Source organism: Leucoraja erinacea, chromosome 10 (assembly GCF_028641065.1).
Source record: "Leucoraja erinacea ecotype New England chromosome 10, Leri_hhj_1, whole genome shotgun sequence".
NCBI lineage: Eukaryota > Metazoa > Chordata > Chondrichthyes > Rajiformes > Rajidae > Leucoraja > Leucoraja erinaceus.
The window spans coordinates 51,149,846-51,294,024 of record NC_073386.1 but is presented as its reverse complement, the minus strand read 5'-3'; the positions used below and the strand labels follow the sequence as shown (position 1 = coordinate 51,294,024).

At 45.6% G+C, this 144,179-nt stretch overlaps 2 protein-coding genes across 2 annotated transcripts; one reads left to right on the top strand and one right to left on the bottom strand.

Moving 5' to 3' along the window:
- Positions 1-54,156: 54,156 nt before the first annotated feature.
- On the bottom strand, positions 54,157-74,567 carry LOC129701194 (protein FAM78B). Its single transcript, XM_055642288.1, has 2 exons — positions 73,120-74,567; positions 54,157-54,721 (listed from the first exon to the last, which is right to left on the bottom strand). The coding sequence occupies exons 1-2, from the start codon at positions 73,380-73,382 to the stop codon at positions 54,199-54,201; spliced, it is 786 nt and encodes a 261-aa protein (XP_055498263.1). The 5' UTR covers positions 73,383-74,567; the 3' UTR covers positions 54,157-54,198.
- An 11,081-nt stretch (positions 74,568-85,648) lies between these two features.
- On the top strand, positions 85,649-117,727 carry plpp6 (phospholipid phosphatase 6). Its single transcript, XM_055642287.1, has 2 exons — positions 85,649-86,181; positions 111,601-117,727. Exons 1-2 carry the CDS (start codon positions 85,719-85,721, stop codon positions 111,972-111,974), a joined length of 837 nt encoding a protein of 278 aa, XP_055498262.1. The 5' UTR covers positions 85,649-85,718; the 3' UTR covers positions 111,975-117,727.
- Positions 117,728-144,179: the final 26,452 nt, after the last annotated feature.

Genomic DNA, 144,179 nt, shown 5'->3' with positions numbered 1-144,179 from the left:
TCTGGCAGTGGAAGGCAGCCCTATGGTAAGCTAGGGTCCTGGCCAATTCACTTTTGTCCCATTGCGGACATTGGACTTTGTCTCTGGAACGGATGCGCCACAATGCTGAGAACTATATTCTGCACTCTGTATCTTCCCCTTTGCTGTACCTGTTGTACTTGAGTTCAGCTTGATAGTTTAGATTAGTTTAGAGATACAGCGCGGAATCAGACCCTTTGAACCACCGAGTCCGCGCCGACCAGCGATCCCCGTGTATTAACACTATCCTACACCCACTAGGGACAATTTATAGGTATGTTACAAAACCTACCTGAAACATGGCTGAGGATCTGCCCCAGGCCGTGTGAGCGATTTTGGCGCTGTTTAGAGGGGGCGGGTTTAAAACGCGATTTTTACTAGGCTGTTCCAATCGAAGATGTTCAGCCTAGTAAATCATTAACAAAAAATCGCTGAAAGACCCCGTCGCAAAAGGTATTATTAGTTTTATAGGCCTCGAATAATAGTTATAATAGTTTTAAAATCACTCTCTCAACCCGCGACCTCTCGCAGCCCCAGGGTTTTATAAAGCAGACAATTAAAGGTATGTACCTTATTTTTACATTAAAAGGGGCTTCCTAAGAACCCTGTTTATAAAGTTTACTATAGCGAGTAGCTCATTTGGGGCTCTTTATATCCCGCAGTATTTTTCTCGGCATTTGAGGGCACAAATCCAGCGCAATGTGAACGTTCTAAACCAGCGTGTTCACAGGAACCCACTAGAAAGCTGATTTAAATGGGCATTTATTTACAGCAATTGAACACTAAATTCCTTCCATTTGGCCTATAAATTAATGTAAATGAGATATAAAAATCATGTTATATTGTGAATTATTTGTGAATAATCTTTGGACACTTAGGCTATTTAAAAATGTTAATCTTTCCTTAAGAAATGGATAGATGTTTATATCTAGTAATTGAATTTTGATTAAACATGATTTTCTTTTTTAGTATTTACTATTTGTTTTAACGTTTAACTTTATAATCTCTACCTTTTTTTCTAAAACTGCAAATAATAACTTGTTTCTGTTAATGCTGTTCAGTGTTTTTGTTTTATTTACATTGTAAACAGATGTCTCCAAAGAAGAAATGTAAAATTGTCAATCCAAAAGCCCAGCCAGGCATAGCTAGAGTTCAACTTGAAGTGAATTTCTCTGTCATGCCCAAGTCTATGAGGGATCTTAAAAATGGACACATCTTGTACTTGTTTACCTCATTTGGAAAAAGTCTGCCTGAAACAGAGAAAGTGCTGAGTTCACATTTCTCTTTGTCGGATGCAGAAGGCTATTCATGTGCTGCTGTTAAGTTAAGAGTGCAGGCTCTCGTTAAACGGACTTTGCTTAAGTTTAAAAAACTCACCAATCCCAAGGAATTTGGAGCATTTATGGAAATTTGTGATGAAACTTTTAAACTTCAAAAAGGCAGTCGACACATTTCTTTAGATGACATTCCACTGCCTGGTGCTCAAACATAGAAACATAGAAACATAGAAATTAGGTGCAGGAGTAGGCCATTCGGCCCTTCGAGCCTGCACCGCCATTCAATATGATCATGGCTGATCATCCAACTCAGTATCCCCATACCTGCCTTCTCTCCATACCCCCTGATCCCCTTAGCCACAAGGGCCACATCTAACTCCCTCTTAAATATAGCCAATGAACTGGCCTCAACTACCCTCTGTGGCAGAGAGTTCCAGAGATTCACCACTCCCTGTGTGAAAAAAGTTCTTCTCATCTCGGTCCTAAAAGACTTCCCCCTTATCCTTAAACTGTGACCCCTTGTTCTGGACTTCCCCAACATCGGGAACAATCTTCCTGCATCTAGCCGGTCCAACCCCTTAAGAATTTTGTAAGTTTCTATAAGATCCCCTCTCAATCTCCTAAATTCTAGAGAGTATAAACCAAGTCTATCCAGTCTTTCTTCATAAGACAGTCTGAAATCCAGGAATCAGTCTGGTGAACCGTCTCTTCACTCCCTCTATGGCAATAATGTCCTTCCTCAGATTCGGAGACCAAAACTGTACGCAGTACTCCAGGTGTGGTCTCACCAAGACCCTGTACAACTGCAGTAGAAGCTCCCTGCTCCTATACTCAAATCCTTTTGCAATGAAAGCTAACATGCCATTCGCTTTCTTTACTGCCTGCTGCACCTGCATGCCTACCTTCAATGACTGGTGTACCATGACACCCAGGTCTCGCTGCATCTCCCCCTTTCCCAATCGGCCACCATTTAGATAATAGTCTGCTTTTCCCGTTTTTGCCACCAAAATGGATAACCTCACATTTATCCACATTATACTGCATCTGCCAAACATTTGCCCACTCACCCAGCCTATCCAAGTTACCTTGCAGTCTCCTAACATCCTCCTCACAGCTAACACTGCCCCCCAGCTTAGTGTCATCCACAAACTTGGAGATATTGCCTTCAATTCCCTCATCCAGATCATTAATATATATTGTAAATAGCTGGGGTCCCAGCACTGAGCCTTGCGGTACCCCTCTAGTCACTGCCTGCCATTGTGAAAAGGACCCGTTTACTCCTACTCTTTGCTTCCTGTTTGCCAGCCAGTTCTCTATCCACATCAATACTGAACCCCCAATGCCTTGTGCTTTAAGTTTGTATACTAATCTCTTATGTGGGACCTTGTCGAAAGCCTTCTGGAAGTCCAGATACACCACATCCACTGGTTCTCCCCTATCCACGCTACTAGTTACATCCACGAAAAATTCTATAAGATTCGTCAGACATGATTTACCTTTCGTAAATCCATGCTGACTTTGTCCAATGATTTCACCACTTTCCAAATGTGCTGCTATCCCATCTTTAATAACTGACTCTAGCAATTTCCCCACTACCGATGTTAGACTAACTGGTCTGTAATTCCCCATTTTCTCTCTCCCTCCCTTCTTAAAAAGTGGGGTTACGTTTGCTACCCGCCAATCTTCAGGAACTACTCCAGAATCTAAAGAGTTTTGAAAGATTATTACTAATGCATCCACTATTTCTGGAGCTACTTCCTTAAGTACTCTGGGATGCAGCCTATCTGGCCCTGGGGATTTATCGGCCTTTAATCCATTCAATTTACCCAACACCACTTCCCGGCTAACCTGGATTTCACTCAATTCCTCCAACTCCTTTGACCCGCGGTCCCCTGCTATTTCCGGCAAATTATTTATGTCTTCCTTAGTGAAGACGATCCTGAATTCTTGACATCAGCTGAAAGCCAAGTGCCCATATTTCAAGAGACCGAGGACATGGGCGTTGACAGTCATAGTCTGCATTCTCCACTGAATCTAGCTACGCCAACGACAGCTACTGCCTCACCTGAACCCATGCCATCGACATCTGGTGTTTCTACAAGATGTAGCAGAGAATTTCTAAGTCTTTCACCAAGGAAACAGAAATTGAAGAAAAGACTACAGTTTGTGTCCGAATCCAGGGCTGCTCTTTCAACAAAGTATCACACAAAGATCAGTGAACTTAGGGCACGGTTGAAAACTCCCAAACGTGTAGTTAATCAAGCCTTAAAGAGAAAGCAAAAGCAAATAGATTTAAAGGACAGAAAGATTCAGGAACTCTAAACCAAATTAGATGATAACACTTTGGCACGAGAGCTCTCTAACACCAAGGCAGAGTTTTTGAAACTTAAAAAAGCACACAGACAATTGCTGATGTTTCGTGGCAGTACGAAAAAGAGGAAAATTGTTTCAGTTCAACAGTTCAGAAAATGTCAAGAATATTTAAAGGACAGGAAAGAGGATGTGAGACACCTCGAATTTGACATTCTTGTCCTCAAAGAAACAATCAAAACTCTGCAGGCTGCCAGTATTGTCAAGGCAAAGGTGGGCCAGAAAACTTACTCCTCAACAATAAGGATGCATGTGTTTGACTGTATTGTAAACAAAACTCCCACAGCAAACATTCCAATCCTGATAAGCCAGTTCTACAAGCGGAGTGGACTTCATCTGGGGTTGAAAAGCGCCATCCTCCATGACTTCACCCAGGCTGAAGCAAAAGTAGAACTTCAGATATTGGGCTTACTTGGCAAATATCTGACTGGGCCTTGGATGAAGCGCTTCTACACTTCAAGCCAGAATCAGATCAACCATGTTGATGGCATCAAAGTGGTTAAAGGGGTGATTGCTGCTCTAAAGGAAGCCACAGAAGATCCAGAGGAATTGATATTGGCAAGGGAAGATTTCTTCGGTGAGGAGGTACATCTTGACGCCACATTGACAAAACTTCAGGAGCTACCAGTACATCCACAGTTCAGTTCAAAGATGAGGAGCTGTCTTCAAGCTGTCATCACTGTGTTGGAGAGGCAGTATAGTAAATACTTTGAACTTGATGTTACTGAGAAACTGAAGGAGGAGACTGCATCAGCAAGATCACACAACATTGATGCGGAGGAGATAATGGGGATGTTTAGTTCATCGAAACAGAAATCTCCCAATGCCACCATGTGTTATTTGTCATGTAGGATGCGGGCCTGCAAGAATAGAACAGTCAACTTCCTTGATAATCTCGAGGAGCATTGTAGGGAGGAGGTGCTCTTTAAGGCAGTGACATGGGGGAGAGTGCAGAGGAACAGACGGAAGAAAAAACAGAAGGAATTGAGAGCAGAAATTATCAAGCGACAGAAAGGCAAGGAGCATGCTCGAGACACGAAAGAGAGGAAAAAACTAGGGATAGAATTGAAAGTGACTGATTTAGACAACATTTGCAGAGATTATCCGAATTTGGACTATTCCAAATGTGATGATCTACACGACATTATTAGTGGGAAAGTAGTTGGCAGAAAGGCATGCCATGCGTGGTTTGAAGATCAAAAACTTGTAGTTTACAATGCCAAAATTGAAAAATTGAGTAAAAAACAACGTGTACAGAGTTGCTTATTGGTTGCAGTCTGAGGAGTATGATGATGCTACTGATTATGATATGCCAATGTACCAGCTAGCAGCTGATCTTCTCCATAAAGACTTGGTTTTTTGCTAGAAATTGTAATTTATTTACCTATCCATAACTGACTTACAGCATATTATACAATAATATTAAAGTTCTGATCTTGAGAATATCACATTTTTGAATTTTCAAGGCAGTCTGGTTGTTTATTACCATTTCTGTCACATCGGTCAATTTTGTAATTAGCTACAATTAGGTAATTAGCTAATTATATGCTTTAATTTCAGGTCATCCAAGTAAGATTGTTTTATATTTTTTCAGAATGCTTCAATCTATGATAAGTGAAAATTTCATTCAGTTCTCTTAATTCTTAAGAAAGTTACGGGCTTTTGACTATCCAAGATCACAGCTTTTTTGTAATGTCCTTAGAAAATCAATAGGGAACAAGATGCTAATTTCCGAGTATGAAAATGGCCATAACTTTTTTAATACTTGAGATATGAAAGTGAATTGGGTGTCAAATTAAACTTGTTGTTATGCTTTATCTGATGGGATAAATTGCAGACTTGATTTTTAAAATCTCAAAATTTTGTAACATTGCTACAATTTACATTTATACAAAGCCAATTAAACTAGAATCCTGTACGTCTTTGGAGTGCAGGAAGAAACCGAAGATCTTGGAGAAAGCCCGCGTGGTCACGGGGAGAATGAACTAATTCCGTCCCGACAGCACCTTTAGTCGGGATCGAACCCGGGTCTCTGGAGCTGCAAGCGCTGCAAGCGCTGCAAGGCACCGTGTTTATGTATAGTTTTATCTGATTTGATCGGCTAGCATCCTATGGAAAGCTTTTCACTGTACCTCGGTGTAGGTACACGGCAACCTATGATTTGACTGGATCTCATGCAGAACAAGCTTTTCACAGTCTCATTGTAAACATGACAATATATCACCATTGAGCCATTGAATCATCTAGTCCCTGTAAAACAATGGCCCCTAATTAACCTAATCAGGGCTGTCAGTTGTACATCTGTACTAAATATGCTCGATACTAATGAGGCCACAGATATATGTGGCCTGCAGTATGTTCAGGCATGCTGCTTTCATATTGAAAATTTACATCTATTAATTTTTGATGGAACAGTTGCATATTCTGACAGTTGTCAAAAAAAAAGTTGATGTAGTATGAACTTATCTTGGGCAGCACAGTGGTGCAACGGGTGGTGCTGATGCCTCACAACACCAGAGAACCAGGTTCGATCCTGACTTCAGGTGCTGTCTGTGTGTGGAGTTTGCACGTTCTCCCTGTGACCACGTGGGTTTCCTCCAGGTGCTCTGGTTTCCTCCCACACCCCAAAGACGTGCGGGTTTGCAGGTTAATTGGCCCTAGTGTGTAGGGAGTGGATGGGAAAGCATAGAACTAGTGTGAAAGCTTGGCTTCAAAGTGTTGACACGGAAGTGGGACCTTGAGCTGATGAACAATTGCATGCTGACAAGAAACATCCCAAAGATCTGGAGGAAAAACCAAAATCATCGCTCTTCTAAAACCCGGTAAAGATCCAGCATATGCAAAGAGCTTCCGCCCAAACTCCCTGCTATGCCACCCGTACAAGCTGTTTGAGCGCCTGATCCTCAACAGGCTTGCCCCAGTCGCTGAACCAGCCATCATCCCTCAACAAGCTGGATTCCGACCTGGCAAATCCACAACAAGTCAACTTCTGAATCTCACACAGCACATTGAAGACGGGTTCCAGAAAGGACTGGTGACAGGAGCCGTCTTTGTTGATCTGTCTGCCGCGTATGACACTGTGAATCACCGCCTCCTCCTAAAAAAGATCTTGGAGAATACCAAAGACCTGGCACTCACGGACCTCATCGGAGCCCTCCTGAAAGATAGGCGCTTCTATGTTGTCCTTAACAACAAGCAAAGTCACTGGCGACGACAACGGAATGGCTTGCCTCAAGGTAGTGTGCTGGCTCCACTACTATATAACATCTACACCAATGACCAGCCAATGGACCAGAACACTGAGCGGTTCATCTACGCCGACGACCTCTGTGTAACATCCCAAGAGAGTACGTTTGAAGCTGTAGAAGCGAATCTCACCTCAGCCCTAGATGATCAACACCTCTACTACGAGCGCAACCACCTACACGCAAACCCTGCAAAGACTCAAGCCTGCTCGTTCCATCTCAGGAACCGGGAAGCAAACAGACCCCTTAACATCACATGGTCTGGAAGACCTCTTGAGCACTGCACCAACCCTGTCTACCTCGGCGTAACACTGGATCACACTCTCTCCTATAAGGAACACGTCAAAAACACCAAACTGAATGTTAACTCCCGAAATAACATCCTCCGGAAGCTGACCAACTCCAAATGGGGAGCCACAGCACACACAATAAGATCTACTGCTCTGGCCCTGTGCTACTCCTCTGCGGAGTATGCGTGTCTTGTTTGGGAGAGATCATCCCATGCCAAGAAACTAGACCCAGTGTTGAATAACACCTGCCGCTCAATCACTGGCTGCTTGAAGCCCACCAACATAAACAACCTGCACCTCCTCGCTGGCATTGCCCCTGCCGATGTGAGACGGGAAGTTGCCAGCCGAGTAGAGATGACCAAGGCCACTAGTGATGAACGCCACCTCCTCTACGGACATGTACCCCCGGCCCAACGGCTGAAGTCCAGGAGAAGCTTTCTCAGCCATGTCCAGCCCCTAATAGCATCACGGGAAGAAACCAGACTCCAACTATGGACAAAAAGGCTTGAGGACGACCCCCCTCCTACTGACATGGGTATCCCTCCTTCTGAAGCCCTCCCTCCGGGCTCAGAAGCACCATGGGTCCGGTGGAAGACGCTCAACCGCCTGAGAACAGGAACAGGGCGATCAAAAGCTGCCATGGCCAGATGGGGCTATGAAACTGGCCAAACCACCTGTGAATGTGGAGAAGAGGACCATACAATGCAGCACTGCCTTGTCTGCCCCCTACTACCCAACCAGTGCAGCCCAAAGGATCTTGCAGTGTTCAATAAAAACGCAAAGGACTGTGTAAAGGAATGGGAAACTGTCATATAACCAAACAGCTTCAAAGATACGAAAAGAAGCAGAAGAGTGTGAAAGCAAGTGCTAGATGTTTGATGCGAACTCAGTGGGCCAAAAGGCCTGTTTCCATGCTGTATCTCTAAACTAAACCAATCATAAAGCATGTGGTGGTTCAAAAGAACAAACACCTGACATGCTGGCTCATTATAAAACCGCTTGCTGCATAACCTATTTATGTGAAGTCTGGCTGTCAAGATCAAGTGTGAAGAGGAGGCTCTCCATTCCCTTCAGATTCAGATTCAGATTCAATTTTAATTGTCATTGTCAGTGTACAGTACAGAGACAACGAAATGCATTTAGCATCTCCCTTGAAGAGCGACATAGCAAACGATTTGAATTAAAAAAAAATATAAGCCCAGCCCAGTCCATCACACAGACCAGTCTTTCCACCATTGACTCCATCTACACTTCACGCTGCCTCTGAAATGTAGCCAACATAACCAAAGACTTGTCCCACCCCAAACATTCCTTCTTCCCCTTGCTCCCGTCAGGCAGAAGGTACAGAAGCTTGAAAGTGCGCACCACCAGACTCAGGAACAGCTTCTGCCCCTCTGTTATCAGGCTTCTGAACAGCCCTTCCATAAGCTAGGGTACTGTCTGATTCACCTCTACCCCATTGAGGACATTGGACTTTGTCTATGGAACTGATGTGCTACACAGCTGAGACCTACATTCTGCACTCTGTATCTTCCCCTCTGCTCTACCTATTGTACTAACGTTCGAACTGATTGAATCTATGTATGGTTTATCCGATCTGTCTGGACAACTTTTCATTGTACCTCAGACACGTGACAATAACACACCTGAACCTAAACTGGAGTCAAGGCATCAGGGAACGTCGCTGGAAATGAAGTCGCTGCACCTTTGGTAGAAAGGTAATTATTTTTTCACTAAAAACTCCCGTGTGAGAATGATAATACATCGAAGATAGAACATAGAACAGTGCAGGAACAGACCCATCAGCCCACATCGTTTGTGCCATACATGATGCTTAGTTAAACTGATCCCTGCCTGCACGTGATCAATATCCCTCCATTCTCTGCATATTCATCCTCATTTCCAAAAGCCTCTTAAATGCCACTATCGTATATCTACTTCCATCACCACCTCTGGCAGCGTGTTCATCAAACTGAAACATTGCACAGCAAAAGCAGAAAGCAGCATTGCCCAGACTGCTGTTAGCCCCAGCAGTCTCCTTGCATTAAGTATCTGCTCACAAAGGCGACAACAGCCCAGGCTGTGACAGCACCTTCTCCAACATGTTTTGCATTAGATCTGAGGCCAAGCTTGGAACTACACTGTTGTACTTTAGTTTGGTTCACAACACAGAAACAGGCCCTTCGGCCCACCGAGTCCATGCCGGCTATCGAATACCCATTCACACTAGTTCTATGTTATTCCACTTTCGCATCCACTCCCCACACACTAGTGCAATTTACAGAGGGCCAATAAGGAGACCACCAGGGGCGCCGGGGCGATGGCTGCCCTGCCAGCAGTCTGTTAGTTTTTTCTTTCTTTTTGTTATTTTTTGGGTGCGTTAAAAGTTTGTTTTAATGTTCTTCGGTTTGTTTTATATTGGGGGAGCGGGGAGGGGATCCGGGAGACTTTTTTTTCAAGATCTTACCTTCCCCGAGATGTGATGAATTTTCGGATTACATTCTCCGTGCTCTGCGGCCTACCATCGATGGAAGCCTCCTCGGACTGTCGTGAGCCCCACCATGGGGCGCGGACTTAACATCGGAGCTGATCCCTTGCCTGGGATCGCTCCCACCGCGACCACCGCGGAATCAACATCAAGGGCTCGCAGTCTCGGGTGAGGCCGAGTCGGGAGCTCCAACGTCACGGAAGGTTCGACCAGCCCCGACGCAAGGTTTGATCGCCCGGTGCAGGGGAGCTGACATCCCCCCCGATGCGGGAGCTGATCGCCTCGACGCGGAGGGCCCAAACGCCGCCGGCTACGGGAGTCAAGATCATCCCGTCAACGGGGGCTCGCGGTCCCCGACCGAGGATGAACAAAAGGAAGAGACTTGAACTTTATTTCGCCTTCCATCACAGTGGGGAATGTGTAGGAGTCACTGTGGTGGATGTTCATGTTAAAATGTGTTTTTTGAGTGATCTGTTGCTTTTAATTGTATGACTGACCTGGCCAATGAAATTCCTCATATGTTGCAAAACATACTTGGCGTATAAAATGTGATTCTGATTCTGAATTAACCTTTAAACCCGTTCATCTTTGGGATGTGGGAGGAAACCCACACGACCACAGGCAGAACTTGCAAACTCCACGCAGACAGCACCCGAGGTCAGGATCAAATCCGCGACTTTAATGGTACAGACGGACGAAGACCCTTTGGCCCGCCGAGTCCCCACGCCGAGCAAGGATCACCCCGTACACTAACACTATCCTACGCTAACACTATCCGACACACAAGGGACAATTTTACCAAAGCAAATTTACCTACAAGCCCGAACGTCTGTGGAGTGCGGGAGGAAACCGGTGCACCCTCAGAAAACCCACACGGTCACAAGGAGAACGTGTAAATTCTACACAGAGACAGCACTCAAGGTCAGGATGGAACCTGGGTCTCTGGCGCTGTGAGGCAGCAACTCTACTGATGCACCACTGTGCTGCATCATGGAGTCATATAGCATGGAAACAGGCCCTTTGGCCCAACTCATCCATGCCGACCAAAATGTCCCTTCTAAACTAGTCCCATTTCCTGTGTTTGGCCCATCTCCTCCAAACCCTTTTTATCCATATACGTGTCCACATGTCCCAGTAGTAACTATCTTTTCTGGGGCAAACATAGAATGGTTCTCACAAAACCTAATCCCAGCTAAAAATGGCTGTGTGCAAGAGAATACGTGCACGGTGAGTCGGGGAAACAGAGAAGAATAAAATGCTGGGGTTTTAGCCGAGATCTCTGCATTCTGCTGACCAACATCTCAAGAGACCCCTTGTGCGGAATTCTAAATTGCACCTTGTCATTAACAGCACATTCTCAGCACTGCACGATATTGATTTACGATCCCTGGTCAATGCCAGCCATTCGTTTCTGCTGAACACCAAATGTGCTGGGACTAAAATAGCAAGACTTCAAACTGCAAACGTTTGACGGGAATGCCATTCTTGTGACCTTCTCCCCAGCAGAACTACGACAAAAGGCTGCACCAATTGCAGAAAGGCCTTCGAAACCCCAAACAAAAATGTTGACTTTGCATAGGGCGATATATGTCATTACTGTAGCTTTTTTGCTGTCTTGTAAATGCAGTATCTTTGGTGACCCTGGTACCGTTGTAAATGTCACGAGGTATTCGAGTGAACGTGATTGTGCCACGTTTAAAAATAACTTGAGAGGGATTCTGAACAGCAGCATGGATAAAGGATGTAAGCTGAGTGTGAAAGAGATTTCGCAGTGGAGGAGATCTCTGATCAGTCTGTAACCAATGCTGACTTGGGCAGTGACAGTCAACAAACTGTGGGGCGGCACGGTGGTGCTGAGGTAGAGTTGCTGCCTCATGCCCCTGTCCCACTTAGGAAACCTGAACGGACACCTCTGGAGACTTTGTGCCCCACCCAAGGTTTCCGTGCGGTTCCCGGAGGTTTTTGTCAGCCTCCCTACCTGCTTCCACTACCTGCAACCTCCGGCAACCACCTGCAACCTCCGTGAACCGTACGGAAACCTTGGGTGGGGTGCAAAGTCTCCAGAGGTTTCCGTTCAGGTCTCCTAAGTTAGGGGCAGAGACCCGGGTTTGATCCTGACTACAGGTGCTGTCTGTACGGAGTTTGCACATTCTCACTGTGACCGCGTGGCTTCTACCCACATCCTAAAGACGTGCGGGTTTGTAGGTAAATTGCTCTGTTAATTATCCCTAGTGTTTAGGGAGTGGGTGAGAAAGCGGGATAACATAGAACTAGTGTGAACAGGCGATCGATGGTCAGCATGGACTCGGTGGACCGAAGGGCCTGTTTCCATGCTGCATCGCGAAACTAAACAATAGGACAGCACAGTCTGAAGAAGGGTTTCGACATGAAACGTCACCCATACCTTCTCTCCAGAGATGCTGCCTATCCTGCTGAGTTACTCCAGCATTTTGAGTCTTTCTTCAGTTGAAAGCAGCATCTGCAGTTCCTTCCTACACAGAAACCAACCCTTTGACCCTCAATGCGTGTGCCACAAAAAATTTGTTACACCTGTAAACATCATTCACCTCCTCATCTCAACCTGTCTCATCATTTTTTTTGCATAATTTGGAGAGATGTTTTCTCTGTACCTTTGAGCAATTGAAAGCATTTGACTTTGTAAAATGGTTATTGCCGTGGTTCAGTTAAGCAAGGAATTGGTGAAAAAATAATGATCACTGATATAACCTTTGCTTATTTATTGCAATGCATAAGTGTAGGGCAATCCTTAAAATTGAGCATTCTCATATTTTGAGAGCCTATCAGTTATGATAGTTTTCTACAGCTCAATGCTTTCCATGGCATCTGATGATGCCCTTAGTAGATTTCGTTGTTAGATCTCAGGCGTCTATTGCATTATAATGAAAGCAGTATTGCTTTTTTGTTATGGAGAGTAGCTCGGGAAGCTGAGACAGAAACACAATCAAAAACAAATATTTTTTTCTATCTAGTTGAAGTAGCAGGAGGTCTGAGTAGGTTTAGGCTTAGGTTTTTTATTGTCATGTATACCGAGATACAGTGAAAAGCTTTGTTTTGCATGCAGATTAGATAATACCACACATAAATACAATCAAGTCCAACTCAAGTGTAGCAAAGGGGAAGATCCAGAGCATAGGGTAGCACATCAGTTCCAGAGACAAAGTCCAATGTCCACAATGGGGTAGAGGTGAATTGGCACTACCCTAGCTTATGGAAAGACTAATAAAAGAGGGGAAGAAGCTGTTCCTGAGTCTGGTAGTGCGCGCTTTCGAGCTTCTGTACCTTCTGCTCGATGGCAGCATGGAAAGGAATGACCGGGGTGGGACAAGTCTTTGATTATGTTGGCTGCTTCACCAAGGCAGCATTAAGTGTAGACGGAGTCAGTGGTGGGGAGTCCATCGATCGCCCTAGTTCCATGTTATCCCACTTTCTCATCCACTCCCTACTACACTTGGGGCAATTTTCACATGGGCTAATTAATCTAGAAACACGTGTTACTGCCTTACAGCGCCAGTGACCCTGATTCGATCCTGACTATGGGTGCCGTCTGTATGGAGTTGTGACCACGTGGGTTTTCTCTGGGTGCTCCGGTTTCCTCCCACACCCCAAAGACGTTCAGGATTGTGGGTTAATTTGGCTTTGGTTAAAAAAAATTGAAAAAATTGTCCCTAGTGTGTAGGATAGTGCAGTGTACATGGGGAATGCTGGTCGCTCGGACTCGGTGAGCTGAAGGGCCTGTTTCCACACTTTATCTCACTATTTTTAGCCCACTAAATCCACGATCCGTATTGAATACTGTTCCAAACATTAGAGGATGAATTAAAAATAAAGAAGAGAAAAGGCTTGAAATATACTTGAGGCAGAGAGAGAAATAATGATCAGTCAACGGAACACACTGGCACATGTACCTTAGCTGAAAGATTGGCGAGCTGGCAGGAGTTTGTACGTTCTCCCTGGGTTTGCTCTGATTTCCTCCCACATCCCAACGACGTCCCGGTTTGTACACTATCGGCCTCTGTGGAACGTGTAGGGGGTAGATGAGAAAGTGAGTTAACATGGAACTGATGCGTACGGGTAATGGATAGTCGGCATGAGCTCGGAGGGCTGAAGGGCCTGTTTACATGCTGTACCTCTAAACCAAACTAGACTAAACTAGACTAGGGCAGTCACGGTGGTGCAGAGGTAGAGTTGCTGCCTTACAGCGAATGCAGCAGCACCAGAGACTGAATCTGAATCTAGAATCTGAGACCCGGGTTCGATCCCAACTACGCGTGCTGTCTGTACAGAGTTTGTACGTTCTCCCCGTGACCTGCGTGGGTTTTCTCCAAGATCTTTGGTTTCCTCCCACATTCCAAGGACGTCCAGGTTTGTAGGTTAATTGGCTTGGTAAATGTAAAAGTTGTCCCAAGTGGGTGTAGGATAGTGTTAATGTGCGGGGATCACTGGTTGGCACGGACCCGGTGGGCCGAAGGGCCTGTTTATATGCTGTATCTCTAAACCAAACTAGACTAAACATGAACTGGATGAAGCATTTGCCTTAAGTGGTCCCTCAATTATTATTTGTTAAAGCAACCTACCCAGAGTATTGTAAAGAGCCACATAGAGTCGCAACGAAAGAGCATGTTTATTTAAATGTAGAAGCACAACCTAAAGGAGACGATGTCCAATAGACCCTTTAATCAGAGGGTGGTGAATCTGTGGAATTGTTTGCCACAGACAGGAATAATGGATATTTTTAGGGCAGAGATTAGTAGTGCGGATGTCAGTGGTTTTGGGGAGAAGGCAGGAAAATGGGGTTGAGAGGGAGAGATAGATTAGCCAATGATTGAATGGCGGAGTAGACTTAATGGGACGTATGACATCATTCTGCTCCAATCACATGAACTTCTGAACCAAAGCGTCCATTATAGAAGGTTGAGGGGCGATTTCATAGAAGTGTATAACATCATGATGGGGATAGTTAGGGTGAATGCAGAGAAACCTTTACCCAGAGTCGGGGAATCAAGAACCAGAGGACATAGGTTCAAGGTGAGAGGGGAAAGATTTTATAGGAACCTATGGATCAACATTTTCTCACACAGTGGGTGTATGGAACAAGCTGCCAGAGGAGATAGTTGAAGCAGGTACTATGGCAACATTTAAAAGACACTTGGACAGGTACATGGACAGGAAAGGTTTAGAGGGATTTGGGCCAAATGTGGGGCAGGTGTCGTATAGTTGAAGAGTCATATGACATAAAAACAGGCCCTTTGGCCCAACTTGCCCACGCCGACCAATATGCCCCATCTACACCAGTCCCACATGCCCGCGTTTGGCCCATACCCATCTGAACCTGGGTGGGGTCTGGGCATTTTGGTCGGCATAGGCAAGTCGGGCCGAATGGCCTGTTTCCGTGCCGTGTGACTCTACGACTCAGTGATTTTAAGAAGGCGAGGCTTTCAGCATGAGGCAACAAGTCTTCGGCTCACACTTTCATGTGCAGCCTAGTTTTTGCACAAAGTAAATATCTTGGCCAGTAGGTTACTGTAACAAAACAAGGGAGGGAATTCAACAAAAAAATGAAATGACCTTGGCTCTCTCAGTCTGTTTCATTTTATTGTTTATTGATTAGGTGAGCAGAGTTGGTGCCATGTGTATATTCTTATGTTGCACAAGGAGTTGGTAACCTTGATTAATCCCCCAGATCCAGCGGCTCAATATATTACTAGCGTATTCAAAGACACCTTTGCGAAGAGCCTTCTGCATTGAAGAGTAGTATGGGACTGCAGAACTAGCTGTGTCAATTGACACCAGAAATGATGTGCTAGTCTCCAGATGATCTATTTTAATTACCTATGTGCAAGAGTTTTATCATTATATTTTAAATGAGCAAGTCACTGATTGTCAGATTCAAATTGAAAATTATTTGTCTGCCAATTTACTTGGAATAGTCTGAAGAAGGGTCTCGACCCGAAACGTCACCTGACCCTTCGCTCCACAGATGCTGCCTCTCCAGCATTTTTGTCTACCTTCGATTTTTCCATCTGCAGTTCTTTCTTAAACACTTGCAATAATCAATTCGATAGATAGATAGATAGATAGATAGATAGATAGATAGATAGATAGATAGATAGATAGATAGATAGATAGATAGATAGATAGATAGATGGATGGATGGATGGATGGATGGATGGATGGATGGATGGATGGATGGATGGAGGAGGACAGACAGACAGACAGACAGACAGACAGACAGACAGACAGACAGACAGACAGACACAGACAGACAGACAGATTTTCTTTTTCCCCTTCCTCTGCTGAAAGTAGTCATTTGTAGTTGGTTCTTCACCAAATTGACTTCACCCCAGATACATTCTTCCTGGTTTTGGTGTTCCATTCAGTGGGACTGTCACAGCTAATAATTTCCTTTAAAAATTCAAATCTTTCTTCTTTTCTTTCCTCTTATCCTATTGTTCTCAAATCTAGTCATTGCACTCCACCTGTAGTCCATTTGAGCATATGATCAAATTTAGACCAGGGAGGCTCCTCACCATATCACAAGGTGCAGTTACTCCCTGAGACATCTTCAGTGTTGGAAAGCTTCATTCATGGTTCTGGGGTTGAGAACAGGAACAATCAAACTCTGACCATTGTGTGCATTTGTCTCATTTTTCCTGCGACCCAGGTTTTCTCCAGGCTTCGGGTGCTGTCGGTGTGGAGTTTGCACGTTCTTCCCGTTACTCCATGGGTTTCGTAGAGCCATACAGCACTCTGTATGGAAACAGGCCCTTTGGCCCAACTTGTCCATGCCAAGATGCCCCATCTACTCTAGTCCCATTTGCCCACGTTTGGCACATATCCCTCTGAACTCGTCCTATCCTTGTACCTGCCCAGCTACCGGGTGCTCTAGTTTCCTCCCACTTCCCAAGGATTGCAGTTAATTGCTAATTACCTCAAACGTAGCTGATTGTTGGAACAATCAGCAGAGTATTACTAGACGTGGGCTGCAGGGAAATATGTGGGGGAACAGCATTAATGGGGTTGCTCTGTGAGTTGGCATTGGCTTGATGTGTCTCCAATGTCGAAAGAAACTTAACAAATATGAATGAATGAATGATTGAATGAATGAATGTATGATTGAATGAATGAATGAATGAATGAATGAATGAATGAATGAATGAATGAATGAATGAATGAATGAATGAATGAATGAATTGAATGAATGAATGAATGAATGAATGAATGATGCATGAATGAATGAAAACTTTATTGTCATTCAGATATACACCTAGACACAGTGCACCTTGAACGAAATTTCATTGCATTTTACTCTCCAAAATCAGTTAATAGTTAAAAGTTCTAGGTGCGTCCATAAAAATGCCTCATGCGCATGGTTCTGTAAAATAAATATATATAAAAAAGTTTTTTAAAAAGTGACGATATTTAAAAAGTTCTAGCCTCGGTTTGATATGAATAGAGTCATAAAGACATTCAGCACAGAAACAGGCCCTTTGGCCACAATTGTTCATATTGACCAAGTTGTCCCATCCACATTGTTCCCACTCACCCACATTTGACCAAGATCGCTCTAAACCTTTCCAATCCATGTATCTGTTCAAATGTCTTTTAACTGTTGTTAGTGTATCTGCATCAACTGCCTCCTCTAGCAGCTTGTCCCATATACCTACCATCCTCTGAATGAACAAGTTACCCATCAGATTCCTATTAAATCTTGCCCCTCTCACCGTAAGCCTGTGTCCTCTGGTTCTTGATTCCCTTACTCTGGGTATAAAAGTGTGCATCAACCCTCTCCATCTGCCTCATGATTTTATACACCTCTATAAGATCATGCCTCAATCTCCTGCACTCCAAGGAATTACGTTTCAGCCTGTGCAAACTCTCCCTATAATTCAGGACCTCAAGTCTCCATAAGTTCATGTTCATAAGTCATAGGAGCAAAATTGGGCCATTTGGCCCATTAAGTCTACTCTGTCATTCAATCATGGCTGATCTATCTTTCCCTCTCAACACCATTCTCCTGCCTTCTCCCCATAACCCGTGACACCTGCATTAATCAAACATCTGACAACTTCTATCTTAAAAATAACTGATGACTGTAGCAATGAATTCTACAGATTCATCACCCTCTGACTAAAGAAATTCCTCATCTCTTTTCTAAAGATACTTCCTTTTATTGTGAGGCTGTGCCCTCCAGTCATAGACTCTCCCACTAGTGAAAACATCTTCTCCACATTCATTCTCTCAGCCCTTTCACCATTCGGTAAGCTTCAGTGAGGTCCCCACTGATCCTTCAAAACTCCAGCGAGTACAGGCCCAGTGCTGTCAAATGCTTGAGGCAACATCACCATAAAGTCTTTTCTCCCCCTTTCCAGCTGAATGACTGCTATTGCTCTCAATTACCCCACTAGCCACTTGTTGTATGTGGAGGAGCTTCACATGAAGGATGGATCAGGTGCAGATGTGACACTTTAGTCATCGAGTTTGCCTCTTGTGCTAAATGGTCAGGCAGACGGTTTTTCAAAGGGCCAGTGAGATTCAGTGGCATCGGCTTGCTTATCACCTTTTGAAAATCGCAATCTTATCAAGTGTTCTCCAAATTCACACTTCATTAGCTTTGGTAACCATTTGCAAAGTGAAGTATGGGTCCCACTGGAAGTCTAGCTTTTCCATCTGTTCTTAGACTTACATCCTGTCCCTGTGATTCAAGGATGTTATTGACATAGTTTCCGATTCTGCCTTGGAGGCCTGATGTTGAATCTTTCTGAAAGGCCTTTCTGCTTTTCAGTTGGTTCAATGGTCCATGGTCAACAGTCAATGGTTCAATGGTCCATGGTCTATGGTCAATGATCAATGGTCAATGGTCATTGGTCAATGGTCCATGGTCAATGGTCAATGGTCATTGGTTCAATGGTCAATGGTCAGTGGTCAATGGTTCAATGTAGCAATGTTACAAAATTTTGAGATTTAAAAAATCAAGTCTGCAATTTATCCCATCAGATAAAGCATAACAACAAGTTTAATTTGACACCAAATTCACTTTCATATCTCAAGTATTAAAAAGGTTATGGCCATTTTCATACTCGGAAATTAGCATCTTGTTCCCTATTGATTTTCTATGGACATTACAAAAAAGCTGTGATCTTGGATAGTCAAAAGCCCGTAACTTTCTTAAAGAATTAAGAGAACTGAATGAAATTTTCACTTATCATAGATTGAAGCATTCTGAAAAAATATAAAACAATCTTACTTGGATGACCTGAAATTAAAGCATATAATTAGCTAATTACCTAATTGTAGCTAATTACAAAATTGACCGATGTGACAGAAATGGTAATAAACAACCAGACTGCCTTGAAAATTCAAAAATGTGATATTCTCAAGATCAGAACTTTAATATTATTGTATAATATGCTGTAAGTCAGTTATGGATAGGTAAATAAATTACAATTTCTAGCAAAAGACCAAGTCTTTATGGAGAAGATCAGCTGCTAGCTGGTACATTGGCATATCATAATCAGTAGCATCATCATACTCCTCAGACTGCAACCAATAAGCAACTCTGTACACGTTGTTTTTCCTCAATTTTTCAATTTTGGCATTGTAAACTACAAGTTTTTGATCTTCAAACCACGCATGGCATGCCTTTCTGCCAACTACTTTCCCACTAATAATGTCGTGTAGATCATCACATTTGGAATAGTCCAAATTTGGATAATCTCTGCGAATGTTGTCTAAATCAGTCTCTTTCAATTCTTGCCCTAGTTTTTTCCTCTCTTTCGTGTCTCGAGCATGCTCCTTGCCTTTCTGTCGCTTGATGATTTCTGCTCTCAATTCCTTCTGTTTTTTCTTCCGTCTGTTACTCTGCACTCTCCCCCATGTCACTGCCTTACAGAGCACCTCCTCCCTACGATGCTCCTCGAGATTATCAAGGAAGTTGACTGTTCTATTCTTGCAGGCCCGCATCCTACATGACAAATAACACATGGTGGCATTGGGAGATTTCTGTTTCGATGAACTAAACATCCCCATTATCTCCTCCGCATCAATGTTGTGTGATCTTGCTGATGCAGTCTCCTCCTTCAGTTTCTCAGTAACATCAAGTTCAAAGTATTTACTATACTGCCTCTCCAACACAGTGATGACAGCTTGAAGACAGCTCCTCATCTTTGAACTGAACTGTGGATGTACTGGTAGCTCCTGAAGTTTTGTCAATGTGGCGTCAAGATGTACCTCCTCAACGAAGAAATCTTCCCTTGCCAATATCAATTCCTCTGGATCTTCTGTGGCTTCCTTTAGAGCAGCAATCACCCCTTTAACCACTTTGATGCCATCAACATGGTTGATCTGATTCTGGCTTGAAGTGTAGAAGCGCTTCATCCAAGGCCCAGTCAGATATTTGCCAAGTAAGCCCAATATCTGAAGTTCTACTTTGGTCAATGGTTCAATGGTCAATGGCCAATGGTCAATGGTTCAATGGTCCATGGTCAACAGTCAATGGTTCAATGGTCCATGGTCTATGGTCAATGGTCAATGGTCATTGGTTCAATGTGGTCAATGGTTCAATGGTCAATGGTCAATGCTCAATGGTCAATGGTTCAATGGTTAATGTCAATGGTCAATGCTCAATGGTCAATGGTCAATGGTCAATGTCAATGGTCAATGGTCAATGGTTCAATGGCCAATGGTCAATGGTCAATGGTCAATGGTCAATGGCCAATGGTCAATGCTCAATGGTCAATGGTAAATGGTTCAATGGTCAATGTCAATGGTCAATGGTCAATGGTCAATGGCCAATGGTCAATGGTCAATGGTCAATGGTCAATGGTTCAATGGTCAATGGTCAATGGTTCAATGGTCAATGGTCAATGGTTCAATGGTTCAATGGTAAATGGTTCAATGGTCAATGTCAATGGTCAATGGTCAATGGTTCAATGGCCAATGGTCAATGGTAAATGGTCAATGGTTCAATGGTCAATGGGTCAATGTTCAATGGTCAATGGTCAATGGTCAATGGTTCAATGGTCAATGTCAATGGTCAATGGTCAAGTGTTCAAGGGTCAATGGTTAAATGGTCAATGGCCAATGGTCAATGGTCAATGGTCAATGGTTCAATGGCCAATGGTCAATGGTTCAATGGTCAATGGCCAATGGTCAATGGTCAATGGTCAATGGTTCAATGGCCAATGGTCAATGGTTCAATGGTCAATGGTCAATGGTCAATGGTTCAATGGTCAATGGTCAATGGTCAATGGTCAATGGTTCAATGGTCAATGGGCCAATGGTCAATGGTCAATGGTCAATGGTTTAATGGTTCAATGGTCAATGGTTCAATGGTCAATGGGCAATGGTCAATGGTCAATGGTCAATGGTTCAATGGTCAATGGTCAATGGTCAATGGTCAATGGTCAATGGTTCAATGGTCAATGGTTCAATGGTCAATGGTTCAATGGCCAATGGTCCAATGGTCAATGGTTCAATATTTAATGGATCCTTATTATCACATGTACCAAACCTGAGCAACATTATTTTTTTACATACAGAGCAGTATTTTTTTCAGTTCAGTTTATTATTGTCACATGTAGTGAGGCACACTGAAAATCTTTTTGATTGTGTACTATCTAGTCAGCGAAAATACTGTACAATCAAGCTATCCGGAATGTACAAATACAGGATAAAGGGAATAACACAGTGCAAGATAAAGTCCAATAAAGGCTGATTAAAGATATTCCGAGCATCTCCTAGGAAGTAGATGGTAGGTCAGAACTGCTCTGTAGTCGGTGATAAGATGGTTTACTTTAGTTTAGTTTATTGTCATGTGTACCGAGGTACAGTGAAAAGATTTTTTGTTGCGTGCTATCCAGTCAGCGGAAAGACAATACATGATTACAATCAAGCCGTCCACAGTGTACAGATACAGGATAAAGGGAATCATGTTTAGTGCAAGATAAAATCTGTAGATTAAGTAGATTAAGGCTAGTAGATTAGAGATTATCCAGGGCTCTGATGTTGGAGTAGAACTTTAATAGAGTGGAGCGATTGTAATGCATGATTGCAGATGCACCAGCACGGCTTCAACGACCCAGGTTCAATCCTGACCTTCGATGATGTCTGTGTGGAGTTTGCAGGCTTTCCTTGAATCTTGCGGGCTGATAGACCTTTTCACCAAAGATCCTAGAGCAGAGCAAGATGGACCACTCCTGCTAAATGCAACGGGCTGACGTGTAGTACGCAACGGAATGGAACGTGGGCCTTTTTTTCATCCATTTCCGTAACCCGACCCGACCCAATTCGCAGTGTAATCAACGTTGCGGGGGAACAGTTTGTGTTAATAAATTAAAATTCTGAAAATGTGGGGAAGATTTTTCCCAAATAACTTTTATTTTTACGAGGATGTTTCCGTCTCCGCACTAGTATCCTATGGGATCTTTGGTGCGGAGACGGAAGCCGGTTACGGAAATGGGGCCTATAATTACCCATGAATCTGCCCATGACCGTACTACATCTTTTTCGGCGAGTGGACCATCTTGCTCGCTATAGGATCTTTGCTTTTCACTGTCCCTCGGTACACGTGACCTTAAACTAAACCACCAGCCGCGCCACTAAATATGCCACCCTCTTACAGTTTGGCAGATCTTACTGTGTGACTGTTACACTATCTTTGCAATTGGAGCTAATAACGCCAATGTCCATTCCATAAATATACTTAATTAACGTGAAGCATTTGCAGCAACTTGAGATTGTGAAACGCCCGAATAAAATGCAAGTTGTTTTGTTAGTCATTTCTATGCAGAGGGAAGAGTCATCAGACTGTTGTGTTATTGTGAAGAATTATTGTTAGATTTGTATAGTAAGTGAACACTTAAAGATTTGCATTATCTAAAATCACTCTGACACTTCAATTGCTGACAATCGTTTAAAAATAAATACAACATTTTATTCTTTACCAAATAAAATGGGATTACAGCCAATTTAATTCAGTGAAGCGCGTAGATAAACACTGGCATGACACGGTGGACAGAGGCCTACAGGGGGAGCCGCCGAGCCGGGCCCTGCCCATCCCCCCAAGACCAGAGATCGGGAGGATGGAGGTGATGGCTACCTGATGGATGAGGAGTGAGAGGGAACCAGGGTCTGGCCCATTTCACCCTGAAATCACAGCCCCCCAGAGCACAAAGGTGGCTGGGCGGAGAGAGGGACGTCGCGCCCAAGGGGAGCCATGCCTGGAGGCCTGGAGGCCTGGGGCTCGCCTGGATTGGGAACCACTCATAAGAACTAGAAGGCTGGACTTTGAAAAGTAGGTGCCTCTCGCATGCAGGCTCGGTAGACTATTTCTGCACACTTTGCTGATCGGGGATTGTGCTTAGGTTTGGCAATACTTTACTAGACTGTACGTAAGAAAATAATTTCACTGTGCATTTGCGCACTTGACAACAAAACCCCAATTGCACCAATGGTGTGTTAGTTTAGTGTGGTTTAGTTTAGAGATACAGCATAGTAACAACAAGCCCTTCGGCCCACCGAGTCCGTGCCGGCCAATGATCTCCACCTGCACCAGCACCATCCTACACACTAGGGACATTTAAAAATGTTTTACCAAAGCCAATTAACGCACAAACCCGCACGTCTTTGGAGTGCAGGAGGAAACCGGATAATCTGGAGATAACCAACATGGTCACAGGAGAACATGCAAACTCAGTAAAGACAGCACCAGTAGTGAGGGTCTCTGGCGCTGTAAAGCAGCCGCGCCCCAGGTAGACATGCATTGGTGTGCTATTAACAAAATATTCTATGTTTCCTTTGTTCTCTGTTAAACCCAATCATTTGATAAAGATTTGAAATAGCAAGGGATCTATACTTCAGTAAACCTGTCATTACATCAATGCGGTTAAAAATGCTGAGAGAATCTATTTAGATGTCAGCACTTTGTTGACGGAAAGATCAGTAATTGTTCTAAAATCAAAACTCTAATACTATAAAGGTGTATTGATTTGGAATTACATTGTGAAGTCGTTGATTTTCGGTTGAAGGTAAGCAGAAACATTCTGTGGTTGGAGATTTGCGTGCCGTTATTTTCGCCGCAGATTCTGTAAGTGGGCAATACTCACCATCTCTCGAACATTGGCTCGTCTCCATGTACCTTTCAGAGATTAACTGTAGCTGGCTGCTGTTATGGGTAGTTGGAATCGAGAACATGATGCTGAAGGAAGCTTCATAAAGACATTTGCCACTTGCAGTCGTGATGGTGAAGCATGAATGTCTGTTATTCCTGCAATGATGTTGGTGGACTGCACAGGATATGTTCATAACGTGATAGGAGAAGAATCAGGCCATTCGGCCCAACCAAGTCTACTCCGCCATTCAATCATGGCTGACCAATTAATCTACAAAGGTTAATTCCCGGGATGACGGGACTGTCATATGCTGAGAGAATGGAGCAACTGGGCTTGTACACTCTGGAGTTAGAAGGATGAGAAGGAATCTCATTGAAGCATAAAAGATTGTTAAGGGTTCGGACACGCTAGAGGCAGGAAACATGTTCCCGATGTTGGGGGAGTCCAGAACCAGGGGCCACAGTTTAAGAATAAAGAGTAAGCCATTTAGAACGGAGACGAGGAAACACTTTTTCTCACAGAGAGTGGTGAGTCTGTGGAATTCTCTGCCTCAGTGGAGGCAGGTTCTCTGGATGCTTTCAAGAGAGAGATAGATAGGGCTCTTAAAAATAGCGGAGTCAGGGGATATGGGGAGAAGGCAGGAACGGGGTACTGATTGTGGATGATCAGCCATGATCACATTGAATGGCGGTGCTGGCTCGAAGGGCCGAATGGCCTACTCCTGCACCTATTGTCTACTGTCTATTGTCTATTGTCTAAAACCTGTATGTCTTTGGCATGTGAGAGGAAACCGGAGCACCCGAAGAAAAACAGTTAGTATGCAACAAAAAAGCTTTTCACTGAACCTCTGTACACGTGACAATAAATTAAATTAACTCAGCAACTAACTGCATATTGTTTGATTGAAAGATAAAGCCTTTGGCCCACAGAGTCCATCGATCGCCCGTTCCCACTAGTTCCATGTTATCCCACTTTCTCATCCACTCCCTATACACCAGGGGCGATTGAAAGAGGGCCAATTAACCTACAAACCTGCACGTCTTTGGGATGTGGGAGAAAACTGGAGCACCCGGAGGAAACCCACTCTGGAGAAACTCAATGGATCAGGCAGATTAGAGGCAATGGACAGATTCAGTTTCAAATTGAGGCCTTTCATCAGACTGATTGCAATGGGGGAGGGGGAAGAAAGCTGGAAAAGAGAGGTCGGGGTGGGACAAAGCCTGGCAATTGATAGGTGGACACAGGTGGCATGGTGGCGCAGCGGTACAGTTGCTGTCTTACAGTGCCAGAGACCTGGGTTCGATCCTGACTGCAGGTGCTGTCTGTATGGAGTTTTACATCCAGCCCGTGACCTGCGTGGGGTTTCTTCATTGTCTTTTCCCACACTCCAAAGAGGTGCAGGTTTGTAGGCTAATTGGCTTGGTATAATTGTAAATTGGCCCTTGTCTGTGTAGGGTAGCGTTAGTGTGCAGGGATCGCTGGTCGGTGCGGAACCTGGTTCCACACTGTATCTCTAAACTAAACTAAACTAAACTATCGGTGAGGGAGGGGGATGTTTGGCAGATGGGTGGAGGAAGTGACAAAGGCTAGAAGTGAAAGATTGACAAATGTGTGTCAGATAAGGAGAGGGGTGACATGTGAAGCCGGTGGGAGGGATTTAGGTGGAAAGGGATGGGAAAGAGGAGGATAAAGTGGATATGGGGGACTTGGGGATGGGAGATGAAGGTACGACGGAAGGGAAAAGAACGGGATGACCGGGGGAGGTTAGGGGGGCGGGGGGGAGGGGAATAATGGGAGAAATGGGTGCGCACTTGTGTGGTGGTGCAAGGGTGTGTTTGCTAACCAAAATATAGTCAGCATGTCTAGATAAAAGACAGAATTTCTAAACAAACACATCAAGAAAGAGAGAGCAAGTAGATATATCTCAAGTAGATCTCAAGTAGATATAAAGAGAATCACTGAATAACACAGCAGTAAAGGTCATTTGGTTCATCATATCTGAGCAGTGTATTTGCCAGAGATATCCCATGAATTTCACATCCCTGCTCATTCAACAGGTCCCATTGATCATCTTTTCTCCTTATCCAATTCTCTTTTGAACGCCATCATTAGATCTACTTTTCAATTAACCTCGCACATTGTCAATTCAGAGACCATCATGGCTTTAGATTTTTCACACAGAGGGTGGTGGGTGTACGGAACATGCTGCCGGAGGAGGTAGTTGAGGCAGGGACTATCGCAACATTTCAGAAACATTTGGACAGGTACGTGGATAGGACAGGTTTGGAGCGATGTGGGCCAAATGCAGGCAGGAAGGACTAGTGCAGATGGGGCATGTTGGTCGGCATGGGCTGGTTAGGCTGAAGGGCCTGTTTCCACACTCTATGAATCAATGACTCCATGACACTAGATTCATTTAGTTTACAGATACAGCATGGAAACTGGCCCTTCAGCCTATCCAGTCCATGCCGACCATCGATCACCCACTCACACTAGTTCTATGTTATTCCACTTTTACATCCGCTTCCTACACGCTAGGGGCAATTTACAGAGTGACGATTAACCTACAACGCCGCACGTTTTTGGAATGTGGGAGGAAACCGGAGCACCCGGAGGAAACCCACATGGTCACAGGGAGAACTTCACACACAGACAGCACCCGAGGTCTGGATCGAACCCGGGTCTGGCGCTGAGAGGCAGCAGCTCTACCAGCTGCGCCACTGTGCCGCCCCCAAAAAGGCCTCCTTTGGCCTCGGTTTACCTGAAATCTGTATCTTCTGACCAGTAATCTGCCTGTCCGTGGACATAATGCTGAGGTGAACCTTCACGTTATCACAGTGTACGTCATGGTAGTTTAGTACATAGAATCATAGAGTCATACAGCGTAGAAACAGGCCCTTCAGCCCAACTTGCCCACACCAACCAACATGCCCCCTCCTCACTTATCCCACCTGCCTGTGTTTGGTCCATATCCCTCTAAACTTGTTCAAGAAGGAACTGCAGATGCAAAATTGGGAGAATTCAATGTTCTCCCAATTTTGCTAGCACTTGCTGTCTCCTCCCCTTCCTTAACCCTCGAGCTGTCTCCTCCCATCCCCCTGCCCTCGGGCTCCTCCTCCTCCCTTTTTCCTTCCTTCTCCCCCCACCCCCCATCAGTCTGAAGAAGGGTTTCAGCCCAAAACGTCGCCTATTTCCTTCGCTCCATTGATGCTGCTGCACCCGCTGAGTTTCTCCAGCATTTTTGTGTACCTTCCCTCTAAACTTGTCCTATCCATGTAATTGTTCTTAAACATTGCGACAATACCTGCCTCAACTATCTCCTCTGGCAGCTCGTTCCACATAACTACCATCCTTTGTGTAAACCAGTTTCCCCCCAGGTTCCCATTCAATTCCCCACCCCACCCCCCTCACCTTAAACCTAAGTCTTCTAGTTCTTGATTCCTCTACTCTGGGCAAAAGACTCTGAGTTTGCCCGATTTATTCCTTTCATGATTTTGTACACCTCTATCAGATCACCCCTATTCCTCTTGCACTCCAAAGAATAGAGTCCGAAACCTGCTCAATCTCTCCCTATAGCTCAGGCCCTCGAGGACAGACAACATCCTCGTAAATCTATGGAGCCGAGGAGATAGGCAACGCTTCGGGCCAAAACCCTTCTTCAGAGATGTGGTGGGGGGGGGGGGAAGAAGAAAGGAAGAGATGGAACCAGATGGCTGAGGGAGAGCTGAGTAGGAGAGGAGAAAGTAGGGACTTCATGAAATTAGAGAAGTCAATGTCCATACCGCTGGGGAGCAAACTGCCCAAGCGAACTATGAGGTGCTGCTCCTCCAATTTACGGTGGGACTCACTCTGGCCATGGAGGAGGCCAGGGACAAAAAGGTCGGATTCGGAATGGGAGGCGGAGTTGAAGTGCTGAGCCACCGGGAGATCAGGTTGGGTCTAGCGAACCAAGCGGAGGTGAGCCTATGCTTGGTCTCACCGATGTAGAGCAGCTGACATCTAGAGCAGCGGATGCAATAGATGAGGTTGGAGGAGGTGAAGATGAACCTCTGCCGTACCTCAGCCCAAAACGTTGCCTATCTCCTTCGCTCCATAGATGCTGCCTCACCCACTGAGTTTCTCCAGCATTTTTGTCTGCATTCGATTTTCCAGCATCTGTAGTTCCTTCTTAAACATCCTCGTAAATCTGCTCTGCATCCATTCCAGCTTACACCCTCTATAAATGCGACCGTCAGCCTTGATGTGTCTGTGAAGTGCAAGACTGTGAATGATCGCTGTATCAGCCATGAAGTGCACAGCAGGTAGGACTTCTACATGGGGGAAAAAAAGGGTTTGGAAGCTGAGAAAATCTTTGAATTCATTAAATCTTTGCTTACACCAGATTATGTTCAGCCATATGTTAAGGAAAGCCAGAGTTTCTAACCAAACAGGTTGAGAAAGAGAAAGCTGAAGGATAGATGCTGGTTACCACAGTAATGGGGAATGATTGATTTTATTGCAAGGATACAGAAACAATTAGTGTAAAACTGTATTTGAGGAACATGAAACATGGAACAGTACAGCACAGGAACAGGTCCTTGGCCCAACAATGTCGGTGCTGAGCATGATGCCGAGACCAACTCCTATCAACCTGAGCATAATCCATATCCATCTTTGATCAATTTTAAATTATTTGTACGGTTTAGTTTAGTTTAGTTTAGTTTAGTTTAGTGATACAGCACGGAAACAGGCACTTCGGCCCACCAAGTCTATGCCGACCAGCGATCACCCGCACTCCTCTTACTTACAGTTTGGCTTTCTTCCCAACCAATTGTACAAGCGCTTTTGATTGCAACATGCGCCTTAATTTACTTCAACAAAGAAACTGACAAGTTACAAAAGAGCCATGTTATCCCCCTTGCTAATTCTACGCTCTATTAACCTACAAACCTGCACATTTGTGGCATGTAGGTGGAAACCTGAACACCCGGAAGAAACCCACGTGGTCACAGCGAGAACATGCAAACTCCACATAAAAAGCACCCGCGGTCAGGATCGAACTCGGGTCTCAGGCGCTGTGAGGCAGCAGCTCTACCGCTGTGCCACTGTGCTGCCCTAGGCTATGGTTTTAATGAAGCTGCAGTTTTTATTTCCTATTATCTTGAATCAAAGTTGCATTTAATACCTCGGGTTAAAAACTGACAAACTTCCAGGGAATCCGTTAAAAAATAAATAAACCTAAAATGAGGAACATTATACTTGTGAAAAATTATACAGTGATTAAAAAAGACACTTGCAACCAAAATCACTTATTTCATTTATTAATGAGAGATGAACGGTACATACACAGAGTCTCTTGCCCAGAGTAGGTGAATCGAGGACCAGACTTGGGTTTAAGGTGAAAGGGAAAAGATTTAATAGGAATCTCAGGGGTAACATTTTCACACAAAGGGTGGTGGGTGTATGGAACAAGCTGCCAGAGGAGGTAGTTGAGGCAGGGACTATCCCAACATTTAAGAAGCGGTTAGACAGGTACATGGATAGGACAGGTTTGGAGGGAAATGGACCAAACGCGGTAAGGTTGGACTAGTGCAACTGGGACATGTTGGCCAGTGTGGGCAAGTTGGGCTGAGGGGTCTGTTTCCACGTTGTATCTCTCTATGACTCTAAGTGCAGACACAATGAACTGCAGATGCTGGTATCTTGTGTTGAACAAGATTGTGCGGCACAGTGGTGCAGCAGGTAGAGCTGCTGTCATGCAGCGCCAGAGACCCGGGATTGAGCCTGACCTCGGGTGCTGTCCATGTAGAGCTTGCATGTTCTCCCTGTGGTAGAGAGTCTCAGCCAATACATCACATCAAAGGGCTTCCTGTAGATCCCTGGGATGGTGGGGAGTTCAGTACCCGTGATGGATCGGGCAGCGTCCACCACTCTCGAGTTACTGAACCAGACCACGGATCAACAGGTCGGGTATGCTCCCCAATATACACCTGCAGGCGTTCAAGAGAATATTCAGTGACATGCCACTTCTCGTCAATCACAGGAAGTAGAGGCATTGATAAGCTTACATTGTGATTGCATCAATGTGATCAAATCTACGACTTTTATCAGGATTCTGGTCTTACATCACATTGTGTCAATTTCTGTCCGATATAACTCCTGAAGAAGAGCAAGAAGAAGGGTTTCAACCCGGAATGTCACCCATTCCTTCTCTCCACAGATGCTGTCTGTCCCGCTGAGTTACTCCAGCATTTTGTATCTATCTTCAGTGTAAACCAGCATCTGTGGTTCCGTCCGAACATAACTCCTTTTTAGTTTAGAGATACAGCTTCAGCCCACCGAGTCCACGCTGACCAACGGTCACCCCGTACACTAGCACTATCCTAACACACTAGGGACAACTTACAAATTTCACTGAAGCCAATTAACCTACAAACCTGTACGTCTTTGGAGTGTGGGTGGGATCCGGAGCTCCCGGGGAAAACCCACGTGGTCAGAGGGAGAACGAGCAAACTCCATACAGACAGCACCCGTAGTAAGGATCGAACTCTGGTCTCTGGCACCACACCATTTCAATGGACGGTTCTTGTGTTATGACAATTTATTGTGTCATAAGACAACTACATTTAGACTGCTAATTCCATCTAAAAATAGAACCAATCATGTTATTCTTTTTTAAATTATCTTTGCACAAACATAGCCAGGATATTTATTACATATTTCATCGTTGGTTAAATTTGTGGCAGCAAATTTGATGGAAAATTATTTCTTTTCACTTTTATTATATGCTACAGATGGTAAATTGTGGCAAATATTGTTGGCCTGTGGCAATATGCTGGTTTTGTATTATAATTTATAGTATTTATTTTGATATTATAATGTGAAATTATGATCATAATTTGGGTTTGAGGGAGGCTATCTATAAAACAAAGTCTATTTATAAAACCTGCCAAATATTGAAGAAGAACATGCAAATTGAATGGGGATGCTGTGAAGATTTTTTTATTTGTGGTAAAATACACACTGCTGAAGGCTATATGATGGTGGTGAAATCTTTGTTCATAAGCGCCTTATCATTCCACACTACATTACTTCACATGTGGCAGGAACTTGTACTTTAAACAGAATATTTTCAGGTTACAATATGAAGTTCCACTTGTTTAAGGTGAAAGAGGAAGGATTTAACAGGGACCTGAGGGGCAATATTCCACACAGAGGGTGGTGGGTATATGGAACGAGCTGTCAGGAAGGCACAATACAATACAATGCAATACAATACGGTTTTATTCGTCACATTGCATATAAAGTGCAAGTGAAATGAATTTGCCAGCAGCGGTACAATGATAAAGAATACACATTACACACTAAAAATGTAACACAAACATCCACCACAGCATTCATCACTGTGGTGGAAGGCACAACATTTGGCCAGTCCTCCTCCGTTTTCCCCCGTGATCGGGACCTCAACCCTCCGCAGCCGTCGCTGCGGGCGTCCATATGTGCAGACAGGTATGAGTCCAGGTAAGTCCAGAGTCGGCTCTTCCCCACCAGAGACCGCGGCTTTAGGTTGGTGTAGGCCGCAGGCCGGCGGTCGAAGATTTAAAGTCCCCGCCGCGCCGCAGCCAGAAGCACCGCAGACCGCAGGGCCGGCGGTCGAAGCTCCCCCCCAGGGGTGATGGTAAGTCCACGGCGGGTCCGCGGTAGAAGTTGGCCGCGGGCCGGCGGTGGAAGCTAGATGAGGCAGGTGCTATAACAACATTGTGGACGCAGCCCAGACCATCACGCAAACCAACCTCCCTTCCTTTGACTCCATCTACACTCCGCTTTATTCACTGACCACAGTTGACAAGATCGACACAAAAAGCAGGAGTAACTCAGCGGGTCAGACAGCATCTCTGGAGAAAAGGAATGGTTTAGAGGGATATGGGCCAAACCTGGACAGGTGGGACCAGCTTAGACAAGTCATCTTGGTTGTCATGGGTGCTTTGGGCTGAAGGGCCTATTTCTGTACTGTACGACTCTATGACAGGATGGGCTCAAAGGCTAGTATGTAAAGAGTCACCATCTTAAAATTTTACTACACTCTTGCACACTGTGAATATTTTATATAATGTATATGTCCATTGTCTATCTTTATTGGTATATAGTCTGTCTGTGTTATAAATATTACTTGCACATTTGGAGTATGGGGAATTTCAACGGTGTCAGACATTACTGAAGACAATAAAGTTCGACCCAAAATCTTGTCACCTATTCCTTCTCTACACCGAAGATAGCTGCAACTGGCCCAGACCGAGTTACTCCACCCAAAACGTGTCTATCTTCTCTCCAGTGTAGGCCCGCCGAGTTAAATCAGGTTGACTGTGTCATCTTCGAAAAATGAACATGGATGTGCAGGGAATGGATGGATATGGATCATGTGCAGACAGAGGAGATGAGTTTAACTGGGCGTCATGTTCGGCACCGACATTGTAGGCTGAAGGGCCCGTTGTGGTGCTGTTCTGTTCGATGTTCTATGTTCTAACACGCTGGGTACATCCTAAGCTTGATTCTCACAAGGCAGCCTCGTGCACTAATGGGCTGTGAACTGAAGCTAATGAGCATACCGTTTGGGAATCTTATCTAATTGTATGAGTGCACTTTGTGCAGTCTGCGAGTGATGCAGTGGAGAAAGTGCGGAACCATGTTAGCCTCTTCTGCAACAAGGCTGCCTGTCATCCTCTTATTATCGAGACGCTAAGTGCTGGAGTAACTCAGTGGATCAGGCAGCATCCCTAGAGAACATGGAGAGCTGACGTCTCGGGTCAGGGCCCTTCTTCAGACTGATTGTAGTCAGTGGGGAGAAAGCTGGAGGACAGGTAGTTGTGGGACAGAGTTTGGCAAGTGATAGGCGGATACTGTTGTGGGGGGGGGGGGGGGGGGGAGTTGATTGGCAGATGTTTGAACAAAGGCCATAGATGAAAAGATAAAAATGTGAGATAAGGTTAGAAGAGGTATGAAATGTGAAGCCAGAGGAAGGAATATAGGTGCAGATAGGAGGAACTGCAAATGCTGGCTTACAAAAATAGACACAAAATGCTGGAGTAACTCAGTGGGTCAAGCAGCATCTCTGGAGAACATGGATAGGTAAAGTTTCGGGTCAGGACCCTTCTTCGGACTAACTTTGGGGAAGGACGGGAGGAGAAAGCTGAAAGAGAGGAGGGGGAAAGTCTGAAGAAGGGTCTCGTCCTGAAACGTCACCCATTCCTTCTCTCCAGAGATGTTGCCTGTCCCACTGAGTCACTCCAGCTTTTTGTGTCTATCTTCACGCAGGGGCGCAGGGAAGAGAAGGGGGGGGGGGGGGGGGGGGGGGGGGGGGGGGGAGGGGGTGGTAAAGGGAGGAGTATATGTAGGTTACTGACCTAAAACCACAGAATTCAATGTTTACTGCACATCTCGTATGTGTATGTGGCGAATAAACTGTTTGGGTTGTAAGCTACCCAAACAGAATAGGAGGATAGACACAAAGTGCTGGAGTAACTCAGCGGGACAAGCAGCATCTCTGGAGAGAAGGAATGGGTGACCTATCTGATCGGGACACCTGAGTTGGTGTCTTCCATTCACCACACTGTTAACTAAGTAGCTTCAAAAGTCCATAGGTTCCAGGAGCAGAATTAAGCCAATCAAAGTCAACTCCGCCATTCAATCATGGCTGATAGAAACATAGAAAATAGGTGCAGGAGTAGGCCATTCGGCCCTTCGAGCCTGCACCGCCATTCAATATGATCATGGCTGATCATCCAACTCAGTATCCTGTACCTGCCTTCTCTCCATAACCCCTGATCCCTTTAGCCACAAGAGCCACATCTAACTCTCTCTTAAATATAGCCAATGAACTGGCCTCAACTACATTCTGTGGCAGAGAATTCCAGAGATTCACCACTCTCTGTGTGAAAAATGTTTTTCTCATCTCAATCCCAAAAGATTTCCCCCTTATCCTTAAACTGGGAACCCTTGTTCTGGACTTCCCCAACATCGGGAACAATCTTCATGCATCTAGCCTGTCCAACCCCTTAAGAATTTTGTAAATTTCTATAAGATCCCCCCTCAATCGTCCAAATTCTAGCGAGTACAAGCCAAGTCTATCCAGTCTTTCTTCTTATGAAAGTCCTGACATCCCAGGAATCAGTCTGGTGAACCTTCTCTGTACTCCCTCTATGATCTACCATTCCCCTCTCAACCCCATTCTCCTGCCTTCTCCCCATAACCCCTGACACCCATACTAACCAAGAATCTGTCAATCTCCACATTAAAAATACCCATTGACATGGCCTCCACCGCGTCCTGTGGCGATGAATTACACAGATTCACCAGCCTCCGGCTAAAGCATTGCATTAGTAACTAAAGGAAGAAGCAACCACTTTCTAAACAGTATTTCAATTCACACTGTGCAGGCAAATTAGAACAAGTTGGTTCATTCGAGAGTCAGCAAAGTTGAGTGACATTCCGATTTGCATCTTATCGACATAGTTAGTAAAATGGTCATGGCTCAGTAAATATAATGCTCTCAGCAGATAGGGCATACATTAGTGGAGATTTATTTTACCTCCAATGTAACAAAAATGTAAATCTTTCCAAGCGCATACCTTCACGAGCCATTGAAAGTAGGAGTACAGAAGGTTAGTGGCGTAGAGTGTGTACCAAGTCAATTAATCGTAAGTTAAAATAAAGAAAGTCTCTTTTTTGGATAATACAATATATCACCGCTCCCTAATATATCACCATTGTGGATGCAAATGGTGGGCGGCACGGTGGTGAATTGAAATACTGACTTGACATAGACTTGGTGGGCCGAAGGGCCTGTTTCTGCGCTGTATCTCTAAACTAAATCTTGGAACTCCCTCCCTCATAGCATTGCGAGTATATCCACACCCCAAGACTACAGAGGTGGAGAAACAAGGAACAGCAGGGCTGAAGGGCCTGTTGTTGTGCTGTGTTGCTCCATGTTCTATGGAACAAGACATTGAATACTTGGGTACACTTCAAACAAATGTACAAACCATAGCCTCTGCAGGAAATGATGCTTGAAAGGCTGTTGTAATGTCAAGCCGAATTACAGGGGAAGGAGCAGGGAACATATTTTACACCCCACATCTCTGGAGGTAATGTGCCTTGCTATTATACAGTGTTAGTCATTTGCAATGCATGGATGAATTAGTTTGTAACGTCCCTGGAAGGGATAATTAGTACCTCCATTGACTGCCAAACTCACATGAAGCTATTTCTGTAACTTTCTCCAGCAGAATGTAACAAACGGTTAGACAGTGCGTTCTGTTCTCCAGACTTTAGACTTTGGAGATACAGTGTGCAACAAGGCCCCTTGGTCAACCGAGTCCGCACTGTCCAGCGATCAACCATGCATTAGTTCTATCCTACACACTAGGGACAATTATCAAAGCCAATTAACCTGCAATCTTGCACACTGTGGGAGTGTGGGAGGAAAGCACAACACCTGGAGAAAACCCACGCGGTCACAAGGAGAACGTACAAACCCCGTACAGACAGCTTCCATAGTCAGGATCGAACCTGGGTCTCTGGTGCTGTAAAGGGCCTGTCCCACGAGCATGCGACTGCATGCGGCAAGCGCGATGAGCCGTACGGCCACGCGGGGCCGGTCCCACTTCGAATGCCGGAGCCGTATGGAGTTGTGCGGAGCTGGTCCCGACATTGCGCGGGGGCTCCGTAAAACTGACACTGAGCCGCGTTGAGGCTGTATGCACCGCCTGGACGGGCGTGCGCATCGTCTCAATGCCGTATGTAGCGTCTTGGCGGCATACGCCTAGCGCAAACTTCCCAGCGCTTCGCTCGAACTTCACGTCAACCTCCACTCGGCCCCCGCTTCCGGTTTGGTCGCGCTTGCCGCATGCAGGTCGCATGTTCGTGGGACAGGCCCTAAAGGCAGCAACTCTACTGCTGCGACACTGTGCCGCCCTCAAACATATCATTCTCCAACATGTCTAAGTCCTCTGGTTATTGATTCCCCTACCTTGGGTAAATGACTATGCATTCATCCGATCAATGTTCCTCATGATGAAAGGAAATATAAATGTATGAGTTACAAACTTCAGAACAAACTCATTCAATCTATTGTGTAGGAATCACAAGGAATATTTTGTAAAGCATTTAAAAAGCGGCACGCTGGCGCAGCAGTAGAGCTACTGCCTTACAGCGCCAGAGACCCGGGTTTGATCCTGACTGCCGGTGCTGTCTGTACAGAGTTTTTATCGTTCTCTCCGTGACCCGCGTGGATTTTCTCAGAGATCTTTGGTTTCCTCCCACACTCCAAAGATGTACAGGTTTGCAGGTTAATTGGCTTAGTATAAATGTAAATTGTCCCTATAGTGTGTAGGTGTGCGGGGATCGCTGGTCGCTGCAGACTCGGTGGGCCGAAGGGCCTGTTTCCACACTGTATCTCTAAAACAAAACTAAAAAAGCAGTGATTTACAGTGAGCTGAAAAAATAGTTGCACGCACTTGGGAACAGTGATTTGCTTTCCAAACTGAGTATTTTAGATGCATTTGGGTGGGATGTTTTAATGCTATTTGCAAACGAGATACAAGCTCTGTGATCCCTTTGTAAGCGATGTTCCTCATTTAAAATGCTGGCAGTGATCACATTAATGAGAGTTTAGTCTACGCTGTAAAACGGCAAATTGGAAATGAAACATCAGCATCTGCAAGCCTTCCTCTGAATGCAACTGAAGACTTACATCGAGCCATACATGTAAAGAGCAAATTCTTTTGAAAACGAAAAGCCCTAACATAAGAAAAAAATAATTGAACGGGGGTGAGGGAGGGGGGTGGATTCTGCCTGTTTTATCAACAATTTGCAACTTAGAAGCTCTGTCAGTCAGTGAGGCACTGCTGCCGAGTACAAATGTTGGCAACTAATTAAACCTACGCTTTCACCTTCACTCTTAGAGTCATAAGGTCATACAGAACGGTACCCGGCCCTTCGGCCTAACTTGTCCATGCCCCATCTACACTAGAATCGCCTGCCTGTGTTTGACCCACATCCCCCTAAACCTGCCAGGTACTCAAAGGCCCAGATAGATAGTGGCGTGGAGAGGATGGTTCCAGTAGTGAGAGTGTCTAGGAACCAGAGAGTACAGCCCCAGAATAAGAGGATGTACTTCAAAAGAGAGATGAGGAGGAATTTCTTTAGTCAGAGGATGGTGAATCTGCGGAATTCATTGGCACGGATGGCAGTGGGGGCCAAGTTATTGGGTATTTTTCAATGAGTGTACAGTGCGATTGCTGGTCGGTGCAGACTCGGTAGGCCGAAGGGTCAGTCTCCACGCAGTATCTCGAACGTCTAAAGTCTTGTCCCAAAAACCTTAAGGTCTGTTCTGAAAATTGGAAACGATGTGAAATTTTTCTTCCAGCTTCAAATAACATTAATCACTTTAAGTCTGTGAGGCAGTTCACGAATGACTGGAATGTAACCTAGATAGGTTGGTTGATAAAATGTGCTGCTCATCTCAAAACCCAGGTTTAACATGTCCCACTCCGCTGGCATATCTCACTTTTCTAGTATCGTCACAGACCCGAAACAGTGAGTGTTTCTCTTTCCACAGATGCTGTCTGAACTGCTGAGTTTTTCCAAGCATTTTCCGTTGTAAGTCCCACTTCACTTGCCTTAGAGATGCAGCATCGAAACAGCCCGTTGGACTCACCGAGTCGGCGCCGACCGGCGATCACCCCGTACACTAGCGCTATCATACACACTATGGACTGTTTACAATTTGCAGAAGCCAATTATCCTGCAAACCTGTACGTCTTGGGGATGTGGGAGGAAACTGGAGCACCCGGAGAAATCCCACGTGGTCACAGGGGGAATGTACAAACTCCGTACAGAGAGCACCCATAATCAGGATTGAACCCAGGTGAGTCTCTGGCGCTGTAAGTAAGGCAGCAACTCTACCGCTGTGCCGCCCTGTAATGTAACGGACCTGCGTGCTTCTGGACAGTGTGTCTGAGTGATACTGAAAACAACTGCATTCAACTGCATGATATTCTGGATTGAATTATGTTAAGATCCAGCCTGATTAAATTCTAACTTGATGAACAACCTTAAATATGTTACCTGGGCTGGCTCAGTGGCACAGCGGGTAGAGCTGCTGCCTCACAGCTCCAGAGACCCGGGTTCGATCCTGACCATGGGTGCTGTCTGTGTGGAGTTTGCACCTTCTCCGGTAGGAGGGGGCCGACTCTGTGTCCACGCCGCTGAGGACGTCCCGCAGCCCCGACGTCGGACTTTTAACACCCCGGCGTGCGGTCCTGAACATCGGGCCGCCCGTAGCGGCAACTGCGGAGGGCACGGGGAGGCCCTGACCACGGGGAATAGTGGAGGAAGAGACTGACTTTGGTGCCTTCCCACACAGTGGGGAACTTTGATTCTGCTGTGTGGGGATGTTTTATGTCAAACCCTATAGTGTGTTGTGTCCTGTTGATTTTTATTGTATGGCTGTATGGAAATTCATTTCACTGTGCCATCAGGCACACGTGACAATTAAATCTATCTTGAATCTTGAATCTTGAAACTTGAATCTTCTCCCTGTGACCATGTGGGCTTCCGGTTGCTCCGTCTTCTTTGGCCCTCTGTAAGTTTCCCCTAGTGTGTAGGGAGTGGATGTGAAAGTGGGATAACTTCGGACTAGTGTGAACGAGTGATCGATGGTCAGCATGGACCCGGTGGGCAGAAGGGCCTGTTGTTTCCATGCTGTATCTTTCAATCGATCAATCAATTCAGTACAGGTGACAAGTTTTCAGACCGCAGCTACATTCAACAAAGAAAAACAAAGTGCTTGAGGAATTCAGAATATCAGGCAGCATCTGTGAAGGGAATAGGCAGGCACTGTTCTGGGTCGGGACCCTTCTTCCCCTACAGACGTTGCCTGACCCACTGAGTTTAGTTTAGTTTAGAGATAAATTGCGGAAAACAGGCCTTTCGGCCCACCGAGTGCACGCTAACCAGTGATCCCTGCACATTAACACTACTCTACACACACTAGGGACTATTTTACATTTGAGCCAAGCCAATTAACTTACAAACCTGCACGTCTTTGGAGTGTGGGAGGAAACCAGAGCATCTGGGGAAAACCCACGCAGTCACGGGGAGAACGTACAAACTCCATACAGACAAGCACCCGGAGTCAGGGTGGAACCCAGGCCTCTGGCGCTGTGAGGCAGCAACTCTACCGCTGTGCCACCACGCTGCTTACTTTATAATGGGCATCTGTCCACTCAGAAATCCATTCTTCATTGCAGATGCCTGTTCTAGGTGGGAAATAACAATATTCATTGGTCAATTTAATGAACTCGTTTGTTCATCAGATTGTTCGTTGCTCCAGATTCCAGCACCTGTAGTTTAGAGAGTTTAGACTTACAGCATGGAAAAGGGTCCTTTATCCCACCGAGTCCACTGACCCATCGCCTGTTCACACCAGGTCTAAGTTATCCCACTTTCTCAATCTGCATGCCTTTGGGGTGTCGGAGGAAACCGAAGATCTCAGGGAAAACCCACACAGGACACGGGGAGAACGTACAAACATCACACGGACAGCACCCGTAGTCAGGATGGAACCCGGGTCTCTGGCGCTGTAAGGCAGCAACTCTACCGCTGCACCACCATGCCGCAGAGTCCAGCGCTTTGATTTCTGCGCAAGATTCTAGCATCTAGATTCTAGCATCTGCAGTCTCTTGTATTATAAAAGCAAATAAAAATGTCCCTGTGTGGATGAATTACCTGCTTGTGAGTGACTGTCCAACAGCCCAGAAAAAGAAAGCCTCTTTTATCATTACAAGCAAGTGAATTATTTGAATTGGCTAAAAGAAAATAGACATTTGTAAAGGATTAAGGGGAGATAATCTAGGGATTTATCAAATTTTCATGGTCTTGAATCATTTCACAAGATCATGATATTATTTTAGACGAGGAATGCCTTTTGATGTTCTTTGGTTGATTCATCCAGAAAGATTCCACAACATGCCATCCAATTACTGCCACTGATTGTCATCTCACATTGTGGTATCAGAATTTAAACAATATTCTTTGAAAATATTCGTTCGATATATGATGCCAGTGCATAACATTGAAACAAAAAGAGATTTGTGATTTAAATTCAAAACCTATTTAAAGCAGAAGGTGTAGGAAAAAAGTGTAGGAAGGGACTGCAGGTGCTGTTTTAAACCGAAGATAGACACAAAAAGTTGGGGTACCTCAGCGGGTCAGGCAGCATCTCTGGGGGAAAGGGATAGGTGACGCTTTGGGTCGAGACCCTTCTCAAGTCAAGTCAAGTTTATTCGTCACATACACATACGAGATGTGCAGTGAAATGAAAAGTGGCAATGCTCGCGGACTTTGTGCAAAAAGACAAACAAACAAACAACCAACCAAACTATAAACACAATCATAAACACACACATATTCTTTTTCATTAAATATTGTGGGCGGAAGGAAAAACGTTCAGTAAAGTTAGTCCCTGGTGAGATAGGCATTTACAGTCCTAATGGCCTCTGGGAAGAAACTCCTTCTCAGCCTCTCCATTCTCACAACATGGCAACGGAGGCGTTTGCCTCACCGTAGCAGCTGGAACAGTCCGTTGCAGGGGTGGAAGGGGTCTCCCATGATCTTATTGGCTCTGGAGTTGCACCTCCTGATGTATCGTTCCTGCAGGGGGGGCGAGTGAAGTTCCCATAGTGCGTTCGGCCGAACGCACTACTCTCTGCAGAGCCTTCTTGTCGTGGGCAGAGTAATTTCCAAACCAGATTGTAATATTTCCGGACATGATGCTTTCCACAGCTGCTGAGTAGAAGCACTGGAGGATCCTCGGAGACACTCTGAATTTCCTCAATTGCCTGAGGTGGTAAAGGCGCTGCCTTGCCTTACTCACGAGTGCTGCGGCGTGTGATGCCCATGTCAAATCCTCAGAGATGTGGACTCCCAGGTATATAAAGCAGCTCACCCTATCCACAGTATCCCCATTTATCCTCAATGGTCTGAAGAAGGGTCTTGACCTGAATCGTCACCTATATCTTTTCTCCAGAGATGCTGTCTGACCCGTTGAGTTACAGCCTTTTGTGTCTATCTTAGGTGTAGAAAAAAAATCAGGTTGACAAGATGGTGACTCTAAACACATTGGTCCTTCAGACTATCCTGTCATAGTCAGGTCCTTCAGCCCAAAGCGCCCATGGCAACCAAATGTCTTACCTGAGCTGGTCCCACCTGCCGAGGTTTGGCCCATATCCCTCTAAACCATCCCTACACATGGTCCTATCCAAATGTTGATAGAAAAGTCTTTTAAATGTTGTTATATAACTTTTTGAACTGTTAGATGAATTGAGTGTTGCATTCTCATTAAATAAGAAGCTAAATTGGGACAGCGAGGTCATTGTTGAGTCCCAGTGGATATATTCCCACACTATAAATTGTGGGATTGGAAAATTAACTACACTGGAATCCAAAAGAAGTGCCTCCTCTTAAGGGATTGATGGGGACTGCAATATAAATCACGCGGATATAAGCCAGCACTTCATGCTGGAACTGAGCCAGTGAGTGGAGCAAGAGTCTTAGAAGACTCCATTTGAGATTTGGAACTTTTTAAAATGTTTTTAGCGATACAGCCTGCAAACAGGTCTCTCGACCCGCCGAGTCCACACCAGCCATCGATCACCCGTTCACGCCAGTTCTATGTAATCCCACTTTCTCATCCACTCCCTACATGCTAAGGGCAGTGTACAGAGTTCGCCTACAAAGCCGCACGTCTTTGGGATGTGGGAGGAAACCCGTGCCGTCGCGGGGGAGAACGTGCAAACTCCACACACAGGCAGCACCCGGGGTGAGGATTGTGGGTTTCTTCCGGGACTCCGGCTTCCTCCAACATGCCAAAGACATGCAGCTTTGTAGGTTAATTGGCTTCTCGATGAGAAAGTGGGATAACTTAGACCTGGTGTGAACGGGTGATGGGTCAGTGGACTCGGTGGGCTAAAGACCCTGTTTCCATGCTGGATCGCTAAACTCCCAAAACTACAAGTGCGGGAATCTGGAGCAACGGACAATCTGATGAACAAACGAGATAATTAAATTGACCAATGAATATTGTTATTTTCCTCCTCGAACAGGCATCTGCAATGAAGAATGGATTTCTGAGTCGACAAATGTCCATTATAAAGTAAGCAGCATGGTGGCACAGCGGTAGAGTTGATGCCTCACAGCGCCAGAGGCCCAGGTTCGATCCTGACTACGGGTGCTTGTCTGTATGGAGTTTGTACGTTCTCCCCGTGACTGCGTGGGTTTTCCCCAGATGCCCTGGTTTCCTCACACTTCATAGACGTCTAGGTTTGTGGCTGAATTGGCTTCGGTAAAGATTGTAAATTGTCCCTAGTGTGTAGGATAGTGCTACTGTGCGGGAATCGCTGGTCGGCGCAGACTCGGTGGGCCGATGACCCTGTTTCCCCACAATATCTCTAAACTAAACTAATGTAAGGTGGGAGGAGGCTGGCATGGAACAGCATAGACTCGTTGGGCAAAATAGTCTGCTCTTATGATGGACATTCATGTAATTCTATGCACTGCAGTCTATTATTTCTCATAGATTATCGTAGATAAAGTGCTGACTGTTTGATCTCTTCCTGCAAGGAAAGTAACAGGCTCTGTGGGGTCCAATACAGAGCACGTTTCATGTGGCCAAAGCAGAACCTGTACTCCTGGGTTGATGCCTGAGCTATTTGTTGTATCTATGGTGATACTCACAGATCAGAATATTCCCCTGTAATTCAGTGGCACCGAGCCTGCTTTTGTCAGAGTATAATTGTACCCTTTTAAAAACAATTACTGACAATGAATTTCAAAAGGACAAAAGACAATAGATAAAGGCAGGGCGGCACAGCTGCTGCCTCACCGCGCCAGAGACGCGGGATTCGGTTCTGACCTTGGGTGCTGTCTGGGTGGAGTTTGCACGTTCTGACTGTGATCGCGTGGGTTTCCTCTGGGTGCTCTGGTTTCCTCCCACATCCAAAGACGTGCGAGTTTGTAGGTTAATTGGCTTCTGTAAATTGCCCGAGCGTGTAGAGTGAATAAAAAAGTGGCATAACATAGAACTAGTATGAACGGGTGATCAATGGTCTTGGCCTCAGTCGGTTGAAGGGCCTGTTTCCATGCTGTGTCTCTAAACTAAACCAAGCTAAACTATACTCAACTCAACTAACAGAATACAATCAGCATTCTCAGCATCTGGGCCCAGGAATTGCCCTCTCCCATCAGGCAAGAGATACAATATGTATGAAGGAACTGCAGATGCTGGTTTATACCAAAGATAGACACAAATTACTGGGGTAACTCAGCGGGTCAGGCAGCATCTCTGGAGAAAAAGAATGGGTGACGTTCTGGGTCGAGACCCTCTTCAGACACTGCCTCAGAACATGTGGCAATAATTAAATTAAACTAAACTAAAGTTCCTAAGTTTGTAAGTCATCAGAGCAGAATTAGGCCATTCGGCCCATCAAGTTTACTCGCCATGGCTGATCTATATTTCCCTCCCAACCCCATTCTCCTGCCTTCTCCCCATAATCTTTGACGCCCTTACCAATCAAGAATTTTGTCAATCTCCACTTTAAAAAGACCCACTGACTTGTGGCCTCCACAGCCGGCTGTGACAATGAATTCCACAGATTCACCATCCTCTGGCTAAAGAAATTCCTCCTCATCTCCTTTCTATAGGTACGTCCTTTTATTCTGAGGCTATGGCCTCTGGTCCCAGACTCTCCCCACTAGAGGAAACATCCTCCTCACATCCACTCTATCCAGGCCTTCCATTATTCATAACGTCATACTTTTATTTTGCCGATATTGTAAATGGCTCCTTGAATGGAGTAGTGCAAATAAATCCCATTGTAGATTGATGGGTGCCTTTGGGATCTGGATTAAGATAATCAAACTTGCCTTTCATTTAGGTCCCTAATTACCTTCAGCAAGAAGATTTTCCATATCAAGTGTCTGTGCTGGATGCTCTGCCACCCCCAGCTCCCCTGAGTGTTCAAGCAGACTGGAGTTCAGTTCAACAGTCAGCTGCACTCTGCATAAATCAATTAACTGGCAGCTCCCATCTCATCCAATTACATGTCGCATAGATCTCTGTGTTTGTTTAAATTACAAAATGGACATCTTTGCCGATCGTTACGAAGCATTATTGCACAAAAGCCCAGCACAATCTAGCAACCGTGCATCTTGCAATACGGTGCAGCGGTATAGTTGCTGCATTACATCGCTTGCAGCGCTGGAGACCCGGGTTCGATCCTGACCACGGGTGCAGTCTGCATGGAGTTTGCATGTTCTCCCCATGACCGCGTGGGTTTTCTTCGAGATCTTCGGTTTCCCCCCACACTCCAAAGACATACAGGTTTGTATGTATATTGATTTGGTATAAGTGTAAATTGTCCCTAGTGTGTGTAGGATAGTGTTAATGTGCGTGGGTTGCTGGTCGGTGTGGACTCGGTGGGCCGAAGGGCCTGTTTCCATGCTGTACTTCTAAACTAAACTAAACTAAACTAAAGTACAGCGAGTCATAGTCACACAGCACGGAAACAGGCACATCGGCCCAACTCGTCCATGTCGACTAAGATGCCCCATCTAAACTTGTCCCATTTGTCCCTGTTTAGCCTATATCCCTATTGCCATGCCATGCCTTGTCCTGCCTCACCATTCTACCAGTTTTCTTCTCTTCCCCCTACAATAAGTCCGAAGAAGAGTCTCGGCCTGAAACGCCACCTATCCAAATACTCCTGAGATGCTGCCTGACCCACTGAGTTACTCCCGCAATGTTTCTCCTTTCCCTCTAATCCCTTCCCATCCATGGTCCACTGGCCCAGCTGATCAAAATCATTCTGTAATCCTTGATAACTGTCTTCACTGTCTATGATACCACCCATTTAAGCATCATCTGTCCAGAGACAATCACACCAGATCAGTTTAATTTAGCATCATGTGTAGGAGGGAACTGCAGATGCTGGTTTCAACCAAAGATAGACACAAAAAGCTGGAGTAACTCAGCGGGTCAGACAGCATATCTGGAGAAAAGGAATAGGTGACGTATCGGGTCGAGACGCTAAAGAAGGGTCTCAATGCGAAATGTTACCTACTCCTTTTCTCCAGAGCTGCTGTCTGACCCGCTGAGTTACTCCAGCTTTTTGTGTCTGCCGGCTAATTAATATCATGTTCGGCACAAACATTGTGGGGCGAAGGTGCCGTTCCTGGTGCCGTACTGTTCTATGTTCTATTCACCTACCTGCGTGGATCACGAGGAGATCGCGGCAGGTAATGTGAAAGAAGTGTTTATCCTTCACCTCGACACCTGTCTATAGACCTTTGCTGCTGCATAAACATCCTGGAGGTGTGAACGGAAATGTGTTCATTAGCACCAGAACCGTCAACAAGCTCACTTTCCGTATAAATGGGAAAGGTGTTTCCCCAAGATGACAACATTACCAAGCCCAAAACACAAAATGCTGGAGGCACTCAGCGGGTCGGACAGCATATGTGGAGGGAATGGTTAGGTGATAGTCATAGAGTCATACACTACAGACGCAGGCCCTTTGTCCCACTCACCCACCTAGATGCCCCATCTGGACTAGTCCCACCTGCCCGCGTTTGGTCCATATCCCTCCAAATCTTTACTATCCATGTACCTGTCCATAAATGCTGTTATGTCCCTGTCCCACTTAGGAAACCCGAACGGAAACCTCTGGAGACTTTGCACCCCACCCAAGGTTTCCGTGCGGTTCCCGGAGGTTGCAGGTGGTTGCCAGAGGTTGCAGGTAGTGGAAGCAGGTAGGGAGACTGACAAAAACCTCCAGGAACCGCACGGAAACCTTGGGTGGAGGCGCAAAGTCTCCAGAGGTTTCCTAAGTGGGACAGGGGCATTATAATACCTGCCTCAACTACCTCCTCTGGCAGTTCCATATACCCATCACCCGTGAAAACGTTGCTCATATTAAATTTTTCTCCTCTCACCGTAGAACCTATGGTCTCCGATTCTTGATTTCCCCCTATCTATGCATTCACCCTATCTATCCCCCTCATGATTTTATACACATCTGTAAGAGGTTTCACGCAGGGGACCCTTCTTCAGATAGATTCCACTTGCAGACTTCAGGCAACATTACCATGTTGTTTTCTCCTTTTCAGAGGCCATGGATTTAAAATAATAACGAAAAAGTACTATCCACGCCAGCCTCACCCACCCACGACTCTACCTACACTCCGCGCTGCCTCGGGAAAGCAGCCACCGTAATCAAGATCCACTCACAGCTCGGTCAGTCATTCCCTTTTCTCCCCTCTGCTGTTGGGCAGAAGATACAGAAGCTTGAACGGACATGCCACCAGCTTCTTCTCTGCTGTTAGACACAAAATGCTGGAGTAATTCAGTGGCCGATCTGGAGAAAGGGGAGATGCAGCGAGACGTGAGCATCATGCGACCCCAGTCTTGAGGTAGGCATGCAGGTGCAGCAGGGCAGGACAGAAAGAAAGCGAATGGTATGTTAGCTTTCATTGCAGAAAGGATTTGAGAATAGGAGCAGGGGAGGTTCTACTGCAGTTGTACAGGGTCTTGGTGAGACCACAAGTTAGAGTATTGCGTACAGTTTTGGTCTCCAAATCTGAGGAAGGACATTCTTGCCATAGAGGGAGTGCAGAGTTGTTTCCCCAGACTGATTTGCGCTGGATGTCAGGACTGTCAATGAAGGAAGACTGGGACTTGAAAGATACTCTCTGGAATTTAGGAGATTTGAGAGGGGCTCTTATAGAACTCACAAGATCTTAAGGGTTTGGACAGGCGGATGCAGGAAGATGTTCCCGATGTTGGGGAAGTCCAGACCCTGGGCACAGCTTAAAGCCATAAGGGGAAATCCTTTAAACCTGAGATGAGAGGAACTTTTTTCACACAGAGAGTGGTGCATCTCTGAAATTCTCACCTGCCACAGAGGGTAGTCCTGAGGCCAGTTCAGGGGCTATATTTAAGAGGGAGTTAGATGTGAAGATTGTGGCAAAATCTTCTCAGAGGGTACCGACTACAGTTTTACGTTATACTGAGTTGGATGATCAGAAACAATCATAAAATGAATGGCGGTTACTTCGATGGGCCGAATGAAATTACTCCTGCACCTATTTCTATGTTTCCCAATTTAGCTATGTTTCAAAGCTTCAATTAATAGATCTAAACATCTATCGATTTCTTAATAAATGATTAACCTTTTTCAGCCAGATGTAAGTGGAGGGGGCGGGACAGAGATAGAATGTAGGCGGAGACAGTAAAACTGGTGGGAGAATCTGGGAACATCAATTTATAGGCCAAAGAGAGGGAAAGCAGTGTTATCTGAAGTAAAGAAGTCAATTTTCATCACCGCTGGGGTGTGAACTACCCAAGCAAGAATATTCACATTGTTCGCTGGATTTGTGCCCTGGGCCTCCCTCTGAAAATGGAGGAAGCCCATACAGAAAGATCAAAATGAACTACTGGGCTATAGTAAACTCTGTATAAAGGGGTCTTAAGAAGACCCTTTTAATGTAAAAATAAGGTACATATCTTTAATTGTTTGCTTTATAAAACCCTGGGGCTGCGAGAGGTCGCGGGTTGAGAGAGTGATTTTAAAACTATTATACAGTATTATTCGGAGGAGGTAAAAGTGATACCTACTCACCTGAAAGACTGCTTGGTCTTGGACAGTCGAGGGGGGTTAAGAGATTTGACTAGGATTCAACAAAATCTTCTCTGCTGTGCCAGACTACAGAATGGTCCTCCATAAACTGCACTGTAGTCCCGATCTTCCAACCTACTAACTCCGTGGTATTACATTTTGCACTCAGGTCCTTTTCTTTGCACTACTTATTGCACTTATGTATAGCTTGATTGTATTATATGGTATAATTTGACTGTATAGCAATCAAACCAAGCTTGTCATTGTATCTCGGTATGTGTGACCAAAATGGTATGGTACTTTATTGGCATGGTGTGGTGTGGTACTGAGGTAATATACTGAAGTAAAGTGAAATTCATTTTTGTGTACCGTTCAGTTTAGGTATCACTATACATAAGCACTTGGATACAACAGATAAGCATGTCAGGTACAGTACAAGTGTATAACAGTCGTACACTGAGACAGTACACACAGTGGCCATTTTCAAGTCCCAGTTGTTGTAAGTGCAAGGATCTTTCAACGACTCAACTTCCCGAGAAGATTACGGAGAGTCGGTTTGTCAAGGAGGACTCTCTTTAACTTCTACAGGTGCACAGTAGAGAGCTGTTGCATCGTGGCTTGGTTCGGCAACTTGAGCGCCCAGGAGCGGAAAAGACTACAAAAAGTAGTATACACTGCCCAGTCCATCATCGGCTCTGACCTCCCTTCCATCGAGGGCATCTATCGCAGTCGCTGCCTCAAAAAGGCTGGCAGCATCATCAAGGACCCACATCATCCTGGCCACATACTCATCTCCCTGCTAACTTCAGGTAGAAGGTACAGGAGTCTGAAGATTGCAACGTCCAGGTTCAGAAATAGGTACTTCCCCACAGCCATCAGGCTATTAAACTCAACTGAAACAAATCTCTGAACATTAATAGACCATTATCTGTTTATTTGCACTTTATCAGTTTATTTATTGATGTGTGTATATATTTATATAATGGTATATGAACACACTGATCTGTTCTGTATTCATGCCTTCTATATTCTGTTGTGCTGAAATAACCCTCATTTTCAAATTCAAGAATTTCATTGTCCCATCTGGGACACATGACAATAAACTCTCTTCACTTGACCTGACCATGAAGGCCCGTTGTCATGGCGACGTTGCAGGGTGGGCCTGGCCAAGCGTACCCGCTGCTGCTCCACTGCTGTAGGCCGCGTGCGGTCCACGTGCTCGGCCTCTGTGAGTGGCGCCCGGTCCAGCCGAGCCCCAGGTTGCTGCAGGGCCTCCAGCGGCTCACTCCCCCGTCGAGACCCTGCATTGCCTCCCGCAGCCTGGCTGCTTACAGGCAGCCCTCTGTCCCACTCCTTCAAGACTAGGCGGGCGAGCCGGGCCTTCCCGGTGGGTTCCCGGTCCGCAGCCCGGGTCCTCTTACCACGGGCGAGCGAGTCCCCCGGTCTTGTGCAGGTGAGCCGGGCTCTCCAAGTGGGTTTGCTTTCATCGATCCATGGTGGGCAAGCTGGGCCTTCCAGGAGGGTCCTATGTCCTCTGTCCGTGGCGGACAGTCCAGGCCTGCCGGTGGGTCCCACCACGCACCACGAGCCGCAATACTCCTGCCGTGCGCGGCTAATACCAATAAAAGGAAACATTGACATGTTAGTCTAATTTACAGGTTGGAAACAGGCCCTTCGGCCCAGTGATTCCATGCTGACCATCACACCAGTTCAGTGATCCCTCACTTTCTCATCCACTCCCTACACACTGGCAGCCATTTACAGAGGGTCAATTAACCCTACAAACCCGCACGTCTTTGGATTGTGGGAGGAAACCGGAGCAATCTGAGGAAACCAAAGGAAGAATGTGCAAACTCCACACACAGACAGCACCTGAGGTCGGGATCGAACCCGTGTCTCTGGCGCTGTGAGGCAGCAGCTCTACCCGCTGCGCCACCGTGCCGCCCACAACCTCCTGGATTGGAGATGTACATTTACACATTCTGCAATGAAATGATTAATGACACTCCCTAGTACCAACTTATACCCATTTCTTAGAACATAGAACAGTACAGCACAGAAACAGGCCCTTCAGCCCATAATGTCTGTGCTGATATGACGCCAAGTGTTAGCTCTCAAAGTTGGTGTGCTGATCCTATGACCTCATGGCCATCGCACACTGGTGGAAAGTTGCTCCCTTGTCAAGGAGGAGACAGCAGATGGCCATGGAGATGGCCCAGTTCCAAGACTGGTGTCTACACTGTACTTGTGTTGGAGTCGGCACTGCGGCCCAGCTGACTGCCAAGTACTCTTGATTGAAGCTTTGTTGCTTTTGATGTTAAGAGAGGGCAGCACATTGCTGCTCCACAGATCCATTAGTGTTCCCCTGGACTGAGGCATCCTTCAGATGGTCTGGCAATCTAGTGGAAGCCAGACCTTACTGCAGCTGAAACCTGTACCTTCAATAACATATAGAATGTAGAACATAGGACATAGAACAGTACAGCACAGGAGCAGGCCCTTGGGTGCTAGTCATAAAGCTTTGAATAAAAGGACCTACCTTCAGAAAGGAGATGAGGAGGAATTCCTTCAGTCAGACGGGAGTGAATCTATGGAATGGGGTGGATAGGGAAAAAAGATCAGCCATGATTGAATCACGGAGCAGACTTGATGGGTTGAATGGCCTAGCTCTGCTCCTATGCCTTATGGTCTTATGCCTTTTAGGAGCCATTCTGCTTATGAAGATGATGGTTATTGAGAATTGTGAAATCCAGTATAAAATCTCTTTTTCCTCTAAACTGAATTGATGTTTTTCAACGTTGGGGTGGCAGTTGTGTATATTGCTTTCATTTACATTTTTTTCTGATCTCTGCCAAGATGATCTCACTTTGCTTGGGTACGTGCCCATCTCAGTCACACACCCTCCCATTCCTTATCCTCTGGTTATTATCTGTATCCTCTTCGTGGTCGGCAATGTCAAATGTAGTATCTAGAATGTAGTTAGACATTTCGGACGGCACAGTGACGCAGCGGTAAGTTGCTGTCTTACAGCGCCAGAGACCCCGGTTCGTTCTTGACTATGGGTGCTGTCTGTACGGAGGTTGTACGTCCACCCTGTGGCCGTGTGGGTTTTCTCCGGGTGCTCCTCTTTGTCAAGGAGGACTCTCTCTAACTTCTACAGGTGCACAGTCGAGAGCATGCTGACCGGTTGCATCGTGGCTTGGTTCGGCAACTTGAGCGCCCTGGAGAGAAAAAGACTACAAAAAGTAGTAAACACTGCCCAGTCCATCATCGGCTCTGACCTCCCTTCCATCGAGGGGATCTATCGCAGTCGCTGCCTCAAAAAGGCTGGCAATATCATCAAGGACCCACACCATCCTGGCCACACACTCATCGCCCCGCTACCTTAGGTAGACGGTACAGGAGCCTGAAGACTGCAATGACCAGGTTCAGGAATAGCTGCTTCCCCACAGCCATCAGGCTATTAAACTTGGCTCAGACAAAACTCTGAACATTAATAGCCCATTATCTGTTATTTGCACTTTATCAGTTTACTTATTCATGTGAGTATTTACGTATATAATGGTCGATGGACACACTGATCTGTTTTGTAGTCAATGCCTACTATGTTCTGTACTATGCTGAAGCAAAGCAAGAATTTCATTGTCCTATCAGGGACACATGACAATAAACTCACTTGACTTGACTCGTGACTCCTCCCACATTCAAAAGACGTGCCGGTTTTTAGGTTAATTGGCTTCTGTAAAATCTGTAAATTGTCCCTAGTGTGGAGAATGATGCTAATGTCCGGGGTGATCGCTGGTCAGCGTGGACAAGTTCACAAGTTACAGGAGTAGAATTAGGCCATTCGGCCCATCGAGTCTACTCCACCATTCAACCATGGACCCGGTGGACTGAAGGGCCTGTTTCCACGCTGTAAATCTAAAGTCTAAAGAATATACATTGGAACAGGTCTGAGTATAGTTCAGAACAAAGGGAGTATTCGTCTCCAGACAACGGTTGACGGCACTGGGCCTGTACTCGCTGGAGTTTAGGATGAAGGTGGACATCATTGAAATTTGCTGAATAGTGAAAAGCCTGGATAAAGTGGATGTTTCCAGTAGTGGGTGAGTCTAGGACCAACGGGCAGTCTCTGAATAAAAAGACATACCTTTAGGAAGGAGATGAGGAGGAATGTCTTTAGTCAGTGGGTGGTGAATCTATGGAATTCATTGCCACACACGGCGGTGGAGGCTAAGTCATACATGTCATTTTCGTACTTGCCACAACTGCCTCCTCTGGCAGCTGGTTCCCTAAACCCACCACCCTCTCTGTGAAAAAGTACACGTACTGATGTCCAGTGAAAAAACTTTGGCTTGCGTGCAGTATGCAGATAATTGATACATGTCCGTGCTGAGTGGATCTAGGAATTGCAAATGCTGGAATTTTGGATAATCACAAGGTAACTCAGTGGATTTTAGAGTTTACTGAATCCACACCACCAGCGATTTATCCTACACACTGGAGATAATTTATAATTTAAGTAAGACAATTAACCTACAATCCTGCACGTCTTTGGAGTGTGGGAGGAAACCAGAGCACCTGGAGAAAACCCACGCAGTCCCAGGGAGAACGTACAAAACTCCGTATATAACACACATATAACACACAAGGATTCTGTAGAATTTCACATCATTGAAATACAGTCACCTCCGAGTTAAAAAACAAAATACACTTATAAAGTAAATATTCTCATTACACTTAGAAAAAAAATTGCATTTTATTTCATTGTTCCTCAGCAATGAAAGTGACGTGACACAATTCAAGTATAAATGAACAAAAATCAAAAGTGCAAATTTCTCAGTTACAGAAATGCATGCAATCCACCAACTCACAGCTCGTCGTCCTTCAACCTTCAAGTAACAGATTAGTAAGCCAAACATCTGCCAACACATCTGTGCTCCAAGAGGGAGGCGGGAAAGCTACAGATGTCACTGTATTATAAGGCACACTGCACAACCAAGCTTAGCCACGCTACAAATCAGGTATTTTAGAATCTTCCAGTTTGAGTTCACAACCATGGTCACAACCCGCAGTTTGTTTTATTTTTTAAAAAAGCTCACTTTAAAAATGTGACATAAAAGTGCAACGTAATAAGACACATTTGCATAACATTCAGTCGTTTAATACAATTTTACAGTATTCAGATGGGTAAATTATAGATGCAGTTTTTAAACATAATGGGTTGTGTATTCCTGAATTTATGCTAAACCGATCACACGGCGCAGAGGAAGGTCTTTGGACTCAAGGCGCTCGCTTTGTGAAGGAGTTACTCATTTGTGCCGCTCTCTCGCTCACTCCCCCGTCGCCCCGGCTATGTTTTATTTGCTCATCCAATTCTCCGAAGACCTCAGCAAGGCTGGGAATCAGTCTGAGAAGGCAGGTGCGTGCGACTTGTGTGTGTGACACATTGTCCCTCTGCTCGCCGCGTTCTCACTTCATGCTTTTGAGAATGGCTATTTATATATGGAGCAAGTCAGTTCATGTATATGCTTATGGCCACTCCTTACCGTCCAGTCTGCAAACAAAGTAGCTGAACCACACGTACTGCAACAGACCCCTCGAGAGTGCCAGAGTTACAATGAGGGACAATGCTAATTCAAATTCGGATACACCAATATACGGTGGACTTCGCCGCTCGTAAAAATAGGACATTTGCTTAAAAAGCTCTCCGTTTTCCCAATTCAGTTGGTTTGAAATCTTCACATCCATTGCAGAAATACATTGCTCCTGCAATTCTTTCAGCAAACAACTGCGCCGAGGTAAAAGGTGTGGATTTTGTTTTTGTTGAAGAAATCTTCGGTTCAAATCACCACGACCTGCAGTACAGTTTGTTTAAGATCCCAGCCATCTCCCGTTTGAAACAAACAAACAAACCTCACAGCAGAATAACGCAGAGCGTCAAGTGGGAACTTGTTTTGTTTTTGTTTTCAGTCTCATAATTTTCGATGCTGACCCCGGAAAAAAAAAACCATTCCAAATAATTGCAAAATAAAATTGAATTGATTGCAACGCTTGTGATAAAGGCTCGAATTCTCTCAAAGCACGCGGAAATTGGATGGTGGTGGGAACTCGGAACCGTCGATTTGCTTGAGGAAGTGCATGCAGAAAGGTTGTCAATCAATCCGTCGAATAAATACTCAAGTAACCAGAGGAGGAAGCATTTTTTTGTTGTCCGACTGGGAGTCTGCACTATGGAGTTAAAGTTAGCCCCTACCCAAATCCCAGGTCATTTTAAAACCCGTGGAGCCTTTCAGCCTGTCGATTTCAGCACCTTGGACAGTTCAGCTGGACTGAGAACGTTGCCTTATCAAAACAGACACACTCACACTCACGCGCTCACACATACACACTCACTCACACACACACAAAATTAAATGTTACCAGAATTGGTTGCACAGTGCAAGACTCCTGTAAACGGCCAAGCAAGATCCCATGATCAAATCAAGGTTTCATTCACTTCCTTTTAAAAAGTGCACACATATATATCAAAATAAAAATAAATTAAAATCCAACCTTGTTCATCTGCTGCTGCTGGATGAAATAGGAGATTAATATATATTATATATATATATATATATATATATATAACACCAGGTCCTTATAAGATTTCTTGAGGAGCTGCAATGTGTTGTTATTTAGGAGGTATGACAACGAGAGGTGAACCACGTTTAGGTCTCCACATTAAGACCTGTGCATCATTTGCGTTGGGTTTCACCAAGGCATTTGGAGGTATGGGCTCCATTCTGGCTAATATCCGTGGCTGTTCCTGCTGTGCCCTTCCAACAAGTCTAGCGCGGTATCCTAATGGGTTGAGCGGGTCCACCTCAATGTCAACGCGCATTCTCCATTTGATTGTCTGAAGGATAATCTTCTCTTTGCTGATGGTGTTCATGGCCACCAGCCACGTGGTGAAACTTTGGTCCCTCTTAATCCGGGTGAGCTGGGACACGTTGCTCTCACTCACTGGCACCGCCCATGTCACACTCGGGTAAAAATTGTCGTTCATACTGACAGAAAACCGAGAGACCCTGTTGATAGGGCCGACCAGCGTCACTGTTTCAGTCGTGTTGCCGTACCATGGATAGCTCACCCCGTCAGAGTCACTAATGGCCTTAACCCTGCCTTCCCGCAAGTCAGGCAGCTCCCAGCTGGACCTAGATAAAGATAAATGTAAGTGAGCATTATTTGTAGGCAACTAGCATTCACTCACCAAGAATTTACTACGGGCGAATTCTGCCAACCGAACAAGTTGACCTTAAATGATGTGTAGAAAAGAACTGCAGATGCTGGTTCAGGCACAAAGTGCTGGAGTAACTCAGCGGGTCAGGCAGCATCTCTGGAGAAAAAGGATGGGTGACGTTTCGGGTCGGGACCCTTCTTCAGACTGGGGGAGGGAACTAGGGGTAAGAAAAGGCCAGAACAAAGCAGGGCTGGGGACAGATGAACAAGGAAGGGTGGAGCCCATAATGGTCCATTGTTGGCTGGGGAAGAGGTGACAATCAAGGGACACAAGGATGTGAACAGTGGAACTAGTAGGATGACTAGGGTATTGGGGTTGGGGGTGGAGGCAATGCAAGGGGTATTTGAAATTTGAGGAATCAATATTCATAACATTGGGCTGAAAGCTGCCCAATTGAAATAATGTAATCGTTCAAAGTGTAACTGGACACTGTGGTACAGTTGCAATGTTGGAGGCAAGAACTTCAACTGAATTATTCGTGCTAGAATTCAGAGTGGTGTTATATTTAGACAATAAATATTGTCAATGGGGAAAAGATAGACACAGAGTGCTGGAGCAACTCAATGGGTCAGGCAGCATCCTCTGGAGAAAATGGATAGGCTGGTGACAATGGGCCATTTTGGTCAGCGTGGACAAGTTGGGCCGAAGGGCCTGCTTCCATGCTGTTTGACTCTATAACGCCACTATATTAAACAAGTATAAAACCATTCTATGGGACAATCTTTGAGATCCTCTATCCCAGAGGCATGTGGATTCTCCGCCCTTGATTGTTTTTAGATACCAGGAGAATCCAAGGATAAGGAGGGAAAGTGAAGCCGAGGAATAACATCAACAATTTGCAGCGGAACGTGGAAGTTCAGGGAATGGAGGGATATGGATCTTACACCAGCAGGTGAGCTCAGTTTAACGACGTCACGTTCAGCACAAAGATTGTGGGCCGAATGGCCCATTGCTGTGCTGTACTAGCGTATGTGATGTCTGTCAAAAGATTGGGAAGTCTCCCAGTACACTGTAGTTACTAATGACCCTGTTACCCTCCTAATTAAGAATAAAGACTTTGTGTTACAGTAGATGGGCAATCACATTTAAATACTCTACTAGCATACTATTGGATATTGTGTCTGGGCTATTTTCCTGTTGCTCTTTAATCCATGTTTATAATTATAAAGAGCAAAAAGCAAGAATCCTCTTCGAACATTTCATCAGTCCTCTTTCCTTTCAGTATAACTACATTAATTGTATTTGGATGTACAGGAGGTAATGTCATGATGACTGGGCTATTTCATAATATTCTATATACAACATATTGACATTGAATACAGCACAGGATCAGGCCCTTTGCCCCATAATGCTTGTGCCGAACATAATACCAATGCCAAATTGTGTCTGTCAGCACATAATCCAAATTCTTCTATTCCCTACATTTTACATTTAACTATAATACTATCGTCAAGTAGTGTGATATAAATATTTTGTGTTTCTTACTTTTGAGATACGGCACAGTGATGCAGCGGTAGAGGTACTTACTGCCTTATGCCCCTGTCCCACTTAGGAAACCTGAACGGAGACCTCTGGAGACTTTGCGCCCCACCCAAGGTTTCCGTGCAGTTCCCAGAGATTCCCGGAGGTTTTTGTCAGTCTCCCTACCTGCTTCCACTACCTGCAACCTCCGGCAACCACCTGCAACCGCCGAGAACCGCACGGAAACCTTGGGTGGGGCGCAAAGTCTCCAGAGGTTTCCATTCAGGTTTCCTAAGTGGGACAGGGGCATAACAGCACCAGAGACCCGGGTGCGATCCTGACTACGGGTGCTGGCTGTATGGAGCTTGTAAGTTCTCCCCGTGATAGCGTTGCTTTCCTCTGGATGCTCTTGCTCCCTCCCACACTCTGAAGACGTATAGGTTTGTGGCTTAATTGGTTGTGGTAAAATTGTAAATTGTTCCTTGTGTGTAGGATAGTGCCAGTGTAAGGAGTGATCGATAGTCGGCATGGACTCGGTGGGCCAAAGGGACTGTTTCCTTGCTGCACCCCTAGAGTCTAAAGTTGTAAAATGTATCAGTTATTATGCATAAGACTACTGCAACTTATGAATGTAAGTTGCAGTAATCTTTGTTCAATTCCACAGAGAAGATAATTTGAATGCAAATGTAAATTTCAACCAAGCTCCTGTCTGCATTTTAAGTGCCTGAAGGTGCCTTCCACAGAAGATTCATCAGATTTATCCTACCTTTATGTGTCATAGCATCCTAGAGTCAACAGCATGGAAACAGGCCCTTTGGCCCAACTTGCCCACTCTAAACCTATCCTATCCATGCACCTGTCCAAATGTTTTTTTAAATGTTGCGATAGTACCTGGCTCATTTTTCAAGGGGTCACAGTTTAAGGATAAGGGGGAAATCTTTTAGGACCGAGATGAGAAAAACATTTTTCACACAGAGAGTGGTGAATCTCTGGAATTCCCTGCCACAGAAGGTAGATGACTATAGTTCATTGGCTATATTTACGAGGGAGTTAGATGTGGCCCTTGTGGCTAAAGGGATCAGGGGGTATGGAGAGAAGGCAGGTACAGGATACTGAGTTGGATGATCAGCCATGATCATATTGAATGGCGGTGCAGGCTCGAAGGGCCGAATGGCCTACTCCTGCACCTATTTTCTATGTTTCTATGTTTCTATGTTTCTCCTCTGGCAGCTCATTCCATATACTTATCAAGTTGCCACTCAAGTTCCCATTAAATCTATCCCCCTTCACTTTAAACCGATGTCCTCAGGTTCAAGATTCCCCTACTCTTGGTAAAAGACTGTGCTTTTACCTTATCTACTCCTCTCATGATATTATACACTATTTCTCTCATGATCTTATGTCCTTTCTCAGCTCCACAACCTTCCTCGACATCCACTCTGCTCCAAATATTGCCTCTGCATACTGCACAACCCTTCTCACCTATGTCTCACTATTGATACCACTGCTCTCCTCTCTCTCAATGCTAAACTTTGCAGTTATAGACAATAGGTGCAGTAGGCCATTTGGCCCTTTGAGCCAGCACCGCCATTCAATGTGATCATGGATGATCATCCCCAATCAATACCCCGTTCCTGCCTTCTCCACATATCCCCTGACTCCACTATTTTTAAGAGTCCTATCCAGCTCTCTCTCTTGAAAGCATCCAGAGAACCGGCCTCCACCGCCCTCTGAGGCAGAGAATTCCACAGACTCACCACTCTCTGTGAGAAAAAATGTTTCCCCATCTCCGTTCTAAATGGCTTGCCCCTTATTCTTAAACTGTGGCCCCTTTACCCAACCATTATTGATTTACCCAAACCACTATTCCTCATTTCTTTTCTTTGCGAGCTCCCATATGCCCTACCTCTGTGATCTGTTGCACATTTACCAATATGCCTCCTTCCTTGGCTATTAATCACTTACTATCTGTTTATATTTCAGACCCATCAATGGATCCAAATTCCTAAGATTGGAGGAGAATTAGGCTATTTGGCCTATCGTCTACTCCACCATTCACTCATGGCTGATCTATCTTTCCCTCCAAACCCCATTCTTTTGCCTTCTTCCCATAACCCCTGGCACCCCTACCAATCAAGAATATGTCAAACTCTGCCTTAAATGTTTCCAATGACTTGACCTCCACAGCCACCTGTGGCACTGAATTCCACAGATCCACTTCCATAACAATGGAAGTCATTTGAAGACATTTCACAAACAAGGACGGGCCTCCTCTACACAGCCACTGACTGGCAGCTGCCCGTCGATCTGGGCAAACAGCTGAAATGTCCACAGCGCATCACAGCAACATCACTCCGGCAAGACATGATCATCACCTCCGAAGTGACAAAACAGCTGATCATTCCGGAGCTGACAGTGCCCTGGGAAGAGCGTATTGAAGAGGTTAACGAGCGGAAACGCGCAAAGCACCAGGAACTGATGGAGATGTGGCTGGAAGACACAAATGCCATGAGCCCATAGAGGTGGGCTGTAGAGGCTTTACAGGACGCACGCTCAGCAAAGGCCTCAACCAGTTGGCCATTACGGGGAGGGCCATTCAACCCGCAAGCGAAGCCGCAGAGAAAGCCACTAGGTGGCGTTGGATTAAGATGGCTGATCCGTGGGCAGTTGCTGCTGGGACACAAGTCGTGGCCTGGTCAACCCCGGCTGGGTCGCCTGGGCGAGGGTGTCTGATGTTGTGAGACCCGAAACACCCGACAACCCCAGGTCACATCACTGAGGATGCATCCCAGCGCATCTAGAAGACGTATATTTCACACTGCCCCCAATGTTATCCGTTATAGTTTTTTTTGGCCTTCCATCACAGCTATGTGATGGATGTTCATGTAAAATGTAATTATGTTGTGTCTGGGTCTATTTGTGTGTAATGTATGGCTGCAGAAACGGCATTTCGTTTGGACCTCTAGGGGTCCAAATGACAATTAAATTGACTCTTGACTTGACTCTTGACTCTATAGGCTGCAGCTTTAGAAGATCCTTGTGCTCATTTATGGAACACCAATCAAATCAAAGCTCCATAATGAATTGTGGGGGAATAAATTAATTTGCCATATCTCATCACATCATTTCATTAGCAAGAACAATCCAAATAATATGCTTCTGAGAAACAAAGAGAAAACTTGTGATAGATTTATCAGACTCTGCTTTAATCGAAATTACGAGGAAAGAAAGAAATCAAAAGATGTCCCAATGTATCTGTGATGGATTCAACGTCACATTTCACTTTAACTCAAACAACAATGAATGCAGACACATGAAAATGGATGCTACATGTAAATAGTGTAATAAGCATTACCCAATCACATCCTGACTTGAGAACATAACACTGTTCCTTGATCACCAACTTCAGCTAAATTCTTGAACTCTCACTGGCACTCTATAGGAGTAGAAACAAGGAACTGCAGATGCTGGTTTGCACAGAAGTACACAGCGTGCTGGAGTAACTCAGTGGGACAGGCAGCATCTCTGGAGAACGTGGATAGCTGACGTTTCGGGGTTGGTACCCTGGTCGTGGCACAGAAAGGGAGTTTCAGGGGAGTGGGGCGAAGGGAGGGAGAAAGGGGGCATGTGCAAGTTCTTCATACAAACTGTGTAGGAAGGAACTGCATATGCTGGTTTAAACTGAAGATAGACACAAAAAGCTGGAGTAACTCAGCGGGACAGGAAGCATCTCTGCACTCCAGTCTGAAGAAGGGTCTCGACCTGAAAGGTCACCCATTCCTTCTCTCCAGAGATGCTGCCTGACCCGCTGAGTTACTCCAGCATTTTGTGTCTATCTTCATACAAACTGCAGTGTTACACAATGGTGGCACCCCTATCTTCACAAGAGCAATTAGGCATCTTTCAAGAAATGCCCACATGAAGCCAATAGATAATGATTGAAACATATAACTATCATCGAGACCAATAAGTATTTTACACTCTGTGACAGACACATCTCTTGCTTATCTCCAGCAAGGCACAAGTTGCTGTTAACAAGTAGATTTTCGACTTTAGAGATACAGTGTGGAAACAGGCTCTTCAGCCCACCGTGTTCACACCGACCTGCCTTCACCCCATTCACTAGCACTATCCTACACACAAGGGCCAATTTACACTTTACAAAATGCCAATTAACCTACAAACCTGCACATCTTTTAGGATATGAAAGGAAACCAGAGCACCTGGAGGAAACCCACACAGTCACAGTGAGAATGTGCAAACTCCACACAGGCAGCACCTGTAGTCAGGATTGAACTCAGGTCCCTGCCGCTGTAAGGCAGCAACTCTACCGCTGCACCACTGTGATGCCCCAAAATATTGATAAATTTACAAAGAACATAATTACAAACCTCGCCCTTAGTAATACGTGCACAAAACATGTTTGAATGTATTGTTTCATTCAAGAAATATGGGCTTCGTACAAAGTCAAAGTTTTCAAAGTCTGATGGGAGTTTTGTGAGACCCTCTCTCATTACTCCCCCTCTGTGCCAGACTTTGTCCCACCCACACCTCTCTTCCAGCTTCCTCACCCCCTACTGACCCGAAACATTGCTTATCCGTGTTCTCTTCAGATGCTGCCTGACCCGCTGAGTTACTCCAGCACTTTGCATTTTACAAAAATATCATAATATCTTATCTCAACGCAAATTTTCAGGTGTTGAAGTACAGTGAAAACTTTGCACAGATCTTGGTGCAGTAAACGTAACTCAGTACATGAGGTTCGTCCCCATGATAGAAACCCATTCAGAAAAGTTAGGTTCCATCAGAGACACGGATGCTGTTAATTCTTGATTTAGATCAATGGAAGAAATTGATCAGTTCCCAATGAATTTGGAAACTTTCGAAGCAGTTAATTTCCCCCACATTTATATGGCTTTCAATACGATGCTTTCTATTTGATTAAAACTGCTTTTTATTGATGTTGCTACTGTAAGAAGCTTTTCACGGGGCATTACAATTTGACCCGCTTCTAATCCCTGAACAAAACCGTAGGGAAAGTTCATCTAAAACACTAACTAGCTTGAACGCCAATAAATGTTCGAATAAATAGTAGTGCAATAAAAACACCATCGTGATGTGTATGAGATTGCTTATCGGAGCTGTTGTTTTGAGGAGTTGTGATTAGCTTTATCAATGGAAGGAGTTCCATCTGGCTGGCGTGAAAGCCTGCGCTAATGAAGCTTCTGTGTATACGTCCCTGTTGTACACAAGGTGAAATGTGTTGCAACTGCTGCGTAAAAGGACGGTTGTGAGTTTGGTAACTTGGGTCGTTCGGGGCAAGTTGATGAGGGTGGGGATGGTGAGGGGGGGGGGGGGGGGGGGGGGGGGGGTCACAATGTTGCCACGGCTGGGCGGCAATCCCCCCTGGCATCATTGTATGCACTCGTATTACGACATTGAATATGTGTTAGATATATACTATCCACATCTAATGTGTTTACAGGCCTTTTACGCTGTTGCAAGTAAGGATTTAATTGTTCCATTGTTGGTACATATGACAATTAAAGCCCCTGTCCAACGATGCGAATTTACCCATGAGTTCTCCCGAGTTTAAAAAAAATCAAACTAATGGTAAGTACGTAGAATGTACGTAGCGGGTACGTCGGAGCTCGTGGACGTCTCGTAGCGGCTCGCAATACTAACGGCAGGTACTCGGGAAACGCGGTAACTCGTGAAGTGTTTTCAACAGTGTGAAAAATGTCTAAGAGTAAAAAAATACTGGTGATGAAGTACCGTGAGTTTGATTTTTTTTTAACTCGGGAGAGCTCTTGGGTAAACTCGCATTGTGGGACAGGGGTTTAAACACTCTTGACTCGTGACTCTACTTTAGACTTCAGACTTTAGACATCCATGGGCCTTGCAGTCCACCGAGTCCACACTAACCAGAGCTCCCCATACACTAGCGCTATCCTCACAAAAGGGACAATTTACAATGTTTTACCGAGGCCTATTGGCCTACAAACCTATATCTCTATGGAGTGTGGGAGGAAACTGGTGCACCTGGAGAAAACCGTACAAACTCCGTTCCGACAGCACCCGTAGTCAGGATTGAACCCGTGTCTCTGGCGCTGTGAGGCAGCAACTCTACTGCTGCTCCACTGTGCTGCCCCACTCCCCCACTCTTGACTCTTGACATTAAAGTGTGATTTGTTGTGAAGAATCTGAGCGTATGCCTTTATTCAACCATCCAGCAATATTCCCCTAACATAGCACATAGATTAAATATCTTCTCCCTGCCTTTAAATATATTCCACACCTGCTTAATATTGTTTCCCTTTCACACGGTCTCACATCGTTCAATTAATTCAACTATTCTCTTAAATTAAATGAAATATTTGGCCAGCGATATCACTGTCAATAGAACTCAATCGACAATAGACAATAGGTGCAGGAGTAGGCCATTCGGCCCTTCGAGCCAGCACCGCCATTCAATGTGATCATGGCTGATCATCCGCAATCAGTACCCTCATTCCTGCCTTCTCCCCATATCCCCATGACTCTCTTTTGAAAGCATCCAGAGAACCAGCCTCCACCACCCTCTGAAGCAGAGAATTCCACAGACTCACCACTCTCTGTGAGGAAAAAGTGTTTCCTCGTCTCCATTCTAAATGGCTTACCCATTATTCTCAAAATATGGCCCTGGTTCTGAACTCCTCCAACATCGGGAACATGTTTCCTGCCTCTAGCATGTCCAAGCCCTTAACAATCTTATATTTTTCAATGAGATTCCCTCTCATCCTTCTAAACTCACGCCCATTGCTCCCCATGCTGAAAAAGCATAGAATAGTACAGCACAGGAACAAGCCCTTTAGCCCACAATGGCCATGCCAAACAGATTCCCAAATTAAATGAATCTCCTCTGCCTGCATGTGATCCATATCCCTCCATTCCCTGCATATCCACGTACCTATCCAAAAGCTTCTTAAACACCACTACAGTATCTAACTCCACCACCACCCCTGGCTGTGTATTCCAGGCACCCACCACTCTCTGTGTAAAACACTTGCCCCACATATCTCCTTTCAACTTTCCCCCACAGACCTTGAACCTATGCCTTCCAGTCTTTGACATTTCCACACCAGGAGTGTCTGTCTGCCCTGTCTGAGCCTTTCAGAATTTTATATAATTCGATCAGGTCTCCCCTCAGTTACCAACAATCCAGGTAAAACAATCCAAGTTTGTCCAACCTCTCCTTATAGCTAGGTTCATTATTGCCACGTACTGAGGTACAGTGAAAAGCCTTTGTTTGCTATCCAGTCAAATACTATACATGAATACAATCAAGTCGTCCATGGTGTACAGATAAATGATAAAGGGTACAACATCTTGTGCAAAGACATAACATTAAACTCCAATAAAGTCTGATTAAAAATAGACAAACAGCGCTGGAGTAAGCCAGCTGGTCAGGCAGCATCTCTGGAGAAAAAGGAATGGGTGACGTTTCAGGTCGGAAGGAACACTTCTTCAGACTGTTACTCCAGCATTTGTGTCTATCTTTGTTATAAACAAACATCTGCAGTGCCTTCCTACAGTCAAAGTCCGATTTAAGGTGATTAAGAAGGAACTGCAGATGCTGTAAGATCGAAGGTACACAAAATTGCTGGAGAAACTCAGCGGGTGCAGCAGCATCTATGGAGCGAAGGAAATAGGCGATGTTTCGGGCCGGTCTGAAGAAGGGTTTCGGCCCGAAACGTCGCCTATTTCCTTAGCTCCATAGATGCTGCTGCACCCGCTGAGTTTCTCCAGCAATTTTGTGTACGTCCAATTAAAGGTAGTTAGTTCAAAGCTCTCCAATGAGCTAATACTTTCCAATCCAGGCAGAATTCTAGTAAATTTCTTCTGCACCCTCTCCAAATCTTTCGCGTCCTTCTTCTAATGGGGCGATCAGAACAACACACCATACTCCAAATGCAGCCTCACTAAAGTTCTATAAAGCTGCATCAAGACTTCCTGACTCTTATGCTCAATGCCCCGACTGATGAAGGCAAGCATACCATACACCTTATTTACCACTCGTGTTGCTACTTATAAATGCTACAATATTAAGCATTTAAGATGGAACTGTAGATGCTGTAAAATCGAAGGTAGACAAAAGTGCTGGAGAAACTCAGCGGGTGCAGCAGCATCAATGTAGCGAAGGAAATAGGCAATGTTTTGGGCCGAAGCCCTTCTTCAGACTGAAGGTGGTTGGTGGGGGGGGGGGGGGGGGGGAGAAGAAAGGAAAAAGGAAGAGGAGGAGCCCGAGGGCTGAGGGAGAGCTGAGAAGGGGAGGAGACAGTAAGGGCTACCGGAAATTGGAGAATTTAATGTTTATGCCGCTAGGGTGCAGACTGCCCAAGGTGCTGCTCCTCCAATTTCCGGTGTTGCTCACTCTGGCCATGAAGGAGGCCCAGGACAGAGAGGTCGGATTCGGAATGGGAGGGGGAGTTGAAGTGCTGAGCCACCAGGAGGTCAGGTTGGGTAATATTAAGCAGTTGTGGAACATTTTTAATAGCTGGGAGTAGATATTTAATAAACTGCAACAGTTAATTGGGTGACGGGGTTGATAGGAGAGAAGTAGAGGGGAGACTTGGTTTAGTCCATAGGGACAACAACTGCACAAAGCAACAGAACAGTACTTAGTTAACAGTGCAAGTGCCCCCATCTCATCATTGGAGACAGCAGGTGATCCCAGGAATGAGTGGGTCAACATATGATGAGCGTTTGATGGCACTGGGCCTGTACTCGCTGAAGTTTAGAAGGATGGGGGGGAGGGGGGGGGAGATGAAGAGGAGTGAAACTTACCGAATAGTGAATGGTCTGGATAGAATGAATGTGGGGAGGATGTTTCTACTAATGGGCGAGTCTAGGATCAGAGGGCAAAGCTTCAGAATAAAAGGAGACGAGGAGGAATTAATTTTGTCAAAGGGTGGTGAATCTGTGGAATTCATTGCCGCAGACGGCTGTGGAGGCCAAGTCAATGGATATTTTTAAGGTGGAGATTGACAGATTCTTGATTAGTACGGGTGTCAGGGGTTATGGGGGGAAAGCAGGAGAATGGGGTTGAGAGGGAAAGATGGGTGAACCATAATTGAATGGCGAAGTAGACTTGATGGACCCAATGGCCTAATTCTGCTCCTATAACGTATGAACTTATGAACAGCTCTGGGTGAATATATTGGCACTTGGCATTGCTGCACTTACAGTACTTCTATTGACTAATGCACCAAATGGCTTGCTAATTGTTTCCTGTGATTTACACTGTCTTGAGCATGAAATAACAACCTACTAATCCCATCACGGGATTGTATTAATAGGACCTATTGTTTATCTTCTATGTTGTTACTGTGGACGTCATAGACTAGCGGGCATGGCTTTAAGTTGAGAGGGGCTAAGTTTAAAGGAGATGTGCGGGGGCAGGTTTTTTACACAGTGGGTGGTGAGTGCCTGGCAGGGTGGTGGGTTGAAGCAGAAATGATAGTGGTGTCTAAAAGACTTTTGGATGGGAATATCGATATGCAGGGAATTACGGAATGTGGGTTATGTGCAGGTAGATAACACATGCATGTAGGTCTTGGCATCATGGTTGGCACAGACATTGTGGGCCGAAGGGCCTGTTTTGTGCACTATTTTTCTATGATTTATCTCTTGCTGAAAATGTTAATGTCCCCATACATTGAGAGAGGGTGGGAATGTAATCATTTTTTAAAATTAAACCAAAGTACTGTAGATTACTGGCATTTAGGAGGCTTTTAGATAGGTTTACGGTTAAGCAGGAATTGGAGGGATATGGATCGCCAGACCGGGCCCCAGACACGAAACATCACCTATCCATGTTCTCCACAGATGCTGCCTGGCCTGTTGAGTTACTCCAGCACTTTGCGTTCTTTTGCCAAAACCGATTTTCCATCCACGAAATATGTGTGAAAAATCCCAAGGGACATTCCTCCTTCCTTAAAAGACACTTTAGAAACACAGTGGAAGTTACTGGGCCGAACTAGTACCCTGAACTAAGAACGATAATGACATTCTCTTTATCCAAAAGATAGCTGGTAACAAAATACCAACAATAGTAAGACAAATTGGTTGGACAGCAGAAATATACATTTGTGAACATTTTCAAACCATTGGAAGGGGTTTTCAGAACAAAGCAGAGAAGATTTACAAAGATATTGTCAAAAGCTAAGGGCTTGAGCTGCAGGGAGAGGTTGGGCAGGCTATGACTTAATTATGTGAATGCAGGAGTCTGAGGGGTGATCTTATAGAGGTGCATAAAATCACAAGGGTTATAGATGGGGAGGAAGCATAGAATCTTTTTTCTAAGGGTAGGGGAATCAAGAACTTGAGAGCATAGTTTTAAGTTAAGAGGGGAAAGATTTAATAGGAAGCTAAGGGGCAACTTTTTCACACAGAGGGTGATGGGTTTATGGAACGAGCTACCAGAGGAGATAGTTGAGGCAGATACTATATGTAAAGGTCATTTAAAGCTCATTTGGCCATATACATGGATAGGAGGATTAGAGGTATATGTGCCAAATGCAGGCTAATGGGACTAGCTTTGACGGGGTGTATTCGTTGGCATGGACAAGATGGGCCAAAGGGCCTGTTTCTATGCTGTATGCCTTTATGGCATTGTAACTTTAGGCTGTTAAAGGAAGGCTTGGTGGTAAGGGAGAGGTATTGTAGAACAGACAAATATCGGGAAATAAAAAGGAGAGGTCGCTAAAGTGTTTGTTTATTAAGAACCATCTCCAAGTTGTTACACTTTACAATTCAACGTTAATTGCCGCAAATGATTATGGTCCAATAACTTAATGATTTTACCCTGTCTATCTTTGTAACTTCCTCCAGATCTACAAACCCATAGATTATTTATTTTTCTGTCTCCTCACTCTGATTTTAGTGATCCCGGACAAAACTCAGTGCCCCAGGCTTTAGATCATAAGATGATAAGACATAGGAGCAGAATTAGTCTGCTTCACCATTCCATCATGGCTGCTCTATTCTTCCCTCTTAGCCCCATTCTCCTGCCTTCTCCCCGTAACCTTTGATGCCTGTACTAATCAATTTCCGCTTTAATAATATACAATGATTTGATCTCTGCAAGCCGCCTGTGGCAATGAATTCCATAGATTCACCACTCTCTGGCTGAAGAAATTCCTCCTCATACCCATTCTAATGTTGCATCACATTACTCTGAGGCTGTGCCCTCTAGTCCTAGACTCTCCCACTACTGAAAACATCCTCTCCACATCCACTCTATCCAGGCCCTTCATTAATCAGTAGGTTTCAATTAGATCCCATTTGCTGCTCTGCTCGTCTAAGTTGTCCATTAAAACATGCCTTTCTGGCAATCGTAACTATTAATGATCGATCCAAAACACCTCTTTAACAAGCCTGGATCAAGGCCAACAATGAGCCCCAGTCGACAATATTCCTTCTTTAACATTCATTATCTACACACATCATAGTAGCCGCAAGGAACTGCAGATGCTGGTTTACACAAAATGAGGCAAAGTGCTGGAGTAACTCAGCGGGTCAGACAGCATCTCTGGAGAAGATGGATAGGTGACGTTTCGGGTCGGGACCCTTCTTCAGACTGAAATCTTGAGCAAAAAAAAACTTCAGACTGAAAGTTAAAGGAAAATCATCGTCCATTTCCCTTTCCTGTGACATTATGTCTGAAGAAGGGTCTCGACCCGAAACGTCACCCATTCCTTCTCTCCAGAGATGCTGCCTGTCCCGCTGAGTTACTCCAGCATTTTGTGTCTATCATGGCAAGCGATAGGTGGATACAGGTAAAAGGGTAGGGGTTGATTTGACCGTTGGTTGAAGTAAGGAAAAGGAGACAAAAGGATGTCACATAAATTTACTAATTCAATTAAATAAAGTTCGATTTCATAAAACAATGTCCTAAGAACCAATCGAGCTTTTACGAAAGGAAAACTGCTGTCTTTATCTGATCTTTCAGTGATACCTGTCCCAACAATGTGGTCGACTTAGTTGCCTCTTCAGTGCGAGGAAAATTCATGGAAAAGTGTGGTGAGGGTGGGACAAAACCTGGGAAGTGGTGGGGGAAGTGATGGGAATTTTAGATTTTAGTTTAGTTTAGAGATACAGCATGGAAACAGGCCCTTCGGCCCACTGAGTCCACGCTGACCATCGATCACCTGTACACTAGTTCTATCCTACACACTAAGGGATAATTTACCAAAGCCAATTAAACTACAAACCTGCACGTCTTTGGAATGTGGGAGGAATCTGGAGCACCCAGAGGAAACCCATGGGAGAACGTGCAAACTCCGTACAGGCAGTACCTGTGGTTAGGATCAAACCCAGGTCACTGGCGCTGTGAGGCAGCAACTCTACCACTGTGTCGCCAAATCTCCGAATCAGGGACAAAAGCTAAATGCTACAATCCATTAACAAAAATTGTTGTTGACAGCTGGACTACTTGATGCATTGGATGGTCTCAGCAATGAATGTCCCGTTTGCTGTTCAGAGTCGTAGTGATACTGCATGGAAACAGGCTCTTTAGCCCAACTAGCCCATGCTGACCAACATGTCCCAGCTACACTTGCCCCTCCAGCCCCATATACCCCTAATCCTATCCTGTCCAAATATTTTTGAAAAGTTGTGATAATACCTCTGCTGCTACTATAGTTCCATACACCTACCACCCTCTGTGTAAAAATGTTGCCCCTCAGAGTGGGCAAAAGCATGGCAGATGCAGTATAATGTGGATAAATGTGAGGTTATCCACTTTGGTGGCAAAAACAGAAAAGTAGACTATTATCTGAATGGTGGCCAATTAGGAAGAGTGGAGATGCAACGAGACCTGGGTGTAATGGTACACCAATCATTGAAAGTAGGCATGCAGGTGCAGCAGGCAGTGAAGAAAGCGAATGGTATGTTAGCATTCATAGCAAAAGTATTTGAGTATAGGAGCAGGGAGGTTCTACTGCAGTTGTACAGGGTCTTGATGAGACCACACCTGGAGTATTGCGTACAGTTTTAGTCTCCTAATCTGAGGAAGGACATTCTTGCCATAGAGGGAGTACAGAGAAGGTTCACCAGGCTGATTCCTGGGATGTCAGGACTTTCATATGAAGAAAGACTGGATAGACTCGGCTTGTACTCGCTAGAATTTAGAAGATTGAGGGGGTATCTTATAGAAACTTACAAAATTCTTAAGGGGTTGGACAGGCTAGATGCAGGAAGGTTGTTCCCGATGTTGGGGAAGTCCAGAACAAGGGGTCACAGTTTAAGGATAAAGGGGAAATATTTTAGGACTGAGATGAGAAAAACATTTTTTACACAGAGAGTGGTGAATCTCTGGAATTCTCTGCCACAGAATGTAGTTGAGGCCAGTTCATTGGCTATATTTAAGAGGGATGTGGCCCTTGTGGCCAAGGGGATCAGGGGGTATGTAGAGAAAGCATGTACAGGATACTGAGTTGGATGATCAGCCATGATCATATTGAATTTCATTGTCTCTGTACTGTACACTGACAATGACAATTAAAATTGAATCTGAAATTGAATCTGAATCTGAATGGTGTGCAGGCTCGATGGGCCGAATGGCCTACTCCTGCACCTATTTTCTATGTTCCTAGTAAATCATTCCCCCTCACCTTAAACCCATGGCCTCTGGTTCTTGATTCCCCAATCTGGGTAAAATATTATGTGCATTCATCCTATCCATTCCTCTCACGATCTAATGCAACTCTGTAAGATCACACCTCACCCTCCTGCGCTCCAAGGAATAAAATCCTAGTCTACTCAACCGCTCCCGGTAGTTCAGGCCCTCGAAAACTGGCAACATCCTAAAGTTCGGTTTAGTTTGTGGCCAAGGAATGTTGTGGGTAATGAGGGTGAAGGTATAGACGGGAAGGACAAAGCTTTAAGGAATTCCCCACGCAAGGACAACACGGTGACATAAGATACATCAGCAATCTATACATATCATACGGCCGGTCTCTGCTACTGTATGTGAAGCGCCTGGCTTAGTTCCAGTGCGGGTGCCTGCCTTTGTCTCTCGCTTTTATCATCCAGTTTCAACTGGGATGTGTTACACGTTCAGTCATCAGTCGCTCCCTATAGAAGGCGAATCTGTCCAGGCCCAATCATTTTCTGCAGATACCCCGCTATTGGAGTGATTGACGATGCTATTCTTTAAATAAAAACAATAGAACTTTAAATTGTTTTTTTTAATGGGGAAGGGGAGCAATTTCTCTAAACGAAACTGCAGATATTGGTTTACAACAAAAAAAATACAAGATGCTGGAGGAACTCAGCGAGTCAGGCAGCATCTGTGGAGGGAATGAGCGGGCATTTTTTTTCGGATAGGGGCCCTTCGGTCCAACCTGCCTTGTCCCATCTACACCAGTCCTACCTGCCTGCGTTTGGCCCATATCCCTCTAAACGTATCCAACCCATGTACCTGTACAATTGTTAAACGTTGCGATAGTAGCTGCTTGTGACGCTTCTGCGTGTTTGATTAAAATGTGGTTGGTGGATTTGCACATAAGCCACTTTCATTTCACTGCACATCTCGTATGTGTATGTGACAAATAAATTTGACTTGACTTGACTTGACGACTTGACGACTTGACTTGTCATGGTTCTATGGTGTGCTTTGCTGATGGTGAAAATGTCTCTTAAAAGCAAATTGTTTCGGGAATATAGAATTACTTTCCCATTTAGTATGAAGGCATGATTTTGGAAGCTTGAATTTTACTCCCTACTTTCTGAGCAGTCAAAGGCCAAATTCAAACGAATCCCACCACATTTCACGCTACCGATTCACAAGGAACTGCAGATGCTTCAATCTTGAGCAAAACGCGAAGTGCTGGAGGAACTCCGTGGGTCAGGCAGCATCTGCGGAGGGAACTAGGTGGATTTTCAGGTCGGGACCCGACTGCAGACTGATTCGAGATCTCATTTGCAGAATGAAGAACGGCTCGTTTTCAATACAGAAATATGTTGGATTTCGCAGAAATATGTTGGATTTCGCAGAAATCCATGTCATAGTTGCTAAATAGTTCAGCACCAGTACAATGGGGACATTTGAGACTGCAGACGCTGGGATTTTGTGCAAAATACGACGTGCTGGGGGAACTCCGAGGCTGAGGCAACATCTCAGAAGAAAGGTCCCGACCCGCAACATCACTAATCCATGTCTTCCAGAGACGTATAGGAAGGAACTGCAGATGCTGGTTTAAACTTATCATAGACACAAAAAGCTCAAGTAACTCAGCGGGTCAGGCAGCATCAGTGGAAAAAAGGAAGAGGTGACCCTTCCCCACAGATGCTGCCTGATCCGCTGAGTTACTCCAGCACTTTGTGTTTTGCTCAAGATTCCAGCATCTGCAGTTCCTTGCGTCACCATTTCATTCGAATTCTTGGAAATGCTTTAAAATCAGGATACAAGTTATTAACCGACGATTTGAATGGGCATCTTGGAGAGACAAGAAACGGTAAATGCTGGAATCTTGAACAAAACGCTGGATGAAATGAAACATCCATTCCCTCCACAGATGCTGCCTGGCCCGCTGAGTTCTTCCAGCACTTTGTGTTTTGCTTTTTGAAGAGGCTCCTTGCTTTTGTTTATTTCAACGTAAATCTAATAGTTTGTGCAGCCGACGTCTAATTCAATTGCGAGAAATGCCTCTCAAAACGGACTCAATTTCCTAGAAAGAAATGTGGGCAGGTGCGCAATGTTTAGTTTGTAAGTGTCAGTCTGCACAGATATTAACTGTTTGGTTGCAGAAAGCAACACACCATTAACTGTGCTCCCAACACTAAATATAATCAAAAAATGTACCAGACATGCATGTTGCCTCAAATAAAAACAGTCCAAGGACAAACAATCCCTGCCACGCTGAATTAAATCAATGTAAACTCAAGGCACTGAGAGCTACATTTACACCACGCTATCTCAAGCATTAAGGTTGATAGAATTACAACGCCAATTCGCCACAACCGAATTGAATATTGAGAACAACAGTGGCTTAAGAAACATTTGTATAGGTACATGGATAGGGTAAGTTTCGAGGGATGTGGGGCCAAGTTAGTTCAAATAAAATGAGGAGATGTGCAAATTCTTTGCAATAAAATCCATTTGCCCGGCGGTGGTGTTTTTTTGTTGCACTGGGCATTTTTGCTAACTGCTAGTGCGAGTCCAAATAACACATAACACGCTCGATTTCATAAACTATTAGTTCAGTTTAGTTTCAGAGATACAGCATAGAAACAGGCCCTTCGGCCCACCGAGTCCATGCCGACCATCGATCACCCGTTCTGTAGACACAAAGTGCTGGAGCAACCCAGCGGTTCGGGCAGCATTCCTGGAGGAAAAAAGGATGGGCGACGTTTCGGGGTTGAGACTGAAGGGTCCCGACCTGAAAAGCCACCCATCCTCCTTCTCCTTGGATGTGGCCCGACCCGCTGAGTCACTCCGTGTCTATCTTCCGTATCTACCAGCATCTGCAGTTCCGTTCTACATACCGGCTCTGTGTTATCCCAATTTATCGTCCCCCCCCCCCCCCCCCCCCCACCACCCCCCACACACACACACACACACACACACACACACACACAAGGTGCATCAATGCACAAAGCCATACATCGTTGGGATCTGCGGGGAAACCCACGGGGTCACGGTGAGAACGTGCAAACTCCACACCGGCGGCACCCAAGGTCGGGATCGAACCCGGGTCTCCGGCGCTGCGAGGCGGCTGCAGCCACCTTGACGAGTGCCGCCTTGGGGGTCAAATGATAACCAAGGTACAACATGCCACACACTGCACCGTTGTTAAATTCCCTTACATTCCGAGGTCGCTGTAGGTGTTGAAAAATTCCATTTGGTTGCAAGCTTGAATCCATCCGACCACCCACATTTCATTGCGAGGTACAGGGGGCATGACTACCCGGGCGGAAGCCTTGAAGTATGGAGTCTTGTACCGTAAAACAATAGGAGAATTCTCCTCAATGATTGTTGGGCACTGATCAATGGTTGCAGAAACGTCATACACCACAATATTCTCCCGTCGTATTCTTGATTTGCAAGTTATACTCTGAATGCAGCCCATGATTCCAAGGTTAGACCAGCTGCAGATATGTATTTGTAGTTGATAAGACCAAAAAAAAGCTTAGAAATAGAGGCTCTGCGATATTCCCCGCTGGCTCTGGTCGATTTAGCCGGATAATTTAGACCCTGTTCGTCTTCGGATCTAATTTTCGTCATTCACTCTCCAGCCTGGATTGCTCCCCTTTGATATTTGTGTTAATGTTTTTTTTCCTCCTCCTTAGAGTCATGTCACAAACGGCAAGAAGAAGGAGGAAGACGAGGCAGCATGTTGACAGAAAGATAGGAGAGAGAGGCTTCCCGGTGAAATGTAGCGGCGGTGGGAGCAGAGGAAGCGATTTGTTGCCACTGATTGTAGCATAGTCTCATTGAAAAACGTAGCCCCTCGCCTGCCTTCATAGAGAGCGGTTGGGGAACTCTCAAACACAATCCTTCCTCGACACTGACATAAATCGACCGCCAGACATCAAATAAATAAATCCACACCTTTTTCTTTCGCCCCCCCTTGCAATTAATTCTGCGCCGTAGATTTCCCCAGCAATTGGAAGATGTCTCGTTGTTTCTACGTTACCATCGCCGTGCTGTTCAAGATCAGAAGCGAGAGAGAGGAGAGAGCGAGAGAGAGAGGGGGGAGAGGGAGGGGGGAGAGAGGGAGAGGCAGACACAGAGAGAGAGAAAAAAAAATAATGTTTTTTTTTGTGGCTGTCTCTCCTGGGACCCAATAGGCTGGTGATCCTGCTGAAGCAAGGATTAAGAGAATGCTTTCTCGCTGTTACAGGATTCCCAGGGATTATGCTATCAAGCGGCGCCCCCTCTTGCTCGGCCGTTTCCTCGCTTGTGCGAGTCGCTGCCAGCAATGAATCGCATCGACCCTTGTGTTGCACGGATATTCAGCCGACGCCTGAATTAAGACGCAAAATGCAGGAGTAACTCGGCGGATCCGGCAGCATCTCTGGGGAAAGGGACTAGGTGATGTTTCCGGCCGAGACCCTTCTTCAGACAGAGTCAGGGGAAAGGGAAACGAGAGATATAGAAGGTGGATAGAACAAATGAATGAAATATGTGGAAAAAAGCAACGATGATCAAGGGAAGGTGGAGCCCACAATGGTCCATTGTTGGCTGTGGGGTAGGTGATAGAGTGAAGGTGGACAAGAGTGCTGGAGAAACTCAGCGGGTGCAGCAGCATCTATGGGGCAAGAGTGCTGGGGAAACTCAGCGGGTGCAGCAGCATCTATGGAGCGAAGGAAATAGGCAACGTTTCGGGCCGAAACCCTTCTTCAGACTTAATACAGGCAGTGAAACTCAGCAGGACAACAGTGAAACTAGTACAACGACTAGGATGGGTGTGGGGTGGAGAGAGAGGGGGTGCAAGGGTTACTTGAAGTTAGAGACATCAATATTCATACCGCTGGGTTGTTTGTGTCTCTTTGTGTCTATCTTCGGTGTGAATCAGCATCTGCAGTTTCTTCGTACACACCTAGTCTGATATTAAACTGTTCCAGCCATTGGATTAACTGCAAAGGTTTACCACTCTGGCCCCAAAGAAAAACACATTTTGTGTTTAATTCCAGAGAACGGTTGTCTGGTTCTTGAATGACCACAGGTATGAGATATATTTACATGCAATGGCACACAGCATGTCACAGATAAAATAATTGTATAAATCTGTGGGGGACAATGTACAATGGGTGAAACAGTGAATGGGAAAGTTCGCATTTGATGAAACATGTTCAAACCAGACCATCGCGTAAACCAACCTCCCTTCCATTGACTCCATCTACACTTCACGTTGCCTCGTCAAGGCCACCAGCATAATCAAGGACCAGTCTCACCCCGACTACTCCCTCTTCTCCCCTCTCCCATCAGGCAAGAGGTACAGAAGTGTGAAAACGCACACCTCCAGATTCAGGGACAGTTTCTTCCCAGCTGTTATCAGGCAACTAACCTCCTATCATCACCAACTAGAGAGTAGTCCTGAGCTACGCTCTACCTCACTGGAGAGCCTTGGACTATCTATAATCAAACGTTACTGCTTTTTACTCTTCTGTGGAAGTATCTGTAGTTCACAAGTTATAGGAGTAGAATTAGGCCATTCAGCCCATCGCGTCCAATCTGCTATTCAATAATGGCTGATCTCCGCCTCCTAATCCCATTTTCCTGCCTTCTCCCCGTAACCCTTGACACCCATTCTGATCAAGAATTTGTCCATCTCTGCGTTTAAATTATCCATTGTCTGGGCCTCCACAGCTCTCCGTGGCAATGAGTTCCACAGATTCATTACACTCTGACTAAAGAAGCTCGTCTTCACGTCCTTTCTAAAAGAGCTCCTTTTAATTCTGAGCCTATGACCTCTGGCCCTAGACTCTCCCACCAGTGGAAACATCCTTTCCACATCCACTCTATTTATGCCTTTCATTATTCGGTGGTCTCCACTTTAGCCTCATTGTTCATGTCCATCCCTGCAGCATGGAGTGGAAGCAAGAGTTCAATGGTTTTAATGGTGCTTTATAGTCACATGTTGAATGCACAGTGAAATTCCTTTCTTACAAACAGTCCAGTAGATTTTTGCCGTACCTAAGTGGATTTTGGATGCCTGACAAAATGGAGGATTTCTGCTTTTGAAGAGTCTGCTTGACATCTTTTGCAAAGGTTACAAAGACCATGAGGACCATGGCTCCAGAGTGTCTGGGTCCTGGGGAGAGGTTGAGTACAGGTTGATGTCCAGATGGCCTTTAATTGATAATATGTATGAGGGTTTTGCAGAGGGAGTTAGGTCCTGCTGCAAATGCATGCTCAGGGTTGGTTGGGAGATGATGGGGTTATAATAATGTTGAAAACTATGTTGCATGGTCTTTGTGCTGTTACTCGTGATTGGTCAAGGAGAGGGGTCTTGCCCCAATTGTTTACCTGGTAGAATGTTTCTTTGCTTAATAGAACTGTTTCCCATTAAGTGCTTTCTGTAGAAAAAAATGTTATGTGATATTCTGTGACTGGGTTAGGGAACTGTTAATTAATCTTCATTGATGATTGGATAGTAGGTGTTGCCCTGGCATCCCTCTCCTTCCCTGTCCAACTTTGTGCCTCGTGGGCGCCTCCTGCTGTTGACCTTGAGGACTGATGCTGTATTCTGAAGGAGTGCCTAAGAAAGAAGGATGGTTCAGTGAGATCAAGACTGTAATCCTAACTTTAATACCATTGTTGAGCAAAAATCTCTCTTTTCAGATTTATGGTAATTAATCACTTGCTTTGCAGGGAAGAGAACTCTGCACTTTAACTAAACTGTACATGAAGTATTTCTTCATTTGTCACTTAAATGTCCTGACTGATTTTGTGACCGCATCCTCCAACAGTAAACCACTATCAGATGGACAGCAGAGTAGACTGAAGAATGGCGTCCCACAGGGATCCGTCTAGGCTCCACTGTTTTTCAACGTGTACATCCATGACATCCCAGAGACCATCGCTGGAAAATATGGGTATGCTGACGATCTAGCCATCCTGATGAGACACAAAGAGTGGAAGACAATCGAAAGCTCCTTGAGTCAAGACTTGGGGACTTTAGCAGTATACCTACGACAGTGGCGTCTAAAGCTGAGCGAAGGCAAAACAGTGTCAACAGCATTCCATCTAAACAACAAGGAAGCTAAGCGAGAGCTAGCTGTCTTCGTTAACGACGGGCGCTTGGACTGCCAACAAACGCCCACTTACCACGGCGTAAAGCTAGACAGGTCACTTGCATTTCGTCAACACCTGGCTGGTCTCCGCGACAAGGTCATGGCAAGTAGCGGCCTCATCCGACGGCAGCAGGAACCAGTTGGGGAGCCAGTCCATCAACTCTTCGCACCTCTGCCTTAGCTCTTGTGTATGCCCCAGCTGAGTACTGCACACCCGTATGGAGTAGAAGTAATACCAGCCTGGTAGACACAAGCCTGAACAGCACCTTGCGATCCATCACTGGGTGCCTCCAACCTACTCCAGTCGAGCAGCTCCCTATACTTGCAGGCATTCCGCCTGCAGGGATCCGAAGGCAAGCAGCAACTCTGGCACTATCTCGTTGTGCCATAGACCCAGATCACCTCCTCCATCAGGCTATTAGCAGAGAGCAGAGGCCGCCCTGACTGAAGTCTCTTCACCCCTTTGCTCCACATGGAAAACAACTCCCAACATCCATCCAGCCAACTGAGACAAAAGCACACTGGATAGCCAGCAAATGGTCACAGGAGTGGGAGGCAACCTCATCTCCATTACCCAGCTACATCTCTTCACCAGTCTCTTGTCCAGGGTCTGACCTCCCCAGCGGAGCATGGGTGGAGCTCAACAGACTTGGTACTGGAGTTGGGCGTTTCAATGCCAGCATTTGGAGATGGGGACTCCGCCAGAGCCCAGCCTGTGAATGCGGAGCAGAACAACAGACAGCCAACCATGTCATCTCTTGGTGCCTGCTCTACCACCCACCAAATGGAGTTCAGGGCCTGGCAGACATTGATGCAGAGACAACAGCCTGGCTGCTCAACACCCGGCGAGATCTAACTATTCCTTTCGTTATCTTTCATCCTCTATAAATAAAACAAACATCAACAAAATTACTGCTAAGCAGCTCGAGTTCAGAGAAGGACACAAAGTGTTGGGGTATCTCAGTAGGTCAGGCAACATTGCTTGTGTAACTCTTCTATTCTGTTTGACACCTTCTGCTTTTATCTCGGACCTTTGTTCCATCTGCCCATCAGTGTCCTCCCACTACCTGTGCCCACCTATTACCTGTCATGTTTTATCCTGCCCTCCCCCCATACACCCCCCCCCCCCCCCCCCCCCCCACACACACACACACACAATCAGTACGAAGAAGGGTCTCAACCCAAAAGATCACCTATCCATGTTCTCCAGAGATGCTGCCTGATCTGCTGAGTTACTCCAACACTTTGTGTCCTTTTTGGTATTAATCAGCATCTGCAGTTCCCTATTTCTACAGTTCAGAGAATACCGTACATTCCTAGTTCACGTAATCGATCCTTTGGACCCCAAATAAAATTCTGATGAATTCTTCCAAGGCCAATATATAAGGTGCAATGACCAGAATGTACATGTATTTCAGATCTAGTATAAACTGGATTTTATATAGCCACGTTTTAAATAAAAACACCAGTATCAATTTCACAGTTGACTCTTCATTTGACATTTAAATATGCATGATTTCCTTTAAAGTCATAGAGTCATACGGTGTGGAAACAGGCTCTTCAGCCCAACTTGCCCACACTGGCCAACATGTCGCAGCCACACTAGTCCCACCTGCCCGCATTTGGCCCATATCCCTCCAAACCTGTCCTATCCATGTACCTGTCTAACAGTTTCTTAAACGTTGGGATATAGAAACATAGAAAATAGATGCAGGAGGAAGCCATTCGGCCCTTCGAGCCAGCACCGCCATTCATTGTGTTCATGGCTGATCGTCCCCTATCAATAACCCGTGCCTGCCTTCTCCCCATATCCCTTGATTCCACTAGCCCCTCCTCAACTACCTCCTCTGGCAGCTTGTTCCATACACCTACCACATTTTACACTAGCTTTGTTATAAAGGTTATCATTCCATTAAACGTTTATCTTTTGTACCTGGCTTCCATATTTTAGTGATTTCTATACACTGGCATTTATTTACAAGTTTAGGTTTATTATTATCACATGTATTGATTACAGGGTTTGTTTTTCATGGTGTCTAATCAGATCAGATAATACTACACATAAACACAATCAAGTCAAACTCAAGTACAATAGGTAGAGCAAAGGGGAAGATACAGAGTGCAGAATATAGTTCTCTGCATTGTAGCGCACCAGTTCCAGAGACAAAGTCCACAGTCCGTAATGGGGCAGTGATGAATTGGACAGTACCCTAGCTTATGGAAGGACCGTTCAGAAGCCTGATAACAGAGGGGAAGAAGTTGTTCTTGAGTCTGGTGGTGCGCGCTTAAAGAGATTCTTTATCTACTGCCCGATGGGAGCAGGGAGATGAAGGCTGGCTGGGGTGGAACAAATATTTGATTATGTTGGCTGCTTTTCCAAGGCAGCGTGAAGTGTAGATGGTGTGAATGGTGGGGAGTCTGGTCTGTGTGATGGACTGGGCTGCATCTACAACCCTCTGCAAATTCTAGCGGTCTTGGGCTAGAGCTGTTCCTGAACCAAGCTGTGATGCATCCTGACAGTATGCTTTCTGTGGTGCATGTGTAGAAGCTTGTAAGAGACCATTGCTCTTCCTAACTTCACAACATTATATATGCAACATATATAACAAGTAATATACGAATCTATATGTATTGGTGGTCCGGTACTCTCCAGTATAGAAATTGATAAACTGCACTATTGACGGATCGCAATCTATTTTTCCGATATAGGTTTTTTTTCCAGTCTAACCATTTAATGATCAATAATCTCTGGCCATGGCAAACACAGATATGCTGCTCTCTACTGTGCAGTCCAAGTATATAATGCCCATGATAAGCAGGTGTCCATGCAGTGATAGACAACTTGTGGGGCATAATAAACAATTACCTTCCAATCCAACTTCACTTTAAGATACAGCATGGAAACAGGCCCTTCAGCCTTACATAAGTACATAATCATTATCCAACCTTGTTGTCTTCCTTCATCTGGATGAATAAGTAGGTGCCATCACAACATTTAAGAAACAATGGGACAGGTACATGGATAGGACAGGTTTAGGGGGATATGGGCTGAACACAGCAGGTGGGACTAGTGCAGATGGGACATGTTGGTTGGTGTGGAGACAGACAGAGGAGATTAGTTTACGTTAGCATCATATTCAGCATGGACATTGTGGGCTGAAGGGCCAGGTCCTCTGCTGTATGGAAGGTACTATGTTTTAATCCCATGAGCTTCAAATTTAACTAATGGTCATGTATGTGAAATCTTATTAGATGTTCACTCTTTCATATAAACTACACCCATGTACATGAATGTGCAACATCCCGCAGCCCAGTGGCTCAGTGGTAAAGTTGGTGCCTTACAGCGCCAGAGACACGGGTTCCAATCTGACGTAGGGTGCTCTCTGTAAGAACCTTGTGCATTCTCTCTGTGATTGCGTGGGTTTTCCCCGGGTGCTCCAGTTTCTTCCCACACTCCAAAGACGTACAGGTTTGTACGTTAATTTGCTTTGGTAAAAATTGTAAAATGTCCCGTCTGCAGAATAGTGCTAGTGTATGGGTCAGCACAGACTCGGTGGGCCAAAGGGCCCATTTCCGCGCTGCATCTTTAAAGTCTAAATCCCAACAATTCACCTTTAAGCCCCTTCAATTAGCTTCCACCCCATATGTTGCAGTCTTTACATCCCACAAAGGTGTCTCCAGGAAGATGTTTGAAGAACGGTCTAGGCCAGAAACGTCAGCCAATCAGAGCTCCCGCAACGGCAACTTCTCCCGTCCGAATTGCTGGGTTGAAAATGATCCAGAGCTGGGCCTTACATCGCCCGGCGCGGCTTTAACGGTCGAGGGACTTACCATCGCCCGCCGGGGCTTTGACATCGGGAGAAGAATGGAGAGCAAGACTTTGCCTTCCATCGCAGTGAGGAGGAGATTCACTGTGATGGATGTTTGTGTAAATTGTGTTGGTGTGTGTCTTGGTTTTTTTGTTGTTGTATGATTGCAGAAACCAAATTTAGTTTGAACTTCATTTGAGGTTCAAATGACAATAAACGATATTGTATCGTAATTCTTTCTCTCCAAAGCTGCTGCCTAATCCGCTGAGGTACTCCAGCTTTTTGTGTCTATCTACGGTGTAAACCAGCATCTGCAGCTCATTCCTACTCATTTTACAGTTCATTTACTGCAAGCATGTGCCAGTCTATTGTTGTTGCAATTCATTCATTGGCAATGGATGCAGTTCTGCTCCTGCAGTTAATTCACAGTTTATATGAAAGACAAAAACTTCTATTAAGATTTCACATACATGACCGTTAGTTAAATTTGAAGTTCATGAGATTAAAACATAGTACCTTCCATACAGTAGAGGAACAGGCCCTTCAGCCCACAATGTCCAAGCTGAACATGATGCTAACATAGACGAATCTCCTCTGTCTGTCTCCACACCAACCAACACGTCCCATCTGCACTAGTCCCACCTGCTGCGTTCAGCCCATGTCCCCCTAAACCTGTCATATGGTTCATGCAATGTCAGTATCTTCATCGCATTTCGACCATTGCCAGTATATGCACATCTGCTACTGTGATTCATTCATTGCAGTTCAATGATTCAATTATATTTTACAGTGAAATTATTTGCGTACAATACACAAAGTATGCAAAGAGTCACCACTTAGCTGGCTCTGACAAAGTTACAAAAATACTCATTACAGTCCTGATGGTCCCAATATGTTCTCGGTGCTCCCCCCTCCCTATCCCCTGCCAGGTCCCCCATCACTTCAATGCTGCAGTCCATTCAATTTCAATGGATGCAACCTCCAATGCAGCACTTCATTATTTACGAGTGTGTCGCTTCAGTAATGCGACTACACAGCTAGCTTCCCCTTTGTCCAAACATTTGCCAATCAATCCTCCCCACACCACCACCTTTTAGTTTACTTTACAGATACAGTGTACAAAGAGGCCCTTCGGCCCACCAAGTCCACGCCGACCATGCTAGTTCTATTCTAACACAAGGGACAATTTGCAAAAGCCAATCAACCTGCAAACCTGCACGTCCTTGGAATGTGGGAGAAAGCTGGAGCACCCGAAGAAAATCCACGCAGTCATATGAAGATAGTACAAACTATGTACGGACAGCACCCTGTCATTAATGAACCTGGGTCTCTGGTGCTGTAAGAAAGAAATTCTACCATTTTTCCACAGTGCTGCCCCCTGCATCCACCAGCCAGACTTTGTCTCCCCCACCACCACCACCTCTCATCCAGATTTCCCTCCCCCCCCCCCCCGACACAATCGGTCTGAAGAAGGACTCCGACACAAAAAGTGGGACAGTCACTTGTCCATGTTCTCCAAGGATGCTGCTTCACCCATTGAGTTATTCCAGCACTTTGTGTCTTTGTTTGTAAACCAGCATCTGCAGTTCCTTGAGCCTGCAGGTAGCTTTTCATATACGGTTCTCAATGGACCCTGCCACTGATCGCTCTCATCATGGCCAGTTTCCGACATGCCTGAAGGCAGGAGCCAATTTGTTGACCTTCCCTGCACCAATGACACCATGTTACATACAACACACCGTTGAGTCTCCCCAAAAGCTATTTGCTAATTAATTCCATGGACAGTAACCAATATTTACAAGTGCACTTTTGAAGATCAAATCAGCCTCTCAAGGATGGGGGGATCATTCCTGACATTGGTCATATTCTACATTGATACTGGTGACCTCTCCCCCACTAGATCACCTTTGTGATGGGTGGTTTGTCCTTGTTGTGTCAGGCTGTAGAACATGAGGACATTGTAAAGACACTCATAGGGGATTGCCACACTCAAGAAATCTACCAGAAAATGGAAACTTTGGGGCGGCACAGTGGTGCAGCAGTAGTTGCTGCCTTAGGGGCCTGTCCCACTTTCACGACCTAATGCACGACCTTTTTTACTCGTGGACATTTTTAATCATGCTAGAAAAACGCCCCGACCTACGAGTACCTACGACTAGCATCACGGCCTGCTACGTCCAACCTATGACCTTCTATGACCTCCTACAACCTCGTGGCGACCATGCTGCGAGTATGAGTCAAGGACAAAGTCGGCAGAGGTCGTGAAAGTGGGACAGGCCCTTTACAGTGACAGGGACCCCGGGTTCAATCATGATAAAGGCTTCAGTGTGTATGGGGTTTGTACATTCTCCCTGTGACCTAAATATCACTGTGCCTTAATTAGTACATTTGACAATAAACTGACCTTGAAACCTTGACCACGGGGGTTTTCTCCGGCTGCTCCGGTTTTCTCCACATCTCAAAGATGTGCAGGTTTGTAGGTTGATTGGCTTCTGTAAATTCTTCCCAGTGTGTAGGATCAGGGCCGCTCATGCATTGAGAATGCAGTGAGAATCACGCATTTCACCCAATTTTCACTTTGTAGAAAGATTTGATAACTGGGATTGTATTCTCCGCAGCAGCGGTGGTGAAGAAAAGACTTAGTTGAGGTGAATAATATCATGAGAATAGGACCTGTTTCGCTTAACAAAGAGTGTAGGAAGGAACTGCAGATGCTGGTTTAATCTGAAGATAGACACATAAAGACACTACCACTTTCGGCTGTGATTTTTGGCCATCTTACTAAGTCCCCCTCCGCTCATCAGGTGCAAAGGATTCTTCCCATCAATGAAAAATAAAAGTGTTATTAGTGTTTCAAAACAGGTTGAGAATCTCTCTCCTGTCAATCACGCCATGAAGGCCACGTCCCTTCCGGTGGGATGGGAGAGGAATTATAAAACCCGGAAGTGTGGGTGTGGCTCAGTCTCTGCAAGATGGGGGAGGGAGAGGTCACAACTCTGTCTGAGCTGTGAATCAACTGAACACACTGAATGTCTACTGAACTGTGAGTGTGGTTTTTATGTGGTGTTTTGTGTGGTTTCGCCCTGCTTGAAATGGTATGAAACTGCATTTTAATGTGGTGGCCTTGCACCCTCCATGAAATGGTATGAAACTGCATTTGAATGTGGTGTTGTTGCACCCTGCATGAAATGGTATGAAACTGCACTTTAATTTGGTGGCCTTGCACTCAGCTTGAAATGGTAGGAAACTGCATTTGAATTTGGTGGCCTTGCACCCTGCTTGAAATGGAATTTCAATAGCCGTGAGTCAACTAACTGCTCGCCCACCAGCCGTGAGTGAGCTGCCAGCACATCAAGCTTGAGTGACTGAGCTGTCACCCCAAGAATCCATTTGGCCCACAGTGTCCATACTAGCCCTCTGGAAACCTGTCCCTTCAGCCCACAATACCAATACTAGCACTCCAGAAAGCTCCACCACCCCACCACTCCCCACTGGCCACCAATATTGGAATTGGTGGAGAGGTGGAATATTGTGTTGGGGGACCAGCCCTCCCATGTGAACATGGGACCCAACGGGTCCCACTTAGTCTAGTCAGTAATGTAATTTAACCTAAACTTATTCATACCTAATCCAATTTAAAGCATAAATGTTGCATTCAAGTGTAAGTTAAAAGACTTGCTACAGTATGCACCAGATTGCACAATTTCAAGCTGAAAAATGCAAAAGCTCCCTGCAAGCTTAGTCACTGCGCTTCCTCGCAATTTCTCACTCTCACCCAATGTTGGCAGCCCTGCTGTTTTCTTGCTGCAGTGCATTGAATGTTCATAAGCGATAGCAGAATTAGGTCATTTGGCCCATGAAGTCTACTGTATTTTTCCCTCTCAACCCCATTCTCCTGCCATCCCCTGCCTTCTCCCCATAACCCCTGACACCCGTACTAATCAATAATATATCAGTCTCTGCCTTAAAATATCCATTGACTTGGCCTCCACAGCCTTCTGTGGTAATGAATTCAACAGATTTGCCACCCTCTGTCCAGAGAAATTCTCCCTCATCTTCCTAAAGGAACATCCTTTTATTCTGAGGTTATGATCTCTGCTCCTAGACTCTCCCATCAGTGGAAACATACTCTCCACATCCACTCTATCCAGGTCTGTTGTGTTGCTGCAGCGTTATTGAATGCTAGTGCTGCTGCTGCTCTGTTGCTGCAGTCCAGTCATTGTTAATGCATGCTGCTGTGTTGCTGCAGTGCATCCAATGCCAGTACTGTTGCTGCAGTCCAGTCAATGTTAGAGCATGCTGCTACGTTGCTGCAGTGCATTCAATACCAGTACTGTTGCTGCCAATGTTGCATTCATTCAATGAGTACTGGCTGCTCTGTGGCTGCACTGCATTGAATGTCAGTGTAGGCTCCTCTGTTGCTCCAGTGTATTCAATGATAATACTGATGCTGCAGCGTGTTTAATGGCAGTCCTGTTGCTCAGTGCATTCACTGTCAGTGCAGGGTGCTGTGATGCTGCAGCAGCATTGAATGCCAGTACTGTTGCTGCAGTCCAGTCAATGTTAGTGCATGCTACTGTGTTGCTGCAGTGTATCCAATGCCAGTACTGTTGCTGCACTGCATTGAATGTCAGTGTAGGCTCCTCTGTTGCTCAGTGCATTCAATGTCAGTGCAGGCTGCTGTGATGCTGCAGTGTATCCAATGCCAGTACTGTTGCATTCAATGCCAGTGCAGGCTGCAGCAGTGAGAGGGGGTGAATGATGGTGAGACGAGGCGCGCTCCCGCTGCCGTCCCGCGGGGCCGCGCCTGCAAGATGGCGGCGGGAGTGAGCCGCTGTGAGCCGTGATCCCGCGGCCATGCCGTCACATTCCCCCAAGCACAGGAGCCGGGAGCGGGAGGCCCGCCGGCTGGAGTCGCTGCTGCAGAGCCGGGGACCAGGGCCGGCGTTGCTGTTGCTGCAGCGGGCGGGCGGCGAGGGGTCGGGGACGGGGACGGGGACCGGGCAGCCGCCGCCATCGCCCAGGCACCGGGAGGCGGCGCCGGGTCTGCGCCGGGACTCGGCCTCTGAGGACGGCCGCATGAAGCTCAACCCGTCGCTGCTCGGCATCGCCCTGCGCTCGCTGCTCGCCGTCGACCTGTGGCTGTCCAAGCGCCTGGGCGTGTGCGCCACCGACGACTCTCCCTGGGGCAGCGCCAGGCCCATCATGAAGCTGATCGAGGTGTCGGGCCACGGCATCCCCTGGCTGGCCGGCACCGTCTACTGCCTCGTCAAAAGCGACAGCCCCGCCGGCCAGGAGGTGCTGCTCAACCTGCTGCTCGGTGAGAACTCCCCCCTCACCCCCCCCCCCACTACACCCACCACTACACACCCCTCCCTCAACCCACTCCTCCCCTCAACCCATTCCTCACCCCCTCACTCGCGCCCCTCCTCTCCTCACTTCATTCCCCCCTCCCCACCCCCCCCCCTCGCACTCCCTCACTCCCTCCCTCCCCCCCCCCCCCCCCCCCCCCCCCCCCCTCTGTCACTCCCTCCCTCCCCCACCCTCCCCCCCCCCCTCCTCCCCCACTCCGCCCCCCCACTCCTCCCTCAGCCCCCCCCTCACCCTCACTCCTTCCTACTTCCCCCTCCTACTCCCCCCTACCTCCCCTCACCACCCCATTTCCCCTCAGCCACCCCCTCACACCCCTCCCACCCCCAACCCCATCCTCCCCTCAACCCATCCCTCACCCCCCCCCTCCTCCTCTTCCCCTCTCCACCTCCTGCCCCCTCACTAACCCCCCACTCACCCCCCCCCTCTTCTCACCCCTCCCCCTCCTCTTCTCACCCCTCCCCCTCTTCTCACCCCCTCCCCATCCTCTCACCAACTAGAGGTGCACAAAACCATGAGAGGAATAGTGTAAGAAAGAACTGCAGATGTTGGTTTACACTGAATGTAGTCACAAAATGCTGGAGTAACTCAGCGGGACAGACAGCATCTCCATGGGTACAGAGAAGATTTACAAGGATGCTGCCAGGACTAGAGAGTCTGAGCTATAGGGAGAGGTTGAGTAAGCTGGGATTCTATTTCTTGGAGCACAGGAGGATGAGGGGTGATCTTATTGAGGTATACAAAACCATGTGAGGAACAGATCGGGTCGATGCACAGTCTCTTGCCTAGAAGACTTGGGTTTAAGGTGGAGGGGAAAAGATTAAGTAGGAATGTGAGGGGTAGCTTTTTCACACAAAGGGTGGTGGGTGTATGGAACAAACTGCCAGAGGAGGTAGTTGAGGCAGAACATTGATTATAGATGATCAGCCTTGATCATGTGGAATGGCAGTGCTGGCACGAAGGGCCGAATGGCCTGCTCCTGCACCCATTTTCCATGTTTCTAAACTCCACTACTGTCTGGTTGGAAAAATTCTTCCAATCCCTTCTTTGCCTCTTATCCTAATCTTTTGGTGTTATGCACCTTTATCGTGCGGTAAAATTCTTAACTATTCACCCTGTGAATGCTCCTCGCAAATTTGTCTATCTTCATCAGGTCACCTGCTGCTCCAAGGAAAACAAAAAAAAATCATAAAATATATGCTGACTCAGTGGTCACACTTTCCAATCACAAAAGCAACTCTACATCCAAAACCAAACCAATTTTAGCTCCAATTTGCCCCATGTCTCATGAGCTCCTGCCTTTTAGACCAGCCTCCCATGTTTCACCCTGTCAAAGGCCTTGAAGTCAATTTGCATTGCTTTTTTAATCCTTTCCACTCGTCACTTTAATTTCATGTTTCACTTATCTTGTGTTTTGTGACTGCTGGCAGATCAATTTCCCTCTGGGATAAATAAAGTTCTATCATATCGTATAAGCACATTTTGTTACCTTTTTCAAAAAAATCAGTCATATTATTCAAAGAGGATCTCCCACAAGCAAACCCACACTAACAGTGTAAAGCCATGCTGACTATGTACAGTGCCCACTATAATGTTTGGGGCAAAGACCCATCTATTTATTTGCCTCTGTTTGAGATTTGTAATAGAAAAAAAATCACATGTAGTTAAAGTGCACATTGTCAGATTTTAATAAAGGCCATTTTTATGCATTTTGCATTTCACCAATGTGGAAATTACAGCTGTGTTTATACATAGTCCCCCCCATTTTAGGGCACCATAATGTTTGGGACATATAGGTTCACAGACTTTGTAATTGTTCAGGTGTGTTTAATTGCCTCCTTAATGCAGGTATAAGAGAGCTCTCAGCACCTGGTCTTTCCTCCAGTCTTTCCATCAACTTTGGAAACTTTTATTGCTGTTTATCAACATGAGGACCAAAGTTGTGCCAATGAAAGTCAAAGAAGCCATTATGACTCTGAGAAACAATAATAAAACTGTTAGAGACATCAGCCAAACCTTAGGCTTACCAAAATCAACTGTCTGGAACATCATTAAGAAGAAAGAGAGCATTGGTGACCTTACTGGGACTGGCAGGCCGAATTCTCTCTATTAGAAAACCCTCCAAACACACGCCCAATAGATCAGAAACACTCTTCAGGAGTCAGATGTGGATTTGTCAATGACCACTATCCACAGAAGACTTCATGAACAGAAATACAGAGGCTACACTGCAAGATGCAAACGACTGGTTAGCTGTAAAAATAGGATGGCCGAGTTACAGTTTGCCAAGAAGTACTTAAAAGAACAGCCACAGTTCTGGAAAAACATCTTGCAGACAGTTGAGACGAAGATTAACTTATATTAGAGTGATGGCAAGAGCAAAGTATGGAGGAAAGAAGGAACTGCGCAAGATCCAAAGCATACCACCCCATCTGTGAAACACGGTGGTGGGGGTGTTATGGCCTGGGCATGTATGGCCGCTGAAGGTACTGACTCACTTATCTTCATTGATGATACAACTGCTGATGGTAGTAACATAATGAATTCTGAAGTGTATCGACACATCCTATCTGCTCAAATTAAAACAAATGCTTCAAAACTCATTGGCAGGCGGTTCATTCTACAGCAAGACAATGATCCCAAACATACTGCTAAAGCAATAAAGGAGTTTTTCAAATCTGGGCAATTCTTGAGTGGCCAAGTCAATCACCTGATCTGAACCCAATTGAGCATGTCTTTTATCTGCTGAAGAGAAAACTGAAGGGACTAGCCCCCAAAACAAACATAAGCTAAATATGGTTGCAATACAGGCCTGGCGGAGCATCACCAGAGAAGACACCAAGATGTTCATGAGTCACAAACTTCAAGCAGTCATTACATGCAAAGGATGTGCAACAAAATACTAAACATGACTACTTTCATTTACATGACATTGCTGTGTCCCAAACATTATGGTGCCCTGAAATGGGGGGGGGGGGGGGGGGGGGGGGGGGGGGTATAAACACGGCTGTAATTTCTACATGGTGAAACCAAAATGTGTAAAAATGGCCTTTATTAAAATCTGACAATGTGAACTTTAACCACATGTGATTTTTTTTCTATTACAAATCTCAAATTGTAGAGTACAGAGGCAAATAAATAAATGATGGGTCTTTGTCCCAAACATTATGGAGGGCACTATAAGTCTAGTCAGGAAGTGAGATTTTAATAAATTATGTCACATTCTCCCTTGCTCTACCCATTCATAGCAAAAGGATTTGAGTATAGGCGCAGGGAGGTTCTACTGCAGTTGTACAGGGCCTTGGTGAGACCACACCTGAAGTATTGTGTGCAGTTTTGGTCTCCTAATCTGAGGAAAGACATTCTTGCCATAGAGGGAGTACAGAGAAGGTTCATCAGACTGATTCCTGGGATGGCAGGACTTTCATACGAAGAAAGACTGGATAGACTTGGCTTGTACTTGCTAGAATTTAGAAGATTGAGGGGGGATCTTATAGAAACTTACAAAAGTCTTAAGGGGTTGGACAGGCTAGATGCAGGAAGATTGTTCCTGATGTTGGGGATGTCCAGAACAAGGGGTCACAGTTTAAGGATAAGGGGGAAGTCTTTTAGGACCGAGATGAGAAAAACATTTTTCACACAGAGAGTGGTGAATCTCTGGAATTCTCTGCCACCGGTAGTTGAGGCCAGTTCATTGACTATATTTAAGAGGGAGTTAGATGTGACCCTTGTGGCTAAAGGGATCAGGGGGTATGGAGAGAAGGCAGGTACAGGATATTGAGTTGGATGATCAGCCATGATCATTTGAATGGCGGTGCAGGCTCGAAGGGCTGAATGGCCTACTCCTGCACCTATTTTCTATGTTTCTATGAGCAGAATTAGGAATGAGGGGAATGGGATTGTAACCAAAAGGAAGATGAGGTTGTGTGTTGATTGGAACTGGCAACGATGTTCAATGTAAGGTGTGATGGAAATAGATTTAATAGTTTAAATCACAATAGCGTTGGGTATTTACTTAAAGGAGTACATTTAGGAGAAGGAATGACAATTGAATAACTCGGAGCATCCATGGATCAAACTGGAAAAGATTTGGGTGATTGATGGTCGGTGCACACAATGGGCTGAAAGGAGTTGTTTCAATGTTGTATCTCTGAACCAAACTAATGCTGACAAGATTGTCATTTCAGCATTCTATTTGAACAACCTGAAAGCCAGAAATGAATTTCACATCTAGTTCTCTAGCTGGTACCACTCTGTCACAAATCCAGTGCCAGACTTCCTCAGCTTGGCACTCTTGACCAACTCCTGACCTATCGGCAACATTCATAAGATTCAGGAGTCTGGTTTAATTTTTGGAGGCCACAGATGAATAAAAGATAAGCCTTAAGGGTAGGTTATCTCTCTCCCACTTGATCAATAAATGGGAGCAGCACGGTGGTGCAGCGGTAGAGTTGCTGTCTATATGTAGTTGATACGTTTGCCCCGTGACCACCTGGGTTTTCTCCGGGATCCCCGGTTTCCTCACCCACTCCGTTCAGGTTTGTAGGTTAATTGGCTTGGTAAAATGAGTAAATTGTCACTAGTGTATGTGTGGTAGAGTTAACGTGCAGGGATCGCTAGTCGTTGCGGACTCAGTGGGCTGAAGGGCCTCTATCCACACTGTATTTCTAAACTAAACTAAACCAAACATTTTGGAAGAGCAGACAAGGAGAGCCAAAAGGATGTGTGAAGTAGCGTACGTGGATGTAAGCACTTGACGGAGTCTCAATTGGCAGAGTAATCACCGTTATTAAAGAGCAAGTGGATGTAATATTGGGACTGCGACTATAGGCAAATGACAGGGGTCAATGAGTGCTTCAGTATCAGGTAGGATGTCGACAGAGGGATTCCACCAATAGCAGGACCTGTGTCCCATGCTTTCTGTTGTATTATATCAATAATTTAGACGTTTAGGAGCCATCCATGCAAATGAATCGAAAACTAGTTGTAAGCAGCAGCGCAGTAGACTGTTGGAAGATGTCAGTGGATTGATTAGGTTGGCAGAAACCTGGTAAATGGAATTCAGTCTGGAGTTGTTGAGCACTGTATTTAGCAAGATCAAACAAGGCGTAGGTAGACTTGATGAAAATGCTGATTACTGTTTCTCCACAACATTCAGAATTGTTTTGAGTGTTTGCAAATACCAAATGATAGTGGAAGATGATGTGAATATGAAGGAGTACAGGATATTTGCCCTCGTTGACAGAGCACAGAATATAGGTGGCTATACTCAAACTGATTAGCACTGTGGTTAAACCATAATTAGATTGCTGCGTTAACAGGAAAGACGTGATAACACTGGAAAAGTTACAGAAAGTTTACAAGCATCATATCAGAGCGGGCTTACTTTATTTAGGAAGAAAGGTTAGTTAAACCCAGATTGAGGGGAAATGTAATCCAGTTGTATAAAATTATCATCCAGTTGAACAGGTAGGATTTATTACCATAAATAAAAGTACCTGTAATTCGGGACCATAGATTTACAATAAAGACTAGATTTAGCTTAATATTGTTTGTCATCTCAAGTATTTACATTTTAAATATATAGAACCTAAAATTTAGTGGTAGACAAATGTGCTGGGGAAACTCAGCGGGTGTGGCAGCATGTATGGAGTGAAGGAAATAGGCAACGTTTCGGGCCGAAACCCTTCTTCAGACTGATGTAGGGTGGAGGGGATGGGGGGGGCAGGCGGGAAGAAGAAAGGAAGAGGAGGAGGAGCCAGAGGGTTGAGGAAGAGCTGAGAAGGGGAGGAGACAATGAGGGCTTCCGGAAATTGGAGAAGTCAATGTTAATGCTGCTAGGGTGCAGACTGCCCAAGCGGAATATGAGGTGCTGCTCCTCCAATTTCCATTGGTGCTCACTTTGGCCATGGAGGAGGCCCAGAACAGAAAGGTCGGATTCGGAATAGGAGGGGGAATTGAAGTGCTCAGCCACCGGGAGATCAGGTAGGTTATTGTGGACCGAGTGAAGGTGTTCGGCAAAACGATCGCCAAGCCTACGCTTGGTCTCACCGATGTAGATCAGCTGACATCTAGATCAGCAGATGCAATTTAGTTCTAGTTCCAAATGAAATGAATTTGATGAGCCACCATTCAGTAAGATCATGACAGATCTTTACTACATTGCTGCTTTCCGAACTCGCATAACATCAAAAGAAAATCTACTTTTTAATTTAGTTTAGTTTAGAGGTACAGCGCGGAAACAGGCCCTCCGGCCCACCGGGTCCGCACGACCAGCGATCCCCGCACATTAACATTAACACTACACCCAATAGGGACAATTACCAAGCCAATTAACTTACAAACCTGTACATCTTTGGAGTGTGGGAGGAAACCGAAGATCTCGGAGAAAACCCACGCAGGTCACGGGGAGAACGTAGAAACTCCATACAGACAGCACCCATAGTCGGGATAGAACCAGAGTCTCCGGCGCTGCATTCGCTGTAAGGCAGCAACTCTACCTCTGCACCATCGTAACCGCACTATTGATTAATCCGCCATATACTCAATGACCGAGTCTCCATTGCTCTCTAGAATAGAAAATTCTAAAGATTCACTTTCCTCAGGGTGAAGAGATTTCTTCCCAAATCAATCTTCAATCGCCAACCCCTTATTTTGAGACAGATTATTTGTTAAAGCATGCCCCACGTTTAATCTGCCAAGACCCATGAAAATTCTGTACGATTCTATGAAACACTTCTCATTCTTCGATCCTCAGGAGATAGCTCCTGTCTGGTTACACGGTTCTATGGTATTTATTTTTAGCCAGGAATCAATTCTGGCACTATCCTTGGTGCTGCCTCTATTATGTGTGTCCTTCCTTAGACTGGGAGATCGGACAAATTCACAATATTTCATGTACCATCTCATTAGGGCTCGATATAATTTCACTGAAATGTCTTTGCGGCACTCAAATCATAAAGGCCAACATGCTGTCCTCTTCTAATTGCCTGAATCTTGCGATTTGTGGGCATGGGCACCAGATTCCCCTGAACCCCCAATATCTTTCAATCTTTCACCATTTGCAAAACATTCAATTTTTCTATTTTTTACGGCCAAAGTGGATGACTTTGGATACATTTATTCACATCATATTCCTATCTGCTTTGCCCTCTTCCATTCATTCCTTGAAGCCCTTCTTCCAACTCGCACTATCACCCGACTCATTGTAATGCATTACAAGTGTAACACATCATCGATAAACATGCATATTTACACACTGATATAGCTCGTCGACATCAGGAGTCATATCACCGATCGTCACTACCCCTCCCTCCTACTGGTTTCCAAACCCGGGCTATCTTAATTGGACTTTGCTGCACTTTAATCTTGCACAATGTTATTCCCTTAATCATGTATCTGTACATTGTGAATGGCTCGATTGTAATTATTTCATATTGGATAGCACGCAACCAAAGCTTTTCACTGTACATCGGTATACATGACAAAAAAAAGGGACGATCACTTTGTTGAGGGTGTACTACAGACCCCTGAATAGTCAACGGGAATTAGAAGAACAAATGTGCCGGGAGATTGCAGACAGCTGCAGGTCAAGTAAGGTTGTTGTAGTAGAGGATTTTAACTTTCCAAATAAAGACTGGGAAAATCATAGTGTGAAGGGTTTAAATGGGGTGCAATTCCTCAAAAGTGTTAAGGAGAGATTTCTTACGCAGTATGTAGAGGCCTCCACACTTGAGAGGGCAACGCTGGATCTAGTATTGGGAAAGGCAAGTTAATGAAGTGTTTGTGGAGGAGCTTTTTGGGACCAGTGACCACAGTTTAATTAAGATAGTTATGGATCGGGACGGAGACGGTCCACGTGTTAAAATGCTCAACTGGGGTAAGGCCGACTTTGAGTTTATGAGAGAAGATATCCCTCAAGTTGACTGGGGCACGTTATTTGAAGGGAAAGAAACATCAGCCAAGTGGGATGATTTTAAAAGTGTGATGATGAAAGCTCAGGATATGTATGTCCCCGGTAAAGTGAAGGGCAAAACAGGCAAACGTAAGGAAGCCTGGTTAACAAGGGAAATTGAGGCGTTGGTAAAAAACAAGAAGGATGCATGGGACAGGTATAGGCAGCTGGGATTAAGTGCAACCCTGGAGGAGTTTCGGGAACCAAGGAATAAACTGACAAATGAGCAGAAGGGCAAAAATGGGCCAGGGGATAGCTCTGGCGGGTAGCATTAAGGACAATCTCAAAAGATTTTATAAATATATAAGGGGGAACAGGGTAACTATAGAGTGAGTGGGACCTCGCAGGAATCAAAGTGGTCACCTCTGTGTGGAGCCACAGGAGATGGTAAGGTCTTCAATGAGTATTTCTCCTCTGTCTTTACCGAGGAGAAAGACAGTAGGACGGAGGAACTTGGGGCAGTCAATGGAAGTGTCTTGAGAGCAGTCAGTGTTACCGTCAAAGAACTACTGAAGGTACTGTTGTGTGTGAAGATAGACAAATCTCCAGGGCCTGATCAGATATATCCAAGGACATTGCGGGAAACTAGAGAGGAAATTGCGGGAACCCTGGTTGAAATTTACGAGTCGTCCTTAAATACAGGAGAGGTGCCGGAAGACTGGAGGGCAGCAAGCGTTGTGCCTCTTTTCAAGAAGGGCTGCAGGGAAAATGCTGGGAACTATAGGCCTGTAAGCTTAACATCTATAGTTGGTAAGTTACTGGAGAGTATTCTGAGGGATAGGTTATACAGGCATTTGGATGGGCAAGGGCTGATTAGGGATGGTCAGTATGTTTTTGTATGTGGGAGGTTGTGTCTCAAAAATCTGATTGATTTATTTTGAAGACATGACCAAAAAGGACGATGAGGGCAACTGTAGATGTTGTGTACATGGATTTCAGTAAGGCATTCAACAACGTTCCGCATGGTAGGCTGCTCTGGAAGGTTACATTGCATGGGATCCAAGGTGAGATAGCTGAGCGGATAGCAAATTGGCTCCATGGAAGGAAGCAGAGGGTGATGGTGGAAGGTTGCTTCTTGGACTGGAGGCCTGTGACTAGTGGTGTGCCTCAGGGTTTGGTGCTGGGCCCATTACTGTATGTTATCTACATCAATGATTTGGATGAGAACATGCAGGGCAAGATTAGCAAGTTTGCTGATGATACAAAAGTTAGTGGTTTTGCAGATAGTGAAGATGGTTGTGAAAGATTGCAGCAGGATCTTGATCGATTGGCCAGGTGGGCCGAGGAATGGTTGATGGAATTTAATACAAAGAAATGTGAGGTGTTGCATTTTGGGATGTCGAACAAGGGCAGGACCTACACAGTAAATGGTAGGCCTCTGGGTAGTGTTGTAGAGCAGAGGGATCTAGGAGTACAGGTGCATGGTTCCTTGAAGGTCGAGTCGCAGGTAGATAAGGCGGTCAAAAAGGCTTTTGGCACTTTGGCCTTTATCAGTCAGAGTATTGAGTATAGAAGTTGGGAGGTCATGTTGCAGTTGTATAAGACGTCGGTGAGACCGCATTTAGAATATTCTGTTCAGTTTTGGGCACCATGTTATAGGAAAGATATTGTCAAGCTTGAAAGGGTTCAGAAAAGATTTACGAGAATGTTGCCAGGACTAGAGGGTGTGAGCTATAGGGAGAGGTTGAGTAGGCTGGGTCTCTATTCCATGGAGCGCAGGAGGATGAGGATTGATATTATAGAAGTATACAAAATGATGAGAGGAATAGATCGGGTAGATGCACATAGTCTCTTGCCCAGAGTAGGGGAATCAAGGACATAGGTTCAAGGTGAAGGGGAAAAGATTTAATAGGAATCCGAAGGGTAACTTTTTCACACAAAGGTTAGTGGGTGTATGGAACAAGTTGCCAGAGGAGGTAGTTGAGGCTGGGACTATCCCATCGTTTAAGAAACAGTTAGACAGGTACATGGATAGGACTGGTTTGGAGGAATATCGACCAAGCGCAGGCAAGTGGGACTAGTATAGCTGGGACAGTGTTGGCCGGTGTGGGCAAGTTGGGCCGAAGGGCCTTTTTCCACACTGTATCACCCTATGACTCTGACTAATAAACTAAACCAAACTATACTACTGCTGCTACTACTACTAAACCCAAAAATGATCTGTTCATCTCCATTGTTTTCTGTTTCCGCATCCTTAATTAATCCCCCAATTCTGTGTGCACTCATTTTGTGTAACAATCTGTTCTGTAGTACCTTTTTGAAGGTCTTCCATTGGTGTTTTACCCTATTGTCTAATCTAGTTGTGACCTGAAAACACATCTTTAGTCTCTCCATGAAACTACTTCCATTCCAATAAATCTCTTCCGGGCTCTTTCTGAGGCCTTCACATCTTTCTTCAAATGGAGATAAATTAGAGATAATCCATGAATGCAGCCTAACCAGCAATATGCGTTTAGCATGTTCTTTGCTTTTTTACTGTGTGTCTCCTTTTATAAAGATGTGTGTGTTTTAACAGCCTTCATATCTTGTCTGGCCACTTTCAAAGACGTTTGTATTTCATCCCCAGGATCCTCTATTCATGCTTCCCTTTAAAATGTGAATTTTTATTGAATCTGCAATATAAAAAAAGATATATAATCTGACAAGCCAGTTTCAGTTGTATTTGGTGGAACCTTTCTTTAAAGCTTTACTCAGCAATTCCCAGTACAGTAATTTCAATACTGATGCCTTTTAACATGAATTGCAAGTATTCATACAGACCTGTGATGGTGAGACTGTTGGACACTGATAACACACTTGAATTGATTTCAAGAGGGGTATAATTGAAACACGAGTATGATGACCTTGGTTAGACTGTACGAGGCGCATTGTGACCCGTACTGGTCTCCAAAAATAAAACTGATGATGGAATCACTGAGGAAGGTGCTAAATGATTCACTAGATTGATCCGGGAAACTGAGGTTAAACAAAATAAAGAAAGATTAAGCAGACTGGGGCTCTTCTGTCCTGGGGGGAAAAATGATTGAGAGATGATCTGATAAGATTACAAAACTATTCGATAGGGTAAACCTAGAAGATGTTTTCATTTGATGAAGATCTGACGTATAAATAATCAACAATAAACACAAGAGGTAATTTGCACGATATTCTACCTAGAGCATAGCTTCAAAGTTTCACTCTCGCCTTCCTTTAAGTTAAACATGTGCATTAATGAGAAAGAAATATCTTGATGAGGTTGGTGAAGGAAGGGGGAAAAAGGCTCACAGAGATTATAAACACAGTCATGAACTGAAGAAGGGTTTCGGCCCGAAACGTTGCCTATTTCCTTCGCTCCATAGATGCTGCTGCACCCGCTGAGTTTCTCCAGCTTTTCTGTGTAACAGTCATGAACCTGTTGGACTAAATGATCTGTCTCTTTGCTCTAATATCATGAGGAATAGATTGGGTGAATGCACAGTCCTTTGCCCAGAGGAGTGGAATCAAGAACCAGAGGACACAGTGCATTCAGAAAGTATTCACTTTTTCCACATTTTGTTACGTTACAGCCTTATTCTAAAATGAATTAAAACAATTTTTTTTATCCCAGAATGAAGAAGCGAAAACAGCTGTTTAGAAATGTTTGCAAAGTAATTAAAAAGAATTAACTGAAATATTACATTTCCATAAGTATTCAGACCCTTTGCTATGACACTCAAAATTGAGCTTGGGTTCATCCTGTTTCCATTGATTATCCTTGAGATGTTTCTACAACTTGATTAGACTCCACCAGTGGTAAATTAAATTGATTGGACATGATTTGGAAAGACACACACCTGTCTATATAAGGTCCCACACCTGACAGTGCATGTCAGAGAAAAAACCAAGCCAAGACGACATAGACCTCTGAGACAGGATTGTGTTGAGACACAGATCTGGGGAAGGGTATAAAACAGTTTCTGCAGCATTGCAGGTCCCGAAGAGCACAGTGGCCTCTGTCATTCTTAAATGGAAGAACTTTGGAACCACCAGGACTCTTCATAGAGCTGGCCGCCCGGCCAAACTATGCAATCGGGGGAGAAGGGCCTTGGTCAGGGAGGTGACCAAGAACCTGATGATCACTCTGACAGAGCTCCAGAGTTCCTCTGCGATGGGAGAACCTTCCAGCACTCCACCAATCTGGCCTTATGGTAGAGTGGCCAGACGGAAGTACTCCTCAGTAAAAGGCCCGCTTGGAGTTTGCCAAAAGGCACCTAAAGGACTCTCAGACAATGAGAAACAAGATTCTCTGGTCTGATGAAACCAAGATTGAACTCTTTGGCCTGAATGCTAAGCGTCATGTCTGGAGGAAACCAGGCACTGCTCATCACCTGGCCAATACCATACCTACTGAGAAGCATGGTGGAGGCAGCATCATGCTGTGGAGATGTTTTTCAGCGGCAGGAACTGGGTGACTAGTCATGATCGAGGGATAGATGAACGGAGCAAAGTACAGAGAGATGCTTGATGAAAACCTGCTCCAGAGCGTTCTAGACCTCAGACTGGGGCGGCGGTCCTTCCAACAGGACAACGACCCTAAGCACACAGCCAAGATAAAGCAGGAGTGGCTTTGTGACAAGTCTGTGAATGTCCTTGTGTGGCCCAGCCAGAGCCCAGACTTAAACCCGATTGAACATCCTGGAGGGACCTGAAAATAGCTGTGCATCGATGCTCCCCATCCAACCTGACAGAGCTTGAGAGAATCTGCAGAGAAGAATGGAAGAAATTACCCAAATTAAGGTGTGCCAAGCTTGTAGCGTCATACCCACGAAGACTTGAGGCTGTAATCGCTGCCAAAAGTGCCTCAACAAAGTACTGAGTAAAGGGTCTGAATGTTACTTATGTAAATGTGATATTGGTGTTGGTGTGTGTCTTGGTTCTTTTCTTGTATGGCTGCAGAAACCAAATTTCGTTTGAACCTCATGTGAGGTTCAAATGACAAATAAATGGTATTGTATTGCATATTTCAGTTATTTCTTTTTAATTACTATGCTAAAATCTCTAAACACCTCTTTTCACTTTTATCGATAATTAAAAAAAAGAATGTAATCCATTTTAGAATAAGGCTGTAATGTAACAAAATGTGGAAAAAGTGATGGGGTCTGAATATTTTCTGAATGTACTGTAAGTTTAATGTGAGTGGGGGTGGAAAGATTTAATAGGAACCTAAGGAGCCCCTTTTTTAAAAATAAAGGGTGGTAGGCATATGGAACAAGCTGCCATAGGAGATAGTTAAGGCAGGTACTATCGCAATGTTTATTAAAACATTGGGGCAGGTACATGTATAGGACAGGTTTAGAGGGATATGGGCCAAACGCAGACAGGTAGGACTAGTGTGGATGGGGCATGTTGGTCACTGTGGGAAAGTTGGGCGGAAGGGTGTCTATGTCTATAAAAACAATCAAATTTGTGTACTTCATGTGTCCGTACAGCTCTGCCTACACCATAAAACTAAAACTTCAAAGCAGTTGAGGCAAATTGAGTGAGTGGGCAAATATATGGCAGTTGCAGTGTAATGTGGATAAACATGATCATTCACTTTTGCTGAAAAAAACAAAAGGCAGAGTATTAAATAGTGATTGATTCCATCATACATCAACATTTCCCAATTTAGCTCTGTATCTCGATGTACAAGCACTGTATAGTGCAATTAGAAGTTGCTCGTGTAATGCTGTTTCCTGTGGATGTCTGATCATTTTAGACCCAATGCATGGCCTTCAAGGATTGATGAGCCCATAACCCAATCTTTTCCTAACTAATTCCATACAAGTAAATGATTGCATCCTGTAAAGGAGTCCAGTCTGACACACTGTAACTTTACTGAGTCTTTAATAAAGGCACATGTCAAACACGTCCCAGTACTGACTGCATCTAGTCTTCAGGCGTACTGGAACCAAGCAAGGAGCAAGGGGAAGATATCACAGTTATACTGAGATGACTGGGCGTGGTTAGTGGTATTGAGGTAGCTACATTATAGATTGCATGCATAAACCATCTACATCCTTTCCCTTAGAAATCTAAAATTGAAGTTATAACAGTGGCAGTGTGATTATACAACACATGCAAATTTTAACGAAATCACCGTAGCGGACAGGAGGTTTGACAACCCGACCCGAGCGTGTGCGTATAGCACCATCACCCTCCTCACCAGATAGAAGAGGAGGCGGAGCAACAGCAGCCGGGAAGGAGAAAGTCGGCGGAGACCCGACCGGGAATGCGGAAGGTGACCCAACCGGCACGGGTGATCCAGGAGGAGCAGACGGGGGAGAAGGAGGAGAAGGAGAACGAGCAGGGGAGGAGATCATCAGCCCGAAACCAGGAAGCACAGAGGGAGGAGAATGCGGCAAGCGAACTGACCGGGGCATGCAGGGAGCTGTGGGGTAATTAGTAGTGGCAGGCTCGAAACGCAACGGAGGAGCGTAAGGATCCGCAGGAGGAGGCTGCAGCAGTAGACAGTTCCATCAAAGTCCACCAGGTAAGATCTCGGGGATCGTCCCGACCAACAATGGTTGCGAGTCGGGAGAATCCGGTGGCTGTCTGCATGCGGACGACCTGGCCAGGCAGTAGTGGTGAGAGCGGGCGGCAGGACTTGTCGTGAGAGCGGCGCTGTACCTCATGCTTGTGAGCAATCCGTTGCTGGACGGCGGCAGGCTGGAGGACCTTGGGCACCAGGGATTGTTGGGCGATCGGCATCAGTGGGCGAAGCACGCGGGACATCAGACGCTGGGCAGGGGATCGCATGGTAGGGTCCCGTGAGATGTTGCAAATGTTTAGTAGACCCTGCTAGAAGTCACCATTGGAGAGACGAGACTGCTCGAGCAAGTTCTTGGCACTGCGGACAGCTCGGCCAGGCCGTTGCTCTGCGGGTATTCGGGGCTGCTGGTATAGTGAGTGAAGTTCCACTTCACAGCGAAAGCCTGGAATTCTGCACTGGTGAACTGACGGCCGTTGTCGGTCTGTAAGCGGACCGGGGCCCCAAAGGTAGCAAAGTGTCTGCGCAGCTTACTGATGACCATTTCAGAGGTGATAGCAGGGAGAAGATCCACTTCGAACCAGTTGGAGTATGAATCAACCAACACCAGGTAGTGCTTGCCTCGCCATTCGAATATGTCAGCAGCCAGCGAGGTCCAGGGCAAGGCAGGCGCAGGTTGCTGCAGAAGTGGCTAGTGCTGCTGATGTGGGGCAAGAGTGTTGCAATCAGGATAGGAGGCTACTCGGGCTTTAATGTACTTGGCCATGCCGGGCCAATAGTATTGTTCTTGGGCATGTGAGACAGTGGCATCGGCTCTGGGATGCCCCATGTGGGCAGCGTTGTAATACAAGTCGTATAGGGAGGCAGGGACAACCACCTTGTGACCCTTGATGATGATGCCGTCCCGGAGCACCTGTTCGTCGCGGACCAGAAAGAAGGGGTGGGCGCCCGCAGGCAGTGAGGTGCGTCTGCTGCACCACCCCCGCTGGATGACAGCTGCGAGCTGTTGCAGGTCGGGGTCGTTGGCGGCGTGCTCAACCAGGCACTGCAGCTGCTTAGAGGGAACAAAGTTGACATTGAGTACCTGCAGATCCTCCTGCTCGTAGGGGTGCCTGTCACAGGAGGACCGGGGGGCCCGGGACAGCGCGTCGGCCACATGCATCTCGGTGCCCCTCTTGTACACGATCAGAAAGTCGAACCGCTGGAGCTGTAACATCATTCGCTGGAGTCTAGCTGGAGCGATGTGGATAGGCTTATTGAGAATGGTCACCAAAGGTTGATGATCCGTCTCGACGGTGAACCTTGTACCGAAAAGGAAGTCCTTGAACTTGGAGCAGGCGAATACAACCGCAAGAAGCTCCTTCTCGATTTGTGCATAGCGCTGCTCAGTGTCTGTCATGGTACGCGTGGCATAAGAAATGGGCTGCAGCGAGCCGTCATCATGGAGTTGCAGGCAGCACCGATTCCGAAGCGGGAAGCATCACACGTAACTACAATCGGACGTTGCAGATCGAAAAAATTGAGAGTCGGTGTGCTAATCAGCTTTGTTTTGAGAAGGTCGAAAGCCTGTTGGGGAAACCAGGACCAGGCAATGTCTTTTTTCATCAGTTGCCTCAGGGGTGCGCTCAACTCGCTGAGGTCGGGGATGAACTTTCCCAAATAGTTAACCATGCCCAGGAAACGCTGCAGGCTGGTCACGTCGGTCGGGGCAGGCAGCTCGGAGATAGCATTGGTCTTCTGCGGATCAGGTTTCAGCCCATGGGCTGTGAAGATGTGGCCAACATAGGGTACTTCAGCTACACGGAACTTGCACTTTGACGGGTTAAGTTTTAAGTTGATCTGGCGAGCGCGGTCTAGAATCCGTCGGAGGTTGTGGTCGTGCTCAGCAGCATCTTTCCCACAAACCAGGATGTCATCCACGATAATGGCACACGGCAGGCCAGCAAACAGTTGCTCCATGGAGCGTTGAAACACTTCGCTAGCAGAGTTGAAGCCGAACGGCATCCGCAAAAATTTGAATCTTCCGAAGGGGGTGCCAAAAGTGGTTAAGTCTGAGGAGTGTTTGTCTAGAGGTATTTGCCAGAATGAGCTCCTGGCATCAAGGACAGAGAACACCATGGCCTGACCGACCTGGGCAGCAACATCTTCTACAGTCCTCATGGGGTAATGAGGACGCCTTATTGCCAGATTTAAGTCTTTGGGGTTGATGCACACCCGTATCTCGTTCTTACCCTTCTTCATGGTGGCGACCATGGTGGAGACCCAGTCGGTGGGTTCGCTGACAGCTTCAAGCACTCCCATGTCAACCATGTTCTTCAGCATGGCTTTGACCTTGCCCTTCATGGCAAACGACACCCTGTGTGGAGCACGGACCACTGGTACAACCGACGGGTCAGTTGCGATCTTGTATACAAGGGGCAGCTTACCCAGATCATCATCGAATAGGTCAGGGTACTTGGAGAGTGGATTCAGCATCACCCGCACTTCGTGGACAGTACGGTCAAAGGACACCAGCCCGAGGTCCTGACAGGCCTGATTGCTCAACAGAGTCACAGTCACAATAAAGAATGAAAAACGACAGGTCATGCGAAGATTTCTTCAGCACACAGTGGAAGGTGGCCCTCCCCACAGGTTTTAGCTCTTCTCCCCCATAAGCACGCAATATGGAGCGATCAGCAGTTAACAGCTCATTATTTCTTATCTTCCTGAACAAGGATATTGACATAACATTCACTTTCGCCCCCGTGTCCAGCTTAGCAGTGAAGGACTTGTTGTTGACAGTGACAAGCACAGAAGGATCGGGGAGGCGAGATTGATTATGAAAGAGAGAATAAACACTGGCATCTCCCATGGAAATACTGGGCTCAGAGTCGAGGGCAGTGTCGACAGAAGACTGGGAACCAAATTTGGTATCAACTTGTTGAAGGTTGTTTAAAACTTGTCTGGGAGCTGGAGGAATGTTCCCACGGGAACGACAGGCAGCTGAGAAGATCCCACTTCTGACACCATGTAAAGGAGTCCAGTCTGACACACTGTAACTTTACTGAGTCTTTAATAAAGGCACATGTCAAACACGTCCCAGTACTGACTGCATCTAGTCTTCAGGCGTACTGGAAGCAAGAGAGGAGCAAGGGGAAGATATCACAGTTATACTGAGATGACTGGGCGTGGTTAGTGGTATTGAGATAGCTACATTATAGGTTGCATGCATAAACCATCTACACATCCTGAGCCATTAGCTGGATGGTCCTCGTTGTAGGGGTTTTGCGATTCCCTTTATTTCCCTTCGGGCCCAACTGCCCGAGTTATTCTCTCCCTTGTCGGAGGGTCAAACGGCCACCACTCCACTCGAGCGGTTTCCAAGAGAGAATACAACAAAAGGGATTCCCCTAGGTTCTAGACCTCGGAATTGTGGTGGGATATGATAAAAAGGTTGAATTGACCAGAGTGTGCTGATGAGAGAAAACAGAAACCAAGATGGACTCAAAGCAAGTCTAAAATTTACAGGCTTTAATAAACAATGAGAAATCGAATCGCACCAACACTACATAATACGTGGCTAAACTTATGCTTTAAACTAAGACTATGGACGGAAAACTATCGGGCACGTCGTAAAACTTACTTTACACAATTTAACCTGCAAGTATACTCCCCCTTTCCCTTTCTCCTCACTCTCTATCCTATTTCGGGAATTTCACCAGGTCACTGGGGTACTTACAATTGGGCTCACGAGCCGTCCAGCAGAGCAGAAAGAGAGAAAGAGTTCTGGCTTGACTCCTGTTTTATACCTGAGCTTCCTTTGAAACCCCTAGGTGGTCCTCTGGATAAAAGAGTTCTTTTGATGATTCCCAGTTTCGATCTGGCATTAACAATAGGCTTCCGATGATAAGGGGTTTGCTGATATCATGATCCCTCGGCCTGATCGTTATCCCATCGCCTGGACGGGCTCCTATTGTCTCGATGGATGGGTCATCCAAGATGGTGATTGTGCTTGAGCTGGCCTGTTTACCACCGTCTGCTGAGGCTTGGTTCCTTCCTTTGTGTATCCAAGATAATCTCGTTATCTCCGTCTCAGCCTTTCCTCCCCACACCATTCGCACAGTTGTGTGATGCCCAAGTCCACAGGCCAGACAGGGTTGAATCTTTCTGTGGATTGGGGTTTTTACCGTTGCAGCCAGCAAATCTGTCCATGTCCTTATCCGAGTTCTTCCATAATTTTGGAGGATTTGCCCCAATAACTTACATCGTTAATTTTGAGAATAAATCTCTTGCTCAGTTGGGAAGGGAAACAAGCCAATTTTATTGGTCATGCTGCGAGTCATCACTGCAAAGGCTGGCATCATAGCCCATGGGCATGCATGGAAAGAACAGTACAAGAATACATTTTCTAACAGGAATCACCAAAGCTTAGGTCCAAAATTTGCACCATGGAGTTAAAACTATGCATGAGTTCTGACAAAAGGATATTTGACCGAACACATCATTTCAGTGTGTAGGAAGGAACTGCAGTTGCTGGTTTACACTAAAGATAGACACAAAATGCTGCAGTAACTTGGTGGGACGGGCAGCATCTGTGGATAGAAGGAATGGGTGATGTTTTGGGTGGAGACCCTTCTTCAGACAGTCAGGGGAGAGGAAGACACAGAGATATGGAAGGGTAAGGTGTGAAAATGAGACATCAGAGGGGGCGAAGGTCAAGGAAAATGTAGCATAGATCATTGTTAACTAGGGGAAGGTGACAACGAAGCATACAAAGAAAAAAATAATCAGGGAGACAGTCAGACTGGTCGGAGAACAAGGATGGGGGAGGGATGGAGAAAGAGGGAAAGCAAGGGTTACTTGAAGTTAGAGAAGTCGATATACCACTGGGTGAGTAGAGTCCAGGTAGGCGTAAAATGAAGTAAAGTTGGGGTCCATTGCAGGTCACGTACTACTGTACTTCAGAAATGATTTAAATAAGCAACACTTGTTTTTCCTGTCACTGCAGTGATTTTAGTTGCTTCTTTATGCGTTTTGAAAAAAATAATTGACATATGGGTTCAGGCTCCAAATTGTCAATATGACCATGCATTTGATTGCATTGAATTTCAATGAGCATTGCAAACAAGTGAAAACCATTTTTCTGCTCCTTCAGCAAAAATAAATGCATATCATAGTTTAATTTTTATTGTCAATTAGATTTTGTGCATAATTGTGCATAGAAACAAAACAATAATATTAATTGGAAAGGCAAATTAACCATATGGCGGTTCAGAATCTGTTCCGGAGGCATCAATTTGAAAGATGTCTTTACTGATATTTGTTCATCCTTGGCCAAACACAAACAAGACAACGCTCTCAGCATAGGGATTTATTTTGCTTTCTCGCAACTTTTCTCCCCACTCAAGGACAACTGTCACCTATATTACATTTAAAAGTGGGAGCTTCTGCCAAAATAAAAGACTGAGTAAAGAAAACCAAATTCTATTTGGCACCTCGTATTTTGCTTGGGTAGCTTACACCCCAGCGGCATGAACATTGACTTCAAGTAGCCCTTGCTTTCCCTCTCTCTCCAACCCCTTCCCCTTCCCAATTTTCCTACCAGTCTTGCTGTCTCCAATTACATTTTTTCTCTGCACAGCCCATTCCCCTGACATCACTCTGACGAAGGGTCTCGACCCGAAACGTAACCCATTCCTTCTCTCCAGAGATGCTGCCAGTCCCGCTGAGTTAATTCAGCATTTTGTGTCTGCGATTTAAACCAGCATCTGCAGTTCTTTCCTAAACAAGAAAACATTCTTAAATGAATTCAAAAGATATGTAATTAATATCTAATATAGACACAAAATGCTGGGGTAACTCAGCGGGACAGGCAGCATCCCTGGAGTGAAGGAACGGGTGAGGTTTCGGATCAAGACCCTTCTTCAGACTACTAAACCAGCATCTGCAGTTCCCGCCTACACTATAACTAATATTTGATCATTATATGTTTAATTTTTGTTATTTCCTGTCTCGCCTCTCTTTATCTCTCCCATTTTTTAAGTATGCTTATATTTCTATACATTAGTTGGCACAGACCCATCTCAACCCTGATAAACTAAAAGGAATGCATAAGTTGGGATAATAATGACAATTTTTGTCCATCAGAATTAAGATTTCATACTAATGTTCATTGCCTATCCATAAATCAAGCCATCATGTCTTCTTTTGAGAAGACGTTCTGAATAGGTTCTAAAATACTATTGAATAGGTTCTAAAATACATCATTTAAAAATAGCTTTTATTAAAAATGGATGGGGATTGAGAATTCTGCATATTCATAGAATGGGGATTTGTTCTGTGATTGAGGAGTAACTTGTGCAGGAGACTAACTCCATCCATGCAGGGAAGTAGAGACATAATTATAATGGTCATTGCAAATGGAATCAAATCCCAATCAAATGTGCTTGTAAAGTGCCCCAGCTCTGTGTCTGTAGATCAAGAGTTTCATGTCCGCCAAGCCTTTAGAAATGATGAAGGAATATAGCAGTGAATTATAGTGACCTTTCAAGTGATGACATCTCTTCTGGGTTTTCTAGTGGTGCGGGGTTGTGTTGGAGTGATGATGAGCCGGCTGACTTGCTTGATCTAATTGTTTGCCCTATTCATTATCAACATTATTAGCTGCTTATGTAGGCTACCTTTGATGCAATGGCTAAAATTTGCCCGGTCACTCCCTCTACTCCCCTCTCCCATCAGGCAAGAGGTACAAAAGTTTGAAAACGCATACCTCCACATTCAGGGACAGTCTCTTCCCAACTGCTATCAGGCAACTGAACCATCCTCTCACCAACCAGAGAGTGGTCCTAAGTGTCCCTGTCCCACTTAGGAAACCTGAACGGAAACCTCTGGAGACTTTGCGCCCCACCCAAGGTTTCCGTGCGGTTCCCGGAGGTTTTTGTCATTCTCCCTAATGGTCGAAAGTGGTTTCCGCTTCTTCTATGTTCCGGCAACTAGTGGAAGGTAAGACCTTCAACTACCTGCAACCTCTGGCAACCACCTTCAACTAGCATCGCAACCGGCTTCGACTAAAAAATTACCGATTTTTAGTCTCGGCCGGTTTTTAAATTTTTGAAATAATCGCTGGAACATAGAAGAAACGGAAACCACTTTTGACCATTAGGGAGACTAACAAAAACCTCCGGGAACCACACGGAAACCTTGGGTGGAGTGCAAAGTCTCCAGAGGTTTCCGTTCAGGTTTCCTAAGTGGGACAGGGGCATAACCTCCCATCTACCTCATTGGAGATCTTTGAGCTATCTTTAATTGGATTTTATCGGACTGCACCTTACACTAAATGTTGTACCAATTATCTGTGCACTGTGTAGGAAGGAACTGCAGATGCTGGTTTAAACCGAAGATATACACAAAATGCTGGAGTAACTCAGCAGGACAGGCAGCATCTCAGGAGAGAAGGAAAAGGAGACGTTTCGAGTCTGGAGAAGGGTCTCGACCCAAAACATCACCCATTCCTTTTCTCCAGAGATGCTGCCTGTCCTGCTCAGTTAGTCGAGCATTTAGTGTCTTATCTGTGCACTGTGGATAGTTTGATGTAATCATGAATAGTTTTGAATGGATATCACACAAAATGTTTTGATTGTACCTCGGTACACATGACAATAATAAACAAAACTTAAACTAAACCTGTTCAAGAAGGAACTGCAGATGCTGGAAGATCGAAGGTACACAAAAATGCTGGAGAAACTCAGCGGATGCAGCAGCATCTGTGGAGCGAAGGAAATAGGCAACGTTTCGGGCCGAAACCCTTCTTCAGACTGATGGGGGGTGGGGGGGGAGAAGGAAGGAAAAAGGGAGGAGGATGAGCCCGAGGGCGGGGGGATGGGAGGAGACGGCTCGAGGGTTAAGGAAGGGGAGGAGACGGCAAGGGCTAGCAAAATTGGGAGAATTCAACGTTCATGCCATCCGGACGCAAGCAACCCAGGCGGAATATGAGGTGCTGTTCCTCCAATTTCCGGTGTTGCTCACTGGCAATGGAGGAGACCCGGGACAGAGAGGTCGGATTGGGAATGGGAGGGGGAGTTGAAGTGCTGAGCCACCGGGAGTTCAGGTAGGTTATTGCGGACTGAGCGGAGGTGTTCGGCGAAACGATCGCCCAACCTCCGCTTAGTCTCCCCGATGTAAATCAGCTGACATCTAGAGCAGCGGATGCAGTAGATGAGGTTGGAGGAGATACAGGTGAACCTTTGTCGCGCCTGGAACGACTGCTTGGGTCCTTGAATGGAGTCGAGGGGGGAGGTGAAGGGACAGGTGTTGCATTTCTTGCGGTTGCAACGGAAAGTGCCCGGGGAGGGGTGGTACGGGAGAGAAGGGAAGAATTGACAAGGGAGTTGCGGAGGGAGCGGTCTTTGTGGAAGGCAGACATATGGGAAGATGTGGCGGTGGTGGGGTCACGTTGGAGGTGGCAGAAATGGCGGAGGATTATGTGTTGTATGTGACGGCTGGTGGGGTGAAAGGTGAGGACCAGGGGACTCTGCCCTTGTTGCGAGTGCGGGCATGGAGAGAGAGCAGTGTTGCGGGGTATGGATGAGACCCTGGTGCGAGCCTCATCTATGGTGGCGGAGGGGAATCCCCGTTCCCTGAAGAACGAGGACATTTCCGATGCCCTGGTGTGGAACGTCTCATCCTGGGAACAGATGCGGCGTAGGCGGAGGAATTGGGAGTAGGGGATGGAGTCTGTACAGGGGGCAGGGTGGGAAGACGTGTAGTCCAGATAGCCATGTGAGTCAGTTGGTTTGTAGTGTATGTCGGTCAGAAGTCTGTCCCCTGCGATGGAGATGGTGAGGTCAAGGAATGGTAGGGAAGTGTCGGAAATGGTCCAGGTGTATTGTAGTGCCGGATGGAAGTTGGTGGTGAAGTGGATGAAGTCAGTCAGTTGTGTGTGGGTGCAGGAGGTGGCCCCAAAGCAGTCGTCAATGTAATGGAGGTAGAGGTCGGGGATGGGGCCCTGGTACGTACTGAACAAGGAATGTTCAACGTACCCGACAAAGAGGCAGGCGTAGCTGGGGCCCATGCGTGTGCCCATAGCTACGCCTTGTGTTTGGAGGAAATGGGAGGAGTCAAACGTAAAGTTGTTGAGGGTGAGGACCAACTCCGCTAGGCGGAGGAGAGTGTCAGTGGCTGGGATAGGTTGCTCCTCTGGTCGAGGAAGAACCGGAGGGCTTTGAGGCCATCCTGGTGGGGGATGGAGGTGTGGAGTGACTGGACATCCATGGTGAAGATGAGGGGGTGAGGGCCTAGAGAGTAGAATGCGCGGAGGCGGCGGAGAGTGTCTGAGGTACTAAGCTAAACCTACTCTCGTCAACTTCAGCATTTGGAATTCTTGTTCCACAATCTTAATGTGAATCACTATCTTTTCTTCCCAGTTGATGTATCTTACCATGATTAGACTAGCAGCATTTGATTTATTGGCAGTGACAGCTAGGAAATTTAAATCAATAATTTACTTCATCTGATCTAGATTCATAATTATAAATTGATTATAAATCAATAAGAAGCTATCGCATTTATTCTACTTAAATGACTTTTGACTCTTTATCCGTTGCAGTAGCTTCATTACGTTATTGTGACCTTTTCGATTCACGACTTTCACCCATCCATTGTATGTTTTTTTTTGTTCCTTTGTCATTGTGCCCTCTTCCTTGTATCGAGTTTCGCATGTTTTTTACTCCCAAGCCATAATCCTTCAGTACTCTTCTTTATTGTTCGCTACAATTCCTAACTATTTCTGTCTCTGGCACGCTATTCATCACGCAGTTACTTATCTGCTGAATCATTGTCTGGCTAATACCTTTGATGCCCTTGTCCTGATGAAAACCATTACTCTCTCTTCTGAATCCTTCTCATCTTCATCAGCCTCTGCCTTATACTCCTCATCCTAAAAGTTTGAGGAAGCAAACTGGTACATTATTGGCAACATTCTGGTTTTACCGCACATTGCCTAATCTGACTAGCTCATTAAGAATTATCATGGTCTTTTTCAATTGTTGAATTGATAATTATTTAAAGATTACCCAGAAATGCAAATATAAAACCCAGTTGCATTCTGCCACAAACTGTCCATCTTCTCCAACAGAGACGAGGAGATTGGATTTTTCAATCCAATACACATCATTTATAATAAAAACGATCTTATTCGGTGCTTTTTTTCATTTTCCTCTCCCCCACCCTTTTACTAACTCCTAACATTTCCTGTTGCCTAGATCTAAAATTGCATCTACAGTAGCTGCAGATTCTATCCCATCTCATGTATTCTCTTCCTGGACCCAAACTGTCCCACTTCCACATATCCGTTCTTGAACGGCATCCCATCCCATTTTTTTATTTTTAACCCTACCTAATCTTACTTGTTCCAATCTCTGCTGGCATTAGTCTAAACTAGCTCTAGATCTCATTAACCTGTTACGCTTGTGCTTACTGGCCTGCACTGACTTACTTCTGCAATTTACAGTGTTAACATTCTCATCCCTTTTTCCAAGTCTCTTCATAGCCTCACCACTATCACCCCCCCCCCCCCCCCCCCCCCCCCCCCCCCCCCCATCTCCTGCTGTCTCCTGCAACCCTTCAACCCTCTTAGATCTCTGCACAGCCTCAATTGTAACCTTTCTTAATAGTCCCATTTCTAATTTGCATGTTTTCTACTGCCTTGTACACGCATTCCTAAAACTTCACCTCTCTGCCTTTCCTCCTTTATGATGGTCCTCAAAACACTTCCTCGACCAAGCCTTTCGTCACTTGTCTTAATCTGCTTCTCAGGTTTTGTTTCAGATCTGATCACTGCCTCAGGGTGCTTTGTTCCATTAGAACTCCTTTATTTTGTACGTTGTTGTAGTGGTATTCCTCTATGTGCGGGAGTGTGTGTCCATATAATAATAGTTTGTTTCCTTGTTTAGCGTTAATCTTAGACCTGGTCCTGGTTGGCGTTGTCAAGTCGTTGGTCCGCAGGCGTCGCCCCACACACAACAGGATGGACATGTTTGCTACGTTTTCTGTGGACAGATACTCCTTCCCATCGGGACACGCAACCAGAGCAGCAATGGGTGGCCGATTCTTCCTCAATCACTTGGTCTTAGCTGTTCCGCTCCGCATTTTGGTTGTGCTGTGGGTGTGTATTGTGGGACTCTCGAGGGTGATGCTAGGAAGGCACAATGTGACAGATGTGCTTTGTGGATTTATCATGGGCTATCTACAGTTTAGCCTGGTGGAATATATGTGGTTGTCATCTAATAACCTGCAGACCTTCCTGAGATTATGCGGACTCAAATAAATAAACTGTAGTGCAAAATTGTTTTATTTTTAATATAGCCAACTTGCAAAGGTACTGCTTACCCAATATGATGTGCAGTGAGGTGTGGTTACTTAAATTGCAGACTTGGTGACCTTTTATTTAGGAAAACGTCATACTTTTGTCAACCTTGATTACTGTACCAAATTGGCTAAACAATTTCTGTTGAGATTATGATTTTAATTTTCACTTTTCTTATACTCTTTGGCTATGAGAACACAGGTTAAAGTTAATGTTTCTAACCTTCATCCAAAGGCTGATTTATCACCATGTTATTCATGATTTTGGTCAGATACCCTTTCCAAGCTTTTGCTCAGAATTAATATTCCTAATTAATAATATTACTTCCAGATCAGTGTTCTGGATTACTTCCAGACTAACGTTCCAGATTATAAATGTAAAGTAGTGATACATGCCATTTTCTCAGATTTCCATTCCCCCTGGACAACATGAGTGATCTGTGTTGAATTAGTCTCAATCCCATTGCATGAACCTCTGTCCACCTATTTCATCTAAATTTTAGCCAGATCCCAGACGCAAAAGCATGGTACGTGGTTTTCTCTGATTTTTGTACTTTTGTTTAGTGCTGACCAGATACCCATGTCAAACATAATTGGCAGATTTGTTTTCTCCCCCACGTTCAGAAGTAACAGAAAGGTAAAAGCCAATAGCATGCAAACCCTTAACTACCTTTCTCAATTAAATCTTTTTCCATTGGTACCTGCAATTCCTTTTTGGATGAAGTGTGTGAAAAATATTGTGTTTTCAATTAACATTTAACAAAATGGAAACAATTCTGTTGTGATGGAGTCCATCGGAGATCTGAACCAACTTTAAGGCTTTTCCTTAGGACATTGTAGCTGTCTTGATCATAATGTTACTGTGCGGATATTTTTATCTGGTGCCCTCTGTATGTATCTTCTGAATGGCAACCCAAAAAGGTAAAATATCTCCCCATCTGATGTTCACGCTATTGCTTGTATTACTTGTTTTCTTTTCAGATAAGTTACATCCTTCTTGGTTACCTTTTAAACTATTCCTGTTTCGCTAGGTCCCTTGTGAACTCTAATTCCTCTTAACTTCCACTGAGTTCTGCCCTGTTTATGTGCCATGCAAATGCATGGTTAAGCCATATCTTTGCAGTTTCTCTGCCAACTCTATGTCATCCTTTGGCTCCATCTTTTTGTTCTGAGAATCTTGTTGAAAGTTAGACTAGATGAACTACTGTTCCAGGTATCTATGTGTGTATTTCCCACTCCCTTTGTCCCATTCACACCCTGCCCCTCTCTTGCACATGTGTTCATTTTAGCCTGTCGTCCCACTTATGAGGAGATGCTGCTGCAAATTTTAAAATATTTGAACCGATTCCTAAGAAAATAGATTTCATTCACAACACAATCTCAGTAAATTCTCACCTAAATGGACCACCAACTTTGAAAGTGGACACAAAATGCTGGAGAAAACTCAGCGGGACAGGCAGCATCTCTGGATAGAAGGAATGGGTGATATTTCGGTTCGAGACCACCTTTGAAATCCAAGCAATTACTACTATGATTCGCAGAGATTTCCTTATCTGATTAATAGTTGTTGTAGTCATTAGTTACTAACTCAATCACTGCGGAAACTCTAATGCAACTGGTCAAAGATGAAATTTTAGGGCCTTGCAGACACAAGGAACCTAAGATGCTGCTTTATCAAAAAAGACACAACATGCTGGAGTAACTCGGCGGGACAGGCAGCATCTCTAGAGAATATGAATAGTTGACAGTGGGTCTGATGAAGGATCCCGACTCGACATGTCACCTATCCATGTTCTCGAGTGATACCCCTTGCCCCGCTGAGTTACTCTGGCATTTTTTGTTGCAGATGGGCCTAGTTTTTTGCTGGTTTCAGGGAAATGCCACAATGTCTCAGACTCACTTTTTCCGCTCGAGGTAAGCTTACTGCCCAGAGAATAATCATGGGGCTGTTTTTCCACCCATTTATTGGAAAATCGCCAATGGTAATTTTATAAAATCACTTCCATTTCCTGTTTTGGTCTTGTTTCTTCCAACAGTTTTTTTGTCCCTGCATCCATATGCCTGTTTGTTTTATTGCTTTTCTTCTTCATCCAATGAAGGAAACAAGCCTCTGTCTAGTGCCTTTATCCTTGGCAGCTACTGGCATATGTTATGAATGGGGAAATACTGAAATTGGCCAATATTCCCATCATTGTAAGAAATCATTTAAAATGTCTGCTCCAAAACTTCCTCTGACCAGTGGTTTCAAAACATGAGGCACACATGCTGTTGCAAATATTTATCTCCTTAAACATTATTTAGATATAACTAAAGTGCAAAATCTATTTGTCCTTGTAGAAACCTTTTAATTAATTGGCATATAGAGCATTTCCAACACTTAGGGCAGCCCAGTGGCGCAGAGGTAGAGCTGCTGCCTCACAGCTGCAGAGAATCAGGTTCATCCTGACCTCAGGTGCTGACTGTGTGACGTATGTGCATTCTCCCCGTGGCCGCGGGGGTCTCCTCCAGGTGCTTTGGTTTCCTCCCACATTCTAAAGACGCGCAGGCTTGTAGGTTAATTGACCTCTGTGAATTATGTCAGATGGTGTAACATAGAACTATTGGATGGGTGATTGGTCGGTGTGGGCTCGGCAGGCCGAAAGACCTGTTTCCGCACTGTATTCTTAATATAAACTTAGTGATCGGCTACAACAATCCAGAACCCCTATTCTCCACGTAGGCAGAAATTCAAGATCCAGCTCCGTCCTGTTAGCATACATATTTTTTATAAAGTTAGTTTAGCTGTGACCATACAGATCTAGTATTTGTACAGTTGCTGTTTGTTCATTCTCCACTGAAAAAAACATTTTGTATTTTGAGCCGGTTTTATTATCTAGAAGTTACACCTATTGTGCATGCAGGCACAGTTAGCATAGAAATCCCATAGCTCTTGTACGTCAGTTAGATGAGACAGCAGGCAAGCTGATCTTTCCCCTTCAAATCACCAGCACAGCTTGCTGTGATCAGAGACATCAGTTTATACTTTTGAGGGGTTTACAATTTCCCACATTATACTGTGGATGTGCCATGTAGCCTTGAGAGATATCGAGGAAGATTCTGAATTAGCACAACAGTAAGTGTTATAAAGGAGTTAACTTCTTTTTAACAATATGCCAATATAAATCTGTTCTGCTATAAAGCATTTTATACCCATATTTAACTAAAAATATGGACGATACCAGCTGTGTACGGATAGATTCAGTGCAAGCTACTGTAATTTTGTTGCATCTTACTAGTTTTGTACTCAGCTGAAACACACCCATGATTTAATCATGTTTCAGCCCAGCTTATGAATCTTTTACAATGTTTTTATTTACAGGCAAATAAATAAACAAAATGCGTTTGCACCTTTTTTTAATTATGATCTTCAGTATGGCAGCTAAAATGATCGAGTAACCATTTGAATTCTATGATTTGTGAAATGGACAGTTGAGAAAAGGCGGTTCTGTTATGTATCTCGAATAAATCTTTGATTTTCCATAACATAAAATGACAATGTTATGAATGTAGTATTTGTGGAGTGTAATTATACTTAAATGTGTCTGTGCTGAAATATAACCATATAACTGTAAAGTATATTTGTGCTGTATAATGTAGGAATATGGATGAAAGTGTGTTATGTTGGATCAATTAATTACCACAATAAATGTGTATATTAAGAAACGAGCATTCACTGAAAGGTTATACCTGTGTTGTAATCCAAGCTCGTTAACGTTTACTAAACATGCTTCCTTTCTATTGCTAATGCAAATCTCAGGATTAGATTTCCATTAAAGAGCAAACCCTCCGAAGCAAGTTAACATCAGAGTTGTTATTCAGCAATTCTCTTGCTGGCTGTTTGGCTCGAAAGGTTTTATTTTGCTGCTTCTCCAGAAACAATACTCAGCAGTTGGAAATGCAGCAGTTCTTTATGGAATTCTTGCTGAGCCTGACATGTTTACTTGGTGCCTGTAGAGATAGATTTGACCACATTACAATTTGGTCAAACTCCAAATATCTTTGATGAGTAACAAGCTCTTGAATACTGGCACAGCACGATGGCGCAGCGGTAGAGTTGCTGCCTTGCAGCACCAGAGATCCAGGTTTGATCCTGACTACAGGTTGCACGTTATCTCTGACCACGTGGGTTTTCTCCAGGTGTTCCCATTTCCTCCCACACACCAAAGATGTACAGGTTTGTAGGTTAATTGGCTTCTGTAAATTATTCCCAGTCTGTAGGTTAAAAGTAGTGTGCTGGTTGGCATGGACTCACTGGGCCGAAGGGCCTGTATCTCTAATCTAAACTAAATAGTATAGACTCTTGGACTTGACAATCACGTTTCTCACAATGCTGGAAGTACTTCAAATGGAACTAACAAAATGTAAAGAAATATCAGTGTAGAATGCTGTGGTAACTGCATTGTTCAGAAATGAAACTTTTTAGTAATAGAATTAAATATCTGACCTCACTAGCTGAGGAAGGATCCTGTTTCGAAATATCTTCTGTCCCTTCCCTTCCCAGATGCTGCCTGACTTGATACGTGCCTCTGGTACTTTGCATTTTATGCAAGATTCCAGCATCTACAGTTTCTTGTGCCTCGCTTTATGTAAATTTTCGTTCAATTTTTCAGTCGGCTTTTGATTCTACTCCTGTTTTCTTTCCATTCTCTTACCCACGATCATTTTGTTGAAAGTGGGAACCGTATTAAATGGGATTTTGATGGTTCAAAAAGCAGCTTCATGAAGTAGTTTCGCAACACAGCATTGTTTCGGATCATTCCTAACGGGTGCTTGTACTCCACGTGATATGCTTTGTGAAATTACAGGCAGGTTTTTAGGCATGGTGCAATTGAAGGTCAATTAAGTGAATATCTTTTATGGACTGTTCCCTGATTTATAATATTAACCAAGATCGTATCTGAAGAGGAATTTCTCTAAAAAATCCAAAATGGCAGGCACGGTCGTGCAGCAGTAGAGTTGCTGCTTTCCAGCACCAGGGACCCAGGTACGATCCTGACTATGGGTGCCGTCTGTATGGAGTTTGTATGTTCTCCCCGTGACGGGCAAAGGTTTTTTTCGGGGTCTCCGGTTTCCTCCCGCATGTAAAAATTGTCCCTCATGTGTAGGGTGGTGTTAATGTGAAGGAATCACTGATGGGTGCGAACTCGGTGGGCCTAAGGACCTGTTTCTGCCCTGTATCTCCAAACGAAACTAAATGAAAAATGTGATGCACTGGTGGGGAATTTAACTTTATTATGCAATAGCAAAAGTGCCATCCATCTGCAAATCTTTTCTAGAACTGTTCTAAATTTGGGAAGTATTTTTTTTTTAATCGACTAACTAGTGATCTATCAAATAAGTGTCTGCAGAATGATGGTTCTGATTGATGGCCATGTCTTGACAATTCAGGATACAAATCATTTTCTTCAGTAGATATATTCAGAACGATATTGAAATGCACAATAGAAATTGATCAAAATAAAGATTTTTTAAATATTTGTTGTGATTTTTCTTCCCGTTCTTGCCAGTTAAAAATTATTCCTAATTTTTGATATGCCTCTATTTATCTTCCAAAATAATTGCATTCTACGTTATGGAAACCTGCTGTGTGTTTTTGTTTAATTTTTGGATGTAGTTGCAACCGTGTAAATGTATTTAAATATGATTCCAAAATTATTTTCTTCAATAAAAAAATAATCATGTCAACTACTTTTTACTTTGTTTTTATATTTTTTCTCTTCAGTGTAAACTTAAATGTTTGAGCAAAATATGGCGAGATTTAAAATCTTAGTTCACATCGTGTTCAAATGTATCACTGCTGTATTTGTAACTCATGGGACCTTGGGCCAAGAAGTCCAATTGCTTGGTGCTGTTTTGTTTCCCATGTGAAAAACTTGGTTGCAGTCATGTGGGATTTAAGCAAATTGCCGCATTGAGCTTTAAACAACCTAAAATGTAAAAGTGAGAAGATTTGATTAAGTTGCTGCATTATTTAGGAATGTAACACTCGCCTGAATGCCTAAAGCTATCTACAATATTCCTGTTTCCGATAGTCAAGTCGAGAGAGTCAAGAGAGTTTATTGTCATGTGTCCCAGATAGGACAATGAAATTCTTGCTTTGCTGCAGCACAACAGAATGTTGTAGGCATGAATACAGATCTGATCAGTGTGTCGCTCTGATCAGATCTGTATTTATACTGTGTGACTACAATATTCTGTTGTGCTGATATACACATCAATAAACAGATAAAGTGCAATAGGCTGTTATAGTTCAGAGTTTGAAGCTGTATTTAATAGTCTGATGGCTGTGGGGAAGAAGCTGTTCCTGAACCTGTATGTTGCAGATTTCAGGCTCCTGTACCTTCTACCTGATGTGGCGGAGATATGACTGTGTGGCCAGGATGGTGTGTGTACCTGATGATGCTGCCAGCCTTTTTGATGCAGCGACTGCGATAGATCCCACTCGATGGTAGGGAGGTCAGAGCTGATGATGGACTAGGCAGCCTTTTCTGCTCCTGGGCGCTCAGGTTGCCGTATCAAGCCACGATGCAACCGGCCAGCATGCTCTCTACTGGGCACCTGGAGTAGTTCGAGAGAGTCTGACGAATTACAAAGTTGTTTTGCTTAAAATAAACTTATGATTAATCCGCTGACTCAGTGACCCCATCCATATTTATCCCACGGCAACCCTGGCGTCACTTAATCAGAGATTCCCCTTTGTCCCACTATCTCTGCAGCTTAAAATTAACTTACTCTTACAGCCATACAGCATGGAAACAGGCCCTTTGTCCCTTAATTGTCCAGGTCAACCAAGATGCCCAATGTAAGCTAGTCCCATTTTCTTGAGTTTGGCCCATATCCCTCTAAAAACCTTTCCTTTCAATGAATCTGTCCAAGTGTATTAAATGTTGTTATTGGACATGTCTCAACTACATCCTTTGCCAGTTCATTCCATATGTCCACCACCCCCAGTGAAAATGTTGCCTTCGTGTTCCTATTAAATCTTGCCTCCGTCACCGTAAACCTTTGTCCTCTATGTTCATGACTCCCCTACTCTAGTTGAAAGACAGTGGGTTTGACCTGGATTGAGGGGGGAGGGGGGGGGAGGGGAGGGAGGGAGGGGGGGAGGAGAGGAGGAGGGGGGGGGGGAGGGGGGGGGAGGGGGAGGAGGGGAGAGGGGAGGAGAGGGAGAGGAGGAGGAGGAGGAGGAGGAGGGAGGGAGGGAGGGGGGGGGGAGGGGAGAGGAGGGGGGGACAGGGGGGGGGGGAGGGGAGGAGGAGGGGGGAGGAGGGGTGGGGGGAGGGGGGAGGAGGAGGAGGGAGGGGAGGGAGGGAGGGAGGGGAGGAGAGAGGAGGGAGGACAGGAGGAGGAGGGGGGGGGGGGGAGGAGAGGAGGGGGGAGGAGGGGGGGGAGGAGGAGGAGGAGGGGCCACAGCGAGCGGCAACCAGAGGACTGCGAGTCGGGGTGGGAGGGGACGTCACTCACAGCGTGTGGAAAGCAGTGTGCAGGAGGCCGCTCGGAGCAGACCCACTGTGACGTCATCAGCTCATTTATTTTCAAAGATATTTCAGATTTGTGAACATTTTCATAAATAACGAGAAATAAAGCATGAATTTTTCAGATAAAACTATTTTGGACTCCATGGGATAAAATTCCACAGGAATATGTAAAAAAAACCGTTAGAGCATCGCTTTCTCAAGCAGACACACACACACACACACAAGATAAGATTTTTATAATTATAGAGATGATAGATGGTGTCATATAGTTTTGTTTATTGTCACGTGTACCGAGGTACAGTGAAAAGCTTTTGTTGCATGCTGTCCAGTTAGTGGAAAGACAATACATGATTACAATTGATCCATTTACAGTGTATAGATACATGATAAGGAAATAAAGTTTAGTGCAAGGTAAAGCCAGTAAAGTGCGATCAATCATAGACTGAGGGTCACCAATGAGGTAGATAGTAGTTCAGGATTGCTCTCTGGTTGTCGTAGGATGATTCAGTTGCATGATAACAGCTGGGAAGAACCTCTGAATATGGAAGTGTGTGATTTCACACTTCTGTACCTTATGCCCGATGGAGGTGGGAGTAGCCAGGATGCGACTCATCCTTGATTTATGCTGCTGGCCTTGCTGAGCCAGCGTGAAGTACAATTTCTAGCAGTCGCTGGTAACAGCAGAATGCCAGAGTTTGCAGGGAAAAAGAAAACTATGGATAATATCCAAAGCAAGGGCCATGGCAAAGCTGAGGCCTCATTAGCAGAGAATCATTGCAGGTTGAGTGATTTGCCCTAATTTCTGGATATGGCAATTTGTCCATAATTTGATTTTCATGAAGTTGCTGCCTTTGCACATTAATTGCCTATTCAATTTGGCACAGAAAGTTGGCTATTAATGATGTTATTAATGTGATAATTTTTCTTTTGTGTTATTCAACCTCTCTTAACAAGAAAGTGAAAAGTTCGGAGTTTTGTCTCTTCGGGTACTGAATCGTTGCATATATTTCAATATAAAAATAATCCTATTTTAACTCTTTAGTTCTCTGTCCCCATCTCAATCCAACCATTTTGTTTCAATACAGGAATCCCACAGTTTTGTTTATTGTCACGTGTACCGAGGCTCAATGAAAAGCTTTAGTGGTGTACGAACTAACCAGTCAGCGGAAAGACTATACATGACTACAATCGAGCCATCCACAGTGTACAGATACAGGATGATGGGAATATCGTTTAGTGCAATGTAAAGTCCGAGGATCACCAATGAGGTAGATGGGAGGTCAGGACTGATCTCTTGTTGTTGATAGAATGGTTCGCTAGCCTGATAACACCTGGGAAGAAACGGTCCCTGATCCCAACAGAGCCCCATACAGAGCCCCATAGCCAGCTGTGGAGCTCTGAGGATTTAAGGGTAAGTCTGTTATGGGCAAATGTCTCTCAAATAGGGCTTTCGATGGTTGCATTTGATTATTAGTTCTTTGGGCTGCTCTGCTAAATGGTGTCATGACGAATGGAGCAAGGGATGGTTTAGCCATGCCAAGGTGATTGGAGATACAGCATGGATATAGGCCCGTTGGTCCACCGGGTCCACGGCAACCATCCATCACCTCTTCACGCTTGTTCTGTTATCGCACTTTCTCAACCACTCCCTACACACTAGGGACAATTTACAGACCATAAACCCGCACGTCTGGGATGTGGGAGAAAACTGGAGCACGCGGTATCTCTAAACTAAACTGTCCTCTTAGAGCCCCTGTTTAAGGGTGAGATTGAAACACTGGGAATAAGTGAGACATTAAAACTGATGGCTTGTGCAGGAATTTGCGACACGTCAATCATCACATCTAGTTGATGTGAAGCAGAAAGCTTCAATTGCAGAGACTTCACCAGATTTTCCCAATTGTGTATCATGAAGTAGTCCACAGTTATCATGATTTAAATTTTTGAGAGATATTTTTCATCACTGAATAGTGTATTGCATTGGGTTGAAATGTTTAGTTTCTCAATATATCTCCCATCCAGTCTGAAGACCCGAAATGTCACTTCCCTGTTCTCTCCACAGATGATGCCCGACCTCAAGATTCAAGATTCAAGATTCAATTTAATTGTCATTTGGACCCCTTGAGGTACAAACGAAATGCCGTTTCTGCATCCATACATTACAAACAAATAGACCCAAGACACAACATAATTTATATGAACATCCATCACATCGCTGTGATGGAAGGCCAAAAAAACTTATCTCACCACTGCACTCTTCCCCACCCCCCGATGTAAGAGTCAAAGTCAAAGCCCCCGGCTGGCGATGGCGATTGTCCCGCGGCCATTAAAGCCACGGCGGGTGGTGCAAGGTCGCACACCGGGTCTTGGTGCTAGAGCCCCCGGCGTGCGCTCGCAGAGTCCCGCGGCCATTCCAAGCCGCGCGGGGCGGTGATGTCAGGCCCCGCTCCAGGAGCTCTTCGACCCCGCAACTCGGGCGGGAGAAGTCGCCGTTGCGAGAGCCCTGAAAAGCGGTCTCCCTCCAAGGACCCGCGGGCTCCCGGTGCCGCCGTCCGCCAGACCCGCCGTTGCAGCCTCCGAATCTCCGGAGGTCGGGCCGCAGCAGCAGCAGCGCTCCACCACCGCTCCACCCGCTCTGGACTCGGCCAGCACCGCGACGGTGAGGTGAGTCGTCGGCACCAGAGTCCCCGGTCTTCTCCTGTTGGAGGCCGCTCCTCGTTGCAGCCCCAACGACAACGGAGACCCGACAAAGAAAAGGTCGGGTCTCCCGTGCAGGGAGAGATTTAAAAGTTACCCCCTCCCTCCCCCCCCCCCCACCCCACCCCACCCACACACACCCCAACAAAAAATAACAAAAACTACATAGAAACATAGACAAAAAATAATAAAAACGCAGACAGGCTGCAGAGGCTGCTGCTGACGAGAGTCGCGCCGCCTATCTGCTGAGTTTCCTGCATTTTTTTGTTTTGTTCAAGATTCCAGCATCTGCAGTTGCTTATGTCTCCTGTCTCCCTGCTCATTGCGTTCTGATGAAAAGATTGCAGTGTGCATTCCTCTCAGCGGCATTGGTTGTAATATCAAAAGAACCACATTCAATGTCAACAGCGACACAGGTTGGAAAAGCATACTCAATTCTGGGCTTTATCAACAAAGGCAGAGGGTGGAAAAGGTGGGAGGTTTTGCTGAACATAGTCCGGCCTCAAGTGGGGTGTTGTGTTCGATAATAAGAAGCTCATGAAGGCATTAGAGAGGGTCCAGAAAAAGTTTACAGAAGTGGTTGCCGAGGGTGGCACAGTGGCATAGGAGATTTGCTGCCTCAAGCCCCTGTCCCACGATGCAAATTTACCCAAGAGCTCTCTCGAGTTTAAAAAAATCAAACTCATGGTACTTCATCACGAGTATTTTTTTACTCTTGTAAATTTTTCGCACTGTTGAAAAAACCACGAGTTTCCGCGTTTCCCGAGTACCTGCCGTTAGCATTACGAGCCGCTACGAGACATCCACGAGCTCCGACGTACTCGCTACGTACATTCTACGTACTTACCACGAGTTTGATTTGTTTTTAACTCGGGAGAACTCATGGGTAAACTCGCATTGTGGGATGGGGCCTTTACAACACTTACAGTGCCAGAGACCCAGGTTCAATCCTGACTACGGGCGCTGTATGTACGGAGTTTGTACATTCTCCCCATGATGTGCAGGTGCTTTCTCCAAGAACATCGGTTTCTTCCCACACTACAAATGGGTACAGGTTTGTAGGTTAATTGGCTTGGTATATGTAAAAATTGTCCCTAGTGTGGAATAGAGTGCTGGTTAGTGTGGGCTCGGTGGGCCGAAGGACCTGTTTCCATGCAGTATCTCTAAACTAAACTAAAGATGAGAGGATGCAATTCCAATCTTAGTCACAGCATGGAAACAGGCCCTTCGGCCCGACTGCTGGAATCATTTTCTATGATGGAAGAGGGGACTGTGCAGTAAAGTACATTTGATAAGGTCCCACATAGGAAATTAGTGGGCAAAATTATTGCACATGTTATTGGGGATAGAGTGCTGATATGGATAGAGAAGTGGTTGGCAGACAGGAACCAAAGAGTATGGATTAACGGGTCCCTTTCAGAATGGCAGGCAGTGACTAGTGGGGTACCGCAAGGCTTGGTGCTGGGACTGCAGCTCTTTACAATATACATCAATGATTTGGATGAAGGGATTCAATGTAACATTAGCAAATTTGCAGATGACACAAAGCTGGGTGACAGTGTGAACTGTGAGGAGGATGCTATGAGAATGCAGGGTGACTTGGACAGGTTGGGGGAGTGGGCAGATGCATGGCAGATGAAGTTTAATGCGGATAAATATGAGGTTATCCACTTTGGTAGCAAAAACAGGAAGGCAGATTACTATCTAAATGGCATCAAGTTGGGAAAAGGGGAAGTACAACGGGATCTGGGAGTCCTTGTACATCAGTCTATGAAAGTAAGCATGCAGGTACAGCAGGCAGTGAAGAAAGCAAATGGCATGTTGGCCTTTATAACAAGAGGAATCGAATATAGGAGCAAATAGGTCCTTCTGTAGTTGTACAGAGTCCTAGTGAGACCACACCTGGAGTATTGTGTGCAGTTTTGGTCCCCTAATTTGAGGAAGGACATTCTTGCTATTGAGGGAGTGCAGCATAGGGTTACAAGGTTAATTCCCAGGATGGCGGGACTGTCATATGCTGAGAGAATGGAGCAGCTGGGCTTGTACACTCTGGAGTTTAGAAGGATGAGAGGGAATCTCATTGAGCATATAAGATTGTTAAGGGTTTGGACACGTTAGAGGCAGGAAACATGCTCCCGATGTTGGGGGAGTCCTGAACCAGGGGCCACAGTTTAAGAATAAGGAATAAGCCATTTAGAACGGAGACGAGGAAACACTTTTTCTCACAGAGAGTGGTGAGTGTGTGGAATTTTCTGCTTCAGAGGGCGGTGGAGGCGGGTTCTCTGGATGCTTTCAAGAGAGAGTTAGATAGGGCTCTTAAAAATAGCGGAGTCAGGGGATATGGGAGAAGGCAGGAACAGGGTACTGATTGGGGATGATCAGCCATGATCACATTGAATGGCGGTTCTGGCTCGAAGGGCCGAATGGTCTACTCCTGAACCTATTGTCTATTGTCTATTGTCTATTGTGTATTGTGTATTAAATAATGAGAGGGGTTGAAGAGAGTGGATAGATGGAAGTTAATTTCCTTTAGTGAATGTCATTAGAGGTCATAGATATGAAATAAAAGTGAATTAATGGTAATAGACGAGAAAATCTGATTGATGTTGTGTTGGAATCATGAACGCTGTTTGTACAAAAGAACACAGCGCTGAAGTAACTCATGCAGCATCTCTGAAGAACATGGGTAGGTGACATTTTGGCTTGAGACCCTTCTTCAGCCTGTACTCCCTGGAGTTCTGGTGGTCAGGTTCCATTGTAGCCTTTGAGAGGGAATGGGAAATTGATTTAGTAAGGAACATTGTACAAGATATGGAGAAGTGGCTGGCAAGCGCAGGTCGTGAGTTGCTCTGGTAGGGAACCAGTATGCATGTGATGGGCCGATTGGCCTCCTATGGCATTACCTTCCTGCAATTCTATGACAGTGACACACCACTTAAAGAATGAAGCACTCCACAGCTGCAGGGGGCAGATCCTTTGAGGATAGTGTGTTCTGTGCACGGATAATTCTTTAATTGAGCTGCCGCTCAGTGGGGAAATGCAGAAATGTAGTGGCAAGCCATTTCAGCGACCGGATTAGAAATTTGTTCATTCGAGTGTGATAATCAATGCAGATGGACCTGCAAAACAGGATGTGAGCCAGTATTATGTGCCATCTGGGCTTTCCTGCATGATTGTTGTGGTACGCTGTTTGAAACATCGAAAATTATATGCAGGGGTAGGCCATTCAGCCCTTCGAGCCAGCACCGCCATTCAATATGATCATGGCTAACCTCACATTTAACCACATTTTACTGCATCTGCCATGTGTCTGCCCACTCACCCAACCTATCCAAGTCACCCTCTCATAGCATCCTCATCGAAACTCACACTGCCACCCAGCTTTGTGTCATCCGCACATGTCACATTTAATTTCCTCGTCTAAATCATTAATATATATTGTAAATAACAGGTCCCAGCACCGAGCCTTGCGGTACCCCACTTGTCACCGCCTGCCATCCTGAAAAGGACCAGTTAATTCCTACTCTTTGCTTCCTGTCTGCCAACCAGTTCTCTATCCATGTCATTACCCTACCCCCAATACCGTGTGCTCTAATTTTGCACACTAATCTCCTGTGTGGGACCTTGTCAAAGGCTTTTTGAAAGTCCAGATACACCACATCCACTGGTTCTCCCTTATCCATTCTACTTGTTACATCCTCAAAACATTCCAAAAGATTAGTCAAGCATGATATCCCATTCATAAATCTGTGCTGACTTTGACCGATTCTGTCACTGCTGTCACTGTTGTTATCGATTGAAGTGTGGACATGGTTACTTGGTTTGCATTGGGGACGATAATCTGCCGGGCTTCTAATGAAAAGCTCTGCTCTATTACTGATCCCTTACAACCTGTGTCGACATGGACCGATAACCCCCCCCCCCCCCCCACCACCAACCAGGGCATGAGGGTGTGGGTGCTGAGCAAACACCTCCCCTTTCCTCCCCCCGCTTTCTAGGCTCCAGAACTTAGTTTAGTTTAGAGATACAGTGTGGGGCCTTCAGCCCACCATGTCTGCACCAAAACGTGGATCCCCGCATATTAACACAATCCTACACACACTAGGGTCAATTTACAATTACCTATTAGCCCACAAACCTGTATGTCTTTGGAGTGTGGGAGGAATTGGAGCACCCGGAGAAAACCCACGCCCTCACAGGGAGAACGCACAAACTCCGTACAGACAGCATCCATAGTCAGAATCAAATCCGGGTCTCTGCCGTTACAAGGCAGCAGCTCAACCAATGCACCACCGTGCTGCTCCTTGCCTTAGGTTTATTATTGTCATGTGTACCGCAGTACGGTGAAAAGCTTTGCTTTGCCTGCTATTCCATCAAATCAGATTATGCTACAGGTCCGCCCTGATTTCCCCCCCCCCCCACCACCCCCCCCCCCCCCCCCTCCCTTTGTGCCCGAGGCTTGCCGGATTATTCGTTTTTTGCCGGACCAAGAGGGATTTGCGGCAGACTGACATCCCTCTCCTCGCCCGGCCATCTTGGTGTCCTGGGGCCGCCTCCTGCAGCCGCCCTTGAAGCCGCTCGAGGCTTTACCCTGGTTCACCCTCCTGTCCTCTCCTGGCGTCCGAGATATCCAGCAGCTCTCTCCCGGTCCAGCGGTCTGACATGGCTTTGGGTGAGTTCCACCGTGCTCCGAGCCTCTGGGTCACCCAGGCAGGCACTGTGGCCACAGGTCCTTAGCTCAGGAAGTGTTGGTGCAGGGAAGTGAAATGAACAGCATTCTAGGCTGCACTCAGAATTGGCTCCCTTTGAATGCTGTTTTTGCACAAGGCTTTCCACCTGTCACTTTGGAACATGAGCCAAGGTCCAGGAGTGAGATCAGTGATCGCCGACATGCTGACATGTCCCTTCATCTAGCTTCCAACAAACCTCATTCAAATGGCCAAATGAGAATTAGTGCATCAGAGAGTTGGAGCAGGTGTATTAACAGGGATTGTAGAACAAACACAGATTAAATCATGCACCAACTGTCAGCAATAATCTATATAACATATGTAGGTTGTCATTCCCCATCTTGTTTGTGCTTTGGCTCCGTCAATGCCTCAGGCATTTAGATATTTCCTTACTACAGAGCTCATCCTTGGAGTTGCACTAAGTTCAGCGAAATTGCAACTTGCATTGTTGGGGGAAGAATGGAATCCAAACATTAACATCGAGGCCAGTTAGCAAACCCATGTTGAAAAAAGGAATTGCAGGTGCTGATTTACAACAACAAGAAAAAGAAACAAAGTGCTGGAGTAACTCTTGGTGGGCGGCACAGCGATGGAGTTGCTGCCTCACGGCACCAGAGACCCGGGTTCAATCCTCACTACGGGGGGGGGGGGTGTCTGTATGGAGTTTGTACATTCTCCCCGTGAGTTTTCTCCGCATGCTCCAGTTTCCTCCCACATACCAAGGACGTGCGTGTCTGCAGGTTAATTGACTCCTGCAAATTGTCCCTAAAGCGCAGGACGGAACTGGTGATCGGGGCGATTGTTGCTGGGCCGAAGGGCCTGTTCCCACACTGTATCTCTGAACTAAACTGAGCTCAACTCGGCAGGTCAGGCAGCATCTCTGGAGAAGCCTGTGTTGTTCACTTGGTTCAATGCAAGATCAGATTCAGAGCAATCCCACCCGTAAATATAAATCAGGATTAATATATTTGTGGCTGAAATATGGATGCTCAGTAATATTACTACTACGATGCAGCAATAACAGTTGTGAGTAATGGGACAAAGAGAACACTGGGATACTGAGACTACAGAGCTATCAGCTGTTCAAACTGCACGGTTGATTTTCGAAGGACGGTTTAAAATGAACAGCTGACGTTCATCTTTGTGGCAAATGACATATCTCCTAACAGCATTAATGAGATGGACTGATTGGATGTTGGCCATGATACGATGTGTAACAGGCATGAAAATCCGCTCATATTACAGTAAATTCCCATGATCAGATTTGGACCATTAATTTTAGCATTAGGCTGCAAAGGAGAGAACTCTTAATATTGAAATATTTATCAGCACAGTTTGACAGATTCACAGTTATGCCAGTGCAGTTCAGTAGTTCAATCTTACTTTATAGCCACATGTACCTAGGTACAGTGAAATTCCTTTCATAAGTTCATAGTGATAGGAGCAGAATTAGGCCATTCAGCCCATCAAGTCTACTCCGCCTTTCAATCTTGGCAGATCTATCTCTCCCTCCTAATCCCATTCTCCTGCCTTCTCCCTATAACCCCTGACACCCATACTAATTAAGAATCTATCTAGGCCTGGCTTAAATATATCAATTGACATGGCCTCCACGGCCTTCTGTGGCAACGAATTCCACTTGATCACCACCCTCTGACGAAATAAGTTCCTACTCATCTTCCTAAAGGAATGTCCTTTAATTCTGAGGCTGTGCCTTCTGGTCCTAGATTCTCAAACTAGTGGAAACACCCTCTCCACATCCTCTCTATCCAGGCCTTTCACTATTCAGTAGGTTTCAATTTAGTTCTTCCTCATCCTTCCAAACTCCAGCGCGGTCAAATTTTCTTGCATACACATCAGTAAAAATCTTTTTACATAGGCACAATCGTACATGGGTACAAGAGTGTAGGAATTTTAGGTTACCATTTGCAAGAGTCATAGGTACATAGGTGCAGGAGTAGGCCATTTGGTCCTTCGAGCCAGCACCGTCATTCAATGTGATCATGGCTGATCATCCACAATCAGTACCCCGTGCCTGCCTTCTCCCCATATCCCTTGACTCCGCTAGCTTTAAGAGCCCTATCTAACTCTCTCTTGAAAGCATCCAGTGAATCGGCCTCCACTGCCTTATGAGGCAGAGAATTCCACAAATTCACAACTCCCTGGATGAAAACATTTTTCCTCATCTCAGTTCTAAATGGCCTACCCCTTATTCTTAAACTGTGACCCCTAGTTCTGGACTCCCCAAACATCAGGAACATGTTTCCTGCATCTAGCATGACCAATCCCTTAATAATTTTACATGTTTCTATAAGATAACCTCTCATCCCTCTAAATTCCAGTGAATACAAGCCCAGTCGCTCCATTCTTTCATCATATGACAGTCCCGCCAACCCGGGAATTAACCTCGTGAACCTACGCTGCACTCCCTCAATAGCAAGAACGTCCTTCCTCAAATTAGGAGACCAAAATTGCATACAATACTCCAGGTGTTGTCTCACCAGGGCCCTGTACAATTGCAGGAGGACCTATTTGCTCCTGTACTCAACTCCTCTTGTTATGAACGCCAACATGCCATTTGCTTTCTTCACTGCCTGCTGTACCTGCATGCTTACTTTCAGTGACTGATGTACAAGGACACCCAGGTTTCGTTGTACTTCCCCTTTTCCTAACCTGACACCATTCTGATAATAATCTGCCTTCCTGTTCTTGCCACCAAGGTGGGTAACCTCACATTTATCCACATTATACAGCATCTGCCATGCACCCAACCTGTCCAAGTCATCCTGCATCCTCATAGCATCCTGTTCACAGTGATAAAATTCCTTTTAATTCCTTCATCTAAATCATTAATGTATATTGTAAATAGCTGCGGTCCCAGCACTGAGCCTTGTGGCACCCCACTAGTCATTGCCTGCCATTCCAAAAGGGACCCGTTAATCCCTACTCTTTGTTTCCTGTCTGCCAACCAATTACCTATCCATGTCAATACCCTACCACCATTACCATGTGCTCTAATTTTGCCCACTAATCTGTGTGGGACCTTATCAAAGGCTTTCTGAAAGTCCAGGTACACCACATCATCCACTGGCCCCCTGGTCCATTTTACTTGTTACATCCTCAAAAGGAGTTGCCATATTTCTGGTGCTATTTTGTATGATTCAAGTCCAGTCATTAAAAAGGTATATTCTTAACTTGGCCATAAAGGCCCATTGTCCTGGCAACGGCACTGGGTCGGAGTAGCAGGGGTCGGCCTGGCATGGCGATATGGTCGGTGTCCTCCACCGCTGCTCCACCACTCCGTGCCGCTGCAAGCCGCGTCCGATCCACGCGCTCGGCCTCTTGGAGCGGTGCCCGATCTAATTGAGCCTCAGGCTGCTGCAAGGCCTCCAGCGGCCTACTCCACTGATGCATTGATCCAAACACGTTGTCCTGGGAACGTGTTGTTCCCCGCGGCCACCGCTCAGACTCCATGACCCAGGGAGCCTCCTCCAGTTGACCTTCGAACCACCAGAGCACCACCTAGGGTGTGGGAGGTGAGAATTCGCTCAGTGGCACCGATCTACTGTCCACTGCCGCTGCCGCCATCTTGAATCAATTGATACTGTAAGATCCTTTATTCTGACCTTTACCTGCATTTGGTTTAATTCTAAATTATTCACGTTTTTTGATATGTTTTACATCAAAACACACGGCCCTACCAAGTCCATCGATCACCTGTTCACACTTGTTCTGTGTTATCCCACTTTCACACCCACTCCCTGCACACTGGACTGAGCACAGTTTTACAGAGGCCAATTGACCCTACAAATTGCATGTCTTTGGGATGTGGGCGGAAACCGAAACACACGGAGGAAACCCTCGCAGTCACAGGGAGAAAGTACAAACTGCACACACAGACAGCACCCGAGGCCAGGATTGAACCCAGGTCTCTGGTGACGCGAGGCAGCGATTCTACCAGCTGTGCCATTTGCCGTCCAAAGCAGAAAATAGTTCTGCCAGCAAAAGCTCACGCCTCCTCTAATGAGAAATCCGCACAAGCCCAAGAGTATATCCTTGTAAGTGTCCAAATTAAAGCCCTGTCTCACGATACGAGTTCATTCAAGAGTTCTCCCTGAGTTTGCCCTGATTCGAACTCGGAGATTTATGGTAATGGCCACTCAGGGCTCTCGTGGACATTTTTCAACATGTTGAAAAATCTTCACGAGTCTTCCCGAGTACCTGCCGTTAGCGTTACGAGCCTCTAAGAGACGTCCCCGAGCTCCAACGTAGCTGCTACGTTCATTCTCCGTGCTTACCACGAGTTTGATTTTTTTTTAACTCGGGAGAGCACTTGAATGAACTCGTACAGTGGGACAGGGCTTTGAGCTGGTGGGTTCACTCAGGAGCTGTGGGTGAGGGCAGAGAGCCTGAGAAGAACTGTTCATCTATAAAACACCTCACATCAGCTTGTCAGCAAAATCAACCTGTTGCCATGGTCTTGTGGCTGGATGGGTAAGAGATGACAAGATTAAAGTTGACAAAGATTAAAGTTTTACCAGCATCTGCAGTTATTTCTTACACATTAAAGTTGACAAGACTGGAGGCAATTTGTAAACAAAGATGCTTATAAAAAATGTTCAAGAAGGAACTGCAGATGCTGGAAGATCGAAGGTACATAAAATTGCTGGAGAAACTCAGTGGGTGCAGCAGCACCTATGGAGCGAAGAAAATAGGCGACGTTTCGGGCCGAAACCCTTCTTCAGACTTCATCTCGCTCCATAGATGCTGCTGCACCTGCTGAGTTTCTCCAGTAATTTTGTGTACCTGCTTATAAAAAATTATTGATTCCTGCTAAACAAATCAAAAATACACAAATGTATCAAGGTTGTCAGATACGCTGTATTTCAAATTAAGATTCTTGCTCATAAGGCAAAGGGATTTTAGTGCCGAGACCATGGCAGCCATATTTTCATACAGCATAGTTTAGTTTAGTTTAGTTCATTATGGTCAAGTGTACCAAGGTGTCATGAAAAGCTTTCCAGTCAGTGGAAAACCTATCCATGATCACAACTGAGCTGTCCACAGTGTGCAGACACAGGAGAAAGGGAATACAATACAATACAATACAATATTTATTACATGTCATTTGAACCTCAGTGAGGCTCAAACGAAACTCCGTTTCCACAGCCATACAAACAAAGACAATTTCCTACAGACATACACACAATTCAATTTACAGAAAACATCCACCACAGTGAACCCACTGTGAATGGAGGCAAAGTATTTTCTCTCCCCTGCACCATTTTGTTGAAGCCCCAGGTGCAAGATAAAGTCTAGCAAAGTCTGAGTAAAGATAGTCCGAGTGTCTACAATGAGGTAGATGGGAGGTCAGGACCGCTCTCTAGTTGGTGATAGGATGGTTCAGTTGCCTGATAACAGCTGGGAGGAAACTGTCCCTGAATCTGGAGGTGTGCGTTTTCACACTTCTGCACCTCTTGCCTGATGGCAGAGGGGAGAAGAGGGAGTGACCGGGGTGAGACTGGTCCTTAATTATGCTGGTGGCCTTGCTGAGGCAGCGTGAAGTGTAGATGGAGTCAATGGAAGGGAGGTTGGTTCGTGTTATGGTCTGGGCTGCATCCACAACTCTCTGCTATTTCTCGTGGTCCTCCATGCTGGCTCACAGAGCAATCCTATTCCCCACTAATTTTCCCTGAGACGTTTTCTTCCCACATTCCCTTCAGCTTTCCCAATGTAACTCCCACTAATCCTGCACATTCGGGAGAAGTTACGATGGCCAATTAACCTACCAACGTGCAAGTCTTTGGAATCTGGAAGGAGATAGAAGTAACTGGAGGAAACTTCTGTAGACACAGGGAAAACGTGCAAATTCATGGGCTCATTGGTGTTTTGATTGTCGCATGTGGGAAGTGTTAACACAGTCAAATTCACTTTCATACAAACAGTTCAGTAGAGTATCCCCGATTAGCAAGTGTACATAGTCCACTGAGCCCGCAACCAAGAAGTGCCATGTTTTGGTGCCATTTTTAAAGTCCACACTGTAGTTCCTATAATAATAATAATAATAATAATAATAATAATAATTTTATTTATAGAGCACTTTAAAAACAAACATAGCTGCAACAAAGTGCTGTACATCACTAATCATTGACAAAAAAGGTTAATACACACCAAAAATAACAATCAAAAGAAATAGTAGGAAAAGACATGTAAAATAAAGAAACATCCAAAAAACAGAAGCAAAGCCTCAGGCATGGTCAAAAGCCAGGGAGTACAAATGTGTTTTAACACTGGATTTGAAGATGGTGAAATGAGCGGTTCCAGGCATGTCCCAGGCTGCTGCGGGCCACCAGCCGACACCAGAGGCAGAGCTTAGGATTGAACCCGTATCGCTAGAGTTATGAGACAGCAGCTCTGCCATACACAAACTGCTGGAGTAATTCAGGCAGCATCTCTGGAGAACATGGATAGGTGATGTTTCGGGTCGGTACCCTTCTTCTAGTCTAGTCGGGGGGTGGGGGGGGGGGTGGGGCGGAGAAAGCTGGAAGAGAGGTGAGGATGAGTTAAATGATGTCTATGATGTGATGGATGAATGCAGGTGAAGGGGGTTTTGATTGTCAGATGGTTGGACAAAGATTCTTGGCGGCTGCCCGCTTGGTCCCCACTTTGTTCATGGCAGCTTATGCTTATGCTGCTGGCCTTGCCGAGGCAGCGTGAGGTATAAATGGAGTCAATGGCAGGGAGGTTGGTTTGTATGATGGTCTGGGCTGCGTTGTCTCCTTTTTAATACATCCTTAGCATTACCCACTTTCCATGGACTTCCACAACTAATTTATTGATTAATAATGATATCAATGGTTATGGGGAGAAGGCAGGCAAATTGGGTTGAGATGGAAAGATAGATCAGCCATGATTGAATAGCAGAGTAGACTTGATGGGCTGAATGGCCTAATTCTCCTTTAGACTTTAGAGTTACAGTGCGGAAACAGGCCCTCTCCACTCCACATCCAAGTACCTATCTTAAATGGGATTTTTATAAGAAACTAGACCAAGTGCAGACCTGTTGGGTCTGCTAGCCCAACACAAGATTCCACCACTCACCTGTTCCTCCAACGTAAGATTCCACCACTCACCCGTTCCCCCAACGCAATATCCCACCACTCACTCATAGGCCCCAACTGCGCAGGCGCGGCTCATTTCTCTTCATCCGCAGCACTCCCTCTTCCTCCTCTTCCCCCTCCCTCTTCAACCCCTAGAGGGGGAGGGGGGTGGCGAGGGAGGGGGGTAGAGTGGGAGGGGGGATAGAGAGGGAGAGGGGGAGGGGGTAGAGTGGGACCCCCCCCCCCCCCCCCCCCCGGTAGAGAGGGAGGGTGGGGAGTAGAGAGGGAGAGGAAACAGGGGAGGAAAGAGAGAGAGGGGGGGGGTAGAGGGAGAGGAAGGGGGTAGAGTGGGGGGGGGACATGGCAACTACAGCCCCCCCTACCCCCTCCTCTCTCCTTCTCCTCTTCCCCTCACTCCAATTCCCAGCCCCAGGACCTACCCAGGTGGTAGAGCAGCACCAGGGCCTGGAACTCGGCCTGGTTCTCGTACTAGGCCCGGCCCTGGCTGTAGACTCCAGCCTTCAGCCGATTGGGCTTCAGTGCAGGCCCCGGCTTCATCTCCGGGCTCGTCCCTGACCCCGGACCCAGGCTCGTCCTTGGTTCCAGCGGCGACTTCTTTCTCGGCCCCTGTCACGGTCACATCCCAACCCCCGGGCTCGGCCCTCATCCAGCTCCAGCACCAGGCTCGGCTCTAGCCCAGGCCCCGGACTCAGCCCGCAGAACCACCCACCCTGTCGGGCGCCGGCAGCCACTGCCACTCCTCGTTCACCGTGAGCGCTGGAGTGCCCCCCAATCCTGGAGTGTCCCGTCCTGACTTGCGAGTGCATTGTGACGTCACATGGATTTTTTCCCCCAAAGTGGGTGAGTTTGGGCTGTTTTTTAAATGTCAAGGATCAATAACTTCCGAAATATAGGTGGAAATGTGACAGGAAGATGTCGATTGCCTCCACGGGGAAAATGTGAGTAGGATGTGTGAAAATGGGACGGCTGTGGCCTAGAGTTTGGAAGAAAATAGGAAATAACCAGACACACACACACACACACACACACACACACACACACACACACACACACACACACACACACACACACACACACACACACACACACACACACACACACACACACACACACACACACACACACACACACACACACACACACACACACACACACACACACAACACACACACAAGACAAAGACTTTTAGTTATATAGAGATGTTTCCGGTTTATGGTTGAATTGGCTTCAGTAAAAAATTGTAAATTGTCCCGAGTCTCAGGAGCTGTAAGGCAGCAAGTCTACTGCTGCGTCACGCACACTTATCTCACACCTTTTTATCTTTTCATCCCTGGCCTTTATCCACTCATCTGCCACTCTAATACCCCACTTGCCAGGCTTTGTCCTGCCCCAGCTCCCTTCCAACTTTCTCCCCTCTCCCCCCCCCCAACTACGACCAGTCCGAAGAAGGGTCACGACGTTAAGCATTACCTGTCCATGTTCTCCTAAGTAGCTGACTGACTGACCAGCGGAGTTAAGGGCCTGTCGCACTTGGGCATCATTTGCATATCACGCAGATGGCGCGCAAAGATTTTGTACATTCCAAAAACCTGGGGCGCCACTGCCTACATCACACGCACGTGTCGTGCATCGTAAATTATGTTGCGTAAATTACGCGCAAATGACGCCCAAGTGGTTCAGGCCCTTTACTCCAGCACTTTGTATCTTATTTCTGCCTTAACTATCTCCTCTGGCAGCTCGTTATACATATACATAGAAACATAGAAACATAGAAAATAGGTGCTGGAGTAGGCCATTCGGCCCTTCGAGCCTGCACTGCCATTTGATATGATCATGGCTGATCATCCAACTCAGTATCCCATCCCTGCCTTTTCTCCATACTCCCTGATCCCTTTAGCCACAAGGGCCACATCTAACTCCCTCTTAAATATAGCCAATGAATTGGCCTCAACTACCTTCTGTGGCAGAGAATTCCACAGATTCACCACTCTCTGTGTGAAAAATTATTTCCTCTTCTCGGTCCTAAAAGTCTTCCCTCTTATCCTTATACTGTGACCCCCTAGTTCTGGACTTCCCCAACATCGGGAATAATCTTTCTGCATCTAGCCTGTCCAACCCCTTAAGAATTTTGTAAGTTTCTATAAGATCCCCCCTCAGTCTTCTGAATTCCAACGTGGACAAGCCGAGTCTATCCAGTCTTTCCTCATATGAAAGTCCTGCCATCCCAGGAATCAGTCTGGTAATACCACCCTCTGTGTGAAATGGTTGTCCCTCAAGTTCCTATTAAATCTTGCCCCTCTCACATTGGTTCCACAATGTAAATGTCATTATCTTTGCTGATTATCCTTTAGGTTTTTAAGGTTTGTAGGTTAATTAGCTTTGGTAAAATTGTAAATTGTAAATTGTCCCTAGTGTGTAGGATAGTGATAGCGTATAGAGTAATCGCTGATCGGCACGAACTCGGGCCGAAGGGCCTGTTTTCATGCTGTATTTCTAAAGACTAAAGCAGTTTAATAAATTTCTTGGATGTAAGTACAAATATTGTACATCTTCCCAATGGCTGAACAATGTGCATGTTGTGGTAATAATATTAGTGGACTACAAATTAAAATTTAGCTCAACTCGCCTCATGCCTGAGGCGGCCATCTTGCCATCACTGTTGCTGGCAGAATATCAGAGACTGGCTGTAGCAAATGGCTCCATCTTATGTGAATAAAACAATTTTGTCGGATACAATCACACTGATGCATGATTGATTTGTTCGTTAAACATTGCCGAATCCAGCCAAGCGTTAGATGAATGCATTCATGTGTGACCCCGTACATGCAGGGATTGGAAGGATGTGGGTTGCGTTCAGGTAGATAATGAATGCATGAGTGAATTAACAAATACTTTATTGTCATATGTGACAAATCACTGTAAAATTCTTTGCTTGCAAACCCAAGGTATGTAAATAGTCGCAACATAAAGGGCGCTGAAAAAGTTACAAAGTACACCAGTGCTGGGACCCCCTTTGTTCTCCCCCCTCCACCTCCCTCACAGTGGTCCCCCCAACGTTGGTTCCTGTGTGATGGTCTTGGCATCATATTCGGCACTCGTATTGTGGACCAAGAGTCAAGAGTCGTCAGAGTCAATTTAATTGTCATTTGGACCCCTGGAGGTCCAAACGAAATGCCGTTTCTGCAGCCATACATTACACACAAATAGACCCCAGACACAACATAATTACAGTAATGCAGGGAGCTGTGAAAGGAAATAAAGGTCTCGTCTCCACTGCACTCTAATAAATGCATGAGTCAATTAAGCCCCCGGCTTGGCGATTGTCCCGCGGCCATTAAAGCCACGCCGGTGTGACGAGGTCGCACTTGATGCTTGCAAACCCGGTCTTGATGTTGGAGCCCCCGGTGTGCGCTCGCAGAGTCCGCGGCCATTCCAGCCGCGCGTGGCAGTGGTGTCAGGCCCCGCTCCAGGAGCTCTTCGACCCCGCAACATAAAGGGCGCCGCCGAAAGAAGTTACAAAGCGGTACCCCCAGGGAGCTGGGCTCCCGGCGCCGTCGTCCACAGACCTGTAGAGAGCCCCCGACTCTCCCCAGCAGCAGCAGCAGCAGTGGTCCCAACCAACAGCATCAGCAGCAGGCGCTCCTCCACCGTGTGATGGTCTTCCGCGACGGCATCGGTGATCGACACCTGAGTCCCCGGTCTCTTCCTGTTGGAGGCCGTTCCTTGTGCGGCCTCAACGACGACTGAGAGACGAGAAAAGGTCGGGTCTCCAGTGCAGGGCAAAAAGTTTACCCCCCCCTCCCACCCCGTTCAAACACTACATAAAAACACAGACAAAAATAATAAAAACGCGGACAGGCTGCAGAGGCTGCTGCTGGCCAGAGCCGCGCCGCCTACAAAGAGCCTCTTCCTGTGCTGTACTGTTCCAATGGTCTATATTCAATACCAGTCTCCCTTGGTTTGTTCTTAACCCAGCCCAGTGTTCAAATTTCTATGACGACACAGGAAAATGTACATGCTGGAATATGGAGCAAAAAAACCCCCATATAGTCTAATCCCTACGCAGCAGCTTGGTTCAGCCATCCCTTCATACGTTCATAAGTCATTGGGAGCAGAATTAAGCCATTCAGCACATCGTCTACTCCACCATGCAATCGTGGCTGATCTATCTTTCCCTCTCAACCCCATTCTCCCGCCTTCTCCGTAACCCCTGACACCCTCACTAATCAAATATCTGTCAATCTCCAACTTAAAAATACCCAATGACGGACTCCACAGTCTGTGGCAATGAATTCCACAGATTCACCACCCTGAAGAAATTCCTCCTTTCTAAAAGTACATCCTTTTATTCTCAGGCTGTACCCTCTGATCCTAGACTCTCCCACTAATGGAAACATCATCTCCGCATTCACTCAATCCAGACCTATCTCTATTCAGTAAGTTTCAATGAGGTCCCCCCTCATCATTCTAAACTCCAGTGAGTACCGGCCCAGTACCGTCAAACGCTCATCTTGCATTAAGCCAATCATCCCTTCCCACCCAACCTTCCCCATGCAAACACAAGAGTTGTAACTAACACCTGTCCCTATACCTCCTTCCTCATCTCCATCCAGGGATCCCAGCAATCCTTTCAGGTGAGACAGAGGTTTACATGAGCCTCTTCTAACCCGATCTACTGCATCCCGTGTTCCCAGTGTGGCCTCCTTTACATCGGTGAGATGAGGCGTAAACTCGGCACCTGTTTTGCCGAACACTTGTGCTCAGTCCGCCGAGGCCTCCCGTATCCCTGAATTGCCAACTCCCTTTCCCATTCCCACACTGACCTTTCTGTCCTGGGCCACCTCCACTGTCAGAGTGAGGCCCACCACAAATTGAAGGAACAGCACCTCATATTCCACATATTTCGGGTGGTCTACAACTCGACGGTGGGGAGCTCAGTATCTGTGATGGACCAGACAGTGTCCATCACTCTCTGTAACACTCATAGGGCGGCACGGTGGCGCAGCGGTAGATTTGCTGCCTCACAGCGCCAGAGACCCAGGTTCGATCCTGACTGCGGGTGCTGTCTGTATGGAGTTTTTAACGTTCTCCCTGTGGCCACATGAGTTTTCTCCGGGTGCTCCAGTTTCCCCTCACAATCCAAAAACGTGCAGGTTTGTAGGTTAAATGGCTTTAGTAAAAATTATAAATTATCCCTAGTGTGTACTGTACATCGTGAACGCTGGTAGGCACCGACTTGGTGGGCTGAAGGGCCTGTTTCTGCGCTGTAAAGCTAAAGTCTCTAAAGTCCAAAATAATCTCCTTGATCACCACAACATCTGGGACCTTATTTTTAAAAGCAACTGCCACAAGCTTTTAATCCATTCCGAACAAAACAAATAAAGTCTTTGGTTTAGTCATGGAATTATAGTGAAGAAACAGGCCCTTCGGCCCAACTTGCCCATGCTAACCAATATGTCCCATATACACTAGTCCCACCTGTCTGTGTTTGGCCCATATCCCTCTAAACCTGTCCTATCCATGTACCTGTCTAAATGTTTCTTAAACATTGTGATAGTCCCTGCCTCAACTAACTCCTCCGGTAGCTTGTTCCATACACCCACCACCCCTTCTGTTGAAAAAGATACCTCTCAGGTTCCTATTAAATCATTCCCGCCTTACCTTTGGTTCTCGATTCCCCTCCTCTGGGCCATAGACTCTGAGCATCTGTCCGATCTATTCCCCTCATGATTTTGTACACCTCTATAAGATCACCATTCATCCTCCTGCGCTCCAAGGAATAGAGTCCTGGCCTGCTCAACCTCTCCCTGCAGCTCAGGCCCTCGAGTCCTGGCAACATCCTCGTTGATGTTGTGTGTTTTCTTGCAGAAGACTCCCTTAAAGTCGCTGTTGATTTTTGTCACAATGGCCTTTGATGGCTTTTGACTCTAAGAACTGCAGGTTAGCTTTCTGGTCACCGCTACCTATAAATAGCACTTAAGCTCGGGCACAGATATTAAATGTCAGTAAATTAATGCTACACAAAGCACTCATGGTTTATGTGCACTTGTTGCTATGGAAACGTGCCTAAGTACTCACTTTTCATCTGTTGTTGCAGTAAATCTTTTTGACTCTTGATCATCCTGTGGAGATTTACAACTCTTCTTCTTATTTTAATGGATCTATTTCCCAGCCAGACAATAATGAGAAATTGTATTTTCCTGACTGATATATGTATTGTTTTAATGTAGACCCAAGATAGTCATGAACTTACCATGGCAGTAGGGTGGCAGGGTGGCGCAGCAGTAGAGTTGCTGTCTCCCAGCGCCAGAGACCCGGGTTCTATCCTGACTACAGGCCCAGTCTGTACGGAGTTTGTACATTCTCCGTGTGACTGCGTCAGTTTTCTCCGGGTGCTCCGGTTTCCTACCACATCCCAAACATGTGCGGGTTTACAGGTTACAGGTTACAGGTTAGGGCGACAGATGGCGCAATGGGCTAAGTGTTCGGCTGGCGACCGGAAGGTAGCCGGTTCGAATCCCGCTTGGAGTGCATACTGTCGTTGTGTCCTTGGGCAAGACATTTCACCCACCTTTGCCTGTGTGTGAATGTGTGTGAATGTGTGTGAGTGATTGGTGGTGGTCGGAGGGGCCGTAGGCGCAGATTAGCAGCCACGCTCCGTCAGTCTGCCCCAGGGCAGCTGTGGCTACAGAAGTAGCTCACCACCACCGAGTGTGACTGAGGAGTGAATGAATAATGCGATGTAAAGCACCTTGAGTATCTAGAAACGGCGCTATATAAATCCCATCCATTATTATTATTATTATTATTAATTGGCTTCTGTCAATTGCCCCTGGTGTGTACGGGGTTAATGGGAAAGTGGAATAACATGGAACTAGTGTGAACGGGTGATCGATGGTCGACGTGGACTCGCTGAGCCTAAAGGGCCAAAAGGCAATCAATTCATTCTTATTTTATTCTATCTCTAGATCCTTTTCACTTATACCCCATGTTAAGGCTAGCGGAATCAAGGGATATGTGGAGAAGGCAGGAACGGGGTTCTGATTGTGGATGATCAGCCATGATCACATTGGCTCAGGGCTGAATAGCCTGCTCCTGCACCTATTGTCTATGTATCTACAGTATATATCAATGATAGTGACAAATGGCCACAAAATAGGTAGAAAACTATTACCCTCGGTCAAGGATAAATGATAAATGATATATAACTACATTTAAAAGGCATTCGCACAGGTGCATGGATTGGAAAGGTTTAGAGCGATATGAGCCAACGTATCATGGCCCAGAACTTCCTCCAACTAAATGAGAGTAAGTCTGAGGTCATCCTTCTCGGCCCCTCGGACTCAATCAAAATGATAGCAGGCAGCATTGGAAGCCTTACCCCACTACTCAAACCTCACGTCAAAAACCTCGGCGTGATATTTGACTCAGCACTGAAATTTGACAAACAAGTCAATGCCGTGGTAAAAGCTAGCTTCGGACGATAGCTAAAATAAACAATTCCTCCACTTTGATGACCTCGAAAAGATCATCCACACATTTATCTCCTCCCGCCTAGATTACTGCAACTCTCTTTACACTGGCATCAGCCAATCTTCCCTGCCCCACCTGCAACTGGTCCAAAACGCCGCAGCGAGACTCCTGACGGGCACCTGAAAAAGGGACCACATCACCCCGATCCTGGCCTCTCTCCACTGGCTCCCTGTGTGGTTCCGTATACATTTCACGACCCTCCTCTATGTCTACTAAGCCCTCAATGGGCTTGCCCCCTCCTACATTAAAAGTCTTCTCACCCACCACTCCACCTCCAGGTCCCTAAGATCGGCCAACTTGGGGCTGCTGAATATCCTGCGGTCTAGGCACAAGCTTAGGGGCGACCGCGCCTTTGCGGTTGCAGCTCCTAGACTGTGGAACAGCATCCCCCTTCCCATCAGAACTGCCCCCTCCACCGACTCCTTTAAGTCAAGACTAAAAACTTATCTATACTCCCAAGCCTTTCCTGACGTCCTCTGAGCGAGGGCTATATGTATATATGTATGTAGTTTGTTTGTTTATACTATTCTTATAACAAATGTAAAGCACTTTGGCCAACGAGAGTTGTTTTTAAAGCGTGCTTATAAATAAATGTGACTTGACTTGACTTGAACGTGTGTAAATGGGACCAATCTGGACGAAGCATCTTGGTTGGCATGGGGCAAGTTGGGCCGAAGGGCCTGTTTCTGTGCTGTGTGACTATGACTTCTCCAAAATAAAATACAGATGACAGTTAGAAGGAATTATTGGGCTATCCTTAATCGGACTTTACTGGACTTTACCTCGCACTAAACATTATTCCTTTTATCCTCCATCTGTACACTGTGGACAGCTCGATTGTAATCATGTACAGTCTTTCCACCAATTACTTAGCACGCAACAAAAAGCTTTTCGCTGTACCTCGTAACACATGACAATAATAAACTAAACTTAATTAAAGATCACCTGTACTGAACGATGAATGAATGAATGAATGAATGAATGATTGAATGAATGAATGCATGAATGCATGAATGAATGAATGAATGAATGAATGAATGAATGAATGAATGAATGAATGAATGAATGAATGTATGAGTGAATGAATGAATGTATGCATGAATGAATGAATGAATGAATACTTTCTGGACACATGGGCCAAGTCACAGTGAAATCCTTTGCTTGCGTACACACGGTATGCAAATAGTCGCCACATAAGGGTGCTGACAAAGTCACAAAATATGCACAGTACCCGCGCCAGGTTTCCCCTTTGTTCTCCCCCTCATCGCGCAACCCCCCCCCCCCCATGCCGGGTCCGCCATTATACTGCACGTGCCTTGATTGTAGCTCCAAGACCGGACTTGGCCAATCATCCAAAGTCACATTGGGAATAAATCCATTAAGAGGGATGGCCCAGGACTACAAGAGGGGGCAATGTTTATGTCTTACCTGGTGTGTTTTGATTCCTGTTTTACTCTTAGTATTGTGACAGAACTAAGTTTGATGTCTGGTTCAGCTGTTGTGCAGCAAACCTTTCACCAAGAAGCAGCCTACCGACTGCTGGTGCTCATTTAGTGATCAGAATGTTCCCTGTGATGCTAATAATTAGTAATTTAAGAGCTGCATATCCTTTTTTTAATTCATGAGCAATTAGCATTGAATTAATTGGTCAGGTAATGCATAAAAATAGGAATGAAAATGAAATGTTGTAAGAAAGCTCTGAAGGCTGTATTTGATCGTGTTTGCGGTTGGAATCCTGCGAGTGAAAGAAATCTGTTCCCAGAAAATTGCCACTTATTATGGCGAAAGATGTGTAACATTTAGTTAGCGTGATTGCCGGGACAGAGAGACAGTCGGGCAAGGTAATGGACGTCAGTTCACAGGCTGAGCCGGCCGAAGGTGACGGAGGAGGCCCTGCAGCAACCAGCAGCTTCACGTCACCAGGGGCGCCGTACGATTGGCAGCCCCGCCAACTGTCTGTTTGTTATTTCGTCTTTTTCAAATTTTTAATATGTGTTAAAAATTTGTGAAAATGTTCTCCTGTTTGTTTTATGTTTAGGGTGAGGGGAAGGGGGAGGGGGAAACTTTTTTTTTCAGTTCCTTACCTTGCCAGAGATGCGATTAATTTTCAGATCGCATTCTCCGGTCGCTCTGCGGCCTACCATCGCTGGAGCTGGAGGCATCCTCGGACTGCCATTGGGCCCCATCGTGGAACTTATATCGGTCGATCCCTTGCCTGGGATCGCTCCCACCGCGGCCTGCGGTCTTTACATCGGGAGCTCGCAGTCTCGGGAGAGGCCGTGGATGTCGGGACCTCCAATGTCGCGGACGGTTCGACCAGACCCGACGCGCGGTTCGATCGTCCGGCGCGGGAGAGCTGACATCCCCCCGATGCTGGAGCAGGTCGCCTCGATGCGGAAAGCCCAAACACCTCCGGCTACTGAAAGAGTTTGATTTAGTCAAGTTTGGTTCGAAATTAAAAATGGAGATTTGTTGAAATAAACAGAAAGCAGTCAAATTTAAACGAGAATTTTCCCATACTTTATTCATAGTTTACACTTACCCACGTTTGCCCCGCATCCCTTTAAAC

Coding starts and splice junctions, on each gene's coding strand:
- LOC129701194 (XM_055642288.1), bottom strand. CDS start 73,382: ATGGGCTGCATTCAGAGTATAACTTGCAAATCAAGAATACGACGGGAG. Junction 54,722..73,119: donor ACCTACAGCGACCTCGGAAT/GTAAGGGAATTT, acceptor ATCTTTATCTAG/GTCCAGCTGGGAGCTGCCTG.
- plpp6 (XM_055642287.1), top strand. CDS start 85,719: ATGCCGTCACATTCCCCCAAGCACAGGAGCCGGGAGCGGGAGGCCCGC. Junction 86,182..111,600: donor GCTGCTCAACCTGCTGCTCG/GTGAGAACTCCC, acceptor TTCCTTGTTTAG/CGTTAATCTTAGACCTGGTC.